At 53.3% G+C, this 121,896-nt stretch overlaps 2 protein-coding genes and 1 non-coding gene across 3 annotated transcripts; 2 read left to right on the top strand and 1 right to left on the bottom strand.

The window, feature by feature from the left end:
* The first annotated feature begins 6,747 nt into the window (after positions 1-6,747).
* On the top strand, positions 6,748-59,800 carry Fam20c (FAM20C golgi associated secretory pathway kinase). The gene is made up of 10 exons (XM_077105984.1): positions 6,748-8,349; positions 10,137-10,315; positions 18,934-19,012; positions 48,447-48,539; positions 50,151-50,266; positions 56,484-56,664; positions 57,314-57,423; positions 57,623-57,704; positions 58,106-58,165; positions 58,854-59,800. The coding sequence occupies exons 1-10, from the start codon at positions 7,757-7,759 to the stop codon at positions 59,101-59,103; spliced, it is 1,743 nt and encodes a 580-aa protein (XP_076962099.1). The 5' UTR covers positions 6,748-7,756; the 3' UTR covers positions 59,104-59,800.
* A 4,287-nt stretch (positions 59,801-64,087) lies between these two features.
* On the bottom strand, positions 64,088-64,163 carry Trnaa-ugc (transfer RNA alanine (anticodon UGC)). The gene has a single exon. It is a non-coding gene; the product is annotated as a tRNA-Ala (tRNA).
* A 9,835-nt stretch (positions 64,164-73,998) lies between these two features.
* On the top strand, positions 73,999-75,290 carry Foxl3 (forkhead box L3). The gene is made up of 3 exons (XM_077106153.1): positions 73,999-74,105; positions 74,500-74,668; positions 74,886-75,290. The coding sequence occupies exons 1-3, from the start codon at positions 73,999-74,001 to the stop codon at positions 75,288-75,290; spliced, it is 681 nt and encodes a 226-aa protein (XP_076962268.1).
* The last annotated feature ends 46,606 nt before the right edge of the window (positions 75,291-121,896 follow it).

Raw genomic sequence — 121,896 nt, 5'->3', positions numbered from 1 at the left:
GTGGAACTGCCCACAGCTTCTGGTCCAGGGATCCAAGTTTAGTCCCTTCCAGTTTCTCCTGAGGGGTGCCCTCGCTCTACTCTCCACTACTTCTTGAACGCATGCTAGTGATCTCAATTTTCTTTCAAAGCATCTCTTTCCTCTACATCATCAAATACAGCAGTCTAGGGTGTCTTTTCTTTTCTTTTTCTTTTTTTTTATTGATTTAAAAAAAATAAATGACAGTGGAATGCATTACAATTCTTATTACACATATATACCACAATTTTTCATATCTCTGTTTGTCTATAAAGGATTTTGACTTTTCTGCCTGTCTGGTGTCTGGTTAAATTCTTTTCTCATTGCTCCAGCACTAATTTTTTTGCCTTCTCTTTTCTTAATCCCACCAAGTGTTTAATCTCACATGGAAATTCACTGGTCATTTCTGAGAAGTATTCACTTTATTAATCAAACCACCACGGCTTGTTTCCCTTGAATTCATTTTTTGCCTGTTTCGTGTAAGTGCTCGCCTTCATCGGGGCTTCTTTTATTGCTCCTTTTCTAATTTCTCAGCCTGAAAGCCGAGTTCACCTATTTTCAATCATTAGCACTTCTAATAAGTGCAGTTGCGCTCGGCTTCCTCTGAGGGCCACTTTGGTGGCATGCTCCAGGTTTTAATAGGTACTGTGCTCATTTGCATCCATTTTTAAATAGTCCATAATTTCCCTTTTGGTTTCCTTAATAACCCCCCAAATTATGTATGAGTGTCTTTATTTGCGATATTAATTTCCAAGTAAAGGTATTTCTTTTTGTTTTTATTTGTTCTAATTACTCATACATGACAGTAGAATGCATTTTGGCACATCATACATAAACGGAGTATAACTTCTCATTCATCCCGTTGCACGATGTAGAGTTACACAGGTCACATAACCATATACGCACATAGGGTAATAATGTCGGATTCATTCTTCCACGCAGAGATATTTCTAAAGCTTAACATTGGGTTTTGTCATCCTGCAGTGTGTTCCTTGAGCACACTAGATTACACGAGTGTGTTCCCGTGTTTATGCGCAGCTTCAGGGGCAGATGTAGATCATCTGCCTTTTAGAATTTCTTGACATTTTCCTTATGGTACAAAGTTGGTCACTTTTTGTGAGTATTCCATGTATCACAGAAATGAAATCACCAAGTTGAAGGATATAAAGTGTACAAAATAAAAACCAGCTTTTTAATTGTTTTATTTGCCTGTTTCTTGATCTGCTGCTTTTACTTAAAGCCAAGTTCTACTTTCCAAGGACTCTTAGGCCGTGGATGGAACACGAACGGCCCAGATAACAAACAAGGAGGCTGGCCAGTGACGTCTGTGAGGGTCCACAGGATGCTCCCCAGCCAGCCCCCAGATTCCTCCCAACTCAGCCCAGAGGGCCCAGCTCCTATCCAGCTCCCTTTCCCTTGATGGCTGTTGTGGTGTGAACTGATAAATACAATCAATAAGAGTATAAGTGATAGGTAATAGGCTAGTAAAAAAAATATAGATTATAGATACAAGATTTTGACATGTGAGATAAGACTATTATAAAGCAAGAACTGTCATAGACAGGCCTTCTATTAAAAAAAATACTGTTATAAGTGCTGTTTCTGATAAACTGAAATGAAAGCTGTTTTCTTATAATATATTGTTTTCTGTACTTTGTACCCCACAAAGTGTACTCAACCCAGGATATGGTGGTCTTGGTGACCCAAGACTTTGAAGTAGATTCTTGCCCCTGCTAACCACCTGCTCGAACTCAGGATATGGCTGTCTAACACCTGCTCAAACCCAAGATGCGATTGTGAGTTGCTGTGTTAATTGCTGTCTTAACTTCTATGATTGGATTGCTTGCATGACACTAAGGAAAGCCCCTGAGTTGTGGTTTTCATCTTTAAGTTCCCAGGACCACAGGCCACGAAATTGCTGTTCTCCCACAGAGCTTCAGTCTCTATGGGTGGGTGACAGTCTCTGGCCAGGTAAATAAAGCTCTCATTGATTTGAATTTGGACTTAACAGTGTTTTCTGAAGTGGTTCCCCATAACAATGGCATCTTCTCCAATACCAGGCCCACTTCCCCACCAGCACCCCGAAGCCAGGTGGGAGGTTGAGATGAGGATATAGTCATGTTTCGGACAAGGATAAAGTCACACACTCTGTAAAGTACCTGGAACAACATCTGGATGCTCAACAGAGGTGACACCACCTGCTGCGTCTCCACCTAGTCCAGCCGCCGCACCACCCCCCAAGTCCCCAAAACAGTCTGAGCAGAGCTGCCTGGGGTGAGCAGCTCCAGAGCCTCAGAGCTCATGGTGAGTATCCTGAGGGGGCCTCAGAGCTCGCATGAGGATGCAGAGGTGCCAGTGTAGCTCTGAGACCAGCAACCTCCCTCTCCGCACCCGACGGCTGGGCCATGCCAGCTTGCCAGTGTGGAAGGCACAGGGGACTGTCCCATCTCTCAGACTGTACCAACCCAAGAAGGAGTCCTGGGCCCTCTGCAATGTTTCCTGGCCAATTAGGTAGAAGCTTGCCATCTTGTAGCTAATCCCTCAGCAAGACCTGAGGATACCCCGGGAACAGGGATAAACAAGAGCTGCACCTGCTTGCGGACTGCATGCCCCTGGCCTCTGATCCAGGAGGGCTTTCTCTTCCAGTTCCTTCTGTGCTTGCCCACCATACACCCCACACTCCATGCCCAATCCCTTCCCACTCTTGTACATCAGTGCCCACTTACTAAACAACGATCACATGGATTCTGCAGTTCTGTTCCGGTGCCCCAACACGCCTGCTCACACATGTGCTTCCTTCTCTCTTCTTGCAGAATACTAATTGCTCTGCACTCCCCGTTGCCATCTGTCTACCTGTGAGCAGCCTTTTTCTTGAGATCAGCGTTGGTCCCTCAGCCAAACCAGTGGGGACTTTGCAAACCAGGGGCTCAAGGATTACCCGCTCCTCCCAGGAGTCCTGCTTCAACCCAGACTCAAAAGAGCAATCAACTAGTGGGGAAAAGATCGTGTAGATGACTTCTCAATGCCACAGTTTCCAGCCGCCCAGGTGACAGGACCTCAAGGCTCTCCTCTGCACCTGAGCCCCTCCCATAACCTGTCTGGAAAGTTCCTCTTCCTTTCCAGTTCTCTGGGAAGTGTGTCTTCTGGCCCTGTCACAGAACTTCCCAATGGGTTCTCAACAGATCTGCACCCACCACTGCAAACCTGGCCCCCCTCCTCCATCTCTGCAGGGCAGCAGCTGAGCATACCCAGCCCAGTTCTCCTAGGGTAGATTCCCTTGGCATGAGCTGGCAGTGAGATGTGTGAAGGAGATGTGTCCTCCCAGACCTTCCTTGGGAGAGCCCTAGAGGTGTCCAGGGCCCCTGACCCTGTGAGTAACTGGAGGGTCATCCTGCCCTTGTCCCCAGCCTCTACTGTTTCTCTGCTCCCTTCCACATTTAGGAGACCAAAATATGTCTTCAAATATGACAGTAGGAGACCAGAATATGTCCCCAAATATGACTGTGGAGACCAGAATATGTGCCACAATTTTTTTTGCCTGCTTAGCATAGGATTATGTTGAACTAATTTGAGAAACAGGAGCCACCAAAAAAGTTCTGAGAATAATAGAAGTTACCCTTTTGTAAGGGAAATTCACATCCTTAAAGGACTCTTCCCCTGAACCCAACATCGGTGGCATCCTTGTGCACCTGGATGGTGGGTCTCCCCCATACCTCCTTCTTTGTTTTCAAGGACAATGATACTTATATCTGAAAGCAAATCATGGTCTTCAGGCCTGCTCACCTGCCCCAGGCCTCCCAGTAACATAGATCAGAGAAAATCACTTTTCCTCCCAACATCACAAGGCTCCTGACCCCTCTCAGGGCCCGTTCCAACTGTACCCCAAGCTGTTCCAGGATCATCTTAGAAAGACCAGGTGACCTCCACATGGCCTCCTCCAGACCACTGGTCTCTCCTTCTTCTGCCCATGGAACCAGCACTGCTTCTGGCCCTTCCAGGAACACCTTTGGGGCTTCTTGGGTTTCCTGAATCCCCACACAGACCCCTGTACCTCCTGGCCTGGGGGGTTAGGGTGTTTTCAGCCTCTAGTCTTCTCCGCTGCATCCTTCCTGGGGATGATTCATCCCCCACCCTCCCCGACTCCAGCATCCAAGTCTGCTCCTCCACGCATCTGCTCTCCCAAGTCCACTGCTTATTCCACCTTCAAGCCACCTCCCACCCAGGTCACCTCCCCAGCACAGTAGACAGGCATCTGCCTCTCCTGAGCCCAGGTGCCCTCTGTCACCACTCTCCAAAGGCCCATCATGCTCCAGACACAACCCACCATCTGGCAGCCACTTGCAGGCCTCACAAGGGTTACCGTCACCCCACAGACTACCCCTGCCCTGTCCTCTCTCCCAGCCCCAGGTCCCTCACTCAGCTCTAGTCACCAGGGCCCCTGCACTTCCCCAAGTGTCAGGTTGACCATGTCCAGGGACCTTGCACTTGGGCCTACCTGGAGCACCACTGACATATTTCCTGGTATGGCATTCTACCCAAATGTGCAAGTTTCTATCCAAATGTCACTCTCAATCTTCCCTGGACAATATAGTGTAGACTCCTCACAGAATGCATCACCCTCTCTGTTGAATCCACAACTCCTGGAACCATCTGGAACTCCTGGAACCATCAGCCGATTATTGGGGATTCAGCCTGAGGACAAAAAAAGCCCAGAACCATCCCTGCTCTCGGATGGAGCAACATGTCATCAAAAGATGCTGCGCCTGGCCTGGTGGAGCCTCTACCCACAGAGGAAAGAGGTGGAGGCCTGATGGCAATTCAGGCCCTTTGAATATGTCTGTATGTGTCTGGGTGCTTCTGAATCTGTGTGTTTACGTGTATTCATGTGTGTGTGTGTGTGTGTGTGCATCTGTGGGTGCATCTGTGTGTTTGTTCTTTGTTCTTTGTTATTTCTATGAATGAACAGATTGAATCAAATCAAATTATTGCTTAAATCAAAATTAAAAAAAAAAATAAAAGCAAGCATGGGCGTTGTGCTCCCCTTTAGGGTGTGTTCTGCCTTCAGGCCTCTTTTGCACATCTCCTGAGCTTGCTAGCTCTGGCCACAAGATGGACCTATTACTGTCCCTTCCTTGGGCACCTGTTCTGCCCTCTGTCCCCAGGTACAATGGTGAGCAAGCAGAGACCCCGAAGTGGAGCATGTGCATTTTGGGGGGAGACAAAGGACAAATAATAAAAAAGAGTCATCAAACAGTGACAGGTGTTGTGAGGAAAGCAGAGCAGGAGTGGGGCTGGGAGGAAGGGTCTCCTTGAATGACCTGACTGCTAGACAATGTTCATGGGGGGGTGGGGGGACCAAGAACTACATAAGGGAGCCATCCAGTGGTTGGATGGGAGTTCATAAAAATCACTGGGAGGCTTGGGAAGCCTCAGGGAGGCCCCCACACTTATGTTCCATATCCTGAGTTGGGCCACCCACAACCCTTCTCCGTGAGGACACTGGTCACAGTTCCACCGTTGGTACCCAGAGGCCATGGGAGGGACGGGGACTGACACTGGAGAAAGCAGGTTCAGACCTCAGCTCCTCCCTGCTGACCCCAGGCCTTGCGGGCTTCCTTCTCACCCTCTGCCTCAGTTCTTATGCCTCCTTGGCCTCTCTGGAACCCTGTCCACACATGAGTTCATAGTCAGTGTGAGCAGAAGGGCCCAGGGAGGAACAGGCTCCCCTTCCAGGGGCCCATTTCTAGGTCCAACCTGTGTTTACTGTCTGGTATTAGCTCCCTACACCACTGTAACCTTCTCCTCATGCTCCAAGGAGCTGAACTTGGCCCTTTCACCCTTTCAAATGGCCAGTTGGGTTGAAATCTCTCCTTCACTCAGATGGCGAGCGGATGCCTACTCAATGCTAGGCACTGGAACAAGCACCAGACTCAACGGCGAATCTTCAGGAATAATGTGCCCAAAGCTCTGGATTCACATGAGAGAAAAGTGAGGCCCAGAGAGGGCACTGAGAAGCCCAGGTAATACAGCAAGGGAGGCCTGACAAAGAAGCGGCTCCCTAGCCTGGACCCCACCCCACAAGCCCCTCTCTCCTCAGTCCTGCTGGAGAGGCTGCTGGGTGGGGACTTTCCTGGACCTGCTCTGGAAATCTACAGAGGCCTTGAGGGCCCAGGGCCTGTCAGCCTGGCCTGGATCTGTTTGTGACCCTCCCCCACTTACCTTCCCCCCGCTTTGATTCCTATTCCTTACTGGGGGCTTGAGGTCCGGAAGGCCTGTGGCCGCAGAAGAGGCGGGCTATGTCAGCAGCACTCCCCTTGGGTGTGCGCGGCTCAAGCGCTGGGGCGTCCGAAGGCAGTGGGGACTTGCCCGCCCCGCCCACCGCAAGGAAAGTGCCGCCTCCTCCACCCGCGTCCCAGTGCCCGACGAGCCTTGCTGGGAGCCGCGCAGCCAGGGTTAAAACGCAGGCGTGGTCCCCCTGGGATGGGGTGGGGTAGGGAGGGCCTCGGCGCCCCGCAGCCTCACAGCTGTTCTGGCTTCCTCTAGGATTTGGGCCCAAAGCGCTGTCCTCCGGTCCTCTCCCGCGGCGGTGGCACCGGCGCCCCCTCTGCCTTCTCGCCGGCTGCGGTACGGCCGTCCGAGACAGGGGTGTGGGGCGCAAGGTCGCCGCCCGGCGGGGAGCTCATCCGGCGGCGCAGACGCCCAGCGGCTCCGGGGAGGGACTTGGCCTGGTTCTGGCCCCCGGCTCTTCGGGGAGGAGCCGCAAGGCTGCAGCTGGCGGCGGCACCGGCCCCGGCGGGCGGGCGGAGGTCCTGGAGAGACAGCCAGGCCGGAGCCCCTCTGGACAGAGTCGGCGGCCGTCGCCCTCGCTACCGCGGTCCTCGCTGGAGCCTCTCGGTCTCTCTGCAAACTGGAGAGGAAGCGCCCTCTCCTCCAAGGCCCGGAGCTGCAGCGGCATCGCGGGGCGCGGCCGAGGGGAGGAGAAAGCAGAGAGCGAGCGAGCGACCGGGCCCAGCAGTGCCTCGCGGGGCTGCGGCTCCGCCAATCTGCGGGCGCTGACGCGGGGGGCGGCTCCGCAGCGGTCGGATATCTGCCGGCCCGGCGCGGGGTGCCGAGAGCTCGGCCGTGCGGGCGCTGCGCTCTGGGACACCCGCTGCACCTGCCCGGCCTCGCCGGCTGCTCCGTGCGCCCCCTCCCGACCCTCACCCCGGCCCAGTCTTCCGGCCACAGCCTGACCAAGCCGAGCCCTGAGGGAAGGAGCCTCGCGCGTTCTCGCCCGCCGGGCACCCAGCGTGGCCCACTGAGCCCGCCGGGAGGAACGCTCTGTGGATCTGATGCGTGGCACCCGGGCGGAGATGGGTAGCTGTGTCCCGGCCCTGCGCGCCTGATGAGAGCGGCCGCGACCCGAGAGACCTGCGCCGGTCGCTACGAGCGAGGTGCCTCACCCGGCTGCGCCCCCTGCCACCCGCGATCCCAGTTCCTCGAACGACAACCGCTGGCCGCTCCCGAAAGGCCGAAAGGGAACGGCCCGGAGATGGCCTGGGGAGCTGGCGCTTTGGTGGCGGATATCTTCCACGTCGTTCACGCCCGGGGACAGCCCCGGAGCTGGTAGCTTCTCGGCACCGAATGGACCTTGACCCGCGAGGCGGCGCCGCGTTCGTGTAGAGCCGCGGTTGAGCAGCGCGAGTGGAGCGCGCTCCCGAAGGGCGCCCGAGTCCCAGACCCGCTCGCTTTCGTGGCCATGAAGATGATCCTGGTGCGCAGGTTCCGCGTGCTCATCCTAATGGTGTTCCTGCTGGCCTGCGCGCTGCACATCGTGCTGGACTTGCTGCCCAAGCTGGAGCGCCGCGCCGAGCGGCCCTCTGGTGAACCCGGTTGCTCTTGCGCTCAGCCCGCGGCCGAGGCGGCTGCGCCCGGTTGGGCCCAGGCACGGGGACGCCCGGGGGAGCCCTCGGCCGCGGGCGACGCGGGCTGGCCCAACAAACACACGCTGCGCATCCTGCAGGACTTCAGCTCAGACCCTGCCTCCAACCTCACGTCCCACTCTCTGGAGAAACTGCCTCCTGCAGCTGAGCCGGCTGAGCGCGCCTCTAAAGGGCAGGAGCCTGGAGACCCGCGGCCGCGCGACCCTGCGCACAAGCCGCTACTGCGAGACCCCGGTCCCTGGCGGTCCGCGCCGCCCCCTGGCCCCAGCAGGGAGGGCTCCCTCTTGGCCAGATTATTCGAGCACCCGCTCTACCGCGGGGCCATTCCGCCTCTGACAGAGGACGACGTCCTGTTTAATGTGAACAGCGATATCAGGTTCAACCCCAAGGCAGCTGAGAACCCGGACTGGTGAGCGGGGACTGAGGGTGACCAGGGTGGGGCTGGCAGGTCCGACCCCTGAGGGAGTCGCTCACCCTTTCAGGATAAAGGTGCACTATGGAAAATACTCTCCACTCCCAGGGGACTATTATTGTGTAGGAAGGCTCAGGGACCCGTGGAAGAGGGATAGGGTGCTTGGTGGGCGGGGCAACCCGGCTCCTGCTCTGGATCTGCCTTTGTCTCTAGGATGACTTCCTCCCTGAAGGAGCAGCAGTTTGGGAGGTTCCCTAGCCCTGGGGTGGAAGTGGCTCTGGACACTAGAGCCAGGGGAGCCCAGTGCTCCACTTACAGGAAAGAGTGCTGGCTAGCCCTAGTTTCTGGCATGGGTGAATGAATGCATTAGAGAACGAGGGAGCTCGTGGGTGAGGCTCCTTTCCCCCCAAGAAGGTGCTGGGCTGCCAGCTTTCAGATGCTTGATGACACTGTTCTGGGTGGACACCTTGAAAAGCCCTGGAGTCTTTTAAAAACAGTTGCTAAGGACAAAAATTAACAGAAGAGTGTGTGCCAGCAGCAGCTAGGTGCAGCACAGAGGCTGTTCCTAGAAGGGTGTGGACAGCGGCTGCCCTGGGCCATCTGCAGAGAAGCCACAGCTTTGCAACAAGAGAGAAGCTGCCCCAGGATGTTTGAATTGTCTTGCTTTGAACCCTTCCCCCAAAGTCTTTCCCTCAGCTCTACAGATCCAAATAAACAGATGCTCTGGCCCAGAGCAGTGAAATATTAACTACCAGCAAGGTCAGAACAAATAGCTACCTGCAAAGGTTACCGGAGCAACAGAGGAAAGACTAGGCTTCCAAACATCTCAGCAAAACCCTTTCTACTTGAAATCTGACCAGGCCCTAACTTGTGCTTTGTGCCTACATATGAGGTTGTTTGGTGGCCCCTGAGCTTTGCTGGCCAGATTCAAGGCAATGCTCAGAAATTCACATCAGACGAATGGTCCCAGCCTGTGGCTGTCCATGGGGAGGGGACAGTACAGAGCAAGTGGGCTAGGAGACATTCCTGGGAGGCCTCTCGCCCACCCTCTGTGTCCACCAAAGGACAGAACTGGGACCCAAAGGGCTTGCCTGTCAGTAAATTAGAGCTAAGAAAGTTCCACTCACCCTGCAGCCCAGCAGGCAGGCAGAGGTCAGTTCTTCCTCCAGACACCCCTATGACCAAAGAAGCAGGACAGGCCTTTTTGGTGGGATCCTCCACTGAGCCTGGACTGGAGTGAGTGCTGGAGGCTTCCTTGCTCCCCGCCTAAAGCTGCTCTCCTCAAAATCAGATTTAGCTCCTATCTCATTCCTCCTCCTAGTTGTTAGGACAAAATCTGAGAGCTAGGGAAGGCGTCTGGCCCATGGGGTGTGCCAGTGGTTTTAGGTCCCAGTCAGAGCTCTTTCTCCTGTGCTCTAGGAAGGGCTGCATCCCCCTGCACCCTGGCTGACCTCATTCCTGCTGGGCAGTGTCAGCGACCCCAGGGTAGACGTGCAGGGATAGCGCCGACGCCCTGGGTTTGGACTTGCTGTAGTTATAGCCGTCTGTGGCGTCTCTCAAGGTAAATAGGAATTACAGGCCTTCCGGTGTGTTATTAGCTGTAGAACCGCAGCCCCGGAGGAAAGTGCAGACACTGCAGGGTCCTCTCGAGGGGGAGGCACCTTCCGATAAACCTGTATTTGGAAACTGAAGTCACAAATCCAGCCTCAGATCCAACTCCCCTGGCTCCTCATGGTCCTGCACACTCCTTTTCTGGCTGACTTGTGACATCTTTGTTTTTGTAGGCCACGTGAAGGTGCTGAAGGTGAAGAATTGCTCCCCACTGGGGAGGTGGCCTTGGACTCCTATCCCAACTGGCTCAAATTCCACATTGGCATCAATCGCTACGAACTGTACTCCAGGCACAACCCAGCCATCGAAGCTCTGCTGCAAGACCTTGGCTCTCAGAAGATCACCAGTGTAGGTAGGTGTCTGGCATCCCACGGGCTTGTGTGCTGGCTGAGGGATGCCAGGCCTGCACTCCTGGATGTCAAGGAAAGCTTGCTCCTTCCTGGAGCCTCACTTCCTGGGATAGATGGGGGCCTGGGATGCACACAGCACTGGAAATACTCCTGTTCCGTGGCATGGTGAGGACAGTAGGAGGGACAGGAGCATCCCTGGTAACTGCAGCTCCTCCAGCCAAGACTCTTTGTGCTTTAATGCATGTGAGCTTCAGCAGACGACTCAGCTGAGACCCAAGGCTGCTGCTGTGGTTCTGGGCCAGCACCCAGAACCTCAGGTTCAGCCAGGGGTTCCTGGGATTCTCCATTGCCAGGCAGTGACCAGGGCCCACTCCCTCCAAACGGAGCCTGAGCATCTAGGGTAGGGCAGTTTGAAGGCAACTTTGATCAAGTGCTTTGATCTGCTGAATCAGACAGAAAAGCTATTGAATGTCTGATTCCCAGAATCATGTGAAGCAGTCCTGAGCATGGAGGTTTGGTGCCATGCTTTTTAGAGGGTTATGTGAAGGTCTCATTAGTCATCTGTGGCTTGGGAGGTAGTGGGGACAGGCTGAGGCCTGGGGCATTGCAGGGATGGTCCTGGTGCACATAGCCAAGGTGGAGGGCAGGCCTCTGCACGTGTTATGGGCTGCAGTTCCAGGCCTTGTCTCCATGTGTCTCAAAAGCAGTTCTGCTGAAAGGGCTCTCTTGGTTTTGGGCTTCTGTCCAGTTGCTGACACAGAGCAATGAGGAGTTACTCACTGGCCTGCAGGTGCCTCTTTAGAGGCTGTCTGTGGCTCTGTGAACTGTTGGCCCTTCTAGGGCTCTCTCCTGGCCCTAGAAGTCGAGCCTCACAATTCCCCAGCACTGGGTCATTCACCAGTGGAGAGCTGAAGTGATCTTTCTTTCTACCCCTGTGCTGTCCAGGAAGACTCTTGAGTACTCCTCACCCCAGGCCATACCTTGCAAAATTGGGGGGCTTCCACTGAGCTGGGAGCTGTTCTTGTGGATGACAGGGACTGTCTTACAGGTAGCCACAGAAGATGTCACCTGCTCCAGAAAATAGATGGGGCTGTTAAAGACATGTCCAATTGGGTCATCCCACTTGGTCCATCCAGCAGATTTCCTGGGAATCTTCTGCCCACTAGGCTACTTCCTTGGGAGTTGGAGTTGGGGTGAGTCTATGAGAAGCTGTCACTATAGACAGATACAGGTTCCTCTGAGAAGTGAATGTGATTGCAGACCCTGCAACCATCAAGAGGGCACATCCACACTCTAGGTGAATAGAAGTGTGCTGCAGAAGGCTGCAAGACAGGGCTGTGTGGAGGGAGGGCTGTGATCCCCATGGCCAGCAGGCCTGGTATCCGCTGCAGCTCATATTCCCTCAAGGACAATCAGCCACATGCTCTCTGGATCCTACCCTGTGCAGAGATGTGGGATCTGAACCCAGAGAGCAGGGAGAGGCTGGGGTCCCCAGGTCACCACCAATTTTGCCCACCTTGGGTATCCTTATCCCTCTCAACAGAATGGCCCAGCTCTCCCAGAAGGCAGTGGCTGAGGTCGCCTGACATCCCAGTGCAGAGGATGGTGCTGATTGCCAGGGGACCCCAGCCCCAGGCTCTAGTTGGACGTTGGTCTGTGCTGAGGGCTGCCTGGAAGGGTTTCATGCCCTTTTTTCCAAGACCACAATGACCAAGCTGATTCTAATTCTGCCTTTTGGGGTAAAAGCCATTGGGAACAGGAGGGAAACATCATTTTGCAGGTGCCAGCAGGTGTTGAGGGGATGGAGTGATGGACAGCCCTGTCACTGAGGCAGGAGGCAGCACTCCGGCCAGAGGGGTGGCTGTGATTAGAATCTGAAGTTGCTAGTCAGGGTGTCATAGCCTAGGTTCCGTGGACCTGCCATCTGAGTCTAAAACAAACCATTTGAGAACAACTTGACTGGACCTGGATGTTCTGGGAGCAGAAGCTGATGGCTGACCTGGTGGCCAGTGCTATTCTCCCAGAATGGAGATGCAGGTTCCTCTGAGGAGTGAATATGTTTGGTCACAGATTCAGCTTCACCCAGCTGGGCGATGTGTCCTGTAGTGCATGCATCCCTTGCACATCCTCATCAAAAGCTCCAAATGCTGTTGTCCAGGGTTGTGAAGAAATGTCCTGTGGTACCTCTCTGGGGTGATTCCTGTCCCACTGCAGAGAGGCTGCAGGCATTAGCACGAGAATCCAGAAGAGCGAGCCAGGCAGGGGTCTCCATATGGCAGCAGGATTTCAGGGTGAGTCAAGTGCCCCACCCAGGAGCTCAGGACTAGGCAAGCACCCACCTTCCCAGGGCCTCACTCAACCTGCAGCCTCAGCTCTGGAGTTCCCACCATGAGTTCATCCTCCTGGAAAGACCCACTCCCTGAGTGAGCAGGAAATCCTGATGCCCAACAGAAAACCCCTGCAGCCCTTCCAGGTGTCCAGGCCCTTCAAGTGTTCTGCTCTGCTGGGGGCCATCAATAGGAGTTGGCCTGACCACCCTGCCATGTCCCTGGAGATCACACTGGCCAACCTGACTCAGCCTTAGCTGCTGGGAGGGTCCTCCTGGGTGAGCCAGAGGTTTTGATGGACACCCAGCTGCTCAAGGCAGCCAGCCCAGCTGGGCCCTCATTGTGGCAGAGCCCTGCGCAGCCTGGCTGCATTGTGACCAAGAGCAGGTGGAACCTTTGAAAGTCAGCCCTGCCTTCCCACCCCCATCCTATAGCCAGGGGACAGCAGCCTTCAGGAGGAGAGGCTTGCCCATGGAAGCACTTACTTCTGGCTTGGGGTTCTGTTCACGGGGGGGCGGTTACTTTAATCTTCAGGTTGTTCCTCTCACTATTGAGTGTGAGCCAGCAATATTGTTTGTAATGGAGATCAGTGTGCAGGAGATCCTGAGCCCTCTCCTCACAGTAGTTCCAGTAAATTTCTTCTTTCAGAATCACTCAATCCGGTTCTGGAGGCTCTGTGTGGCCTAGGACACAGCTGTCTGTGGCCACAGAGGGTCATTTAGAGCAGGCTCCTGGCTGCCTGGTAGCGGCTATTGCTGCCTCTGAAGAGGCTCAGCCTTTATCCACCTCTGTTCAGCTTTAGGTCAGACTTGCTGCGCCTTCTGCTTGGGCCACGATAATTAAATCTCTATCATGCACAATTATGGATGCAAAAAATAAATGACACAATTAACTACTCTGAACTTGGAATTTCTTTTTTTTAAAAAAAAAAAAAAAAAAAAACTGGCATGTGAGGGTTCAGGCAGCCTGGGGCCTAAGATGCAGACTTCACAGTTGCTCCATCCAGGTCAGGACAAAGCCCAGGGTGGGAGAGCATGCTGAACAAAGGAAGCCTGCTTCCCAGGACAGAAGCCCTCCTGCTAATTGATCTGCCAAGGGGAGGGCAAATCCAGCTAGACTCTGCAATAATTGGTCGGCAAGCTTGAGGAACAAAAGGCCTTTGGCTGGGGCAGCCCGGGAAGAGCTGCCTAGGATGGGGGGCTGGGCACAGCTGCCCTGTCTAGTTAGACAGGTGGCACCTGCTGCTGCAAGGCACAGCCTCAGGGTCTGGCTCAGCTTGCAGAGAGACCTGGAGATGCCAGGTAGCCAACACCAACACCCAGTGCTGGAGGCGCCTGAGGTGTCCTAAAAGTACCAAGCCCTGCAAGCATGCTGCAGGGTTCAGGGCGGAGGCAGCTTGGCCCCTGCCCAGCTCCCTCCAGTTATCAGCCTGAAGGCCAGGAGAAAAAGCCCTCGCTGGTGAGGACTTGGGACATCCCTGGCATCCACTTTCTCCGTGCTGATCAGAGGCTGCAGCTGCAGCCTCAGATACCTCCAGAACCTATAGCTGTGTGTTGGTGGCCTCAGGCTGATTCTCTTCCTATTGCATGGAGGGACATGACTTCCACTGAGCATCACTATAGCTTCCTTTTCAAATGACTGTTACTTCCCCCACCCCACCCCAAAAAATAAGTGGCTTGGAGGACAAGTGTGACAGATAACTTCAAGCAGGAGACAGCTGGACAGAAGCAGGCCTGGAGTGTGTGCCCATGGGTCTTGGATTGTGTTGATGGGGCTGTGCCCTCTGGGGTTGAAGCACCCTGGCTTCACAGCAGGATTCAGGGGCACAAAGACCCAGCCGAAAACTGGTGTTGGCTCCTGCTCAGCTTCTTCCTGAAGCTGCTGCTGGCGAGGTGGTGGCGAGGTGGGTATACCCCACACCCTTTTCCATGGGCCCAAGGACAGTGGGGATAAAGGGTTCCGTGAGAATGCCCAGAGTCCGGGTCACATGGCAGACCTCCTCTCTAACCCAGGGACATGTGAGGCTGGACAGGAAGGTCAGGGTGTCACATTCTCCAAACGTGAGCCCACCCTTTCAGAGCAAGTCTTAATTAATCTTTCAGAGAGAGTCTGCACCCTGCCCTTAAAACAAGGCAGTTAGACTGAAAAACAGTTGAACCACCCATCTGACTGTGACCCGAAGGACAGCCATTGTCCCATCTTTCAGAGGACATGGCCAAGGGTGGCCATGTTGGAGGCCCAGCTGGCCACAGGGCAGCCTCTCACACATGGACATGTTTGTGTGATCTAGAGGTCTTTAAAAAATAGAATTCATTTTTATAAAAGTCAGGAGAGGGACCTTTAAAATACTGGTTGGGGTTCCTGTTAGAAACAGGGAGACTATTGGTTTCCCACAGGAAAACAAGTGCTGAGCTGGGCTGCTCTGGCATTGCACTCCATCACTGCCCGTTCTCTGTGGGCACTGAGGAGTGGCCTTGTGTTTGCACACATGGCAGAGCTGGGGGGGCAGCTCCTGCTCCTTGGCCACCTCCCTCCCACTGGGGTGAGTCTCTCCACCCAGGGCTGCCCTTGTCCTTCGTCTGGGGAGTTCCTAGCAGAGTGCTAGAGCCTCTGGAGATTGGCTTGCTGGTCACACAGGCGACTCATGCATTAGTATTCCTGTAGCGACAACTGTGCATTTATAGAATTTACCTTCTTAAGGAATTTCTCAGGGTTCTTCAGGACATGCGAAAATCTCCTTCCTTCTGACATATTCTGAGGAAAGACCATAAGCAAAATGCCCATGCCCATAGGGGTCATGGGATTTATGGTGCCAATGGGCATTGTGAATGAACACATAGTGCGCTCTGTTAGCCTTTGTTAATGTGTGTAGCAAATGATGCACGTCTGGGAACCCTTCTATTCAGGGATGCCAGGGAAGGTGCAGAGCTGTCATCTTGGGTCTGCAGAAGGGGTGGGACTAGACAGGAGTCGGGGGAGGACTGGGAAAATGGCTGGAGCATAGGCATCTACACTGCCTAGAGGCCAGCAGGGCTCTGATGCATGTGCTCATTGGGTGGGGTGTGGCCACAGAAGGAGATGGAGAGAAGGTATCAGGTGGAGATTCAGTGGACTAGTCACCTGGGTCTGGGTCTCATTCTGGGATAAAGAATTTCCAGGGAGGTGCACTGGGTGTGTGCCAGGACAGCCCCATCTCCACCGGGCCTTGGGCCTTTTTGGAATTGCTGCTCAGTTGAGACGCTCCTGAGGCCCAGCCTGGCAGGTTAGGACTGCAAAGCAGGAGGCCTATCAGTGAGGGCATCTCCATCTGCTCTTGAACCTGGGGCCTGCACCTGGGTCCACCGGAGGCTTAATCCCTTTATACTGGTCATCTGTTTGCCCCATGGGGGTTACAGGGAGCTGGTGATATACAGGGCCAGGAATGGCAAGGCAGATGGGCCTCGCTTCCAGACAAGAATGATTAAACTGACCAGATTTGCATAATATTTGGTTATTTTAAAAACCAGGATTACAAGCCCTGGAAAGAGTTGATGTGCTGTCCCGGATTGGCCCAGGCAGGAATAATTAAATCCAGCAACCCTGGTTATTAAATGGAAACGGGAACATCAAATGGGGTTTAATCGGGCCACTAATTTTTTAATCATCACTTCTTTTTCCATCTTATGAAAAATGTAGTAAATGTTCATTGTAGAAATCTAGAAAGCACAGATAAGGAAAAGTAGGAAATTAAAGTCATCTGAATTCTACTCCCCAGAGATAACAAGGGATTTGGGTGCCTGTCTGTGCATTCGAGTTTGAAAACCCATGCTTTGTGTTTGCGAGTTTTTAAAAGAAAATGGTTCCGATTATTAATAGTAAGCACCATGCTGTGCTTACTGAAAGTTCCTTGGTTCTGTTTAGGAGGGTGAGACTGTAGTCCGTCCTGCGGTGTTACAGTGCGCCTGTTCTATGCAGAGTGCTTAGTCCCTTCCTGTGTTTGGGAGGAATGGCCTCACACTACACCATGCACTGGCCTGGCAGAGCCAAGATGTCAGCCCATTTTCTGGATGCAGCACCCAGGCCATCACATACTGTGAGCTGTTGGGCAGTGGCCAGTGCTGCCCAGGAGTATGCCAGGCTGGGCCCAGGTCAGGTCTGGGTCAAGCACCTTGCATGACATCTGCAATGTTAAGTGGCCTCATAAGCAAGCTCCCCCTACTTAACCTAAGAGTAGCACCATGCACATTCCCAGCCTGGGGCCCTTCTTTGTGAAGAGTCTGGGCAGGCCTCCTGAGCCCCCTTTAGCCGAAGAGGAAACTGAGGCTGGAAAGGTGAAGGTCTCTCCCCCTAGGGTGCCCCAGCCTAGGAAAGCTGAGCAAACTCCAACCTCAGGGTCAACAGGGAGCCCCCTGGACTTTTCTCCATCAAACCTACAAACTGACCCATTTGCTGGTATCCTGCCCTATGCCTGTGGCAACCACCAGCAAAACCTGGCCCTACACTGGCCCTGCTCCCTCCAGGCCCTGTCCTCGTAGCACACATACATGCCAATCAGCCACATGAAGGAACAGACAGGGGAAGCACATCTGTCTACTCCCCTCCCTTTGGGGTCCCCAGAGTTCCCAGGCCAGGCTGCCATGATCTCACCTGCACCTCTGAGCAGGTTCCTGCATACAGCATGGCCTGCGCCCTCCATGCCCACCTGCCAACAACTACTTCTCAACCCCTGGCTGGCCTTTTCTCCCCCTAAATAAGCACGGGTGCACACCTTGTTCTCTGCACTCTACCCCCAGGTGACCTTGCAGCCTGAGGCTTTTCTCACTTGTGGGAAGTGCTCAGAACCTCAGGCTAATGGCCCACCTGCATCTCTCCCAGGTTGCTGCCACCCTCTCCACCTAACTGGGCTTTCTCTGTCTCTGCTCTATTCCAGCCAAACAATGGCTCTATCTGAGACCCAAGGGTCATCCTGGTCACATCTCCACACCCCACACCATTCCATCAAAGTGCTCCTCAGAACCCCCTCTTTCCATGCCCACCCTCCTCTGTTGCCATTGCCCCAGCCCAACCTCTCCCGGGCCCTGGCTTCCATCCTTAGCCTGAAGCTGCCAGGTGAGCACCTTGGAACCCCATAGGGCCCTCACCTGCCATGGGCCCCACCGACACTGAAGTGGGTGGCAGCAACAGCTCTTCAGGCCCAAGTGCATCAGCTCTCTTCCTCCAAGGACAATGTGTTTGTTCTGCCTCTGTAGTGCCACTCTGTTCCTTCCTCCAAGAAAGGCCACCCCTCGGGCACCAGCACATGCCCACTTTGCCTCTTGCCTCCAGCAGCCTGAAGTCATCTTGCGATTCGTAATGTGTAGCCTGCACACCTGGTTCTTAGACACACTTGTGACATTATTGTGTGGCCAGGGTGCGGTATGGACACAGGACACACTGGACAAGCCTCTGCACAGGCTAGACAAGCTCCTGTGTGCATCGTCCTGGCCCACTTGTGCTGTAGGGTGACTCCCTTCCCAGCCCTGTATCCTGGTGGCCTGGGGCCTTCACTGTGGCCCCAACCTGGAAAACATCCTTCCTTCTGCTGCTCCATTAGCAGAAAGGAAAATCCAAGGTCAGGAAAGGGGTTCTTTGGGGAATTCTTCATCCTTCTGAGCTGATGAGATGCTGGAAATGAGTGCCCACCATGTCCTGATGACAGAGGGGCCTCCCACCTAAGGGTCTTTATAATCTCCTTCGAGTAACTCTGCTCGGGCTTCCTGCAAATCCCAGGAGCTTTCGCTGGAGAGTCTCCACTCTGTTCCGGGCCACAATGGGGTGTGCACAGGGCAGGTATAGCAGTGCATGCATGTGTGGAATATGTGTAGGGGTGTGTATATATAGGAATGTATAGGTGTTGTGTGTAAGTTTGTGTGTGTATTAGGGTGTGTGAAGGGTATGCGTGTATGTAGGGGTGTGTGTGTATGTGTGTGACTGTGCTAGCAGGTAAGCAACCTAGCCATCCCTGCTGGAAACCAGGCCCTTGGTGCTGTGACACACTTACACACACTCCTGCTGAGACCTCCAGCTGGAATCAGCAGGAGTCCACCCAGCTCCCACAGCTGGACCACGGGGAGCCTGCGCCAGCCAAGGGTACATCATTGCTGAAGCCCCCCACTTCCCAGGCAGAATGGGGAGGGGCCCTCAGCCAGAGGATCCCAGCTGACTGGAGGATAGAGTGTTGGGCTGGCCTGCCCACCTACCCTCAGGCCCTATAAGGGCAAGTAAGGGGCCTGAGGCAGCCAGTGACCCTGTTTCTCTCTCCCTCCTCCCTGCAGCCATGAAGTCGGGGGGCACACAGCTCAAGCTCATCATGACGTTCCAGAACTACGGGCAAGCACTGTTCAAACCCATGAAGTAAGTGCCGCCGCTGGGCGGGTGCAAGGGCGGGTGGAGTGTGCAGTCGGGGAGGCAGTGTTTTCTGAGAGAAGATCTTGGGGTGGACTGTGGTAGAAGCCCAAGAGGCAGCCATAGTGACCTGCACCCTAGCTCTTCCTGTTTGCGTCAGCATTATGTCCCTGAAAACCTGTCGGGGCGTCACCCTCCCCTTGAGGGTGTTTGGATTTTCAATTATAAGAGATGGGGGTGTGGACACCAAAGAAACCTCTGGAAAGGGGACGTGGGCTCTCTGACTCACAAAGGGCTGTTCAGGTGGCTGTTCTGTCTCACACTTGTCCTGTGGTCCTGGTGGCCCATGATACAGGAACGGTGAAAAGCTGAGTGTCAAAAAATAAAAAATAAAAAGGCAGGCTAGAGGTAGCAGCTAGAGTTGACTGTCTGCCTACAATCTGTCCCCTTGTAGATAAAATAGAAACCATGTCACCAAAGTCCCGTGGAACACTAAGCAACACATGACCCCACAGGAAAGTAGATGACTTCGTGGTTTGTGACGTCCACTATGATCATCATGGGGCTTGGATACCCCAAGGGTCCCAGCATGCACCATGTCTTCTGTTAGTTGCACAAGGCATTTCTGCACCGACAGGAGATTCCTTGTTTAAACACAGTTTGCAACCCAAGTGCCCAGGAGCACACACAGGTCTCAGACGTGACTGTGGGGCTAGACAGGGACTGTGGCACATGGGGTGTGGGTCCCCGCAGAAGGGGCCAGCTGTCCATTGACTCATCAGATCTCAGCCATCTGGCCTGATTTCTAATTTTCAAGATAAGCTAGAGATGCAGAGATTTTCCTTTTTAACATTCAAATGTTTAAAAATGGTAACTAATTCAGAAGCATTAAGATATTTTGGAAGACTCAAAGAGGGAAGGTTTCCCAAGGATCCTTTCCACCGGCCTCAGTTGCCAGGAGCCTGGGACTGAGCACCACACATTGCCACAGGCCACGGAAAGGCTATCCCTAGAAATGACAGAGAGACCAGGAAAGCATGCCCTGGGCTGAAATGAAGGCTTTCCACCCTTGTCCCTCTCGCCATGGGGCCAGCCCAGGCTGGCTAGTGTGTGCCAGGGCTGACGAGTCTGTGTTGGCCATGAGACAATGGGGCTTCTTCCCTGATTTCATGCTTGGAAGTAGAGTTCTTGCCTTCCTCTGAATCTGCCCCGTGCAGGGGACTATGAACTGGCCCCGGTGAGGTGCATGGTTAGACACAGCCCCTTTGTCACCAGAAGCAGTATGAACAGCCAGATGGTTTCTGCTGCCCCCACCTGACCTTGTAAGCTGGGCAGGAGACACCTACACAACAGGAGGGGAGTGTGGCTGGGGCCAGTGTGGTCTTCCTGGGACATCCCAGAGGGTGGTGGGGAACAGGCCTCCTGTGGCTTCTTTACATCTCACATCTCTGGCTTAGGAGGGCCAGCTATGAGAGATCTCAGCCTCTCCAGTGAGTTATTTTAAGGCCTCCATTCTCTAATATGAGAGGCACCACTGAGGAGTCAGGCTGAGTCAGGTGAATAAATGAGCCTGGACAGGCAGCTGCTATCCAGAATCCAGGACAACAGCTGTAAGTGATGTCTCCAGGCCCCAAGCTGTGCTGGAGGTGGGCGTGGGAGGTAAGTCTGGGAGACAGATTTCTGCTGGCCTCTGAGGGGTGCTGTTCCAGTCTGCTGATGCTTTCAGTTGTGCTGGGAGGTGTGTGGGAGAGCTCCACAGGGCTGGAACTCTTGGGAGAGCAAGTCCTATGGGCTCAGGTGACCTGGCCAGTGGAGAGTGGAGAGATTCTAGATTCTGGTGCTTCTCCTGCAGAGCTGGGCTGGCCAGCTGTGCGCAGCAGCAGCCATGGTGTCTTATGCTGCAGCTCTGCAGGGCTATTGCTACCCACATCCCATGGGCTCCTGCAGCCTGGAGGCTCTATGCCGAGGTTTCATCCCCACCATATAACTGCAGGACATACTGCCCACTGCCACATGAAGATAAGGGGACAGGAGCTCTGAGAAGCAGGTAGACACAGAGTCCCCTAAGTGTCCACCCGCTACCTGGCGGACATTGTCATATCCCACCTTGGTCACACAAGGAGCTGAGTTCAGAGGCCAAGTAACTTTCCATGGCAGTCCCTGACTCCAGGACCCCATGGAGAAGCTCCTGGGAGGGGTCCAGCAGCTCCAGATATCAAAGGCACAGGCCTCAGAGGATCTAGGCTATGGCAGCAGGCAGTGAGGCTGGTGTGAGACGTGGGCTGATGGGAGGTTGGGGCCTGTTAGAATATGGCTGTGGAAACAAGGTCGAGATCCTGCAGCAGCTGGGGAATGTGTTCAAGGCTGGCCAGAGCAAGGCTTTGCACGCCCTGAAGCCAACCTGGGTTCCTCCTTTGAAGCATTAGGGGTGGGAACAGAGGTGGAGACCCATGCTAGAGGGTATCGCTGTGTTCTGCAAACTGACCTGGTCTTCTTGGTAGGTCTTGTAGGTGTTCCCAGACACCTGGAACCCTCCTCACCCCATGACCTCAGGCTCATGCCTGTAGGGCTCTTATTCCTCAGTGACTGTGATTTGAATACGAAAACAGCTGTGGTTCCTCACCAATGTATTAAGAAATTAAAATCCATGATTAACAGTTCTCCTGGGAAAAAGTCCTGTGCTGCATAAGTTCTCAGGAGAGTATTAGGAATTAATTAGACGGGCAGAGTACTTTGCCTCTGGGATTATAACGGGTATAAGTTGAAAGCATCAAGAGAACAGCACCCAGGGCAGTGCCTGGGGGTCCCTCATCATGATGGGCAGGTGTGAGAGAGACCATGGAAGGGTCAGTGGTCATATATTGGTAGACTTTGAAAACATGTGACAAACAGCTTGTCAGCCCTGAGCTCCTGGAGACTCTTGCTTTTGTGCTAACGTGAGTACTTAAGCTTTTTTCAAAACAGCTTTATTGAGATGTAATCACAGGCCATAAATTCCCCTACTGAGAGTCTGCAGCTCAGTAGCTGTTAGTCTATTGACAGAGTTGTGCCATATCACCACTGTCAATTCGAATCAATTTTTCATTATTCCAAAAAGAAATTCCTTAAAATTTTCATTGCTCACCAGCCCCCTTCGTGCCCCCAGCACATGACAAGCTCTAATCCCCCTTTCCGCCCCTCTGTGAATTTATTTACTCCGAACTTTCACAGACATGGAGTTGTACAGTGTGCCTTATTTGTGACTGGCTTATTTCACATGACAGTGTTTCACGTTCATCTGTGCTGTGGTGTGCGTCAGGCTTCGTTCCTTCTTATTGCTGAGTGATCTTCCATTGTACACACGGGCCACGTCTTGCTTATGGGCTTGGGGTTGGTGATAACAACAACATTGACCACAGTGAGTAACGCTGCTTTGAACATTCACACTCAAGTTTTGCATGGACATTTTCTGTCCTCTTGGACATGCACCTAGGAGCCGATGCCAAGTCAGGTAGCAACTGTGTTCAACCACTTGAGTCTGGTTTGTACTGCAGCTGTGCCATCTTGATCTTAGCCATCCTGGTGTGTGTCGGTTGGAATCTCATGGTGTTTTGACTTCCCTAATGCTAGTGTCATCAAATGCCTTTTCACAAGCTTAACCATTTGTGTATCTTCTTTGGAGACTTCAGTTTCAAGTTTGTGTTATTTCTTTGGTTGGGTTATTTGTCTTTTTGCTCTTAAGTGGTGAGAGTTCTCGATACACTCTGAATGGGTCAGTGGTCATGTATTGGTAGACTTTGAAATCCAAGCATGAGCTTGGATTCCTACGTGTCCATTCTATTTATTTTTGTGGCTGTGTGCACTCTTGGTGCAGTGTTTATGCTAATGGAGCCACAGATGTTGGGGGAACCATGGTGCAGGTACCTCTGGGCAGAGCTGGCAGAGTAGCTGCTTTTGGACTCAGATGAGTCAGTCCATGGTTCAGTGGTCTGAGCCTCCATTCCTGCTTGTGACCTCCAGGAAATGCTTTTCCCACCAGAACTCAGTTTACCCACTTGTCAACAAGGTCTTGTAGAAAAGTCTCAAGGCCTGTGCAGGTGTAAGGCTGTAGGAATGGTTTGGGAACAGACATACTTTATCCTGAAGGCAACGAAGAACTGGGTGACTCATGGGGCATGGAACTAGGACGTCCCACAGCGTCTTTGCACAAACTGCTTCCTGGAAAGAAACCTTTCAGGCATGCCCACAGCTGCCATGACGCAGCCATGACCACCTCCCGACAGAAGTGTTCATCCAGCCAATTCTATAACATTCATCAAGCCCCTGATGGGAACACAGACGTCATTCAGATCCAGGGCTCACGGGGAAGCCTTAAGCCCTGGTCATGGTTCCTCTCCAGTGACTCTCTAAATTTCCTGCTGCTGTTAGGACAGAGCAGTGCATATCCAGCCCTCAAGGCAGCCAGTGTCTGCTCCTCATGGATGTGTGCAGAATGAGTGACAGCCTGGGTAAGCTGGGGTGGTACCCACAAGCTCCACTGCCCGGAAGGGTCCAGCTGAGGGAAGAACAGCCTGAGCAGCAGTGTGCGGTGGAAGCAGCCTCCAGCTGAGCCTCATTGTGAATGTGAAGGTCAAGTGAAGGTCATTCCCTTTAAGCATAGGACCAGCTTGCACAAAAGTCCAGAGGTCAGGTGGACACTATCCAGGACAGAGAGCCTCCACAGGGCTGGGCTGGGCTGTCCAAGGGTCCAATGTGGCAGATGGCAGCCTACAATGAAGTCAGTTATGGGATAAGATTGAACTGTAGCTGCTCCATCTCTAGCTGCACCTCAAGTGCCCGCTGGCTGCATGTGGCTGCAGTACCATTTTGGAGTGCAGTTGCAGAACAACCCATTGCCACTGTGGTGTCCAACAGTCCTGGGTCTGAGCACAGGCTGCAGGGCCAGTTCCTGGAGCATTTGGGGGCTAGCGCCTGGTATTGTCCCCAGGAGCAGCAGTCAGCAGTGCTGGGCCTCTGGCTGCTGTGCAGGGTGGCTGGGGTGGGAAGGCTGGAGGAGACCTTCAAGGTACCACATGATAGGACCTGAGTGCATGAAAGCGGGGAGGCTTCCAGCTTGAGTGGCTGGTGGCCTTCAAGGTCCCTCTCAAGATGTGCAGGCAGAGAGGCATATGGAGTTGGAGCATAAAGGAATGCTGCTGGGTCAAGTCTTGGGTCCACACCCTTTGCTGTGCCACTCTGTCAAACTTATTGCCCACTCTGGGCCTGGTTATATTCATTGTGTGAGACTAGAGTGTAATACTCAGGGCGCCTACCATTGCCCAGACCCCATGTCTCAGGGGGAAATATGGATCTGGGTGGAGCTCTGCAGAGGCGCTGCAAACCTGCTCCACAGCTAGTCTGTCCATTCCACTGGTTCTTGGCCACTGTTAGTGGGAAGAAGAACTTTAGGTGTACTGGTACAGCAGCTCTCAGAAAGCAGCAGCTATGAGCCACCCAGAGAGGAGCTCTGTGAAGCCCATCTGCCTGGGCCACTGCAGCAGAATAAAAGGTTACAGGACATGATGTGTGCCGAAGAGCTCTGCCATTACCCACAGCCACCCAACTACCCATCACTGGCCAGCTGCTCACTGCCACCTAACACCCAGAGCCATGCAACTACCTACACCCTTGACACCCTACAGGCACCCAAATGCCACATCACTAAATTCCCACAAGTCACACAATGGTTCAGTCACTCGAATGCCCACAGTCACCCCACTGCCTACACACACACAATACCCTAGTCCCCCAATACCCAAAACCCATGCAACTACCTATACCCATAACACCCTACAGGCACCCAAATGCCCAGTCACCCCTCTGCCCATAGTCACCAAGCACCCTACAGCCATGCAGTATTTATACTCACAACACCCTAATGCCACCCAACTGTCTATAGCCATCCAATACCATACAACCACCCAACTGTCCATCTATACAACACCCTGAGCCGCTCAGTGCCAATAGCCACACAACACCCCACAGCCACACCACTGCCTTAGGCATAAGCCTCTCAGCAGCGTGGAGCAGAGACTGTAAAGTCCTCATGTTGATGCATGCCTCAGGGAGGATGTAACCACTCAGGGCCTTGCCTTTGACAGCAGAGGCAGAGCTAAAATCACAAACCAGTGATTCAGAGGGACCATCTCTCAGCCAGCCACGTGGAGATGCTGAAGAACACGAGGGACAGAGACAAAGGTGGTAGGAGAAGCTGTGTGCCCCTCTGCAGTGAACCTAGCCCACCAGGCGGGAGCAGGGGCAAGAGCAGGTGAACAGCAGGTGTGCATATGTAGGTGCGTAAAACTGTCACACATGGTGAAATCAAGAGCAGGTCTTCTGGCCCATGCCTGCTCTGGATAGTCCACGAGGGGAAATAGAGGTGAGCACAGGTGCCCCCAACTGTGCTGTGCACTGGTGGTCCACAGGATCTGCGGTGGCAGCCTCTCCTCCCATCCCAGATGCTTTTCCTCACCCACCAGGCTGTGGTGCCAGAGGCCCCCTCCCAGGAGGGGAGGATGAAATTGAAGCTCAACTAAAGGTAAACAGTGAGCAGTACAGGCCAGGGCCTGAGTCCAGGGCCCCTGGCTTTGGTTCCAGGCCCTCTGGGCAACATGCCACTGAGGAAAGGTCAGGCTAGGAGCTTGAATCCTCAGTTCTGTGGCTGGGAGTCTTTTCAGAGAGGCCCTGGAATTTTCTGCTCCTGCCCACCCCACCCCCCCATGGAGCATTTGGAGGCACTGCTTCCTGGTGAAGGGACCTTGAACACTCCAGTTTGTCTTGCATGTGCAGCTGGGCTGAGCTGTGGTCCTCAGGGCAGGGTCCCCGCCCTCTATGTCCACCTCCCTTGATTTCCGTTCCCTGCTGGGTCTTGGCTGAGCCTCTGGGCTCTGACTCAGCCGTGGGGCCCCCTGTGGGCTGCAGGGCCCTCCCTCCCAGGTCGTCTAGTTTTCTCTCCTTTTGCAAAGAATAGAAACATATATGTCTGTTTCTGTGTCTCCAGAGAAGACTCTGTGAACAGCTGTCCCAAGGCCTAGGAATTCCTCGCAGCCAAGATGCATAAACACAGGCAGCTGCTGAGAAACCTGCAGGCCAGGAGGGTATTTCTATTGCAGAAATCTGAGCCCTCCTTCCATACACATCAGGGCCTGTTCTGGAGGCAGCAGAGTGTGTACAGAGCAGAGGCAGGAGAGCAGGGCCCATCGTGAACAGCCCCCTCCTCTACAATATCATGCATTGGCCCAGAATGGTGCTGGGACCATGGCAAGGAATCGCCCCACAGAGCCAAGTGTGGCAGCAAGCCCCCCTCTCTTGGAGGGGGTCAGATGCAGCATGCAGACTCAGGGGCCTGGGTCAGGCTTCCCCTGGAGGTCTTGCACTACGGCCACTGATCTGAACGGGAAGCTAATATAGCCCATGACCACAACCCTGCAGCTGAAGTGACCCCTTCCAAATGCACAACCTATGTCCAGTTGGAGGCATCATTTGCCTCTAGTGGCCATCAACCTTGACTCTCTCATCCACACACTGGCTGTCTGTGACCTTGAGCCCCTCCCTGATGTCCCCTTTCTCAGCAAAAACTCATTGGCTGACATAAGCAGGAGGACACCGTGCACAGGCCTAGGAGAGCACAAAATCACAAAACATGCTGCTCAGGGCCATATAGGCACATCTGAAATGATGGGCTGAAGCTCACCAGGAGGTCACATTTGTCCTTGAAGTGCTTGTGGCAGCTGGTGGCCAGGTGCAGGGAGGCCCTGGGGACATGCAGGCTTCCCCTGACGCCTCCCCTGGTGCTGAGAGGCTGGGTAGGCAAGGCAGGGTGGGGCAGGCCCTCCATGGTAGCCACGTGTTCCTACAGTACTACAGCGTCTGTGGAGGGCAAGGCGTATGGAGTATTAGCAGAATGAGAGTTTAACAGTGAGCCTTCCCCGTGCCTCATCCTGCAGCATGTGCCATTGCAGACTGCAAGCACAGGACATAGAGAGGTCTCCACTGAGGCCTTGTGGTGACTGGCACCAGTTCTTCAGAAGGGCCCAGCTCCCTGCTGCATGTTGGCACTGGGAGACCCGTGACCACGTTCTTTGATTAACATTCTATTGATGGTCCATTAGATATGCACCTCAGGCCCTATATAGTGCACAGGGACCATCATCCCTTTCAGGCACCCACAGGTGCTTTGTGAGGTGTGTGTGACATGGGACATACTGGAGGCCTGGCCCTGCCAGTTTCCCTTGGCTTCAGAGTCCTCATCCTTGAAATGGTGGCACAGTGTGTCACACCGGGACATGTTGACAGGCTGCTCAGTCCACTCACATAGCTGTTACAGACTTTAACCCTAATTGCAGCTGTCTTGATCCTCTGAGCACCTGCACCCCCAAGGCCCCACAAACCCCCACTCTGGCACTTTATCCAGTGCTGTTAGTATCTAACCTCCAGGGGTCCTCACAAGCCCTGGGAAATGGCCCCTTTGACATTCTTAATTGGGACTCTGCGATGTCCCTAGTAAGCTCATAGCTGAGCTGGAGATGAATGCAACTCTAACTCTAGACTCCAAGCCTTTTCCCCAAGGAAGACAGTGGGGCTGAGCATACACGGATGTGGACACCAGGTGGCCTCCCCACTGCTCCAGCCCCTCTGCCCTCTCTGTGCAGGACTCCTGTCCATAGTGTAGCCCAACCCAGGGCCTGTCGGATCATTTCTCTATGCTGGGCTCATGAAGCCAGCACTCATTGATTGATTTGTTGGGAAATGTGGGTGACAGGTGACAGATCAAGAGCCTACAGGCCATTCTGGTCCAGCCTAAGTTCAGTAGCTATGAGGTGTGACTTGAGGTCATTAGTGCTCAGCCAGGACATCAGTGAGGATCCCTGCCACAACCAGGAGGTCAGCAAGGGTCCCCACCCCAGCACTGGGCATGAAGCTGGGCATAGAGCTCTCACTGTATCAGTGAGACTAGATGTGATGCCCCAGTCCCTATTGTCCCTTCTTGGTGCTTCTATTTGATTGGTGACAGGAAACCTGGTCACCATCAGGGGCAGAGAAGGAGCTGGCACGGGTCTGAGGGACAAGGTATGACTCCTCAGAGGATAAAGAAAAAACCGGGGGTTGGGGTACACATTAACTCCATCACAAGTGTGCATGCTGTGTTTGCTGAATGAAGGAGCAAGTGGAGGAGAACAAAGACTGCGCAAGATGTCGGAAGTGGCCAAGAATCCTGGCTGGGCCCCTGTCTGGGTCATGGACAGGCCAAGAGCAGAATGGGAGACCCTTGGCCCTGACAGGGAATTAGGGAGTTGGTTGCAAGATGTCTAGATTTGGGGCACAGCTCCCCACTGGCTGATGCCCCTCAGGAGGACCAAGAATTGATGTAGCATGGATTAAAGGCCAGAGCCCATGCAGAGCCCAGCCTGGTGCAGACAAAATCCCCAAATATAAAACAATTCAGCAGAGATACAGGGCAGCACTTAAGAACAACCAGAGACCACCTGGGAGGCCGCCTAAGCAGAGTGTCTGCTCTCTCTGGTCCTCTGGCAGGGGTCTGAGTGGAATTTCACATGGTCCCTGATCCAAGTGTGTTCTCTCTGGTAGATGCCCTTGCAAAAAAATTTTGTGGTGTTCAGAAGACTAAAGAATAGACCTGCCCAGCAATGGACATGGCTGACTGCACCTAGCATAGGCTTCCTCCACGAACCTTAAAGTTCTGGTGCCCAGATATGAAGGGAGATAGTTTTGGTGGCAGAAACTCAGTACAGCCCAGACCCTGTGGCCTTGCACACAGTTGTAGCACACAAAGGCCCATCAGAGGAAATGGGAGTCCAGAGCCTGAGAGTGGACACTAGACCCATTGATCTGCCACCTGGGAGTAGATGAAGTCCCAGGACAGACCATCCTAGAGGAGGACCAACTACTTGTCATAAGAGCCTGGTTTGCTCTTGTGCTGGACACACAGGATTGGACTGCGGGACAGTCCTTGGAGAGAGCACTTGGGCTGTGGGTCAAACACATTTCTACTCAGAGATCTGCAACCCTTGGGCAAGAGTGTGCGGGCTGGAGGGAAAGAGAAGAGAAAAATCTCAGTTGCCTAGCCACACTGGTGGGAGAGCTTTGAGTGCATTTTGGGGTGAACAGATGACCCTTGAGTAGCTCTTAGGGTGACCAGGTGACTTTGGAGTGGTCTCAGGTGAATGGGAAACCTATGAGGGGTCTTGGGGTGAGCAGGAGACCTTGATGTGTGCATGTTAGCTCTGAGTGGGTCTTAGGGTACACAGGACAACATGAGGGGGCTTCAGGATATGTCTTGGTGGGTCTTGAGATAAGCAGGAGACCTTTGAGTGATCTTAGGGTAAGTGGAGACCTGAAGCAGTCTTGGGGTGAGCAGGAGAACTGTGAAAGGTCTTTGGGCATGGAGGTTATCTTTTGGGGTCATTGGGGTGAGCAAGAGGCCTTTGGTGGATCACGTAGGCTGAGGAGCAATTCTCCTAGGAGTGATCATGGTGGAACCCTTCTAGGCACGTCCCCCTCAGACTAAGGCTTAGGGAAATAAAAGGGTTTTGAGGACCCGAGAGGCAGTGGTGAAGAATTTCCAAGGATTTGCTGTCCTGCTGATAAATAATTCATGTTTTGACTGCACTGTGCCTTCACCAGGCCCCAAAAGCAAACAGATTGCCCAATCGCTAGTTGTGGGTGTGGAGCCAGCAGTGGCCTGAGCCTGACCAGAAGTGGACAAGGACCCTTTTGTGTCTCCATTCAGCTTGGGCCGACCTCCAGGCCTATTCCCCACCCAGGGCCCATGGCAGAGCCTCCCGGCTTTCTGGAGCTTCAGCATCCTCCCTGGCAGGGAAGCCAGGCCAAGACCCATAGTCAGATCCCAACCCAGTCAGTGGGCAGCTGCCTGGGCCCCCTCGTGCCAAATGAGCTGCTTGGGAGCTCTGCACGCCCTGGGCAGTGGGCTCCAGCACCAAGGAGCCTTCTTGCCCTGTCTGAAAGGTGTCCCTAATAAGTCTTATGTGAAAGTTCTTCCATTCTTCCTTACAACCCCAGCCCCACCTGGCAGGTCAGGATTCCACAGTAAGCAGGACACATCGGGTCCCACCTAGAGTGGGAATTAAGTTTCAGTGGGAGACCGATGATAAAGAGTAAACAAGCAGGAAAGGTTCTGAAAGGAGCAAATCCCATGAGGAGGATTCAAGCTGAGGATCATGAAGGAGATGGGCATAAAGACAAGCAGACTCATTCCATGATTCCATGGGTTCCTCCCACAGTTTCTGCAGAGCACCCACTCTGGGCAGGCCACAGGGCACAGAATTGCCTCCTCAGCAGGGCTGAACATGGGCCATTCTTTGGACCTGGGCTTTAATGGATACAGAGGAGATACTGAGGGAGGCGCTGGGGAGGAATGTGTGCAGAACATGGGATCACCACGGCGTCTGCATTAGGGACAGGTGGGTGTCTAGAACCCAAGGTTGGGGCAATACTGGAGGCCATGCAGATCCCTGAGGACCATGCCAGGACTTCAGCTATAGGTCCGGGGTGCTGTGCTGTGATGTGATGTGCTTCTGAGAAAGTTCCCAGGATGCTGGGTCAGTGGGGAATGAGCACAGCCCCTGAAAGGCAGAGCAGGGTGCTGGCTGTGAGGATGAAGGGAATCAGTGTCCAGAGCAGCCCAATGCCACTGAGCTTCTGGATGATGCTTCCAGTCTCAGTTTCCAAAAGCCAACTGAGTGACCTGGTGTGGGGAGCCAGGGCTAGTAGAGAACAGTCCATACCCTCAGGGCCAGTGCCAGATCTGAGCAGGATGCAGCTGGTGTCTGCTGAAGGCTCTGAGACCCTGGACCCAGAGCTGAGCAGAGGCAGAAAGGAGGGGCCCCCAGTGGACCAAGAAAGATACAGGCAGCACCAGTATGAAAGGGTGCATAGTGAGCAGGGTTATATATGGATATTCTTATACATGAGTTTGTGCATGGGCATGCACGGGCATACAGTGGGCACACAAGTGCTTCTATGTGAGCATGTGATTGTGCGTGTGTGTGCTCACGTGTGGACATGTATTGCATACATATGAACTTGTGTGTGTGTGCCTGTGTGGGCCAGGGCAATGACTGCACATGAAGCAGGAGGAGCAGAGGCCCTGTTAGTGCCACCAGGGCTTTCCAGCTACCACACTGGGTCTTGGTACCTCTTCAGAGCACTTGGCTGCATCCCTCCCAAGCATCCCAGAGGTACCATCACGTACTTCCTGGTCAAGTTATGGACACACAGGTCATTTCCAGCTTCCTGGATTATTTTTATAGTCAGAAAAAAATGGATTTTATTAATCTGAAAAACAAATAAGTGACAATTCTGAAAGAGGCTCTGCAGAGCCCAGCTAGACGAGGAGGCCCAAGGAAGCCCATAGGTGCTGCCTCTGCAAAGAATCTGTACCCTTCTGAGACCTCCCAGCCTTGGTTCCCAGTTATACTGTGTCTGCCCTTACCCCTTGACTCGGGATGCCACCTGAGAATGGCTGCCAGCCCCATGAGACATTGTCACCCAGAACAGGTGGATGTTAAAGAGCTCAACCAGATGTGCACATGATCCTGGGGGAGGTGGGGCAGGGGCGCACTGATCAGGAGTACATGGGCCCTTGAAAGGAGGGTCTTCCCTCACCAACCCTGCTTTGCTCAGCTGGGGTCCTGCAGGACTTTCCCCTTGTGTCCAAGTGCCCATGTCAACCTATACAGGATAGACACTTCCTCTCCTCGCCTCTCAACCACTGAGAGTACAGAACATGCTGGCTAGGAGCCACCCAGCTCAGGATGGTGGGCGGGGAGCTTAGGAACAACTACTAGCTTAACAACTAATGTCCTTATGGGGAGACCACTCAGAAAACACACAAAGTCCAAATTTGAAACAAATCAAAGAATTTTGTTTTATCTATTTTTGCCAGTTGCCAATTTTACCTGGCCAGGAACTGCTTTACTCAGAGACTGAGTAGCTCTCTGAAAGAACAGCAGCTCTGAGTTGTTTATAACCAAGGTATTTAAGGGAGAAAAATAGGGAAGAAAATCATCCCCTGGGGTCTTTTCTATCGAATTTTGCAAATTGCAAGCAAGCAGAATACAGGGTTTTGAAGTTAGCAGAGCAAAACCAGAAAACCATATATTCATTTATGGGGGTCTATATCTTCATTTATATAGGTCTATATATATGTAACAAGTTTCTCACAAGAACCAAGAAGATGGAGTCCCTATGGCTACACTGACTTCAGTCTGTCTATAGTTATTTCTTATACTTAACTACTGTTCTAGTAACCTATATCCATCTCTATATTTATCTGTAACTATCTGTAACTATATTAGACCTCTGAGCTTACACTTATCACCTTACATTATCTATATATCTTATTGTTAGCAACTTAAATATTATGTCTTACAGTGATTATATTGTTGTACTGTTACTTTTTCTATCTTACAACTAGGGCAGACTGGAGAAACTTAACATTACTAATTTTATGACACTTATCTTATAATCCTGTTCTGCTTACTAATTAATATTCCATTAACCTATAATTTCTAATCTATAACCTATAACCTGTGTTGATTAAATTCAGACTATAACAATGTTAAGTAACTAGCTTAACAACTAATGCATGGCTCCCAAGCCCAGGGCTGACTGAGCTGGCTGCGAGGGTCTGTTAGCTAATACTCATGTGACCCCATAAAGGAGCATCGTTTTCCATTCACAGATAAGGGTCCGGCATGCTGGGGGACAACCATCCCACAATCATGCTGCTGCAAAGCTGTGTTCGTGACTGTGTGGCCCCAGTGTCGAGGGCCTGACCTGATGAGGTAACTAGGGATTGTTCTTTTCTCCCAGGTCCTATTTGCATAACACAGGTCATCACAGTGTCCCAGCTGCTTATAAGGCCCAAATCTGCTGGCGTGGGTCCTCTGGCAGCCAGGGGTCACTCTATGCCCCTGGCCTTAGTTGTGACCAGAATGTCATTGAGGCTGGCCACAACAGTTAGCCATCTTCCTGCTCTGTCTTGGCATTTAGGGATTTTTTTGCTTAATAAGATAAAGGGTAGCAGCTGTGCAAACCTGACAGCAAGGTGAACGAGTGGTTAAAATGGAGGAAAAACCTCAGAGCACAGTTGTTACCGTGCCCACCGTGCCCAACCTCAAATGGGTAGGCCACAGTGTGTGCCCATGGCCTATGCCCAGAGCTGCCAGGCCAAGCCTGGGCAGCCAGCCCCAGCCTCTCTGGCCACCTTTCTGTCCAGACCTCAACCCAGCTGCCTGACCACATGGGAAGATGTTCCTCTGGGGGCTCCTGGAAATTACAAAAATGCAAGCAAGCAAGTTGTTTTCTCCAGAAACATTCTCCCCACAGCGATATTGAAAGCGTCTGTTTTTCTCTGATCATTACATCTTTGGGTTCATGCTGGTGTGTGGGCCATGGTTCTAGTCATCATGGAAAAGAGGAAAGATGAAAAGAAGGGAGAGAAAATATGCTCTTCATTTTTCCTCATACCAGGGGAGCAAAATGAAAGTCAGGAAATTTTGCTCAAAAGTGGTTTGATCAGATCTGGTGGTTTCTGAAGCCCCAAAAGGAAATTCTGCAGACTTAAGATCTTCCACAAGCCCAGAAAATGGGCTGGAAGGCAAGCTCCTCACTCTGAATGCAGTTTGTTTTCCGTATTGATACTTTGTAAACACCGAGGGCTCTTGGAGGGAAAAACAAGATGATGCAATAACATTCACGCTAAATATTTAATCCTTAGTTTCGTCGTTAGTGTCATCTCGTCGTTTTATTGCCTTTAAATAATAATAAATCATTTTTTATTAAATAAAATAAATCATTTTTTATTAAATAAAATGATGAACCACAGGGGTGAAGCGCAGAACCTGTTTTCAGGCAGGTGGAAGAAGGGCTCAGCCCACTCCATCGGCCTCTCCCACTCTGGCCACGCCCCCTTGACCTTGGTCTTGAATCCTGGATAAGTGACAGGAGGGTTTTTAAAAACACAGTAGAGGATTGGGGTTGTAGCACGGTGGTAGAGCGCTTGCCTAGCATGTGTGACTGGTTTCTATCCTCAGCACCACATAAAAATAAATAAATAAAATAAAGGTCTATCAACAACTAAAAATAAAAAAAATAAAAAACACAGTAGAGGGGCTGGTTGTGTAGCTCAGTGGTAGAGCCCTTGCCTAGCATGGTGAGACCCTGGATTCCATCCCCAGCACCACGAAAACCAACAAACAACAACAACAACAAAAATAACCCACAGTAGAGCTTAGGCTTTCTAGTAAATAAATCCTTCCCCCTTTGCTTTTGAAATCAAGACTACACTGTTACAATTATCTTTTAATGGAATGATTTCAGACTTTCCTTATTGTTACTAGTTTTTGAATCTCTTCCTATTGATTTCATTAAATCGACCATAAAAGGGTGAAGAGTCTCTTCTCAGTTAATTTCCACTCAAAGAAACCAGTCGTTTTTCTGCTCCAGCACCCCACTTTGAAGAGATGTCATCCCCGTTTCTGCAGACATGGTGAAGGGGACCGAGGTAGGGGGGTCAATCTGACCAGTTAATAGGGTTCCTAGTGGTCATCGGAAAGCCTGCATGTTCCTGCTTGGTTCTGAAGCTCTGGCCATGCTCAAGGGTCACTAGAGCCTATGGGAAAGCCCACAAGGTCTGATGCGCAGGTCTCACTGGGTAACACAGCCCAGGAGGAAGACCCTCCAGTCCCCTGTGGTCCTCAAAATCTCCCACTAGTTGAAGACGTTTTGTCAAAACGAAGAGGTCAGTAGGAGATCCTCCCCTGTGCAATCTTGGCGTGGCGCCTCCTGCCCTCCCCCATCCTCAGGCTCCTTGGAAACCTCTGAGTGCTTAGAGGCCTTTGGTAGCCCAGTCTTTCTCTGGTGCTATGTGGGCTCAGGCCCCTCTGCCTAGAAGGGGACACCCAGAGTCCAGGTAGCTGCAGGAGACTAGGCCTAGGGACTGGAGTCATGGCTCAGAGCAGGGCTTACACCCTCACCCCTCCTTTAAGAGATCCCAACGTCTCCACGGAGAATCTGGGAGACTGGGAGCGGCCCTGGGCTCCAGGAGGCTGTAGTCTCCACAACCGAGACCAAATGCATCACAAAGTCAGATATAGACAACCCACTGCTGAAGCCATCTTCTTTGCAGTGTAGCCTCCGCTGCTCTGGACTACGTCCCTCCTGCATCCGCCAGTGTTGGCCCTGCTGACAAGGCCCATTTCTTGTTTCTGTCTTCAGCACATATGCCCCCACCCCTCTCACCGCTGAGGGCCCCAGAGCAGAGACACCTCCTCCCTGAACTTGGCTCTGGAAGCTTTTTGGGATGCCACCTGCCAGCAATCTTAGTTGCAGAAGGGCACCAACTCCAGGACTCCCAGGCAGCTGCCTGACTCCCAGTGCAGCTCCTGCCCCCTCAAGGAGCCTCCAGGGGCAAATCTGCTGGGAGAATCAGTGGACAGCTGTTCCTGCCATAGGGCCCCTTCACCTCGGGATTAGAAAGTCTCAACCATAACCTTGTTTGCCACAAAACACTTGTGAAAGGCACATTTTCCAGGACAGAGGCATTTAGAGAGTGCATTCTGCCTGTATATTAGGCCATCTTCCCTTCACTGTGAGGAATTCCTTTTCTGGGAACTTGACCGTGATCTATTCCAGCCGGTGCATAAATAATTCAGACACATTGCTGCCCTCCCCACCCCTCCTGGGCTCTTTTCATCCTCATTCTCAAGTTCTTTCCAACTTGCCCCCGAAAGGTGGAAAGAAGTTCTGTGAAGAGCAGGTGTGGCCCAACCCAAAGGGGTCTACTCCTGTCCACAGCCACAGTGGCTTGAAAGCCACCCCCAGCTCAGATGGCACTGACCACTGAGGGCTCTGCCCCACCCAAGAGAGACCAGCGGGGTGAACAAGGTGCCCGAGGGGAAAATGAGACAGATGAGCAACACCCCCCACCCCCATGGTCTAGAACAAGCGAAGCCAAATTTAGCGCAAAGTGTCTGGTGCACTTGACTAAACGTCATGCTGAGCTACTGCCAAGGAGAAGCCCCCTCACCTTCCAGAACATTCACCCGTTGAAAACCTGGTATTAAACAGCTTAATATATCCCATTACTGCAAGGAGGCTGTTTTCTGCTGTGAGTGATGAGAAGATTACCCGGGACGGAGAGACTAATTGCTGCCTCCATGCCTTCGTTTGGTGAGTCAGGGATCTGCTGTGTTTACAGGAGAAAGGAAGCATCTGTCTTCTCTGGGCTTTGGCCTCCCTGAGATTGGCCCTAGGGTGGGGCCCCCAAGATGTCCAGCTGTGTCCCAGAACCCTTGTCTGTCACCTTATCTTTGGAGAGGGGCTGAAGTCTAAGGTTTTGCAGTGAGAATTCCTGGATCATGTGGGGACCTAAATGAAACCATGTGTCATTGCATGGAGGGGCCCTGAGCTCCACATGATCCAAAGTGGAGTTGAGTTATTTTGCCCATCTCTTCTGCCATAGTTGCCAAAGAGTCTGTATTAGTTTCCTATTGCTGCTGTAACAAACACTGCAAATCTGGCAACTCAAATAGTACAGATTCCTTCTCATAATGAGGAGTCAGAATCTAACTGAATTAGCAGGCTGTGTCCCCTGGGAGGCTCCAGAGAACCCATCTCCACCACCTTTCCCTGCTGCTAGAGGTACCTGACTGCCATGGCTCATGGCTCCTTCCTCAGTCCCAAAGCTAGCAAGGCAGCATCTTTTGTAATCAAATCTTCCTCAAACCCTCTTGAGAGGAGCCTGGAGCTTTGCAGCAAGCCCTCCTGAATGATCAGAAAATCCCCCCATCTCAGTATCCTTCACAACTTATCAGTAGAGTCCCTTCTGTCACTGTGAGGTACCATGCATATGCTTGGGAATTCAGACCTGGACGTCTTTGGAAGTCATTCTCACTTTAGTATGAATGAGCACAATCAATGCTTACTGTGTTTTTGTCAGAGCTAAGGGAAATTCCTCTAAAGGAAGGTATGTGGGTATTCACCTCTGGGAGAGAAAGGGATGTAGATGGTCCAAGGCTGTGGGAGGCTCCTGAGAAGGCAGAGCTCCTCTATGAAGTGTCAGCTGACATTAATGTCCACAACTTGGCATTCCTCATGATGCCAACCTTTCTAGTAGCCTCTGGGGTCCTGTGTGGCCTCCAAGTAGCAGAGATGCACCAGGCATTCATACGTGTCCAGAGAGAGGTATACTAACATCTTGCTGGGGTCTTGGCCCTTTTGGGTCTCTCCAGGTTCTCCTTTTCCTCCTTCCATGATTCCTGAGCTGTAGAATCCACAGGCCTGTCCTTCACTGTGGCATCCACCTTGGGCCACAGTTGTGCTTCCTCCCTCGGCCCACTGAAGGTATTGACATTAGCCTTGAAACTGGCTCCTTTCCCTGCCTGCTCAGTACTGAAGCCAGGTGCCGCCAGGCATGGTCAGATGTGGCTTGCTCTGACCTCACGGGCAATGCTGAGAGGCCTCAGGGGCTGGCAGCTCCAGAGTGTGGGGGACCCCGGAGGGGGGCACCAGCTCAGAGCAGTCATGGAGGGACCTAGAAACACCCATCCATGAGCCTCTTAGGGTCTTGACCACAGGGTGTGTCTCAAGTCTGCTTTGGGGACTCTGCCCAGAAGACTCAGGGAGGGGCTGTCACAGTGCTCTGCAGCCCCAGGCCCCACCCTAGGACCCCCACCCAGCATCTGCCCAGCACCCAGCTGGTGACTCCTTTGTGCACAGTTGAGTGGCTTATGAAGAACAGATGACAGGTGCTGGGTCTCCTGCCAGCACCTTCCTGCTGTGACTCAGGCAAGGACCTGGATGGACACCCAGCCCCTCCCCACTGCCAGCCGCAGAGCTCTCACCTATACTGTGGGGCTGTGGAGCCCAGACCCCTCCTCTAAGATATGGAAGCCCAACACCCTCTCAGCACAGGCCCAGGGCTCATGGGAACCCCAAGGGCCATTATGGGGGATGAGTCCCATGGGAACAACTATAGGGCACTTGCTTCACCTAGGAGGCCCCATATGTTGGAAACAAGAGGTGTCAAGACAGGCTAGGAGGCACCTGTATGTCACCATATGATGCACCTTTAGTGCATTATATACCCTGACCCAACCTAGAGCAGCTGGCTCCTTCTCAAACCCAGAGTGTTGATCCCTTGGCTGTCACCCACCGTGAACACCTAGGAGATTTATGGGGAAGACATATAGGATCTGCATGTGGGTTTCAGGATGTAAGTCTCTCCCTCAATGGGCCTCAGGGGTCCCCTTATTTCACCCAGTGCAAAGTTGATGGGTCGATTGATTTTCACTAACTCCTTCCTTTGAACTTGTTTTCTTGCCACCCGCCCCACCCCCTGCAGAAAGCACCAGAGCCCTCCCTGATCCAGTGAGGCCATGGGCAAGGCTCTGTCCTGAGTGGTGCCTCCTCTCCACCCTGTGGGTCTGGGGCAGCTGCATTGGAAACATGAGGTTGCACTGCTGCAGCTGGTGGGCAGTGGGCCAGGCTGATGGAGAGGGTCAGTGACCTTGGACCCTGAGCTCCCAGTGCACCCAGACAAGACCCTCCTATTCCAGGAAGTGTTGCCCCCCCCCCACTGCAGTTTTTTGTTCTTGGTGCTCAGCCAGCCAAGTATCAGATAACATCTTGCTTTTACCCTGGAAGAAGAGGCCACGCCCTTCAACTGCCCTCCACACCTGAGCACTCCATCCCTGGACACCAGGCAAGGTGTAGTCTGACTGCCAGGTGACTGGGTTCACCAGTCTGTCTCGACCTGGCACAGCAGGTTCAGTACTTTTCCAATGCCTGCCCTGATGCCGAGCCACTGGTGCCACTTTGGTCCCTGGTTAGGCCAACAATCTCCATGCAAAATGAGAGGGCATCAGGGGCACCAGCTTGCTGGCTCTGCAGGACACCTTGACACCCACTCAGCCTCCTCAGAGCCTCCATAGGACCCTCTTTGCCCGCAGGTGTAAGGGAGTGACCCAATCTTGTCACTGGCAACCCCAGAAATGTCCCAATGCATCCCCTGATCAGCAGCACTCCCCCAGATGCCTCCCATAGCAGCAGAAGTAGCTCTGAGACCAGTATCCTTTTAGCCTTTGCTAGTGGCCAGGACCCTACAGCAGTTAGGCAGTGGCTACCTCAGTAGTGTAGGCCTTGAGGGCAAATGGACCCTGCTGCTCAGTTCTCGTTTCCTCCTCTTCTCTGGTGCTCCCCTACCCCAGTTGGCCTTCTCTCCCCTCCCTTGTTTTGTTGCGGACCTTAAACAGTGAGACCCAGAGGGTCCTCAGCACCCAACAGCTTCCCTTCAAGGCCTCAACACACCTTTCCTGAGCTGTGCCCTACTGGGTAGTACAGTCTTCTCCTTCAGGTGCCACCTTGGCCAGCCTCTGCCTGGAGACCTTATCAGGACCAATTAAATTGGGCACCACCCCGAGGAGCTGACAGCCTGTGAGCAGCATCCGGGGAAGACCCAGAGCCCTGACCCCAGGCACCTGGTGGGTGTGGGATGGCTTCCTGAGGAGCTGTCTGGAGCTGATCTTAAAGCCTGAATGTCATCCACATTGGATCCAGCAACTCTCAGCATGAACAAAAGGAGGGTTTCACCTGGCCTTGGCAGAGGCCTCGTGCCTACCATTCCTCCCCTGTGTGTCCAGGGAGCAGGCTGTGGTGTGTGCAAAGATCAACACATGGGCGATGTTCAAAAATGCCAAGAGAAGGCGGCAGTCCAGGGCACGGCCTCCCTCCATCCACCTGGCAAGTATTGATGTCAGCCTTGAAACTGGCATGGTAGTGAGGACGGGCCTGGCCTTCTGGGAAGTGCATCTCCTTGCCAGTGACCAGCATAGGTTTGAAGGTGTCTGGAGCAGCTGTACCTGGCCTGCCAGGGCAGGACTGGCCACTGTCACTTGAGCTCAGGGAGGGGAGTGGCAGTCCTGCATCTTGACCAGTGTCGATTCCTGGTGGGTACACATGTTGGGCCCATCACAAGACTTGCCTTGAACACAGAAGGCCCCCAGGGTGGCCAAAAAGCACTGCCCCCATGCCAGGCTTGGAGACTGCTAATGTTCAGGCAGGTTGAGTGTGGAAGGGGTGTTCCAGGGTCGGGGTGACAATGTGGGGGATTTTCCTGGCTGTCACCAAACCCAGGGAAGTGCCAAGTTGTCACCCAGTGCCATAAGGCTGAGCTTCGAGGACAGTCAGGAAGGAGTAATGGCTGAGGCTCAGTGGGTGCCAGGCTGCCCTGAAGAGAAGCTGCTTATTACCACCCTCCCTGTCAGTGACTCCTGGAGGTTGGGGGTGGTCACATGGGACCACATATCCAGAGCCAGGTGGTCTAAGGAGCCTGGTGGTCAGAACTGACACCACCTCCAGGATTGCAATCTGAGGGTCATGTGTGGTCAGCTCTGGGAGTTTTCTCATCTCACCAGATGACTCCCAGCTGCACTGGGGCTGAGTGGGTGTCACTAGAGACATGGGTGACCCCCACCCAGCAATGCATCCACCTGGGCCCAGGACAGGAATTTAGTTTCAACAGCTCAATCAATGTGACATTTTCTTCAGGTTGTTCCTAAAGCCCAAAGGACCTTATGTCCGTGAAGGAGGGTCTGAGGAAAGCTGGGTGCAGAGGAGGCTTGGGCTAGGAAGGTTCAGCCATATCCCAGTGGCCCCAGCACCTAGCTGCAGGTAGCCCCAGGGACCAGGCCAAGGTAGATCTGCCAGACATCCTGTGCTGAGGCCCCACTTTGCTGCCCATGGTGTGGGCTCATTGAAAGGACCTGAGGGAGGTCAAGTGGACGGCACCACCCAGAAAGGTCAGCCACCAGGTTTTCCCAGCCAGGCTCTGCTGTAAGCACCAGGTCTCAGTTTAAGAAAATCTTCTGTGGCCCACAGTGGTCCCTGGGGTCACATGGTGGCTGTTCCAAGTTCTTCATATCTTAACAGAGGTACGTGGCTGCACCATGGGCCTATGGGTGCAACAGATCCCACCTCAGGTCAAGATTCACACCTGCAGCTCCTACAGAGCTCTTACAGAGCATGCAGGGTGGGCCTGGGCCAGCATGCATGTGCTGTTTGCTTTCCTGGAGTTTTGTGCATTACCGGTGGAATGCCATGATCAGGGACCAACTCTCCTCTGCAGAGGTGAGATGAAGAGAAAGAAATATGTCTCTCAGATGAGGGACATGGCCATAGCACAGGAGGCAGCTGTGGCCACGCCCTCTCTGAACATCCTGGAGCTGGGATTTCTTGCCACAGGCTAAGATTAGACAGATCTGAGAATGCACAGGTCTGCCTCTAACCTGGGGTGAATGCCAGCCATTGAGGAGTTGTGAGGTTTTGGCTCCCCAGGGGTCTCTGCAGGGGTGGTAGCACCCCCACTTGAGCAAGGGCTTACACCATGAACCCATTCTCTGCCCTGCCCTGTCCGTTGGGATCATGGTGTACATTGGGCTTTTCTTCCTGTCTTGGCTCCTGTGTGGGCTGGAGGCTGTGTCCCTCAGAGGTTGTGAGGGTTCCTGGAGCATCAGGAAATGGGAGTCAGGATTTCTGGAGAGCATCAGGATGCCTTCAGAGATGTCCACAGTGATAGCTTTAGCTTTGGAAGACATGGAATCATGGGAGATCTCTGCAATGAGATTTTTGCAGCCCCTACCCCACCATTCTGACCCAGCTGGTCCGGGGTGGGTCATGTTATAATCACTTATAACACACCTTCCCAGGGCATTTGGGCTCCAGGACCCAGTTTAAGAAATGCTGGTTCACAGGGTATGGCCTCTTCTCCAGAGATGTGGTCAGATTGTCGCGAGTAGTGGGCTGGATCAGCAGGTGGCCAGGTTGTGGGGAGCGGTGCTCAGGATTTCAGCCAAGGAGAAGAGGGCAGCCTGTGCCCTTCCACTGCCCTCTGTGCCATATCGTAGTGGGATCTTGAGAAGTGTCCTGGGATGTCATCCAGTGATTGCCAGGATGAAAGGCAGGCAGCCTGGGGAAAGACCAAGTTGGTGGGGCAGAGGGGGAGCTGCCTGATCACTATGTTAGAAGCAGGCAGTTTCTTTGGGGTATAAACTTGGAATAACCCCTTCTTTCCTTTCTTTTATGGGATACCTAGGACCCCTTAAGGGTCTTACTCTCTGTCATATTATGCACAAAGGGAAACTGAGGACCACAACCATCAGTAAGCGCTCCTCCTGCCCTCTTGACACAGTTCAGGGCACAACAACAAGGCTGAGGAGCTGACAGTGGTCAGAGAGGATTTGGGGTGCACTGAGGAGTTTGCTGGAGCAACCTTGGAGGCTCCTGGGAGAGGAGAGCTTAGTCAGACAGCACCCCTCACCACTTCTCTGAACCTCTGGGCCCTTCAGGAGAAAGGTTCCTGGAAGCCAAAGAGCCTGCAGGTGGCATATGGGGCCACAGTGGGGCTAGGACAGCTGCCTGCTTCTGGGATCATTGAGGAGGTGAGTGATACGGAAACAGGAACTGTTCCAGGACATCAGAAAGACATCAGGGAAGTGCCCAGACCTTTCCTGGAGCTGCAAGGCTGAGAGCCACCTGGACTTCAGGTGTCCATGTGATGTGCTCAAAAGGCCACAGGGGTGAGGGAGGAGAAGGACTGGGGCATTGGCTGAAGGACCCCTCACTGTTGGGCTCTGTCTGTAGTCTGTTCACACATACTATGGAGGTGACATGGAGGTGACAGAGATGGAAGAAATGAGGCCCCAAAGGCTTCAGGGAGACGGAGGCCACCCTGTACCTCTTGTCAGCTCCCTGTTCATCCTCAGCTCGTGAAATGCCCATCCTTGAACAAGTCTCACTGGGCACAGCATCTGCAGGGCAGAACACTTCTGCCCCCAGGCCCTTCCGCTGCATCCACACAATGCTGCCCAGTGTAGCATGTGCCAAATGCTCTTTGGGCCAGGAGCAGTGTTCTGTCCCAGGCTGCCAGAAAAGGTCGTGTAGAAGTGCTGAGGGGGAAGGAGACCAAGGAGGGAAGTCCAACAAGACACACTGTTGTAAAAGCTGGGGGCCTGCTTGGGCCTCAGCTCGTCCTCAATGGAGGGGCAGTAGAAGCAGGTGAAGCAGGAGGAGGGCAGGCCCAAGGGCTGAATTGGCATTTGTACCTGATGCAACAGCGCCAGGCCAGGGTGGGAGAGCTTGGGTGTGAGGTGGCCCTGCATCCTTTGGCTTTCCAAGGTTCATTTGTTGGAAGCCACTTGCTTCCGCTGTCCTCAGGGCTGCTCTGCTGCTTGCATCAGACAGGGCCAAGGTGTCCCCTGCCCAGGGGCCCTGAGCCTTCTCTACTGGCAGGGGACAGGGGCCATGCGCTAGATGCTTCAGGCACCTGGCCCAGAGCAAGGGTGAATTCTCTGCCACTGCCCCATCCTGTGAGTGCCACTAGACAGGAGCTGTTGGGTGGGCTCTACTTTGATGGCCAGATCTGTGCAATTGACTCAGGTAGGCAAGTCACACATCTGCCCAGGAGCTCTGAACCTCTTTTTGCGGTGGGAAATCAAACTATTTTTTCACAGCCATTGACTGCTCTTTTCCAGTCCTTGTGTGCAGATGTGCCCAGAAAAATCAGAGGAACATGTCCTCATCCCTTCTTCCTGAGATCCTTCCGACAGCTCGGTTCTGTAGGGTGTGCGTGTGGGACTGTTAGTGTGCGCCTGTGCCTTCTTGTTATTGTGAGCCTGCCTGTAGTGTGTGGTCAGAACTTTGCCACACAGTGTCCTGGCCTATCCCCCAGGTCCCTCACTTGGTCGGTCCCTCCCTAGACCCCAGTTGCCCATCTCAGCTCCCCCAAGGCCCTGCTGCTCTTTGATCATTAAGGGTTGGCTCCAAGGTGGCAAGCCTGGACAACTCCGAGTGGATGTCCAGCCTGCCCCTGCCAGTGTGGACTACACCTTGGGTACCCATGGGGTTCTGGAGTGTACTGCATCCCAGGCCACCCAGGTGCAGGTCCTATCTTTCTCCCACTAGGGCTTGGACTTGGGGCTGGGGCCACACTGCTGGTCAGTGGCAGAGTGAAGATGTAACTGAGGCACTGTCTGTGCTCCAGCAGAAGTAGACCTGATGCCTCTCTGCAAGCACTGGGCATACAGGGCAGGGAGAAGGGAGGGGCTCCGTGACAGTTCCCTGAAGCTTTGCACCACTGCTGACAGGGTTGTGTTCCTGGGAATGGGTGGGAGACGTCATGCAAAGGACTGAGATTCCAAAGGGTTCCCAGAGGTGGTGGCCACGGGAACAGCCTGAGAGCACAGAGGGAGGAATGTGGGGAGGGAGGGCAGCCAGGGATATCAGAGGTGCCAGGGAGGCCTCAGGCAGGCCACAGAGCTTTGCTGCCCAGCACGCAGCCACTAGACATTTAGATTTGACTTAATTTAAAAAATAGAATTAAAAGCTGCCTCCTCAGTGGCTCTAGACACATTTTGAGCTCTCTATAGCCACGCGTGGCCCATGGCTGCAGTGCTGTATGGTAAAGAATGAATGACACTTGCATCACAGAGGGAAGGTCGACCAGCCCGCTGCTGAGGCCACCACGCGCTGCCTCCATGCCGGGCTGTCCCCAGGGACTGAAGCCAGCTCTGCCCACCTAGCATATGAGTGTGGTCAATGCCAGCATTTGCCACCAAAATAATTCTGCCTTCCACAACAGAGTTAATGCCAGGGCTAGGTTAGGGTTAGGGCTGGCACTGAGCACTGTGTCTGGGCTCAGACACTACACACGTGAAGCTCCAGAAAACTCACAGGGTGAAAACCTCACTTCCGTCCATATCATTTCCAGTTAAAAGTGACGACAATCTAGGAGAACTGTGTTCTGGGAACAGGCTTTCCTGGGAGCCAGGGCATCCGGGTTAAACACAAGGGCTTGGTGTTCAGCCTCAAGGGCTCCCACAGAAGCTGGCACCACAGAGCCAAGGGCTGCAACCAGTGGACTGATGAGCCTGCTGTGACCTGTAGTGCTTTTTTAAAAAAATGAAATTTTAAATTAATTTCAAATCCAGGAGATTCCACAAAGTCTAGACTCATCCTTAGGAGCTTTGCCCAAGAGAAGTCTCATGCTGCTGCCACCAGTGCCCCAGGCCCTATGAGCCATCTCCTCCACTCTCTTGTCTGAGAAAATACACCCTGATGGCCAGGACCCCCAGCCCAGCTGGTTAGAGGAAATGTACTTTGTCCACAGTACACTGTCTGCACTACATTGCACGGAGACCTGGCGCAAGGCCATGGACATTCCCAGCCACAGTCCTCTCCAGCAAGTACCCATAGGTCATGTGGAATGGTTAGTTCCTGGGGTGTCACCTTCTCCACTAGTTCCTAGAAAGGCTGATGAAGAAATCCATTCTTTTGGGGCCAGTGATGTTCAGGGAACCATTAAGAACAGCTGTCATTGCTCCCCAAGAACAGCTGGGGAGGGGCCCAGCTAAAGTATGGCCATCGCCTGCAGCCTGGACTGGATCCTCCCAGACCAGAAGCCACAGCTCACCACAATGGGTCTCCACCGGGCCTAGCTGTGTCGGGCAGCAACCTCAGCCAGCACTGGGTTTGGGAGCCGAGAGAGGCCTGGCTGAGCTCACCTGCACGTCTGGAAGGAAGGACCCAGACCAGGGAAACTGAAGGATGGGCACATGACTGGGGCAGGGTGTGGGTCTCACTGCTGGGAGCATCCAAGCCTACCCAGAATGACAGTGCCAACTTGTGAAGGAAGTGGGACTGGAGCAGGTTGAGACCCAGGCCATGTTTTCCAGCACCCAAGAAGGCGGCCAGCACAGATCCCAAACTGGAGTTCCCCAGCAGGATTGGCCTGAGACATGTTTCCTGGACTGTTGGTACAGGCAGAGGCCCAGTGGACCCAGGTTTCAAGACAACAACGTTGCTGCTCTCCGATGGGATTTTGAGCAACAATAGGTTAACATTTCCAAATTCTTAAAGTCAAACACTTGAAAGAGCCCTATGACTTGTCCCTGTCTCCCCCCCCCCCCCCCGGAGTTTGTTGAACACCCCAGAACCTGAGACACTGGGGATATTCAAAGTCTACAGAGCAATGGTGGCCGTCAAAGCAGGCCTGTGTGTGGTGACTTGAGTAGAGAGAGTTTCAGTGCAGTTTAACAGATGGAAACTTTCAACAGGCAAGAGATCCTGCCCCTGTAGGAAGCACAGACGGCCTCACCTGTAGCAGGCTAAGTGCAGCCTGCACTGTGAGCAGCTCCAGAGAGGCAGCCTGGAGGGTGAGATGACCGGCACCCTGGACAGGGGACACAGACCTGTGTCTGGGCCTGGTTCTCCTGGTTAGAATCTGCTGTCCTCCCTGGATGCCAGCTGGTGGATTCCCTGCTTGTCCTCCCTAAGCAGCCCTGAGAAGCCTGGGTCTCAACCACCCTCACCCTGTTCACTCCAGCCAGGCCCCTGGGCTTCTGAGAGGAAGGGCCCAGGCAGTGCTGGACCAGGAAGCCCAGCGTGCAGCTCCCCAACCCTGAGCTCCTGCCAAGCCCCAAGACTGCTGTGCGTGGGGTGAACAAGAGTGGGAAGTGGAATCCCAGACAGCACTGATGCCTCTAGCTGTGCCCACAAAGGAAGGACCTGCCCCTGTGACTCAGACCAGGGTTATGATTGTGCGCGCGCGCGCGCACACACACACACACACACACACACACACACACACTGAGCAAGCACCAGCCTTACTGAGTGACCATACAGACCAATGGGACCCTCCAGAGGAGCTCTGGGCTGTCTGGGCTCTATCACTATCACTACAGGTCCCTGCCCCTCTATGGCCTCATCATCTCCATCTATAAAGTGGGAGAGTTGTAATCCTGAGTTTCCTCTGTCACAGATATACCCCCCATGAGCAGCAAGGACCCAAGGGGGCCAGGTCTCTCACGATAGCTGCCCTCTAGCTCTTCCCTTGGCAAGGCACCCACCTGCCCGTAACTCTGGGACACTGCACCTGGCTGCCTACTACGGCCAGGCAGGCCTTCAACAGGGCAGTTGGCCACTTGGTACTAAGAAGCCAGGCTCAAAGTCAGAATGGATAGGCACTGGGCATGACATCTCATATCCTATCTGGCGGTTCCCTGAACTTAAGGGGAGAGGCCCAGCACAGTCTGTCCCTTGTCCAAGGCCACCCAAGCAGCAGTAAAGTCCGGAAACCCAACCCCCAGCATGCCAGCAGGGAAGCCAGGGCTCCAGGGAGGAGCTGCTGGCCAGCATCCACTGCAGGTGAGGGGCCAGGACCCTGCCAGAGCAGCTGGTGGCCCAGCTTTGGGATATCACAGGTGGTGCCTTACTGCTCCAGTGTTTCTGTCTGCGTACCAGCCAGGGAGGGCAGCAGGAATGATGTGGCTCCTCTTTGCTGGCACTGGGGAAAGTTTTGTGAAGGATTTTTCTCTGGAACTGAGGCTGGGAAATGGCTGCATTTAAGGCTTTAAACCAAGACTTCTCAGGACTGCAGGTCAGGATGATATGCTGGGCAGAAAGTGGGCTCCACAGTCTGTGTAGGGCTGAGACCATGGGTCAGGCACGCTGGCTACAGGCCTTTACAATGGGAATGCGCAAGGGGACTCCCAGGGGCCCTGTTTCCCAAACTTTAACTTCTCTGATTGAGGACCCCTGAGTGCTGGGACGTCCAGGCTGGACATTCCTTGAGACACACACGTGAACTTTTCCAAGAGAACTGTGAACAAGAATGGAGGGCCCAAAGTCAAGAACAGGAAACAGGAGGGCATTACCCCTGGACGGGGCAGTGGAAAAATTGAAACCCAGGCCCCAGTGCCATATGCCCCTGTTGGACAGAAAGGAGACCTATGAAGGCTGCCCAGCCTCCCTTTTAGAGGTAACAGTGATCCAGGAGGGCATATCTTCAGACAGACTGTCCCCCAACCTCAACCCAAGCCCACACCCTGGAGAGGTGTGTGTCTGGTCCAATTCAAGGCCATCTCTCTGCAGCAGGGCCGCTCAGAGGCATTGCTTAACCAAGAAGCCATTGGCAGGAGGTGGGCTCCCAGGGGAGCTGGTTTGGGGAGTACCAACCTCATGGTGCAATGCTCCTGTCCATCCGGGGGCAAGCGCTCCATCTGTCCACAGCTGCTCCTGAGTTACTAACCAGGGTTGGGAGGAGGTTCCCAGGCTCCCAGGCAGAATTTCCACCTGCAGCCCAGGCTGCAGAGGGTAGTGAAGCAGGTAGCAGCTAGACAACGGTGAGATCTAAGCACTTATTACCCTTAAGTATATGTATTTAATGGTAAGTTTGCATCATTTAATTTTCAACAGTGACTCTGTGACAACGGGTTAGCAAAATCATCAGACGTTTAAATCAGCTCTGGAAAACTGACATAGTGTGTCCAGAATACAGCCAGGGGTTTTATCAGTGACAAACCCTTTCTGTTCTCCCCGTTTTCTGTAGGCAAACCAGGGAGCAGGAGACGCCCCCCGACTTTTTTTATTTCTCTGACTACGAGCGGCACAATGCAGAGATCGCTGCCTTCCACCTGGACAGGTGAGCCCCCTCCTCCACAGAGCAACCACTCCCACCTGCACGAGGGGGCCCCCTCCTCTGAGAGCCAGGCACCCATCAAGCATAATTACACAGGTCTGTTAGTGCCCGAGAAGGCACAGGCCTGGCCTCTGGGGTCCACAGTGTATTGTCACTGTCATTTCCCTGTGGCGGTCTCTGCAGTCTGTGTTCAGAGCACCCTACTAGAATTGTTCTTTTAACTCTCATGATGCCTGGGGGGGCAGGCCTTCACACCCCAATTCCACAGACCCGAAAACTGAAGCCCTGAGAGAAATACATACCCAGAGATGGGCCCTTCCACTGTGGCTCATCACCTAGGCAGGTGCCTCCTGTGTGCCCAGCAAGGAGCATCCAGAGGAATGGTAGATTTGGGGTCTCAGAGAACACAGGAAAAAGAAAAGCAGGCAGGAAGAGAGGAAGAAGTATTAGTGTCGTGAATTTTAATATGGCTAATCACAGGGTGGGACTTCTCTGAGGGACTCAAGAAGACTACTTGAAGGAAGTGGTGCCCACAGCAAAACAAGTTGAGGCCTGGTCCCTGCTTCCTGAGGGACAGCTCTGACCTGCAGGATGCAGCTCATTTTCAGGTTCCACCTGGCTACAGAGAGGTGGGGGCCACGCACGGGAGCCCTGTGGGATGGTCAGTGTCTGCCCTCGAGGGGCAGCCCAGAGTCTGACCCTGGGGTCAGGTTCAAGGGATCTGGAGGTCAGAGAGCACCCATCAGGCAGCAGCAGAAAGGAACTTCTGCCTCTGGAGCCTCCTGGCTGCTCTGCAGGGCCTTAGGTGGACAGTAGTGTCACCCCCAACCCCCCCAGCTGGCTGAATGCAGAGTCTGGGCCCCACCCCACACCCACAGACCAGGATCTGCATTTTAACAGAATCGGGTGATCCATGTATGATCACAAACCTTGTGTGGTGACTGCAGAAATCTCCAGAAGTTAGATTGTCAACCATTGCATTTTCCCAGAACAGCCCAACCTAAGAGAAAGCCTTTCTGTGGAAAGAACCATGGGGGCTCCCAAGCCACGAGGTTGCTCTCTAGAAAACATGGACCCCAGTCGACGTGCTTATAAGACAGGGCAGCAGAGCCCTGGGTATGCTTGCCTGTGGGAGGAGGTGCATGCTGCCACACATAGCCAGCCTGACCCTGGGTCCTGGGTATGCAACCTGTTCCTCCACGCCCGGCCACTTCTGCAGAGGACGCCAATGCAGCTATCACAAGTCCTGTGTCAGCAAGAAACGTTTGCATCCAGCATCTCCATTTAATTAAGCAAGTGGCAGTGCGTGCCGTGGAGCTCAGAAAGAGTTCCATTAAGAGTGGTTCATGTAATTTAATTTAGTTTTAAATTTAGCCCTAGAATGAGGGCATGTTTTAGTTATCCAGGTGCCTGGCAGGGCTGAGGCAAATGCACAAGGACTCGTCCTTCCAGGGTGTGTTCGGCCTGTTGCCGATGGTGCCAGGCAGAGCCATGGCCCGAAGCCGGATTTGAGCGAGGGCCAGGAGAGGCCTGGTTCATCAGCCACTGCCTGGGCTGCCAGGAATCCACCACAGAGAGTGAAGACTTTTTTTTCCCCCATCCTTCTCTCGCCAGGATCCTGGACTTCCGCAGAGTCCCTCCTGTGGCCGGCAGAATGGTCAACATGACCAAAGAAATTCGGGATGTCACTCGAGACAAGAAGCTGTGGAGGACTTTCTTTGTCTCTCCAGGTAGCTATGCAAGGCCCTTCATGGGACTCCCAACAGGTGGCGCCCTTGGTAGCCTCTAGAGAGGGGTCATGCAAAGGCCACTCCTCTAACCAGCTTTTACTTGGAGAGGGCTGGCTGCCCCTAGCCTGTCCATCTATTGATCCATCCACAAGGTTCCAGAAACCAGACTTGGGGGGTCTTCCTCACTCACGTGCCCTGTGCTAGGCAGGAGGGTTATTTTTACCTCTGTTCATGTTGGGTTTCGAAGGCAAAGGCGCTCCCTCTCGGACATGCTTAGTCTCTCCTAGTGGCCTTGTCCTCCCTCCTCCCAGCCACTCTCCAGCAACATCCACACCTGGAGGCAGGCCAGCAGCTTCTTCCCTCGAGGAAGCAACTAGTGAGAGCAGCAGCTCCCCATATCTGTGCCCCTGGAGGTGTCACAGGTGCTGGACTCTTGGGTGCATCACAGAGATCCTCAGCTCATAGAAGCCCTGACACTTTGCTTGTGAACCCCAAGTGTGCACTGATCACACCCACTCACTCCTGGGCCTGTTGCTCTAGACCTGGTGACTGGGGCTCCGCTGACCTCACTGTCTGAGCTCTTCCTTGCACCGGGCCCCTGCTGAGCTGCTTCCTACCAATTCTTCTGTGCCTGCTGAGCCCTGGGGAGCCCTCCCGCTTCCGCTCCATTCTTGAAGGTGCCCAGTGGTTCCAGCGATGCCAGCAAAGAGGAATGAAGTGGTGGGTGTGTGAACTAGGCCGGCTGGAGACGCTCACACCGCAGGAGGGCCCCAGCCACATGCCCAGCTCCGTAATTTCGTGCACATAAATCCAATTAAGGGCCTCGATTAGCTGTGTCCTAAGACTTGCTGGCACATAAAAGCCCGACCCGAAAGCTCGTTTTCTGATCTGTCTCAGATCAACGTGCGTGGCTGGTCCCGTCTCCTAACTGCATTGGTGAGCTTGTCAGAAGCGAGGCCGGGAATCCATATCCATACGTTAGCTGAGCTTGTTCTTGTCCTCCAGCACACATCTGCACGCTCATCTGGTCTCCTCCTCTCAGAGCCTCCTAATGAGAGAAAAATAGGACAGAAATCCCCAAAGGGCAGAGAAGAATGCTCCCCACTCCCCCGGCCCTCTACCAACCCCTCCTGACAGAATCAAAGGACCCAATGAGAGCCTGTGTGTTAGCGGGGTCTTTGGGGTGGGTTGTGCTTAAGCCACCCCGGAGATGGGAGGGTGTCACTCACAGGCAGCTCTCTGTACATGGTGCTGTAAAAAGGGGCCTTCTCTTAGGATTTCCTGCAGGGACCTGAGCTCTGGAGTCCCGGCCCCCCCTCAGCCTCAGAGCTTGGCAGTTGACCCTGAGGTTGGCCATGATGTTACTCCTCCATCAAGACACCAACACCACCACCACTGCCAGCCCCACCTCCTGCCCCCACTGCCCACGGGGACATCACCCTGTGGTCCGGGCATGCACACCCTACAGAGACACCACACAGCCCTCTGGCCATGCACACCTGGGAGCTTTGCTACTGGGCAGAAACCAGCAGCACTCAGACCTGTGAGTCTTCTTCATTGTTTTTTTTTTTTTCTTTATTTTGACTTTTGCAGTGACATTTTTCAAAGGTTCAAAATAGTAAGAGAATAACACCCCCCAGGCTTCGGTGCCCACCACCAGGTGAGCAGTTACCAACATTCTTAGACCCATTGCCCTGCATTTCAGCAAGACCTCCTCCTAGGCTCTCAGTTCAGGACAAAGGATGAGATGACACAGGTCCAGGGGTAGAGAGGGAGGGGTTCCACTCCCCAGCACCTGATAAGCTGAGAATGGGCCTGGACTGAGGACACAGGTAGATAATGTCATGAGTCCCGCTGCCCAGCGGGTACAGGCTCAGCCTCAGGGATGTGGGCAGGGGACAGCCCAGCACCCTACAGCACCGGACCCCAGCTGACAGTGCTAACAGCACTCCCATGGAGGGCTGCTTCTCCTGGTGGCATGGGCAGGTGGGATAAGTCCTTTACATGGGGTAGGACTATGCTTTCTAGCTGTCACCCAGCAATGCTGGGCCATCTCTGGGTGAGCAGGCAGGGAGGGTCTAGGTGACAGGCACAGCAGATAAAGGGCTAAGAGCAGTGCAGCTCCTCCCCAGCTCCAAAGACAGGCCTATGGGGTGGGTTGTCCTTGTCCTGCTTTTAGTTTTATTGAGGTGCGTTGGCCTATGGTGGTAGGTACAGAGCATTTAGCCAGCTAAGCTTGGAGGCACTGAACACCAATGCTGTGGCGCCCTCTACCATCAGCACAGGACCTCACATCCAGACCCCTGAGCTGCCTTGCATGTCCCCCGGGGCAGCCACCACCACCACCCCCCACCCCACCCCCGTGGTGTGAAGCACCTGGAGGCTCAATTCATATCTTTTGCTTCTGTTCCATCACCATTCTGACGCCAAGGTTCAACCACGTTATTTGCATCTCTGGAGATTGTTCCATCTGTGTGGAGGACTGTGCCTTGGGGAGATGTGTACATTCTGCTTGTCCATTCACCTGTCCACAGTCATCAGAAGGACCTGCTTAAGTAACTTGCTCAAGACCAAGCAGAGGAGCTGGGGTTTGAGGATATAGGAAAGGGGAAGCAAGAGGTTTCCATGCTGGGCATGATTTCCCTGCTGATGGGTGGCAGGTGGTATATGGGGTGCAGCAACCCAAATGTCTCCTAAGGACGAAGCCACCGAAGCTGCTGAAGCCACCCACTCCAGAATTTTCAGTACCAATGGATTTAGGTCATTATCTAAGAGAGAAGGACTGTGGGGTTATTTTTTGTTTGTTTTTAAACAAAAGCCTGAGCCACTTCTTAGCCTAAACAGATAAATCAAGATCTTACCACGTCCCTCTTTGGTTAGTGTTTGGTCCCCCTCCTGGCCCTCAGCAGGGAACTATCAGTTCTGAGTCCCAGGAGCTCCCCACAGAGGCTGCTGGTGACACTGCTTAAATCCCGCCTTTAAATGCCTCGCCAGGGCTGCCGGGGACCAGGGACTCCACAACAGACATCTGCCCTGGCTTTCTTTTTGGCTTTCAATGACGTTTTCTGCCAGCTGCAGATTCACCCAGGATACTCCAGAAGCTCCCTGATGGCCCCAGGCCCCAGTGGCTCGTTGCACCTGGGCAATGCGCTCCCGAACTCTGCGCCACTTCAGAGTGCAGCCCCCCCCCCCCAGGATCCCACCCACTCCGGCGCCATGTGCTGCTCTCAGCGTGATTCTTCCCAGAGCCTTTGGGAACGTGTGCTCCTCTGGAGCAGCGGGGTCTGGGAGCCAGCCTTGACCTCATTTTAGAAAACGAAATCTGCTCAGAGTCATCAGTATCACTTCTGCTTTGCTTGCACTTCCCGACCCACCCGATGCCAACATTGTCATCGCTGCTTCACTGGGAGCCAAGTCAATGGGAGACTTCAGCCTCCCGGGGCAGAGGACTGCCTCTGGGTTTGGTCAAGAAAGAGAAGACCCCAGGTGGCCAGGAGGACAGCCAGGACAATAGAGGAACAATAGTGGCCCTCAAGTCCCAGGGTCACTGCAGGAAGGAAGTGGGCTACAGCCCTCAGTGAGCCCAGGCATGGTGGGGTCTGTGGAAGTCGCATTCAGAGAGGGCAGTTAAGTGCCTGATACCACACAGCTGTGGGCAGGGCCAAGTCAGAGCCCAAGACTCTAAAGCTCCATATGCTCAAGGAACATGTTCCCTGGCCTTTTCTGTAAATTTCTGCAAGGTGGATGCTTCTGTGTGGCCTCCCCCATGCAGGATACAGGTCATGGGCAGCTCTCAAAGCCCCCAACTCCTTGGGGCTTCGCAAAGCATAGAGATTTTACCCAGGATTAAATTGGCCCTTTTTCTTCCAGACTGGCCTGAGTTTGCCCAGATGGTCATCAAGACTGTCCACACAGTCCCATTCAAATAAACATTGAGGAAGAATGGGGCTTCCAACATGGGTCTTCTGCCAGCAGCTGGAGGGTCATCCCTGTGATAGGCATGTCCACTGCCCTGTGCAACATTGTGGTCCTCATTCCAGGATGGGTGGTCATGTCACCTCCTGCATGGTGACCCACATCCTCCTGAATCAACCTCTATCCCTAGACAGGCCCATCCTGGACCTTGCACATGCAGGCCAGGACTTTCTGGGTTCATGAGGAGGGCTGTGTGCTCCTGGCCCCAGGTCAAGACCAGGCCCTGGGAGCCCATGGCCACTGCATACTATTGGAGGGGCCCTAGCCTTCCCCTAGCTCTCTGTCTACTAGAGCTGCTAAGTGAAAATTATGCCCACTTACCCCTCAACGTGGGGCAGTCCTCTCTTCTGCATGGTCACCTTCTCTGGACTTCACATAGCTGCCTTATGTGATCCTTCTCCCAGGCTGCGGGCACAGCTCGATCCTCACACACAGGTGAAGAGCTGAGCAGAGATGTGTGCTGCTTCACCCAGGTCATGCAACTGGAAGGAACCCTGACTTTCAGAGCCCCAACCCCACCCTAGATGCCCTTTAGAGCTGGTGAGGAGGGATCCTTGCCCTCTTAAGGTGATACTGTCTAGAACTGGCTTAGGAGGACCTAGCTGTCCGCATGATCAACTTTCATGGCACCCCGAAAATGGATTGACTTGTGTCAGCAGCCAGAGTGGTGCAGCTGATCCCCAAGATGGACCTATAGTAATTATCCAGCTTTGGTGCTGTGGTGGAGGCCAGGAAGGGGAGAGGCAGGGGGCAGCTCATGGGGAGGCCAGCAGATGGGACATCCTGTGTTCCTAGGGCTGCAGCTGTGCCAGCACCCTCCCCTCTCTCCATCCGCCCCCCCCCCCCCCCCCCCCGTTACCCTCACTGGCCACTCTCCTGACCCTGTGAGTGGGAAGGAACAGGGAGCAAGGCAGGGCCCCTCCTGCTCCACCAGAGGCTTCCTCCTTGTCTCCACAACCCGATGCATTTGCAGGTTTCTCCACCAAACAAGTCAGAGCATGAAAACACAGATTCACTCAGTAAACAAATACAAGCATAGAGTAGACCATCCATAGGCTATGATCAGCATGTGGCCATCCCAGAGCTCCCAGTAGGAGTACCGTAAACCACCACAGCAAAGAGCTTAAAGTTTTTAAACTTTTAATTGAGGTATAATTCACATGCCATAAAACTCACCATTTCAAGGTGCATGATTCAGTGGTTTTAGTACATTCACTATATTGCCCAAACCCAGAATTTTTCCCCCACCCCAGAAAGATCCCAGAGCCTGTCCCAGCACTTGAGATGCCCCTGAGCCCATGCGTATGGCTTCCCCTGCCTGGCTTCTCTCACCGGGCAAGATGTTGTCGGGCTCATCTGCAGTGCAGGCTCTCAGCACTCTGTTCCAGCACTCCCTGGAAGGGATGGATGATACTTGGTTGTGTGAAAATCCTATATCTTGTTTAGCTGTTGGTCAGCTGGTGGCTTTGGGACTGGGTTCCTGCTGTGAGCAGCGCTGCTGTGAGCACATTCAAGCAAAGGGCAGGAATATATTTCATCTTTCTTAGGTAGATGCCTGCAGGTGGGGCCGCTGGGTCACATGCTAGCTCCTGTTTAACAAGCACCTGTGCACATCACTGCCCCCAGCAGGGCACCGTGGTTCCAGTGTTCCACAACCTCGTCAACCCTTGCAATGATCAAGACCGTTCTCGTTGGTGTGAGGTGCTTTCTCCTTGTGGATTCGGTTTGCATTTCTCCGATGACCATTGAGGAGCATCTTTTCATGAGCTCATTGGCCACTTGTATATCTTTGGAAAAAGAGCCATTCAAGTTCTTTGCCCATGTATTAATTGTATTTTTTTTTTATTATTGAATCATACAATTCCTTGACATACGCTAAGCACTACATCCCCATCAGCTTTGGGATTTGCAAAGATTCTCCCATTTTTGTGGATTCTCTCTTCCCTCGTGGTACATATCATTCTGGGGACTACTGAACAGAGACTCTGGAGTTTCCATGGACTGCAGCCCCTGGATTCTGGGAGCAAGGACAAGCCAGCCAGCTCCGGCCTCAGACTCCAGGGCTGCGGGGCCTAGGAGCCCACTGCAGGGTTGACTCATGGCCTGGGGCTGGAGGTGATCACTGAGGCCATTTGAGCTTGGGAGTGAGTCCTGCCCTTAAGAAGCTCCAGGCAGAGCCCTGAAAGGCCAGGGGTGGCATGTGGGGACAGCTGTAAGTGATGGGGTCTGTCTCTCCCACCAGCCAACAACATCTGCTTCTATGGGGAGTGCTCCTACTACTGCTCCACAGAGCACGCACTGTGTGGGAGGCCAGACCAGATAGAGGGCTCCCTGGCAGCCTTCCTGCCCGACCTGTCCCTGGCCAAGAGGAAGACCTGGCGCAACCCCTGGCGACGCTCCTACCACAAGCGCAAGAAAGCAGAGTGAGTTCAGGGCTGGGCCCCGGGGACCCGGGATGACTTTGTCCACTCTGTGACTAAGACACCAGGCCTGAGAGGGCTCCGGGTTCTCATGACCATGGGACAGGAGGGATGGCAGGGCCAGCCATGAATCCAACCCTGTGTAGCATGTACGATGCACAGTGGGCTAGGTGATTAGGAAGGGCCCTGACCTGAGATTTAGAAGCCCCCGAGGCACTGGCCTTACCGCTGGGTCCTTCAAAACATGACTTAGTATTTGCGCTTGGCCTTTGCTTCCAATTCCTCTTGTTCCTTGTGCAAAAGAAACACGTCCTACTCTATCAGCCAAGGTATCCTGATAAGTGCAATGTCCAGGCACTGTTTCTGAAGCGGTGAATCTCCAAAACCATGGCACCCAGAGTTTGATAGTAGCTTCAGGCCGGTGGGGGCCTCTACCAGGAGCATGATCACCTCCCAGCCCCATAATCCTATTAATGCAACCTCATAGCCCACAGTTGAGGCACGTCTCTCTGTAGACACTTGGCCCACATCCTAGGCCCTCTTTGTCCAGAGTGGCCCCACTGGCTTGTGCTGTTCTGAGCCCTGAAGCCCCAGAATTTTCCCTCGGCCTCCCTATCCATGAAGGAGTTCCCTCACACTGGCTCTCCTGCAGGTGGGAAGTTGACCCCGACTACTGTGAGGAGGTGAAACAGACTCCGCCCTACGACAGCGGCCACCGCATCCTGGACATCATGGATATGACCATCTTTGATTTCCTCATGGGTATGTCCCATGGGATGTGCTGTCCTCTGGGGATGTGGGGCCCAGGTCCACCTGTGCCAATCCAGAGCTCTCAGTGGACCTGCCTGGCACCAGTTACGGTTCTGTGGGGTTGTGGCCCTGGAGGCCGTACTTGGGGTGGACAGGAGGTGCCTCTCTCAGCAGGCCGGAGGCCTCTGAGCACCTGTGCTTATCCCTGCAGGGAATATGGACCGCCACCACTACGAGACTTTCGAGAAGTTCGGAAACGAGACATTCATCATCCACCTGGACAACGGAAGGGGGTGGGTCCCCTCATGTCTAAGAGCCCAACAGGCTGGCCACCTCTGCCCTGTGTGTGGCCTAGCCCAGAGCAGGAAGAAGCAGGCCTTGGTGAACAGGGACATCCCAAGACCCATCCCTGTGAAATACAGGATGCCAGTCCCCGGCCTCCGTTCAGAGGCAAGAGGGTCCCCGTCACAGGGAGGGATGGCAGTTGGCCTTGACAGGTGCTGGGTTTATGACCGTAACCCTGGGAGGTGTGTCCCATTGTCCCCTTCTGTTGCCCCAGGAATATGGGCCCAGACAGGCTGTATCTGGGAGAGAGTGGCCCCCAGTTAGCAAGGCAGGAGGATATCCATTCCAAAAAGGCTGCCCACCCTGTACAACCCACTAAGGACCCGATGGTTGTGCTTTCTCACGGCAGGTTTGGGAAATACGCGCACGACGAGCTTTCCATCCTGGTACCTCTACAGCAGTGCTGCAGGTAGGACCCAGGCCGCCCCTGGAGGTGCAGGCCCAGATCTCCCCACTTCCCTGCGTGACACAGGAGACAGGCATCCATACCTGGTGGCAGCCCATAGCCATACCATGGCCATCAGCTCTCTGCCTACCCATCCACAACCCTGAGCTCCAGGGACCCCCACAAGGACCTATGCTGGCTCCTGTCACCACAGCCCTGTGAAGCTGCCAAGTCCCAGAGCAGACACTAGCTTAGAACCAAGGACCCTGCACCCCAGCAGCAGCTACCAGACCATGCCCCTGCCCCTCCCACAGTTGGGGACACGGGCTTACGGGACCAAGTGGTTTGTGCTTCTCTCAGAAGACATCTCAGGATCCACCCACCCAGGTCCGGCCAGTTGGGTGAGCTTGCCTGTGTCTGCCCTAGGGCCCAGGGTGCCTGCCCACATCCCTGCAAGGTGGGGCCCCGTCCACATGCAGGGGAGAGGCAGGGCCAGTGAGGTACCGATCTCGGATCGGTCTGTCTCTCCCTCTGCCTCTCTCTGCCTCTCTCCATCTCTCTCTGTCTTTGTCTCTCTCGGTCTCCATCTCTCACACTCTCTCAGCTTTCATCTCTCCCTCCAGGTCTCTTTCAGCCTCTCTTCCCCCCACCCCTCCCCTGGTGGGGCCACCTGCCCCACCCCCAGCCCATGCTCACAGCCCCCTCTCCACAGGGTCAGGAAGTCCACCTACCTGCGCCTGCAGCTGCTGGCTAAGGACGAGTACAAGCTGAGCCTGTTGATGGCTGAGTCTCTGCAGAGGGACAGGGTGGCGCCTGTCCTGTTCCGGCTACACCTGGAGGCCCTGGACCGGCGGCTGCGCATCGTGCTGCAGGCCGTGCGTGATTGTGTGGAGAGAGACGGGCTTCGCGGCGTGGTGGAGGACGACCTGGACCCTGGGCACAGAACCTCCACTGAGAGGTAGTGACCTGCACCACCCGCACTGCCCACCCAGGAGCATGGCTGCACACGCCACATTATGATTCCGTGAAGCCGTGGACAGGACAGGGTTGTCCCTGCAGTGACCTGTCGCCCAGTGGCGCAGCCTCCTGAGGGGCTCCGGCAGGACACTTCCATGCTTCTCCAAGACCCAGGACAGGCAGGATATGCTGCCTGTGGCTGCAGTAGAGGCCTCCGGTCCTTTTTGTGGGAAAGGAAGCCTATTTCACTGTTTTATATTTACATAAGGTGCAATGTACCAAGGAAGGGACGTCCGCACGGGCCATGGTCACCTCCAGCCCCGCCCGAGGGCTCTCTCCTGGTCCTGTGTGGCGCCTGCACTCTGCACCTTCTCTTTCTGCTCTTGCCTCCCACGCCTCCGCATTTAGAGGCTTGAGAGACCCTTTGGGGATGAAGGGGGTTCCCGGTGGATGTCAGGGCCTGCGTGTGGACAGATGGACACCCGAGTGTGAATGACCAGTTATTCCAGTATCCAGCAGTCGCCCTGCCCCTCCCCATTGCAGCAGGCACCACTGACCCACAGCTTTGCTCTGGACAGTTGGTATGAACGTCACACGGGTCCTCAGGGGCCACAGCAGCAGGCCGACCTTCCCGGCATCTTTGTGGAGTAGTTTGCGATGTGGTAAAAGTGCAATAAAGATACGGCAAGCGTGTATTTTCGGCCTCACTAGGGCAAGGCCCTCACACCCTGGTGCTCAGCTGCCCGCCCACCAGTCCTCCCAGAATGTAAGGCCTGGAGCCAGACATGACCAAGGCCCAGCGTACCCGATGCCCATGTGGCTCAAAGCCCACAGCCTGCTGCCGGGGAGCCGCCTGCCAAGCCCTGGGATAAACAGGCCGGGTGAGGCCTGCACTCCGGAAAGCAGGGGTGGGCATGAGGAGAGGGCAGGGCAGCTGCAGAGCCCTCTGAGGACTGGGTGGAGATCACTGAGGCCACAAGAGGCCCAGAGGGCCACACCCTGTCAGGCAGACACACCGTGTCTGAGACCCACCAGGCCAAGCCTGCAGGGAAGGCCTAGCAAGTGGTGCCACCCCAGGGAGCAGGTCCACAAGCAGATGTGACAGAGACTCGTCACAGACCCCCACACTTCCAGGTCACGAGAATCCAGGCACAGAGGTCCCCCTCCTGCCAGGTGCTTCCTTGCCTGTCACCCTGCCGGCTACTCGCCTCCCTGCCCAGGGCACTCTGTGCTGAGGGAGGCTCCCTGGGCCCTGGGCCCCGGGAGGCAGACTACCAGGTTGCTGCTTCTCCAGAGCCACATTGCACTGGTTTGAATCTTCTCATTTCACAGGTGGGGAAGAGGCCCAGAGCGGGGAAGACGAGCAGTAAGGCAGGTTAGACTCCCAACACGGCAGAGCCAGAGCCAGAGCCAGAGCCAGGAATCCCAAAAGCCCAGGAGAGGCACGAGGCCCCTGGACCCTGAGCGAGGCTGGGCTCAGATGTGGGCTTCACACAGCCAACCAGTAAATGGCCTCAGACTGACAGATCTTTAAAGGAAATAGCAGGGTGATAAAGGGGCCACAAAGCCTGCCTCCCATCCTGTCAGCACAAGGTCCAGTGTCCCCACAGCATGGGCAGCTCCATCCCCCTAGCGTCCTCTCGGCCAGCCCACAGTACAGCCAGTACAGCCAAAGATGCAGTCCCCACCTCAGGCTTCTGGGGACTGCGATACAGGCGTCAGCCACGAGCTGGAAGCCAGGCTGTCACCTGTCCTGGGTCACACACCCAGGAGTCACGAAACATCAGATTGAGAGGGGCTGTCACTAGGGCCCCCTCCCAAGTCCTCTACAGGTCCACAGGACAGTTGAGCTGTGATGTGAGAGGTCACAGGACAGCAGAGCAGCCAGAGGCACAGATAAACATGTGCTCAAGACCAAATGAGGCCATTTGGTGGCCGCACCAGGTCAGCCCAGCGCAGAGCCTACAAGGCCTCAGGAAGTTAAGATGCTAGTGTTCTTGAGACAACGATGATATAACTGGATTAGCACTTCAAAAGACCTCAAGGGGCCAGGTGCAGTGGCACATGCCTGTAATCCCAGCAGCAGGAGGATCATGAGTTCAAAGCCAGCCTCAGCAATAGCAAGGGGCCAAGCAACTCAGGGAGACCCTGTCACTAAATAAAATACAAAATACGGCTGGGGATGTGGCCCAGTGGTTGAGTGCCCCTGAGTTCAATCCCCAACATAGAAAAAAAAAAGATCTCAAGGGGTTGAGCTGATGGAGGTTGAGCTCAGGGGCTTGAACCACTGTAGCCTTCTCCATGTTCGGTCTGCCCTGCCCACTGCAGGATGGCTCTGGGATGTCTGGGCTGGCCATTAAAAAAAAAAAAAAATTATCATGAGGCACACCCTGGCCATCCTTGGCTGGGGCAATGGGACAGCCTGAGAGTAGGGGAGAATAACCATGGAGGACAGTGTACAGAAAGAACCCTGCCCAGCAGAACAGGCCAGTGTCCAGCATGCAGGTTCCTTGCTGCTGACTGTGAGCCAACAGCAGGAATCCCCAGCCACCTCAGAGTCGTTCTGGAGAACACAGAACAGAATGGACAGTTGAGAGACACCCAGAGACACGCACAAGACAGGGAAGAGTTTGGGTGCCAGAGAACGGGAAGGGCTCTTGGAGCATTATGATAAGGAGAGACCGAACAGGAAGAAGAAACTGGAAGGAACAGGAGACGAAATCGTGGAAGTCCCCAGACAAAGAAGGGGACCAGAGGTAGAAGCAGAAGGCTGAGCAATGTCACCAGAGGATGCCTAGGAGCTGCCTGCATGTGGCCTTCTCCAGGGCCATTCCAGGTCTGCTGGGTGATGGAATGATTCCTTCCAAGTGCCACCAGACAGCCTCATCCCCAGCACATCAGAGTGGCCATGAGGGTGGACAGACATGCTCAGCGAACATTTTGAGCACAGTGCAAAGCTGGCACCAGAGGACGGGTCCTCCAAAAGCAGGACCTGATTCGGGAATACAAAGAGGCAAAGGGAATACAAAGAGTGAGAATGATGGGGTCCCAGGAGACCCTGCTCAACCCTGGTGCCGTGGAGAGATGGGTCACCAGGGGCATGATGAACAGAAGGAAACACAACTCTGCTGGAGAGACACAGGAGCCCTCGGCAAGGTCAGCCAGGAAAGAGCACCTCCCACGCCCCAGGAAGCAGAGGCCACCCAAGAAAAGACCAGCAAGTCAGGCCACTCGCCACCGCTGGGGGAATCTGCTCAAGAGCTTTCCAGCATGGAAAGTCGACAGATGTGGGGTGAAGCTGAGACAGTGCAGCCGAGGCCTGTCGTTTAGACACAGGAAGGCAAATCCCCAAACAGCAAAACACCCGGGAAACTTGCAAAAATGGACATTCTCCGGGCTTGGCCAGGGGAGGGGACTGTCTTCGTGACTTCATCTAAGGTGTCATTAAAGACGTTGAACGCTATGATCTATTGCTTTGGTACAAATGCAAACGAAACTCTGACTACACTGGGCAGAGGTAGAAAGGGTCAGCCCCGGCCCCGGTGCTGGCTGCCAAGTGTCCCCAGCAGCCCCCATCTCCTGTTCTCTCTGCTCCTCGCTGTTGCTGTCCCGGAAGAATCACTGTCCTGTTGAGCCATTTCACAGTTTTGCAAACTGAGGCACCAGTAGGTAAAGTGGTTCCCTGGGCTCAGCACACAGTGAAAAACCCCACCTGCCCACCACCCAGAACCCTGTGCTCTCTCCAGTCCTCAAAATCAAGCCCTCAGGCCTCCAGGATGGCATGAACCTGCAATGCCAGGCAGCACAGTGAGCGTGGCTGAGGCAGCAAGACCTGACTGGAGCCCAGGCCACGAGAGGAACAGCTTCAACAAAACCCCCCGGGGCAGGCCCGAGGTGCTTCCATAGATGGCCTTCCACCAGAGCAGCCTGAGAACAGAAGGCCGTAGATTTCAAGCAAGACTTTTAGAAAACGGGAGGGGACCTCCTCAGTAGATCCGGGCTTTATTTTGCAGTGTCCGGGAGTGAACAGGGGGAGGCAGTGGCACAGAGGGCTCCTGCCCAGGGCTGGCCTCCCACCTCCTGGCAGAAGTCACGGGGCAGCTAGAGCAGTGGCTCCTTCTCCCCGAATTAAAATAAATAAATGCACAAACAAATGCATACCTGAGGCTCCCTATGACCTCTGCCCTCTGGGCAGAATGGGCCACCAGACTGCTGGTCTACCAGCTCCCACCCCAGAAGTCTGGGGTGGGCACAAAGCAAAGTACCAACTGCCCTTCAGATGAGAGCAGAGGCTTCTGGGCCTCGGGTAGGCAGAAGGGCTGCAGTCCTGGGTCCCTGCACCCATGTGCCTGCACTCCAGTCACCTCGAGGGCTAAAGAGCCCGGATCTCAGCATCCCCTACCCGCCATGCAATCCTTCACTGCTCCTGGGTCCCTCGCCGAGGCTCCTGGGCTCCCCTCAGGCCTCATTTCCCCAGACAGGTGGAGCCTCACTTCCGCCCATCTTGAACAGACGCACCCTCCATACCTTGCCCATGCCCACCCAGTTCCTACGGAACCTCTCCCAAGTGCTGCCTTCAGGAGACTCCCAGGGAGATGAAAAGAGGAGGTAGGGACCCTTTGCTGTCCAGGTGGAGAGAGGGGAAATGGGGAGACTGACCCAGGCTGGACCACAGCAGAGCAGAACTCCAAGGCCTCCATTTCAGAAAAGCCTCATCCTGGTATGTGAGAACCGGCCTCCAAAGAAGGAAGGTGCCTGAGGCCAGAGAGCAGGCAGACAGACCCCAGCTGTACAAAAGACATTTTACTGGGACTTAGGGACAGAGGTATGGCCTGGCTCCCAAGCCAGGAGGACAGGTTTCTATACCCAGCCAGATAAAGCTGGATAAGGCCAACAGGAAGGTGCTGGCTTCCATCTACATCTGTCCACCTGTCCAACCCAGGTGTCAGTGACAGTACACCACCCACCTGACCAGCTGATGGTGGTTTTTGCTGGTGCTGGGGGTTGAACCCAGGGCCCTGTGCATGCAAGGCAAGCACTCTACCAACTGAGCTATATCCCCAGCCCACAGCCGACAGTGTTGAGACAGTACTTGGGGTCTCTGGTGGGCAGAATGTCTCCAGTCCTGGGTCCCTGCACCCATGTGGGGATCCCTGTGGGACAAGAGCCACTTCCTGCAAGGTGCCCCCTCTAAGAGGCAGCTGTTCCTGCCCTGAAGCTAGCTGGGAAATGAGAATGGAGCCCTGGGGAGGCCTGGAAAGGTGTAGGGTAGGTTATATAGGAGAGGGACCAGGCGGGACTGTCCCCAGGCTTGGCCAGGTCAGGGCAACCCCGAGAGGTTATCAAGGGGCTGGGGTCAGCCAGCCTTCTCAAAACACATCCATTACACCCTGCCTGCCCAGGGTCCCAGGACCTTCCTCACATGCCCACAACCACCAGGTGTCTCCCAAGGCCATGGGAGGCCAGGCCTAAGGCACCTTTCCCACCTGTTCCCCAGCACCATCTAGAGGAGGGCTGGAGACCAGGAGAGCTGACCTCAGCAGGCACTGGCTGCTACTCAGCCAGGGCCCTGCAGCTTTGTCTTCCCCTTGTCTGGGTCTTCAGGTATCCACCAGCCTCTCACCACCAGGTCTACAGCCCTGGCCAGACCCTGCATTATCCCACAGGACCTAGAAAGGTCCTGACTCCCTCAATGCCTGTGAATAAATGTGTTCTCAAAGGCACAATGCTTAGTGAGTGCCAAGATGTTCTGAACACAACACATAAATGAAGACTTGCAGACACTCTCCCTCGACACAAACAAGGAGTTGGAATACATCTGGAGGGCAGTGGAAGCTAACCTCTGGAAGCCTCCAAAGCCACCACCTCCCTGGCACCAGAGGGCCTTTGCACGGCTGGGAGCTGTCTACCCTGCACCACCTCTTCACCTTGTTTATTCCCATTCAAAGCGCCCCTCAAACTTCCTAAGCTGGGCCAGTCCCACCACGCCACGCACTCCCTCACACTCAGCTCTCAGCTTCATCTTGAGTGCATCTGTAATTACATGCCTATAATCTTGAGATTTCTCAGATAGCATCCGCTGCCCTAGTGGACTGGAAGTTCCATGACACACGCACCACTCTGCTTTGTGGCATCCCCAGCCTTCAGGCTGTAGCCCATACAGCGTAGGTCCCCTGTGAATATGCTGAAAGGCAACCCTGTGGGCCTGGTGCCTCCTGACCCTCAGGCTCACTTTCTGTCTCTGCACAGATTCCTGGGCCCCAGTGAGGCACAGAGGCACCAGCTTGGCCTGAGCCCTTGCAGCCTGGGGGGCCCACATGTTCTCATCCTGGAACCCTGTCATTGACTGGCTCAGTTCCACACCCCCTGCCACCTCCCTGCTGGTATCGGAGGTGCTTATGTTCCTGGGTGGGTGCCAGTCCCAGGAACACCAGGGGGGAATGCAGGCCATAATTCCAGCCCCGTGCATCCAGCTGACGCTGTCCAAACACGATGGCACTCCGTCTCTTTTCCACGTCACAGTCGGCTTTGCTTCTAAAGCTTTCTGTGAAGTCTTAGGATGGGAAACACCTGTCTCCACCCACAGTGAAGCCTGGTTTCATTCTTAGGAGACGCTGTGCATCAGATAAACAACTCAGGGACATTTGGAAGAGAAAGTGACATAGACAGGAATTTATAGATCGTGGTGGGCCCAGCTGATGCAGAGACACATCCAACCACTGGTGAAATTGAAGCCAGATGTCCAGGAAGTACGAGGTCCCCATGGTCATTCCCAGGTGGGGAGATCCCTATGGGCATCTCCAGGCAGAATTCTGGCTTGAGAGAGTCCTATACCATCCTGGACGACAGCAGCCAGCCCCACCCTGAGCATGGACAGACCCCCAGCCACAGCCATGGGTGTGTGAACGCAAAGGTCCCCAAGGCAGGGCCACTGCACCAAGCCTGCATGCCTCTGGTGTCTGGCTGGGCCTACAGCCATGGTTCTGTTTATCAGCTCCAATCACTGCCAGTCACCTGCCGTGTAGAGCCCTGTCCTTGGTGATAACAACGGGACAGGGACAACGCCGTCTCTGTCTGCAGGGTGCCATCCCAGCAAGAAGCCCAGTGGGGGACAATACACAGCAATCACGGGGCCACCCGTGGAGAGTCAGCCCCAGTGGGTTGGGATGACAGAGCACATGGGGCCACAGCAGGCGGGGACATGGACAGCATGCTCTGAGTGGGGTGGGAAGAGACACGATGTGATGACCACGGACACCTGCAGGAACACGCAGCAGCCCGACTCCTCCACTCCCTGAGCCACTGCCTGTGTCCAAGCCTCAACCAGCCAGACTGTGACATCCAGGATGAAGGCCAAGCTCCACCTGGGCCTAGGAGGACATTCCCTCCAGGGGCGGCCTGCAGGGCTCCCATTCCCGCCGGCCAAGTCCAGCCAGAATGGGGAGGCTGGGCCTGAGCAAGCCTTTGCCAGCCACTGGCACCCTCCCCTCGTGGGCACCTCTCAGGAGACACCCCTGCTCCAGGGTGCAGCCCGCTCCCAAGTCTCTGCCTTCTCACAGCTGGGACCAGCCATCCCTGTGGTGTCCCCCAGGCAACCACAGTCCTGGGTCGCTTCTGTCCTCCCTCCCAAGCATCCATGGGCCTCTCTGCCTGAGAAGCATGGGACACGTGAAATTGAAGCCACCCGCTCCTTGGCCCACTTCTCAGTGAGCTGGGGCCTCAGGCAGCCCCTGGTGGGCAGCAGGAGGACAGCACTGGGGCACCGGGCATGTGGCTGCTCACATCCTCCATGAAGCCCCTCACCCGTCCTCCCTCTCTCTGGCAGAGGGGAGAGACCTTGGGATGCTCCTGACACTCCTGCAAGTTCTGTCAGGAGGGGCCAGGGGTCATCTCCCCTCTTAGGCTTGTGATGCCTCTTCACTGACCCTAGAACAAAAAGCAGAAAGTCCCCTGTTCTCTGACTGACCCCAGGGAGCAGTTTGCCCAATCCGTGGGCTGTCAGGAGTCTCCGCAGGAGCAGAGTTTCCTAACTTCCCAGTTGAAGCCACAGGGGACACAGGATCACTGCCACTCTCTGCCTCCCCAGGCCCCCAAGCTGGTGGTCATGGCCCCACCCACCCCCAACTCCTGCACCATGATTTCCGGTGGCTCTGCTGGGGCAGGTCACCCATTCTTCAATTCCTGAAGTTCCTGACAATCACCTGTGGACACCTGGTGCCGACAGTTAGCTGAGCCATACAGGGTTTGCAATACCTAGGTGAGTGGCCGGCGCCTGCGGAAACCCCAGGATTGACCTCACAGTGCCTGATCATGGACAGTTCCTGTCCCCACGGAGGCAGGTGAGGAATTAGGATGAATGCCTGACACTGAACTCACCAGGAGAGATGTCAGCCATAGACACCACGATCCATGGGATATCCGAACCCACACTCCCAACACCCAAACCAGCGTGCAGAGACACCTGAACCCAATCCTGTAAGATCAGGCAAGGCAGGCAGCGACCAAAGGAGGCAGATTTAAAAAGGCCTCCGAACGAGACTTTATTTGAGACTCACTCCCAAGCGGAACTCAATCAGACCCACAGAGTGGGCAGGAGGAGGGTCTGAGGAGAAACCGCATAGGAGCTCCACCGGACTGGGAGTTTATGGGCTTAGGCAGGAAGGGAAGGGCTTGGGACAGGAAAAGGTGTTTTTAGAGTCCCTGTCCCTCTGGAGTTGGTCAGGGGAGTTGGCTGAACTCCAGGATTGACCAGGGGGTCCTGCTGATTGACAAGCATTAGTCTGGAGATCCCACTGATTGACAGGCGTTTCTGTCAGTGCCTAATTGATGTTTCTTTCCCGCGGGGGCTACTTTGTCCTAAGTCACCACCACCAACCTGACAAGTCCCACCCAGAGCAAAGTCAGGAGCAAGTGTCCACACACACCCGGAGCGTGTTGGCACGTGGGATCATTGTACTCTTCTCCCAGCCTCTGGGCAGATGAGAATTTTCAAAAAGCTTTTGAGCATCATGTAGAGTGAGCTCAGCCAGAACCTTGCTGGGGACACACGTTTGAGGCCTGCCCAGCCATCTCCTCCCCTCCCAGCTTTGCCAAGAGACAGAGGACAGGTGCCAGGAGGTGTGGCCCGCCCATGCCCTCTAGTGGACGCGTGCTCACCTCAGCACCTCAGCCCACCGCTCTTTCCTCGTGGACTGTGGATGTGCACACGTTTGCACCTCCAGGTGTGCACACACTCACTCACATCCCCTTCCAGGTCTTTATTCATGGGTGACCTCTCACAACGAAGCCTCCTGTGACTCACCTACTGAGGTTCTCACACATGTGCACACGCACGTGCACTCACACTCACACATACACGTGCACAGCACCCTGGAGCTCTGACCCTGCTCTGGTTCTTCCCCACAGTCCATTTTTCTTCTGAATCATGTTGATTAATTTTGTCAATAGTCTACCTCCTCCAACACGGGACTCTGGGGACTGGGCAGGTTTAGAGCAGATCGCCCCAAGGTACCTTGCACGTGGTGCTTGAGGAACAATGACCGCGGGGGGCGGGGGGGGGGCTGCAGCCTTGTAGTTGGAAACGCCAGCCTGCGCCTCCCTCCATGTGGTCCCCGTTCTGTCCTGTAGCTGCCCCACCCCCAACCCTTCTGCCCCCACCAGGTATGTGGAGGTGGGTGTGGCTTCATCCTCTCCCGCTCACGCTCACCTGGTGTCTAAGCGTTCCGTTTTGCTGTGGATTTTGGGAGTCCTGGCACTTGGCACCTCGGCCACCTCCCCTGCCACATGCTGAGAGGCACTGAAGCCTCGGCTCCTCCCTGGCCCTCTGTGTGTGTGTGCTGTGCATCCTGAGCCGCTGTGTTCAGCACCTGGTGGACCAGCTTCCTGATTTTGTCTTCAGTGGGGTCTGGCCTAATGGTGTGACACAGCAACTCTTCTCCAAGGTCTCCAGGTTCTCAGATAAGACAACGTGGACGCTGACATCCATGCTGCTCAGGGACAATGAGCTCTGTCTGACCCGTGCTCAGCCATTCAATTTCCAACCCCCCACTCCAGCCCTGCAGCCACAGGAGGTTTGTGTTCTACGGCTTTGCCTCCCACAGCACCACGCGATGGGAATTTTGAGTCCAGCTTCTTTTACTCAACAACATGAGTTTGGGACAATAAGGAGTGGCGGGGTTTCCTATTCACTGATGAGTAGTACTCCACAGGATGGGCCCATGGCAGCTCATCTATTCCCAGAACCTGTGGATTCTTTGTAGGATTTAGTAACAACAAATAAGGTCACCAAAGCACATAAACTCACAGGAAGACTCTCTCGCATAAACACAGGCTTGCGTTTGACACGCAAACACCTAAAAGTGGTGGCTGACCAGGTGCAAATGCCTATGTGACATGAAGAAACTGTACCCTCACCCTAAAGAATGAGAGTCCAGGCTGCTTCCCATCACCCCGGCACATGACAGGTGGTTAAGTTCTCCAGAGAAACAGAATCAAAATGTGTATGTGTGTGTGTGTGTGTGTGTGTGTGTGTGTACACACATGTGTGCAGAAATTGGGGGAGAGAATTTAAGGAACTGATCCACTAAGTGTTGAGACTCAGCAAAACTGATGGGTCTGCCAGTGGGAGGAACTGCAACTGCTCTGCCAGCAGAGTCTCTTTTTTTTCCTTGGGGACCTCACTACCCCCACCCCCACCCACGGGTCTGGCCTTCAACTGCTTGGGTGAGGCCCACCCACTGTATAGCTGTCGGCTTTTCTCAAAGTCCACTCATTCAAATGTTGGTCTTGTCAGAGGACTCTCTCACAGACACACTCAGAATAGTGTTTGATCAGATATCTGGTCCCTGGTCGGCCAGATGGACACATAAAACTGCCTGCTGTGTGTGTGTGTGTGTGTGTGTGTGTGTGTGTGTGTTTAGCCATTCTAATAAACGTGTGCAGTATCTTGTTATTTTAGTTTACGTTTCCCTCCTGCCGAATGGTGCTGGATGTATTTTCCAAGTGCTTATTTGCCATCTGTATTTTTCTTGGGTGAAGAGCCATCTTCAAGTTTGGGTTGTTTGCTTTGCAAATAACCTCCTGGCCTGTGTTCACCTTTTGATTCCTCTTTTTTGAACAGCAGAAGCTCTTAGTTTGACATGCAGTCCAGCCATTTTTTCTTGTATGTATCATATTTTTTGCTGCCAAATCAAAGATACGTTTGCCTAGCCAATGATCATTCTAGCAGCTTCATAGTTTGAAGGTTCACACTCAGGTCTGACTCCTTTTGAGTTTGGTTTTGTCTGGGGGTGGGGTGGATGAAGGGACTCCTTCTCTGAGCTTGCTACCTAGGTGGTGCCTTTCATTGGTTCTAGAAATTTCTAGCCATCAAGTTTTCCTCACCCTGTTCTCTGCTGCTCCCCTCCTGCTAGACCTGTCCCTCTCCCAACCTGTCCCCAGCACACTCCCTGTGCCCCCCGCCTTTCTGTCTTGCCTTTAGGTCTGGGGAGTCCTAGTGACCGACCCTCACATTTATTCACTCAAGGAGCCCGAGGCCATTTCCTCTGTCACAGTTTTACTTGGGGACATTTGTTCTTTTCCTTGGTTTCCACCTCTCTGCCGAGGGTCCTCTCTGCGGGAGCAGGTAGCTTCTCTGCTGTGCACCACTCACGATGACTTTCAGTTACCTGTGGGTGACTCCATGCTTATCTCCTGCATGAGTCCGGCTCTGCTGGAACTCTCTTAACAACGCGTTGGTTTTATTCCCTTAAGTGTCTTGTGAATTTGGGGCTGCAAACGGGCTTTTCGTGAGGGATGGTACCAACATGGAACTGAGGCTCCAGCCAGCCACTAACCGCCCCCACTGCATGGTCCTCACCACCAGGGGGCGTTAGTGTCAGATTCCCACCCTGGGCTGCTCTCTGGGCACTCTGTGCGGAGAGAAGCCACCTTCCCTTCCCGGGTCTTCCCCTGACAGCGCCCCATCACCCACTACTTCCTCCTCTCCATGGCCTTGCAGGTAGCAGAGAGCTGCGACTTTTACTGGACACTTGATGACATCACGAGGCACGGGTGGGGCTGGCTGTTCCCTGCTCCTCCACACTGGTCCGTGGTTTCTTAGGTAGGGTCCTGGGGGGTGAGAGTGAGCCTCTTTCTCCCCCTCCCTCCTGGGCAGCTGCCTCCACTGTTTGGCTCAGCACCAACTCCTCCCTCCAGGCAGGGGCTCTTCCAGCCCCTTCCACAGCTGCTCCATCTTTGCCCCTTTGCCCTTTCCTCTGGATTCAGGGGACAGAGGGGATGGGACAATTCTGTTCCCTCAGCCTGACCAGCCTCCTTCCACCCCCCAAACCCATATCCCTTGAGCATCCCTGGGGTGGGGAGTTGGGGAGGGGGTATTGCTGTGTATGAGCTCCCTGGTGCCCCCCCCCCCACACACACACACACACTGCTGGCCATACTTGACCTTATCCACTCTGAGCAATCCACTGACGGGCTGAGTCCAACTGCTTCTTCCTGCCCTTGGGGTGGCCCACTGCAAGGAAGCAGGTGCTGGGCCTCTCTGAGACATGCCTACCCTCCCCATATATGGCTCCTTGCCCAGCAGCCACTGCCTTGGTGGGCTCAGGAGAACCTGTGCTTCTGCAGCCCACCCTGGGTGTCCCAGCAGTTGAAGGACGGTGACAGCCTTCAGCAGAGATCAGAGGTCCTCGATAGCCTCTGATATTCCACATACAGCTGCACAGCATCACCATCTCTTCAAGGACAGCTGCACAGCACCACCCTGCCACCTGCCCTCCTCACAATATGACCTTACACTCCTCCCTTTGGGTCAGTCTGCATTCTCCCCTTCCCCCTGTGTGAGCTGGTGCTGGAGAGGAGGCACTGTGGGGTGAAGCCAGGTCATGTCAGCTTCTACCTGGGTTCATGCATGTTATACAAGTGGAATTGTAAAGTGTGAAACCCTTTGAGGTTGATCTGTGGAGATCCACCTAGTGTATGAGCAAATGGATATTTCCTTCTTTTTTATTGCTGAGTCTTATCCCATGGTATGGATGTGCCACTGTCCACCTAACCATTCATCTGTTTAAGAACATCTACCTCGGGCTGGGGTTGTGGCTCAGTGGTAGAGTGCTTGCCTACATGTGTGAGGCCCTGGGCTCAGTTCTCAGCACTGCATATAAATAAATAAAGATCCATCAACAGCTAAAAATATATATTTTTTTAAAAAAAGAACATCAAATTGTAATGCATTTCACTGTCATTTATTTTTAAAAAATCAATTTAAAAATTAAAAAAAAGCACATCTGCTTTATTTCTTGTTTGGGGATAATGCAAGTAAAACTTCTCTGAGCATTGGTGTGCAGGTTTCTGTGTGACCTTGACCTGGGAGTCCTCTGGGTTGAGGATCCAGGAGTGCAACCAGCAGGTCCTATAGTTGCATATTTAGGACTTTTTTGGGTAGGGGCTATTGTTTGCTTCCTCACTTTTGCAGTGGTAAGGATTGAATCCAGGGGCTCTTGACCACTGAACTACACCTCTAGCCCTTTTTATTTTTTTATTTTGAGACAGGATCTCGCTAAACTGCATAAGATGGCTTTGAACTTGTGATCCTCCTACTTCAGCATCCCAAGTCCTGGATTACAAGTGTGCATGGGCATGACTGGTTGCATGTTTAGTTTTTAAAGAAACTTACCAAACTGTTTTTGAGCAGGGCTGTGCAAATTTATTTTCCCAAATTCTAACATCTAAGTTTGACATCTAATGGAGAGGACAATACCATTAATTGTTAACTAGGACTTAGGACTGAGCAGAAGCCAGATAGCTGCTTACCCCAGTGACAACTGCATGTCCACCCCAGTGGTTAGGAGCCCTGGTATACCTGGGCTTCTACAAGCAGGACCTCCAGCTGCTGGGAGCCAGGGTGACAGAGGCACTGGTTGCTCCTGAAGTGGTTAGCTGGAAGGGCATGGGTGTTTCAGAGCTCAAGGTGCTGCTCTGAAGGAGGCTCTCAGTCAGACTTCTGCAGATTATTGGGAAGCCTGCCCACTATGAAGACCCCTAATGTCCTACTTCTTTCCTCCCGGGTTTGTATCTTCTGCAATCACCTATGCACTCTGGAACCAGAGCTTTGGAGCTAGAAGAAGCACCAGCTCAAGGGAGGTTCTTCAAATGAAAGGCCCACCTCCCCAGACTGTGGGCTCCAAGTAAGGAGGGCCCCTGGAGAAGGCCACTTCTGGGCAGGGGTGGACAGTGATGCAAGGGCATCCTGCTCTGGAAGAGACACTGGACCCTTTATCTCCACCCATGCTCTCCCTAATGCAGCGCCCAAGCCGGGGATACTAAATGAGCCCCACAGATCAGCCCTGGACCCCACTGTGGGCAGCCAAGGGGGTATCTGCCCAGCTTTCTGTGGTCGTGCCCCTGGCCGTGGGCTCTGCTGACAGTCCATGACCACTGGAACTATCTCCAAGTCTCAGGGAGCACCCACTGCACAAGCAACCCAGCAGCATGGCCCGAGAGTCCCCAACTCCAGCTCCGGGGCACTTTCCCGATTGAGCCTCCAAACCGTGCCGGTTGGGGAGTGAAGACGGGTGGGCGCTCAGTGCATCGGACCACCCAACACGCCCTCTCTCTCCCTCCTCCCTCGGCGGGTCAGAGGGTCGCCTAGACAGCCTGGCTCCGCTTCCCGCTCTGCCGGTGACTGGGGCCTCCCCCGCACCGGGATTGGACGCCAGAGAACCGGGTGGGGGCGTGCGCGGGGGTCCCCAGAAGCCCAAGCTCCCAGTCGCTTCCGTGCAGACGCTGCTGGCCCGTGCCCAGCCCAGGAGGACCCAGTGCAGAACTGGGGGCCGGTGGGCGGCGCGGAGGAGGCGGCAGCAGCAGCGGCGGCGGCGGCGGCCCCGGGCGCGGAGAGCGCCACGATGTTTGACAGCTCGCAGTACCCCTACAATTGCTTCAACTACGACGCCGACGACTACCCCGCCGGCAGCTCAGACGAGGAAAAGCGGCTCACGCGGCCCGCGTACAGGTGCCTGAGGGGGACGGTGGCGAGGCTCTGGGGACAGCCAGGGGCTCCGAAGCCGGAGACTGTCCGGGATAGAGGGAGAGAGGGGCTTTCTTCCCTGGGGCGGGATCTGGGAGAGAACGCACCAGGCGCACTTTGGGGGGGTGGGGGTAGCCGAGAAAGCAGCTTGGATCTCCCACCTGGCGGGACCCTGCGTGCAGGAGAGGTCCCAGGGTCTGGGTGGAGGCCAGAGCTGTGAGCACGGGATCTCCAGCCAGGATAGCGCTTCCCTTTCCCCCTCCAACTCCGCGCTGGCTGCCTGGGGAGGCGGAGCAGTCGGCCTCGCCCACCGGGCGGGAAGGCTGCCTGGCTCCCCGCGCCCTGCCCGGCGCCCTCTTGCCTGACGCCCCGTCCGCAGCTACATCGCGCTGATCGCCATGGCCATCCAGCAGAGCCCCGCGGGCAGGGTGACCCTGTCGGGCATCTATGACTTCATCATGCGCAAGTTCCCTTACTACCGCGCCAACCAGCGTGCCTGGCAGAACTCCATCCGCCACAACCTGTCGCTCAACAGCTGCTTCGTCAAGGTGAGCCCTACCCCATCCCCGTCGCGAACGACCCCCGAGTGACCCCTGTGTGCCCAGCCATGGCGACACTCAGGCCAGTCATCCCTTGGTGACTGGAGCTGTTGGGAAGCTCCTGCTCAGAGGTAGGGGGCCCCAGCCTGCGGGCAAGCAAGGCTACCCCGAAGGGCCAGCGGCGCCTTGCAGGTCCCTCGAGCGCACTGACCCCGGCTCTGCGCAGGTGCCGAGGACAGAGGGCCATGAGAAGGGAAAGGGCAACTACTGGACGTTTGCAGGAGGCTGCGAGTCGCTGCTGGACCTCTTCGAGAACGGCAACTTCCGCCGGCGGCGCCGGCGGCGCGGCCCCAAGCGAGAGGGCCCTAGAGCGCTACGCACTGAGGCCGCTGAGGGGTCCCTGGGTCCGTCTGAACCCGCCGCGCGCGGGTCTCCGGCCCCAGACGGAGCGCCTGCCCTGGGCCGCGAGGCCCTGGCCCCCGCCGGCCCTGCCGCCCTGGGAAAAGAGGGCCACAGAGACATCAAGTTCAGCATCGACTACATCCTGTCCTCTCCAGACCCTTTTCCAGGGCTCAGGGCTCCCTGTCTCGTGCAGGAGGGGAGCTTCCCCCGCTGGAGCCCCAGCAAATGAACCTCCACTTCCGAGGCAGTGAAAGATGAGACTGAGGTTGCTTCCTAGTGGCCACTGCAGAATTAGCCTGGGGTCTTGGGTTAGTTTCTCCCCAGGAAGCAGGTCTCAGCCCCACCTTGAGCCATGAAGCCCCCTGATTGCGTATTGCCACGAACTTTGAACTTTCTCCCCAGTCGGACCCTGAGTTCCTGGGTTGGAGTCAAAGGCGGCATTTGGCCTGAGGAGAGCTGCTTACTGTGAAGTGACTTTATCCATTCCCGAGAAAAGTTCCCCAGCAGGAACAACCCTCTTGGGTCCAGTTTGACTTTGGAGTTTGCTTGTGGATTTTCAGATTTCAGTTCCACGGGAAGAATGCAGGGAACATTCCCTGGAGCCACATAGCAGTTCATTCCTGGTGAGGTGAGAAAGACTCGTGGACAGCCATGTTCCAGAGCTGGTGTGTGCTCAGCAAGCAGTCAGTGAAGTTGGCTAACACCTCCCTGTAGGTTAAAAATAATAAGGTAAAAAAGATGAAGACAGACATTTACTGATCCCCATGAACAATAATGACCCCACATTCCTGATGCCGTGTGTTTGGGCTAATAGGATCAGAAGTAACAGATGTGTCTTGTGTTGTCAGCAATGTTTTGATGATGGTTTTAAAAGCCCCTTGCACAAATACAAATATGGGAAAGAAGAAAGGAAGGGTGGGAGGGGCCCAAATTGGGGAGGGCACTGGGCAAAGCCATCCTTGGTTCTTCTGAGCAGGAATCCACTCCTGCTTTGGCACCAGCTGGCTTCCCAGAAATGCAGGCGTGGACAGCAAACTGTTGGTAGAGCCCCGCACGCTGAGGTGCAGAGCCAAGCATCTGAGCTGGGCACACTCCATTTGAAATGTAAATGATTTAATTACTGTGTAGAGACAGGCAGTTTTAAAAACACAATTATGCACAGTGAAACTATTTGACCAACCTTATCATTTTTCACCAGCCCATTTTCGCAGAGTTAATTGCTTTCTGTGACTTAATTTGAACATTAGTATGGATTACACCTAATCGGATTCGCTAGGTGACAATGATTGGCTAATTTTGTGAACGGCAAAAAACACACCCAAAGAGGCTGGCTGTCTGGATTGGGAATTATAGTCTTGTATATTATCGGACTCTCTTAAAAATGGGCTCTGAGTAATGAAGGCAGGCAGGCTGCTGAGGCAGACCCGAGCCACGTGTGAGGCCCGCCTGGACCTGGCTGCGTTTCTGTTCAGAGGCCTGACATTTTGTTAGTTCCAAGTACTCCTTTGCTCACCTCCCTGTAAATAGAGACTGTGTGAGCCTTTGTTTGGGGAAGAGGGGAAAGTGTTCCTGACAGATGTTGTGAACGGCCTGGGCTCCTACTCTACATTGAAAACTAGTGAGATGCCGGCTCCTTTGGTCACCAGGCCCTGCCAATGGCAGCCTGAGCCCAGGAGCCGCCCTCGGCCCAGCAGGAAGAGAGGGAGCCAGCCTCAAATGCCCTTTCCTGAAAGCAGAAACAAGACCTGAGGATGATGCCTCTCCTCTGCAAATGCTACTGCTATTCCCAGACCTCTGCTGGCTTACACATGAGGCTCCCCAGCCAGCCAGGATGACCTCAGCCAGGACACACCACCTCCCGGCATCCCCCAGGCCCTGGGAGCTGGCTGCTGTCACTCCTATGCCATTTTATGGGTGGGAACTGCAGCACAGGCATGAAGCCCCCTGCTGGCCCCTTCCTCTGCACTGTCTGGTCTGGGTTGTCGGAAGGGCCACGTGCACATGTGTGTTGCTGGTATGTGTCCTGTGTCTGTCTGCATTCCTGTTATTTATATCCCTTTGTCGGATGTGCTAAAAGAATTGATTTAAATTATACTAGATATAATTTAGATGGTGATAAGACACAGATGGTACTATACATAGTGTATGGCATAGAGAGTATCTGAAGATATATTTTTCTGTAACCAACTGAGCAAATAAAATTTGCATTTTATCTTTTGGGATCTTGTATTATTCCTGCATTTCATTCTAGTTAGCAAAGCCTGATTTGAAAAGGCAAAGCCCTTTGCCCTAAGAAGGACAGGTTGTCTTTGGAGGCCTCAGCCTCTGAGTGAGAGTTCTTAGTGGCTCATCTTCTCTGCATACATGGACAAATGCCAACTTGGTAGCCAAATGAGGCAAATGGGCCACACCAGTCAAAATCTGTGTACTCTGAAGTGTAGCATTTGTTTTACAAAGGATATCAATCATGTTTTTAAAAGCGAAGGGACATTTTCAATTTGCCAGTGTGTGATATCCTACGACTTCAGAAGTGTTCCCAGCCTCTAGAGTGAATGGCATTTAATACCGACAACATAACAGGGGTGAGGGCTGGCTGTGACCTATTCAAATGTCGCTGCCACCACGCAGCCTGGCCCAATGCAATTATAATTAAATACTTTATGCCTCTCTTGCAAATCTGCAGATTGATCATCGATATGTACATTACCACCACATTACCCCCGAGCAGATGTCTGCCACACGCATGTTATGGATCACCAGGTTTCCATTAACAAAGTTGGGAGGTGCTGCTGAGCAGGAGCTCAGGAGGAGACATGTGCAAATTACCTAGTCCCGACCAAAGTTCCTGGCTGGGTAGTGCTGGGGCCTTGAGTCCCTCTCCCAAGCCACCAGGAGATTCTAGGTGTCCCTTCTCATAGCTACTGAGATCAAGGGGCTCCACCAAATGCTGCAGGAATGAGAAAAGAGCACCTGATGGCTTTGAGGAAGGTGGAGAATCATAATTGTATGCAGCTTCCCACAGAGGAAAGAGGCAGGTCTAAGGGATCAAACCAACCCCAGGGATGTGCTCTCTCCCCATTTCTGACTGGTGGGGTCCAGCCTGACTGCATCTCTCCAGAGAGGCCTCCTTGGCTGACAGTGTGGTTGGTTGGACACCTCCCTCTATGTCAAACTGAAATGGACTCCTGGTCTCTGTCACTGGCTAGGTCTGGCCTGCCTCCCAGGGACTGTTATTCATTCATTCGGTAAATACTCATGAGCTGTGCCGGGTATAACCAAGAACCACAGGGGTACAGGAAGCCATCCAGCAGCATGGCAGGAGGTAGACAGTCAGTCATCCAGGGCACGTGGAGTTCCCATGCCATGCAACCAGGATAACTGTCCGTCTGCCTCCTGCAGTGCTACTGGATGGCTTCTCTGAGAGGAGGGTGTGTGCAAGGCTAGCTCAGTGGGAGACCAGGCAGAGCTCACCAAAGCTGCTAAAAGTCAAGGCCTTGAAAGAAGCATTTTAGGTCAGCCTAGCCCTGTGTCAGGAAGAATTCAGGACAGGTGAATGCTAATGTGGCTGCAGGCAGGTACAGGAAGGTCATGGTGTGTGTGAAGGCCCTGTCATGCTTACCCCAGCCCTGTTCAGTCTGGATTCACCATCCTTTCGCTTCTCAAATGCAGCTCCCTCATCTGTGCCAGTCTGTGACTCTCTCTCTCTGATATGTTGAACTCCTGCAGAGTCTGGTGGGATGGTCACCCTGATCGGGGGACAGATAGAAGCAAGAGGTGGAAACACAGGGAATAATTCTATAAACTGGGCCCACTGTGCTGACGCTCACGTGCTTTCTTTTCCAAGAAGCAATTTACCTACAACCCTGGCTGGCTTAAGTGGACAGGCTATGTCACATTCCTCAGCAACCTATTAACTGCAGGAGAAATACAGACCTGAAATAAGGTTGATAAGAGGAACCTAAGTTACCCTGAAGGGGGAGGAGGCTTTTGTGACCCTTTTCAAGACCAGATCCAGGAACTCGGGGAGATAAGGATAATTCCTCTTAAACATAAAAATCTGTAAGAATATATGTTTCAGAATCCAACTGGAACAGTCAGTGGCCAGGATATAGCTCAGTTAGTAGAGTGCTTGCCTTGCTTGCACAAGGACCTGGGTTCAATCCCCAGGACCAAAGAAACAGAACCAGTCAGCATGGGCCAAAGTGACCTAGAGTTGTCATGGCAGTGGGGACTTGAAAGTCAGGTGTCATTGTGCTGTCAGTCAAAAGTCAAAAGGTAGACCTAGGCAGGACTCTCTAGAAACTTATCTGGGATCCCCAATAAAACTGGAGGGCAGGAGAGGCCTGCTGTCCCTCTCCTCTCTAAAAGGACCCATTTTTCTCTCTGGAGACCCTCTTTTCCCTTTTCCTATCTCTTCTAATAAACTCATGCCAGCTACTCTGAGTGACATGTCTGAAATCTTTCCGACTTGATCGCAAGAATAAAGGTTTCAAGGGGGCCCTTTGTACTGCCTCAGTTCCCCAGAAGGCCCCAGCCCTGTAACACCCCATTTTTTTCTGACTCTTGGCAATGGTCAATGAACCCCCGTGCCCTGCTGGCCACAGCTGATTCACTGGCAATGTACCCATCATGCTGCTGCTCTTGTCCCCAAGCCTTTCTTCCCAGCCCCTTTGTCCTGTGCTCATGAAATGGTACAGGGCACCCTGATCCAGATGCACCTGCTGACAGGGTGAGGTGCTGGAAAGGATGGTGTGACTGTTGGGGTGTCCTTCAGCACCAACCCACGCCTTACCCACCCAGGGCTGCTGCCCCAGGATGGCCTTGGAGGTATGATGGCCCTGGTCTCCCTAAAGAGGGGGGAATACTGGGCTAGGAGCCCCGCAGCTGTGTTCTCAACAGCCCATCTGTCCTGGAGCTCCTCACCCACAGCATGCACTACCCAGCACTGGGTGAGGGAGGCCAGGGCCCTTCCTCTGAAGCACGTGCTGCCCCAGCACCCTGCAGGGGCTCAGCTGAGGGGCCACCATGTTGAACCAGTGGGCACCGGGCCAGGTCTGGCTCCTGCCTCATGTCCTCCACCCTGGCCCTGGGACCCAGTGAAGGAGGTGGGGACAGGTTGGTTCCCTAGACATCAGGCCTGTGGAAACTGGCTCCCGGCTGCCCTCCTGGCAGAACAATGCCTCTTTCCATGGGACCCTGTGCTCTGTCCTTCCTTGTAGCCACCTCCCACCTGACATGCAGGCCAGGGGCCAGGGGTAACCCTGAGCTAAGATGGAATCGAAACCAGGCAGTCTTCCTCCAGATCTGTGCTTGTTTTCCCTCTTCTAAGCTTCTTCAAAGGATCTGTGCTGGCTTCCTGCTCAGGGTTGGGCAGCCCTGCCCTCTCTGTGGAACGGTCAGTTCCCACCTCCCAGGCTACGAGGTCTGAAAGACACTGGGATCCCTCTGAAACTCTCCATCCAGTGTCCCCAGGCAGGACCCGTGGCTGTGTGAGTCCAAACCAGGGAGAGTTTATCTTGGTGCGGAGTGGAGGGGGGTGCCTCTCCACATAAACATTCTAAATGAGGAATCCAAACAGGCTTCTCACCAAAAGTAAGAAACAGAAAACAAACTTCCCAAGGCTGCGGCTGCTCCTGCCCTCCCACCCACGCTGATCCTTCCTTTCTCTCTGCCTGGCCCCTACCTGGCTCACCAAGGCCTGGGTGGCCTCTCTGCTGCCCTTCTGGGCTCCATTAAAATCCCTTCTCTGCCCCTCAGGCAGATGCAGTGGCCACTGGTCACTCTCAGACCTAAGAAATCCCAGCTGGCTAGATTGGAATTCCTGCCTCAGTCCAGCGGACTCTGGGGTATGTTCCTGGGGAGCTGACCCATGTCTCCTAGTGTGTAGAAGGAAGAGGTGGCTCAGGAGCCTGGGGATCAGAGGGACCAGGAACCTCTGGAACCTCAGGAATAGAGCTGCCCAAGAACCAGGGCCAGGCAGGACCGCACTGAAGAGGAGGCCACCCAACCTGGCCAGCTAGACCAAGTCCTATCAGTGAAGGAGAGGGAGGGAGGGGAGCCTCATCCCACCCCACCAGCCATGAGTCTGGGGGCCGCTGGTGGGAGGGAAACTTCCGCACATGTGCGATTCATGCTTTCATTAAGGTGACAAACCATGAGTGTTACCAGTGACCAAGCACTGCAGGCCACTTGGGGTCCCATTTGACAACCCACTGGAGACAGTGACGGAGCCGGAAGAAGGCTTGTTGGACTCTTTGATCAGGCTCCACAGTGAAGCAGATACAGAGACTGTTCCCAGGGCACACCGTGGAGGGAACACAGTGATGTCCCACAGGCTGCTCCAGTGCGGGTGGTGGGGTGCCAGGAATCCCACTGGGCTGGCTTCTCCTCTGCATGTGCTGAGTGCCCTGCCCTGCTCACCCACACCACGGGTCCATCCAGCTGTCAGAGGAGGAAGTGACCTGGGGACATCACCAGCAAACCCAAGCCAGGTGTAGCCCCAAGGTCACCCCAGCTGCAGCAGCAGCAGCAGCAGCAGGCATTTGCTGAGGCTACAGTGTGCCTGGCCCTGTTCTGAGAATGCTCATCTCCAAGGACACTAGAAAGCTAGGACAGTGACACCCTGAGATTTTCTTGGGGCACTGAGAAGCCACACACCAGGGGATATGCAGCAAGAGGCAAATCTGGGGCACAGCTACCCTGCAGCAAACTGTCACCAGGGGCCACTCGTCACTGGCAGGCTGTGTGACCCAGTGTGTGGGGGGGTGTTTCTGAGAGACTGCATAGGGCTGGTCCAAGAACCCAGGGGGGCTCCATGGGCCTGGCATCTCCTTCCTCCTCGAAGGGTCCCATCTGCATCCTTCACAGAAGAGAAGACACTGGCCCACTGTGAGCAGGAGACCAGAGGGCTTCAGGGGCACTGAGGGAAGGGTCTGCAGGTGGGCTGCTCAGAGCCATCACCCTGCCCAAGGTGTAATTCTCCTCTGAGTCTGTGATGGAGAAGGCTCAGAGGGACCCTTGGCCTGAGCCAGCATGTAAGGACGGGGTCCTTGACCTACTCCTCTCCCCGCTCTCCTCATCACCCCTGCCCAGACCCTAGGCACCCTTCCAGCCCCAGCATCCCCACCTGAGAGCAGAGCCAGGTGGACCTTCATAGTAAAGAAGCGAGGCTCCAAGCTGGTGGGAGCAGAAGGGCTGGTCCTAGCCTGTCTTCTCCACTCCAGATGCTCAGGATGCCAGCACCTCCAACCTGACCCAAAGGTACCATCCACCAGCTGTGACCACTACTTCAGGGACCCAGAATCTGGGGATGGATGTCCACTGCATACCCGGTCACCGTGGGGGCAGCCTTGTAGAGGAGGGAACCCTAGCACCCACCCTCCCTCCTCTGGTACTGGCCCAGTGAGTGGCCCTTGCCACCATTTGTGAAAAACCTGGGAAAGAAACTGCTCACAGCCTTTGGCCTGTGATGCAATTTTCTATTCCGACAAATTAGCAATCCATAAACATTTACAAAATTACATGTTTTCATCCCAAGAAAAACACCAAGTGGGTCTTGTGCTTGATCCTCCCGCTCTGTTGTTCTGGAGAGACGGTTCTCAGAACCAACCGCTATCGTCAGGCCTGGCCGTTTGTCGACACAAATTAACAGGCCTGATACGCGTCTGCACAATTCCATTCCCACCAGCTTTAGGGGACTGCAGACCCAGATTCCAAATAAGATGCGAGTTCACTCAACTGAAACTTGCAGTATTAGATTTATTATAAACAGAGAGAGGTCGCACGGCTATGCCATTTTTGAAAGAAAGGGAAATTGGGAGGGAACCTTAGAACTTCATTCAACTCAGCCCTGTAGTCTGTCAAATCCAGGAGCCAGGGTCAGGAGCCTCCCCTTAGGAGAGGTGGCCATGTCATATCCCAAGCCTCTGGCACCCTGGGGCACCACCACCATCCTGACAGCGGCCACTGTGATGTCAACTCCATCTCACCTTCACACCACTGACCTCCCTCTGACCACCGCTGGCCTCCACCTTCTCCTTCCAACCTGGAGTTCACGGGACTGCCAGGCTCACCCCCAACCCCACTCAGTACAGAGTCTGTAAAGGGAGCTTGCAACACAGGTCAGTGACCGCTGCATTGTTTGTTTCTGCATTGGGGGCAGGAAGAAAGGGACCAGTCAATTCTCTCCTGAAACACGAATGAGGATGGTTGGTTCCAGGTAGTGAGGAACGTCCCACCCATCGAGCAATTCATTAGCCTCCGTCTCTACTGCTTCCTATGTAACCTCATGGTGGCAGGCCACATCTGTGCACACCCCGTGTCCAGGGCTACACATGGCCAGTGAGCTGGTGAGAGAGGCCAGGCCCCAAAGTGGTGACCTCCTACTCTGGGCCCCTGGTGTGCTTCCTCCAACAGACCACAGGAGTTTGAGGTTCAATAGGAACATGAGGGGCCGTGTCCTGAGCAGAAGGGGTCTTCTGTGCTCCCTGGCCAAGAGATAATCAAGACAGTTGATTCCTGTTTAACCCCTGAACCTCAGGGCAGGGAAGCACCAGGGCAGCCACCTGGACTCTGAAGGAGGCAGGATGAGAGGAGTGGCTGGCACAGTGGGGTAGGAGTCAAGCCGAAGCTCCTGCCAAGTGGGAACTTGGAGAAAGTTTCCTTAAACATCCTGCAAAAGGATTCATTTGCCTCTACCTTCCAGGAAGATGCATTAAGACAACAAAAACCAGACAGCCTGGCCCAGGAAGTTCTGTCAATGGAAGATTCTGGTATGGGCATCTACCTGGGAAGCGTCGTAGCTGGGAGCATCGGTAGTACCACCGCTTCTCCTGCGGGATTCTGCAGGATAGACCTTGCACAGCCGTACTTAGCACCAGGGGATCACCCTCCTCTGGCAGTGGGGTAACAGGCTTGACAAAGACCATGGCTTTACTGTGGTCCAACCCAGGTACAGCCAGACTCACCCAGGTCATCTCCAGACAGAGGAGGCAGAAACAGGCTGTTTCCACCTGGTGGTGGCCCTGACCCTGAGCCCCCTCTACACCTAAGTGCCATGGGCCTGGCTGGCTGGGATCTGCATTTACAGCTTGAGACATAAAGGCAGAATGTGCGCACATACATGTTGTCCTATATGCCTAGATCCCACCACCTGCCCCCAGGTACACACATATGCAGAGCACACACATGCAAACACATGAAGAGATGCACACAGTGTACTGGTGCAGAGAGCACCAGTACACACCTGTCTGCAGGCACATGTGCACAGGCTGCTAATGTGGCCTGATCTGTCACACATCATGCCCCTGTCCACGTAGCCCCTCTCTCCACAAAACTTTCACATCTTCTCAGCCTCAGGGTTAAAGCTAGGAATAGGCATCGGGTTAAGGGTTAGGAAAAGAATTAGGGTTAGGGTTGGGGTTAGGGTTAAGGTGAGGGTGGTCAGGGGCACAAACCATCATCAGCCTTACTTGGAGATACCTCATCTCCTAAAGATGCTTACCCAGGGGCAGAAGGACCAAGACCAGCAGGGGCCCTCCCTACACATGCTGCCCCAGACTGTGCCTCCTGTCACCCTCCCAGCCCAACCTGGAGCTCACCCTGCACCTGTTACAGGATTCACTGCTCCCAGAAAGCCGTTGTTCACGTCAAAGATGTGAGCTGTCTTTCCCCCAGACACAGGATAAAGGGAGTGATGTGAGTCTGTAGTTTCTGAAAAGCTGGAACTCATCTGAGTGGATGGTCTTTCAGATAACCTTCTACCACATGTCCTGTATGGACACTCCATATGTCAGTATGGATCAGCTGTAGGAACCACAGGCCTCCCTGTCCACAAAAGGCCCAGGGCCTCCTCTCTACAGGGCTGGTCTTGGCTTTGGGCGGCCAGACCCACGCTGTGCAGGCCCCTGCACCCCAGCTGCACCCGGGGGCATCCTTACTCTGCCTACAGCTCCCATCAGGACCAGTCCAGAACCAGGCGTCCCCTCAGCCCCCTGGAAGCAACAGCTTCCCAGGTCCCATCCTCAACACTTAAAGCACATTGAAAGAATTTCTGACCCTCTTACCAGCAAAAGGTGGTGGTAGATCTGGGTCCCCAGGCTATTCAGGGAAACTGATGCTCTAAGGGGGCAGAACAGCAGCCATCCTCCTGCACCCAGGGGAGGTGTGGGCTCCTCCTTCGGCCTCTGGCCAAACTGTGGGCCTGGAGGTACTTCAGGTCCATTTGCTCAGACTTGTCCCTCTTTTTCCTGGCTCTCCTCTTATATGCTGAGCTGCCTGTCCATACTGGCTGCCTAAGGACCAGGGAAAATTCATCAGGGTTCTCTCCTGCCTGGGTCAGTGGGCTCTTCCTCAGAGCAGAAGACAGAGTTGGGAGGGTGGGTGTGAGCCACACAGGACAGCCTCCTTCTTCCCTCCTGAACTGACCATCTTAAGTTACCCTTTTAGGAGGCTCTATGTATCCAGGAGACCAAAGTTAGATGCCCTCTGAGGTCAGCCCACCTGCTGTGTCCACAGTTGGGCCAATATCTGTTCTTTGTCCTTAAATAGGCACATGATTGCACCCATACAGTACTGATTTCCCTATGCTGCCGAGATTGGCACAGGGCACTCACATGGTACTCACATGGTCTGATGGTGAGGACAAACAAGATCCTTGATGGTGTGAGAAAAGCACCCAGATCCAGCCATGCCTAAAGCTGTCTATTCTCCAGCTACCTGTGCCAACCATACTCTATTGGGCTTATGGCAGTTTGACTTGAGAGTCTGATACTTCCAACTGAAGGAGTCTTGATTTATACCAATGTTTCAACACTTGGCCTGATAATGAGATAAATGCTTTCACCCGAGAAACATATCCATGATAGTATGACCAATGAGACAGTCATATATGTACTCAAAGCACAGCTATCCCCACCAGGGTGGATTGTGGCTCAGAAGCCAAGGGTGAGAATTCCCTGTAAGCTGCCCAAACACAGACCCTCCATGGGTTCTGAAGTAGGCCTGGAGTATGCATCCTCACCAGCCCCTGATACTCAGCAGTGTCTGGAACAAGGGTCTGGCCTTTCTGCTACTGGGGATAGGGTGTAACCTGCAGGCGATCAAAGCCTGGGTGCCACTGCCTGCCTGTGTCAGTGGGGTGATCAAAAGAACCAGCCTCCACCCAGCATGTGTGTGTGCAGGTGTGCCCATGGGATTGTGCATACGCGCTGTGGATGTGCAGGAGTGACCAGCTTTCTATGAGTGTGTTGGTGTGGGGGCTGTGTCAGGGGACAGGCTGCACAAACAGGGGTCTCTGGGAACTGGCCCCCTCCTGTGGCTGCACACAACTGCTCACAGTGCCTTTTCAATCTGATTTGTTTTGAGACATGAGTTTACAAAACAACAGAATCTGGGCTCCCAGAGCTCCCCAGGAGAGTTCCAGCCAGGGGATGTGCAGGGGCTTTGCTCATGGCCTGGAGTCTCCACATGTGAGTTCCTGTCCTCCAGGACCCCACTCAATGTGGATCCGGTAGGAAGAGCTGGGGGAAGGCCCCTGGGAGCTGCCACCACAGCCCTGGAAGCAATCAGTGCGGGCTGTGCTGAATGTAAAGGTTAGTACATAAATCAAAGGGAAATGTCAGATGCCTTTTAACACTGATTGAGATGTAATTTGGGGCAGGGGCTATGGGCAACCACTATGCTCATGCAATGGTGGCAGGCCACAGAAGAAATCATGTCATTTGTTTGTTTATACATCCATAATCACATCAAGATTGATCGTCCCTCCATTCAGGCGGATACAGACACCTCTTCTGCATTCTGAGGAATATTTATGGCTGGGCGCACTGGTCCTGTGTCTGCTGATACTGATACACACTGAGGATGTGCCATACACTTGATCTCTGGGCCTGAGAGAACTTTCCAAATGCACTGGAGAAAATCTCGTACTGAGTCAGCCCTGAGGGCTGAGTCCCTAGACAGAAGGTTCAGGCCCACAGCGCACACCAAGGCCAGACCCAAACCCCATTAGGCCTAAACCTCCCATGGAGCATAAGTGTCCTATGTCCCTGGCCCAGGCCCCCTGCACCTCCCTTGACCATCAGCTCTCCCCTGCAGCTGCTCAGAACAGGCTTTTATCTCCCCAGGGCAGCCCAAGGTGCTTCCTGCTTCAAGAATCCAGCATCTGGACTTGGGTCTCCGGACCTCACCTCTACTACACCGACCCCACTGACAACAGGAGTGCAGCCATGTGTGTGTTCTGCATCTCAGGCTGCCAAGTGGGGATCAGCACAACAGTGGTGATCACTGCATGGTGACCCACATATCAGTCATCACCTGGCACACCTTGAGCCTATTCAACCTTTGGTTGACAATCAAAATGCTTTGAAATAAAATTTTGAAACATTGTAGCCCTCCTTAGCCCATCTTTGAATTTTTGAAACAATTGTTCATTTTTTTAAAAAATTTCTGTGACTTCAATAAATAAAAGTGGCCCAGACCTCTCTCCACCTCACCAGCCCTGAACATGCCTAGAACTGTGCGTTCTCAGGCTGCCCTAGGCCAGCCCGTCCTCCTGGGCCTTTGTCAGCCTCCCACCTTTCTTCTGCCAGAGAAGGCTGTGAGCCCCTCTGCTCCCAGGTGTTTCTCTCCTGGAGCTCAGCCAGCGCCCCCTGTGTTCTGAGGCTCAGCTGGAAGGCCACCTCCTGCAGGAAGCCCTAGCTGGCTGTGCTCCTGTCTAGGCCAGGTTGGAATCTCTGACTTCAAGCACCCACCGGGCCCCTGACACTCACCACAAGGGCTGCCAGCAGCCCCTTCCCTCCCATGGGCCTGGAACCAGCCCTGGGGTACTGGAGTGGCCTGCTCTGTCCCCACCTCACCTCACCTCCCTGTAGGGACACTCATTTGTCACTCATTCAACCTTTAATCTGAGAAAAGCCAAGAAAATTACCATCCAACCTGACTTTAAAAAGAAAAAAAAAAAACTTGCTTATATAAAATACACTTTAATAGGGTGCAGTGGCACACCCCAGTAATCCCAGCAACTCAGGAGTAAAACAGGAGTTCAAATCCAGTCTCAGCAAAGGCAAGGCGCTAAGCAATTCAGTGAGAACCTGTCTCTAAATAAAATACAAAAAAATAGGGCTGGGGATGTGGCTCAGTAGTTAAGTGCCCTTGGGTTTAATCCCAAGTGCCAAAGAAGAAGAAGAAGGAGGAGAAGGAGGAGGAGGAGGAGGAGGAGGAGGAGGAGGAGGAGGAGGAGGAGGAGGAGGAGGAGGAGGAGGAGGAGGAGGAGGAGGAGAAGGAGAAGGAGGAGAAGAAGAAGAAGAAGAAGAAGAAGAAGAAGAAGAAGAAGAAGAAGAAGAAGAAGAAGAAGAAGAAGAAATGTACTTATTAAAACAAAAAGAGGGAATTGGAAAGGGGTATATATCCCCCAAAGATAAACTTAAAATAACCCTTTTTACTCTAAACTTTTTAAATTTGGATTCATCAGGGCTTAGTGCTGCGGAAAGACATTTGTATCCAAAAAATGTACATAAGCCTAAGGTACTTTGGAAGGATATTCTAACAGGACAATGGAAAGGTTCTGACCCAGTGATTGTCTGGAGTCGGGGGTCTGTTTGTGTGTTTCCACAGGGAGAACAGCAGCCGATTTGGATTCCAGAAAGATTAACCAAAACAATTTCTACAGACCAAAAAGAAGATGATTTGACTCAAATCCATAACAGCTGATATCCAGAACTCCAGCTTGGCTATTCTTCCGTCTGCGACAGTGATTAACCAGGATGCTTTTTTCAATATCTATTTTATTATTGCTTTTTCCCACATCATAAAGTTCTATTTTATTTTTGAGCTCATACAGACCTAGGTTAATGTTTTTCTGATCAGTTTTATTTTTTGACTGTGGAGTTTTTAAACATTGCAATGGAGATTTCACCTAGGTAAAGCTACAAGGCCTTTACTATTGTCTTATGTGTTGTATGTTATGTGTGCACACTTCTGTTTTGTGTTATATGTCTGTATGTGTGTATGTCCATATATCATATATGAGGAGCACTCATGAATAAATGGATCCAAATTTTTTTTTATTATTCATGTGATTTTTGTGGTTTAATTTAAATTGGGTAAACAGCTGTTGAAGATTGTTTTAATATGTGTACAAATAAGGAGGTTAACAGATCTGTTTGTTTACTTTCACCTTTCCTTTTCATTATATTTAATACTTCTTTTCAGGATAATGTAAATTGTTCAAAAAATTATTTTCTTAGTACCTGTTGAAATGTTACATAATTTTTTTTAGCATCATTGTCAGAATTCCTGTCTTCATCCCAGTGCCAGTGAAGACAAAGATAAAACCTAACTACAGTTTCTTCGATAGTTATCACAACAAACTGTATAAACTGATGCATCAATGAATAATAACTCAACAAGTAATGCTCAATCAAGGAGTCGATTTATTTTGGGAGGATATGGACATATTGATAGGTTCCTCCGCTTTGAACTGCTTACAGAGCTTTCCTGGACTATGTATCACTTGTATGCACTGTGATCTATCTGTTGATGCAGCGAATTATGGTAATGCTGGCGTATCTTTGCTGATGTGTTACCAGTGTTGCAATTTTTTCCTAAAGAGCACCAATTAACTTGGTGTCGTGGCATTTCTGTATCCTCCTCCCTTCTACTAGTGATGGTCTAATTTTGGGGGCCAACAGAGGTGAGGCAAAGAACCTCACCCCCCCCACACTGGTGCATAGGCCTATCCACAAGTATGACTATATGCTGGACCGATAGTCAGTGACGGGTATGATCCAATTGCAGTGGTATCAACCTAAGACAGGAGGCTGACGCCTAGAGGTCAGTTTTCCGATGACGGGTAAGAACCATATGTTAAATTGGACAAACCTAACAGGCACTGTCCTTAGCCACATTGCTTGTTGCTTAATTAAACAGAAGGGGGGAGATGCTAAGAGCCACAGCCAAGTAACATGATGCATGGCATTTTTGGTTGTAAGGTGAGGCCAGCTAGCCATTGAGATGATATGATTATGTTAAGATTTGCATTCATATGGATATTGGACTCCTGCTGTCCACCTCAGCCTGCTACGGGACTCCTGGAGAGTTCCCATTGGTTGGGGAAGTGTGGTAGGAGGGAATTCCGGAGGAGGAACTTCCTCTTGGGGATCCGAGAAAACGCCGCGTGTGTCGGCAATCTTCCCGGGTGTGTACAGGGCATTGGCGGCAGTTTCAAAAAATAAAGTTTGTTCCTGCTTGAGTGGCTCGTGATTTTGTGCCCAGCAGACTGTGGCAAAGAAGAAGAAGAAGAAATACACTATAACCATAGGAACACAAAAAGTTAAGAGCAAACAATATATATATATCACGAACACTGACATATGAAAAGTTGGTGCAGCTGTTTTGTGTCAACTCAGACATCAAAGCAAATATTCATCTCCTTTCCTGGAGATAGAGAGACACTTCCCCATGATAAAACCCTAACTCTTACAAAGCTTTGAAATAATCCCACAGTGACTGGGGCTGACCAGGGCAGACAGGGGACTGAGGACAGGGGACACCTGATGGGCTGACATTCTAGCCCAGATCCCAGAACACAGAGCAGTTCTCTTGGCGGCCACATGGAGTGGTTCTCCAAGGACCACAGAAAGCTTCCACAGGGCAGCCCAGTAGACCCTACAGGGCGAAGCAAAGCAGAGCTTGGAAGGACACGTATAGCCTTCCCAGGAGAGAGGCTGAAAGGACAACCTCAGTGACCTGTGCAGGCACAATGTGTTTGAAAATCCCCTGGCACTTGCTGGAGCTCCCTGGTTGGGTTTGGACTTGGAAAGAGCAAACCTGAGCAAACCCAAGAAGCATCTCCAGCCACCTGCCAGGCCCAGGCCTGACCCCGGCTCCCCAGAACGGTGCTCCTGTCAGTGACTGTGCAGCGAAGGATGGAGCAGTCACCCATGCAGAGGGACCTGGGTTCCAAGTTAAGGGATCTAGTTCTTCAAGGACAATGTAACAGAATCTGTGGCATGTCACTCCCCGGGAGGCCTTGGGAATGTGTGAGGTTTACGGTTTCAATTGTCGTCACCGGTTCTTGGCAGTGGATTGACCAGTGCCACGTGTGGCCCTGGGATGTCAAACAATCAACAGCAAATGAGATCACAGAAGTACTGTCTCAAAGTGCCAGTGCGCCCTCCTGAGAGACTGCCACATACAGGAGCCAGGCGGGAGCCCCGTGGGATGCCCACATGTGGCCAAGCTTTGCCACTTCTAGATTCTATTTAAACTTAGCCAGAGATGTGCTGTTGGCAACCCAGGGTCATGCCTGATGCAGACTCCAGCTCAGCCTTCCCCCTCCCCACCCCCCCCATTGTTGTTTTTGTTGTTTTATTCGAGAGAACCCAAACAGATGTTCCCAGATGTTGGTCATTCTTCACTCACCACTGGTTCCTGTGTCTCACGTGGTCCTCCTGGAATCCCTTTGCATCTTCCTGCATTTGTTGGAGCCAATTCTTTCTGTCGTGGGTGATCTGCTTGCTCAGCCCTAGCCAAAGGCATATCCTGCTCTCCCTCTCTCTGTTCTGATTCAAAAGCGAGGAGTGGCCATCCTTGAACCTACTGGTCAGTCCTGACCTTTACCACCCCTGGTATTCCCCTCTGATGTTATTTAGAAAACTTCAAGCATGCGGGGAAGTTAGAATTTCGCAGCGCATACCCGCAGACCCACCATTCAGGGCCACTTGCTACATCTTGCCATGTCTGTCCCTCCAGCGACCCAGGAATCCATCTAATTCTTCATGAATTTCCAAGTGTGTTGCATAATCTGTACATTTCACCCTACACAATTCAGCAGGTATGCCATCAGCGGGAGCTTGCTGTTTGCGTACAAGTTTTTGGTTTTTTGTTTTGTTTTGTTTTGTTTTGTTTTGTTTAAGGGGAAATATGCTACAGTGAAATGCACAAACACAATTTTTAAGTATACTATTATGAGTTTGGAAAAATGCATACCCTCCATGACCCAGAACTGAAGAAAGACGTGGAACATTTCCATAACTTAAAAAGCTGCCTGGAGCCCCTCAGGGGGCCTGGCCCCAATGTGGGGGCTGGTCCTGTGGGTCCTAGCTTTCAGTTTTTGCACTCTGGAACTTCATTGCAGATCAGGGCTTCCTGCACCTAACTTGGGACTCTGAGGCTCGTCCACACTCACATATGTCCCTGTCAGTGCGGAGTAGCATTTTGGCCATTTTTACGGGCTTTCAGTTTTCATCTCCATTTTCATTCTGGGGTATCTACTTGTCTCCTGTCTTGTGTCACTAGTGAGGACTCAGTCAGCACTGACCACAAGAGCTGACATCCTGACCACAGGAGGGGAAACATTTGGTGTTTCATTGTGAAGTGTGTTAGTTGTTGCTGAATTTTAAAAGCAGGTGGATACCTTTCCAGGTTTAGGGAGTCCCTTCTGCCCTTTGATGACAAACCTATAGCCATCCTTGTCCTTATTCCCCTTGTATGCGAAGCATCTTCTTCTTGTTCTGGCTAGATATAAGGTCCTCCTTTTATCATTTTTTCTAAATGCTTTGATTATAATGTGCCTTGATGTGTGGCTTTCTGCACATTTCTTGAGCTTGGGGCTTGCTGGGCTTCTTCAGAAGTCAGTAGTCACCGCTATGTCAAATTAAGAATGTTTTTAGCTGTTCTTTCTTCAAAATCTTTCTCTGCCCAATTGGGGTTCTCCGTCGTGTGCACATCAGGTGCCAGAAGTTAACCCTGGTTCGGGGATGCTGCAGCCACTTGCTGATTGCTTGCTCTCTAGCTGCACTTGGTGCAGTTCTTGGAGCTCACGCACCTGTCTACTGCAGAGCCTCATCTGCTGCAAATCCTGTCCTTCTCATCTCAGATCTGATCATTTTCACCTCTAGAAATTTAACTTAGGCCCTTTGTAAACCTTCCCTATGCCTAATTAATTTCTATGAGCACACAAAACAGCTATAGGAAATGTTTCGTGTCTCTGCTAACTTAATGTCCATGCCAATTCTGGGCGGCTTTGATTGACTGATCATTCTCTTCACTCAGGATCATGTTGTCCTGCTTTATATGAGTGCTAACCTTAAACTGGATGCCAGGAATTGTGAATTCTGCTTTGTTAGACTTTGGACAGTGTTGTGTCTCTATAAATATTCTTGGATTTATTCCAGAAAATTCCTCAGCCATTATCTCTTTGAAGTTTCCTTTCTCTAATTTTTCTTGTGGAAACTCCAATCACACGTGTATCACCGCATTTTAGCCTATCTATCATCTATCTATCTACCTACCTATCATTTATCATCTGTCTCTACCTACCTACCATCTGTCTTCATCTACCTATCTATCTCTGTAGCTATCATCGATTTATTTTATTCTTGGCAACTTATTCAAATCAGTCTTCCAGTTATTAATTCTCTCTCTGGTTGTATCTAAATTGTTTTAATTTCAATGACTGTATTCTTCATTTTAGGAAATTTCTTTGGTGGGGATGGGTTTTTCTCATGGTATATCATCCTTTGGTTCTGTTTTAAACTCCCTTTTTCCATATTCTTAATTGTTTCAATTTTTTTTCTTACCATTGGATATTTGACTAGTCTTTTATCTAAATTTCTTGAAGATATAATCATGCCACTGCATTTTCTTGAATATTGTGCTTTTCTTCTGGGGGTGGGTGGGGGTATTGTTGAGAGCTCATGTAGTAGTTTTATCTGGATGCCCTGTCTGGCCCGGGGTTGAGATATGTCCTCACGGAGGTCGCTTCTTCTAGAAACCCCAGGGGGGCTGGTAATGTTCAGTGGTGACCTCACTTTTTCAACTCCTCCCCTGAGTGTTCCTCACCTGGTGGTGTATATTCCTGACCTAAACCCACTGCCACAGTTTCCTCATTGTAATTCTCAGCAGAAACCTTTAACCACCGGAATCCAGGCTCCTGGAGGGTCTGAGAAGGAGGTGGCAGGGGCCACCTCCACCTGCAGGAATCCCTGCCTCTTCTTTCCACAGACCAGGAGAACAGCCAACCATCAGCTCCTACACCTCTGAGAGGGCTTTCATCTCTGTCTTGGATTTTTTTCTAGTTTCTCAAAGCCGAGCTCTGTATTTCAAAGGAATTTGCTAGAGTTTATCAAGACTTCTAAGTCACTTCTGTCAAAAGTGCTTTGGGGATACTTAAGACCACAATATTGCTGAAAGCATGTGTCCCCATTTTACAGGTAAGCATGCTGAGGCCCTGAGTGATGTGAGGTGAGTGAATGCGAAGCCTTTGACCTGACCTTGGATTATGGGTAAATGTTTGCTCCTGGTACAGACAGCAAAGTCTCTCAGCCCACAGTGCACGGGAGGGAAGCCCAGGTCCCAGGGGCCTATCCTTCATCTGTCTGAACCAAGAGGAGCCCAAAGGAACTTCAACAACTCCAACAAATACAACTGATTAAAGACCAAAGATTATTTCCTAAAAACAATACACCCAGCCCAGTGCAGTAGCCCACATCTGTAATCCCAACTCCCAGCAGCTCAAGAGGCTGAGACAGGAGATTAGCAAATTCAAGGCCAGGCTCAGCAATGGTGAAGCACCAAGCAACTCAGTGAGACCCTGTTTCTAAATAAAATACAAAATAGGACTGGGGATGTGGCTCCTCGTGGTTGAGTGCCGCTGAATTCAATCCCTGGTAGCCCCCCCTCCAAAAAAAAAAAAAAAAGCAAAACACCCAAATGACAAAACCCTGGATTCCCCTCTGTACAGATGCTGTGACTCCTAATTTGCATTCTGACATTCATGGATTCCATTGTTCTGTCCCAAATGTTCAATGCATACAAGAAGGCAGGCTGTGAAGAAGATCAAGGTGCGTCGTACCTTTGAAGAACTCAGGTCTAGTCAGGAGAAATGGAGACAGACAGAGCCCAATGCTGGAGGAGATGTCCAAGGATGAACTCCAGCCCCACCCTAAGGTCTGCAGTGACAGTTCTTTATTAGGCTGAATTGTGACACATTTGTTTTAAGCTCTTTAGATAATAGAGTTTAAGGTGCAATTTCCCTATTAGTCCCTTGTTCTTGTCAGCTCTTGTCATGATAATGTCAAGATAATGGCCCTAACCCCACATACTCTGGAGGCTCAGGGACAGCACAGGCCAGTGTTGGAAGTCTAATGGCAGATAACTGCACTCTGACTCCTCATGGTCAAGCCCAGCTATGGGAGGGTTTAGGGGGGTTCCCGCTGCAGGGTGCAGTCCTCAGGAGAGGGTCCATCCACTTCTGTACTAACACCCTCTGTTCAGACAGGCAACATAGCCAGGCCGGAAATCGAGGATCCAAATAGAGGCCCTCCACAAAGGTCAGGGCTAATGTGTTTGAACAATTTAATCTGCCTCACCTCCCACTCACAATCCCAAATCCCGAAGCACTCCGCACAACACTGTTCTCATCGCCCTGCAGACCAAGGCCTGTGATTCCACCCAATTTCTGTTACATAAATTGGATCCCACCCAAGCTCTGCCCTGCCACCACCTCCCCAGCAGCCTATCACATTACCCATGTGAATGTGTGCTAAGCTCTATCCTTGTGCATCATGTAAGGTCAGGCAACGGCGGCAACCAAAAGGAGGCAGATTTTAAAAGGCTGCTGAAGGAGGCTTTATTGAGATTCAACTCCCAGGCGGAACTCTATCAGACTGACAGAGTGGACAGGAAGAGGGTCTGAGGAGAAACAGAGGGCTGGACTGGAATTTTTATGGGCTTAGGACAGGAAAAAGGGTTTTTAGAGTCCCTTGTCCCACTGGAGCTGGTCGGGGGAACTGGCTGAGATCCAGGATTGCCAGGAGACCCTGCTGATTGACAGGTGATTTCGATGGTGCCTGATTGATGTTTCTGTCACGGAGGGCTGCTTGGTGCCTTGTTCCTAAGTCACCTTCGTCAACCTAACACATCATGCCTAGGAGATACCAGAAAGGGTCAGGCGTAGTCTCTGCTCCCCCAAAAGATAGGCCCAGCAGGAGTCTGTCTGTCTGGTCCGGCTTCCCCCAAAGAAAATTTGAAGATAATCTCTCACTTCTCAGGTTGAGAGAACAGGACCCTCTCTGTGTGTTGAGTCTCTCCACATCCTGGGCCTATGACATGCCTGATCTCAGCTGGGCCCCCAAGCAGCCTGGGAAGTCTAACCTGTCACTGGGTTGGGCACAGGTTGGAATTCAGGAGATGCGTACCCAGGTCACAGAGTGGCTGCAAGGGGAGCTGCATCCAACCCCATGCTCTACAGTCACTGCCCTGCTTCTGGTGGCCTTTCTCCCAGGTCAAGAGTTTGGGTGCTGCTGTCAGCTGGGCTCTCCCTGGTGCCAGGTGCAACCTCAAGCTGTGGAGACTCATCTGGGGCTTCAGGGTGCCCTGGTAACATGGCCAAGGGGACTTGGTCAACATGGGGAAGTGCAAGGGTAGGACAGGGCAGGACATGCTGAGTGAGGATTGCAGGATGAAAAAGGGAGGCAGGTGGGAGATGGGAGCCATTGCCTCCCTCCCCATGACTTGTCTGTCCTTAAGTTTTCACACCAAAGCTGTCACACCCAGGTTGTGATGACTCACATGCTGCCCAGAAAACTGCTTTTTACTGGAGTGGGATGTTTGCTGAGCAGACAAAACTTTATGCCCAGGTAGGTTCAGGGAAACAATGAGGTTGAAAGTCTGACTTAGGACTCAACCATCCAAAGACAAATAATTCAATTTTAAAATGAGTAAAAGATTTGCCTGGATATTTGTTCAAAAAAAGATAAAACAAATGGCCAACGACCTCATGAAGCCATATTCCAGGACATGCAAATCAAAACCACAGTGATACACTGGCACACACCCACGAAGCCGCTATAAAAAAATTTTTTTTAAAGGGGGAAATAATAAAGGTTGATGAGGGTGTAGAGAAACTGAGAACATCACGTGTGGCTTGTGGAATGCAAAATGGCACGTCTGCCTTGGAAAACAGTTTGGCATTTTCCAAAAAGATTGAATAAAGACTCATGACCCAGCCATCCCACTCCTAGGTACACAGGAAATTGAAACTAGGGACTTGTCCATATATGTTCACAGTAGTATTACTCATATAGCCAAAAAAAAAAAAAAAAATGCAAACAACCCAACTATCTATCAACAAACCAGTGAAAACGCAAAGTGTGGCATCCACATGAAGAATATCATCAGCCATGAAAAGAGCTAAGCACCCACAGGCTGCAGTGCAGACCTGCCTCAAAGACCATGGGCCTACACAGGGTACAGTCAACTCAACCTGTCACCAATAGTCACCAACCACAGCACTCCCTGGCAGGAAATGGTGCCAGCCATGATAAGGGGTACACGGTATTTTTTTTTTCAGGTGGTGAAAATGTTCTGGATAAAATCCGCTGAGTTTCACTTCAAAATGGTGAATTTTATGTTACGTGAGTTGGACCTTAGTTTTTAAATTGCTCACACACCCACACCCTGACCTAGGATGAAGTCATTGCACAGTCCTCCCCCACCATTGTGGAAACTCTGACCCTATCACCTCTCTGAGCCAGTTCCTTATGCTTTAAATAGGGCAATAATGCCTCACTCACGAGGGTGCTGTGCCCTGAAGTGAGATAAGGAAAGAAACACCCTGGGTTATTGTGCTAAGTAACTGAGATAATGCATGCAATGTAACACCAGGCTCAAAAACAGGGCCATTTAAGAAGTCACCTGGCCCAGTTCCCATCGCACCTGTGGGTGATTCGGTCTGACACCTGGCAGTTGGCTCTTATCCTCCCTGGATCCCACAGTAAATCCCTAGGCCTCACACTGAGGGTGCATGGTCACTTGCACAGCTGCTCTGTGGCCCTGCACCCACACCACTCACCTGGGGCCAGGTACCTGTGCCCCCACCAGCCTTCCTGCAGTCAGAGGGGCCTCCATATCACACCATGCCCCGCCCAGAGCCCGCAGCCCCTGAAGAAACGTGGAGCTAACTGAGAAGCGCCCCTGGCCACCCTGCTGCTAAGCCACTCTCTGCGCCCAAGCCTCCGGGTTAACCTCGCTTGGGCGGCAGGAAGCAGAGTTGCCTGGTGCTGCACGGCATTGCACAGCATTGCACCGCACTGATGAATCGATGTCCCTCGCTCTCACCCCGGCTAAAACGCGCAGCCTGGTACACGGCTGATCCGGGCGCCGACCCTCAAGTCGCGGGTGCGCATGAGGACTGTAGTGGAAGCCTGGTGAATCTGTCCCCAGACTGCGAAACGAGGGGCGGGCTCTCGAGGTGTCACGCGGGGGCCATCCAGGTGGCGATGTGCCTGACGGGAACCCGTTCCCGACTGACCATGGAAGCTGAAGCCCGGCGGGACTCGTAGGGCAGCAGTTTCCTGTTCATCCCACCCTCCCGTTTAAAGCGAGCTAACCGCGTCCGCGATGTCCGCAGCCTCCCTCCAGGAGCATGCGCGCACCTGCCCTCCGCAGGTGAGGCCAAAAGGGTGCGCGGCCGCACCACGCCACTAGGCGGCAACAGAACGCCAGGGATAAGCCGCACCGCGGCACTGTAGAGGGGCTGGGATCGTGCGGTGGGCAATGCGGCCGCCTAGGCCACACCCATGACACATATTCTGGACCCGCCCACCGCTCCGGCCACACCCAGGTCACGCCCCCATTGACCAAGTCCTGGCCTCGACCCCAGGGTCCCAGACCTGCTCGGGACCCGCCCACCTCTCGGGAGGCCACGCCCCTGAAAGGCCACGCCCCTTCGTATGAACTATTGGGGCTGGGGTCAGTGAGTGGCCCGGCTGGAGGAGGGGTTCCCGCTGTTGAGGGCGTGGCCTCCAGGGCTCTTTTCACTGCTCCTGAGTCTTTTGGAGCACTGGACGCTGGTTTTCTCACTGATCCTAAGACCGCCCATTTTGCCAGACCTAGGCTGGAACACAGCGTGAGCAACCCCTCCTGGACACGCAAGACTCTGCCTGTCACTTCCACCCCAGTTCCTGAACTGCGAAAGGATGACCCCTGCCAGGTGGGTGCTGATTCCATGCCAGGTGGGCTCTGACCCTGAGCCCAGGTGGGTGCTGACTCCAGGCCAGAGGGGCACTGACTCCAGACTAGGTAGCCACTAACCCAGCAAAGCTCCTGCCTGACTTCTTCCTACTAAGGTTGCTCTATTATCTGGAAGTGGTGGGCTTGGAAGACAGCTGTTCTGTGGACACAGAAGAGACTGTGACACAGCACTCAGACAGGACGCAGACCCAGGTCAATTCCCATTTGCCCACCTGTCCATCCCCTTTCCCTGAGTCTCTGAGCAGAAATGGAGGCCAAGAGCAGTCTCCACATTTGCTCCCATTCCGGCTGAGTGGGTCCCCAGGTCAGGGCTCTTAGTTGTGGCCTGGCAGGATGGAAGCCAAAGGACCCCAGAGAGAGAGACCCCAAGAAGGCCATGCTCTCCTGCCAAGTCAGGGTTTGGAAATGCACAGACTGATCCTAACAGGTCTCTCCAGGGTGTCCCCTCACCAGGGGAAACCCATTTGCACACGTTTTGTACTAAAACACAGATGTCCTCTGTCATGGAATGCAAAATTTCTATGAAATTCTATTTAAAAAATAGAAATGTTGAAGACATTTTGAACTTAAGATAGGCTATCTGAAGTTGTACCCAGAGATCCTGGTGGGTTCACCCATTTCATGCCCTCTGATTTTAAAACTATGTCCACAGAGATGTCTGAGAAACTTCATAGAAAGTCACCACCAGCCACTAACTCTATAGTAAGAGTGAACTTTACAGGGGCCCATAGAGGGTGGGGTGTGGGGTTGTATCTTGGGGAGGCCACCATGTGGGGCATATCTGAAAGGACAAACAAGCAGGGCAAGGCAGGAGCCCATCCCAGGTGCCCCAGACATGCCATCTCCAGTCCCCTTTCCCTGAAGCCCTCCCAGGCTCTGCGTCCCCACAACTCGTGGCCCCAGACCCACTATGAGAACAGGCTGGACATTCAAGGACCACTTTCCAAGGTAAGACTGTGGCTATGGGCGGGCGGGGGGATCCTGCAAGGATATGTGCATAGCTGTGCACAGCCGAGGACCCCAGACAGAATTAGCCTGCATTTCCAGGGACATGATTCCCTGGCATTAGCTTCAGCTCTGTAAAATAGCCCAAATGAAAGGCAGCAAAAACCCAGAAGGTGGGGAGACAACACAGATATCATTTTTTACCACTTTCAGAAGCCCCCAGGGTGGCTCCGGTCCAGACTGGAGAGCCCAGCCAGTGCTCTGGGGCAGGGCCTTGCGCCCCCTCCCCCTCCTCTCCCCTCTTCTCTCCCCTCTCCTTCCTGGATCTCCCTCTCTCCTCCCCTCTCCACTTCCTCCTTTTCTCTTCCCACCTTTCCCCCCTCCCATCTCCCTACCCATCCCTTTCCTCTCCCCTCCCCCTTGTATTTCCTCCTCCCCTCCCCCTCCTTTACTCACACCCCTTCTCCTCCCCTCCCCCACCAGCCCAAGCCTCCAGGACCATCCCCTTCTGCCAAGAACCTGTCCACCTCTCTGTGCTTTGTGTCCCGTGGAAAAGGTCTGACCTGTGATCAGGCCTTGCTTTGCACTGTTTGTGTGGCTTAGAGGTCCACGGTTCTGTGCCTCAGTCTGCACATAGAAGTTCGGGTGGCACAACAGCACTACCACATAAGTAGCTGTTGTCCTCCCAGCTGCCGCCCCGTCCAACCCCATGGCACTGGCTCCTCCTCCCAGGCCAGCTCAATGACATGGACCTCCCTCCCTCCTGCTCCCAAAGCATTTCTAGCTCTTGATTTTCTGTAAAATCAATCCCAAGTGCCCTCCTGTGGCATCCAGCCTGCAGAGTTCCTGCGCCCTCCCACCATCCACCTCAGCCAGTACCCATAGCTCACGTTCTGGGCCAAGCTGCCCACACATTCTTCCCAAGGGGTCCATGACCCTACATGTCCATTGCTTAATTCTCTCAATGTAACTCAAGTGGACCCATCAGGGCAAATCCCTATGTGGACTTCTGAGACAGACGTTCCTTGGGAAGGGTGGTGTTTGGTGTGAAGCCTGGAATTGCAGCAGCTATTTTGTGTGCATATGGGAAAGCACGCTTTGGAACAAGGCTGACCAGGCACAAGGCAGAGATTGAAGAAATTGGGGCCTTGAAAGCATTACTGAGTCACAGTAGGAAACCAAACCCAAACCCACCCCACCCCACCCTCTCACCCCCTGCCTCAGGACAGTCTCATGCACTAGCCCCGAGCTGGCAGAGACAGCTTGGTTTGGCTTTTCTGGTACTTGCAGCCATTCTGGCAGACGTACTCCCTCCGGTTGGTCTCCATCTTTGCACCTACTTCCTGGACGCCCCAGGCATTGGGAAGCCATCTGTCTGACATGTCTAGTCCATCCACGTTGATGACCACCACTTGGCTGGCACTGATGGTCAAGTCCCCATACACCTGCAGAACTGGCCCTGCCCAGAAGCGAGACCTGCAGCCAGAGTGGGTGAAGCAGAGACCCGCTACGTGCCACAGGAAACTGGAGACTCCAGTCAACAGTTGCCGTGGACCTGGCACCCCATGTGGCTGCCTGGGCTGTGGTCACAGCTCCTTTTGAAAGGACACAGACAGCAGGGACCAGGGTCTCATAGGCTTTGGAGACTTTGTAGTTTTCTCCATATTGATTTTCTTCTCTCCAGCCTTTTCTAAGAGACAGGCTAAAATCCCCACCCCTTGGCAGGAGGTGAGAAAGTCACCAAGCTGGGATTTATGAGCAAACCACAGGCCTGAGGGCTCCTAGCTCGGCATCATTCTCTCACAGGAGCCGCAGGTTTTCCATACACAGCAGCTGGCATCTGATTTCAGAGGCAGCGCTGGGCAGACCAGCCGGTATCCAGTGTTTTTTTTTGTTTTTGTTTTTGTTTTTTTCAATCCCCTGAAATGTGCTTTGTGATTCTGGAAGCTTCAGTTGGTCTGCAATTACAAGTAGCCCTTATTAAAAATTGGTGCGGCCTCCCACATCAAACAAAATTAATCAGTAACAAGCTGTAATGGTATTAGGTCACTTCCCAGCGTGGTAAGTCAGGGCAGCCCTATCTGATTGGCTGATGTGAAGCCTCAGGAATTCTCCTGCATTTATCTGTGTGCCCCGAGCTTTGCACAAGATGTTTGTCTTTGCTTGAATCGCATGTGGGTATTGTCTTACTGAATACATTCCGACTGACCTGGTGGGTGTGTCTTGGCCGTCTGGTTCTGGCCAAGAATGTCAGGAAGGCCCTGGGACCTACAGCGTACCCTCCTCTACTAGCAGTGGTGTGGATGGTCTTCCTGCGCCCAACATCACCTCTAGGCATGTTCCTCAGGTGGCTGCCAGAGGCGACTTCTGTGAGCAGCACAAGAAATTTATCAGGACTGATCCTCACAAGCACTCCTTTGTCTTTAGCATGGCCTGGCCCGCAGGGCCCTGCATCCCCATCCTATTGGCCCCACACCTGCCTCCGCTCTGCCCTCTCGCTGGCCCCCACAGCCGCCCGCACCTGAGCTGCATAGCAGTGCTGCTCGACCTCTTCCTATAGACAGTTTGGGAAAGGTGGGCCCTTGTTCCCTGCCCTGGATTTGTGGGTGGGCTTGTAACAACGGCAGAAGTAATGTACGTAATGTGGAGTTCAGGGCGTTAGTGCTGGCCTTGTCTTACATAGGCACTGGAGGACACAGGTTCCTGGGATGCCATGCTATAAGGAAGCCCAAGCTGGCCCATCAGAGAAGCTTGTGGGGAGAAGCCTGTGAGAACTCTGAGGACGTTAGAGCCAGAAACATCCAAGCCTTGCCTGGTTTGCAGAACTTCATCAATGGCCTTAGATAAAGGGTGCAGCAGCTTTTGGTGGGTCCCCTATGGTGCAGGTTCTTCCTGCTCAGATCCATAGCTCATTCTGTCCCCTTCCTTGTTCTTCATTAAATATCTAGTGCTTAGCGCCATGCTGGGCATGAGGGGCAGGCTCAAGAGTATGCCCATGGGTCAAATACCTGAGTGAGCATGTGATGAATGGCTCCGTTTCCTGTACCCCAGTGGCAAATGGAGGGGGTGTAAGCCCAACAGTGGACATGGACTGTCTGGCCACAGCCCAGAATCCAGAGGACAGAAGCCGATGCTGACTCCAGGGCCCCCATTGACTGGAGAGGCCTCTGCCCCATCTGCACCTGGATATCCATCACAGGAGCAAGAGAGAAGTCAGAATTTCCACCATGACTCAGGATCCTAGGCCTGGACCCTTCCCTGCAAGATAATCTGACCAGGAAGAAAGACGCAGGGGAGCCCCAGGGTCCTGCCTCACCCAGCCTGCCCTAGCAGGTAGAGTGGACTGCTTGTCACCCATGGTCAGTACATGGTGGGCAGCAGCCTCAGCTGCTTCTCATTCACCCTAGGAAAGAAAGGGCTGGGTCACCCTCACCCACACTATTGGCGACGGGCGGGGTGGGCAGGGAGCACATGCTGACTATCTGTGCGGACTGGACCAGGCCAGGCTCTAAACTTGGCCAGGGACAAAGTTATTGTTTGATTGTTGTCTGGATATGTGGACAAGAGTGGCTCTGATATAGATTCTGGGTGTTTTTTTTTTTTTTTTTATGTCTTATGTCACATAAATACCCACACATGCACATGTACAGACATCCATCTACATGACACAGGTATGACACAGGTACATGTCCTTCTTGTGTATGTATACACAAGGAAACAAAACAGTCCCACTAACTTTTCAACACTGGTCTATTTTCCTGGTTTTTTGTGTGTAACAAGAGGTTATCGATGTCATCAAGATTCTGAACAATTTTGCAGAGCCACCTAGAGTTCTGTTGCAGGGATGTGCACACCTTATTCACCCAATCTCCTGTTCCTGTGTTCACTTTTTGCTGTGTTCAATCCTGCGTCCATAAGGGTTCCTTATAGCAGAGTTCACCTGGGACTTCTGGGACAAGTCACCATTCTGCAGCTGTGTTAACTGGCAACTCCAGGAGGTACAGACACATCATCCCCAGAGGCGTGGGATGTGCTTCTTGTCATATCTTCTACACTGCCATGGAAAGAAATCCATTCCACTTTGCTGGACCAAACATTTTTTAAGCAGTAGAAGGACATTTTTTTTTCATATGTTCATTGTAAGTTTTTTTCTCTTGGCACTTGCTTGTTCATGTCTTTTGCCTATGTTTTTGTTGGGCAGAGACCCCCTTCCAAAACCACCTGCTGCTTACCTGAAAGGCCTGGCCCTGAAGGCACCTGACCACAAAGCCCATCCTACCTGTCCATGCTCATAATCCAGTGTGTACCTCTCACCCACAGTCACCCACCAGTCGCCCTCTGATGTACGTTCTTCTATCTCCATCTTTTTTTCAGATATTGAACAACTAGTAGCAAAGATGACTCTTCTATCCACATTCTTGCCACACTCCTAGAGGCACCTCCATTCAAAAACATCCGGAATGTTCTGTAGGTGCTTAGCAAGCATCTGCCATCTGTTCCGTTTACTTAGAATTTCTAGTAGTCCTGGCCTCAGTTACCAGAGTTGGAGAAATTGGATAGCAAATTTCAGCAGCAGTGAAATCAGCAAAAAAAAAAAAAAAAAAATGTAGGAATAAGCAGAGCAAGAAATGTGCAGAATACTTAAACACTTACAAAGAAAACACGGAGACGCTACAAGCCAAAGTTAAAAGTCAACTAAGAAAGGACATTAAAAACTGCAACAGAAAGCTAATTTTCCAACACAGGAAGAGGAAGAGGGCCTCCAGGACGTCAGGAGGATGATCAGGAGCCCCCATGGAAATGCAGGAAGGGATACCAATGCCCAGAGGCTTAAAATCAACAAATTTAAATTTTAACATTCACGAATTAACAGCTGACTAACAGAGGGAGACGGAGAGGGAGCTGTCCAATCACGTGCATAACAAGAGGTACATACTGAAACTAAATGCAGATCGAATTTTATTATCTCAGATTGACAAAGAGCAAAAGGTAGGACAGTGAACAGCACTGCCCACCGCTGACAGGAGTTCATGAGTGCGATTTTTATGATCATCAAATTGGCAATATCACTTAAAAAATGTGAATACATATGCCCTTTGCCCAGCAAGGTCACCCATCCCGTAGGTACCACTGCACATGGGCAAAGTGGTCCACGTACAAGGTCATTCACTGAAGCATTCTTTGTAAGGACCTAGAAATTCATTAATAGGAAATTGCTAAATGACTCATAATAATCATCATAGATCCATAAAATGAAAGGGAACTCTTGAAAAAGAACGGGCCCGGTTTGGGGGCCCTGATCAACTAGGTTTGAGGAAAAGACATCTTTCCGAATGTGTCCGAGAGCTGTCCAGGCCCAGGGTTTGCAGAGCAGGAAACACAGGGGCCGGCCAATCTGCCCATCCTCAGAAGCAACTGCACAGCCATGATTGGCTCGGGCAGAGCTGCTGGAAGCTGCTGGAAGCTGAGCAAAGAGGCCCAGAGAGCTCTTAGCACTACTAAAGAGCAGAAGGCTGAAGATCAGAGCAGAGGGTTACTCCAGTCAGGGTCCAGGGACAGGAAGGACACTCAGTCTCAGCATTGCACAGTGCAGGGGGCACAGGGAGGCTGGGGATAATGCTGAGAAGCAGAAGTCCACAGTGCTGAGAGGGAGATCAGAGCTCAGAGCCTGTTTTCCTTCCAGAAAGTCCAAGGGAAACACCCAAAGCTGTCAAGGAACAATTTTCCACTCCAGACTTGAATCCGAGAGACTGAGGTCTTTGCCTTGAAGTTGCCCTCTCCCTTCACACCTGCCCCTCCTGCTGCCCACTCGGCTTATGCAGCTCCCTCTCTCCAGACCTTTGGGTGAGGACCTGGGTTCAGCCTGGACTCTCCCCCTACATGCAACCTGTCCAAAATACTCTTGACTCCACCTTCAAAACAAGCCAGAACCGGAGCTTTCTTTGCAACCTCGGCACTCACCCTTGGTCTAAGTGCTGCGTCTTCCAAATGTGCCATTACAACAGGTCCAGTTGTGTCTCCATGTCTATCACTTGCTCAAGTCACAGTCACTTTGTGTTGGCATCAAAAGCAAAGCCACCAGCCTCAGACTGGTCCATGGGCCCTCTGTGACCTCCACCCCAACCTTCTAATGAAACTGTGATTTTAGAATACTTTTAGGTTTCAGAACAATTTTGAAGACAGTACCGAGTTCCAGTATCCCCACACCTGTTTCCCATGCATGCAGATTTGCCAAAATTAACGATCTAATATAGGCACACTGGCAACATATATGATCTAGATTTCATTAGTTTATCCACAGGGTGCCTTGCTATTTCCACACCTGCTTTGAATTTTAAACCATGTGATGTGTATTACTTGTTAATTAAGTTATCTAACTTATTTATTTATTTTAAGGATTGAACCAGGGTACTCTATCACTGAGCTATATATCCCCAATCTTTTTTTATTTTGTATTTTGAGATAGGGTCTTGCTAAGTTGCCCAGGCTGGCCTTGAACTTGGGATCATCCTGCCTCAACCTCCCAAGTCGCTGGAATTACTGGTATGGACACCACATTGAACAAAATTATTTAATTTTTAAAAGCATGTTCTAATCCCACCTTGGCCCACGAATGGCCTCAGATGGGTGACCCAGGATCCAGATCCCAGGTCCCACCTGAGACACCTCAAGCAGAAAGTTCAAGGCAGGTCAGGGTGCTTCAGGTGTGCATCTCAGGGGTAGGGCTTTCCCAAGAGCACTACATGGATGGTGGGAAGAGCAGGGGACCAGCAGCAGCACTGTGCCACAGCTAGTTCAAACCTGGCCTGGGCAGAGCCCTTAGTGTCCTGTCCATGATCTGCCAGCAGATTCAGGGAACGAGGTTCAGAGCAGAAGCTCTAAGAAACAGCCGTGTTGGGGGACAACTGATGATGCTGCCTCTCGACCTCTCATGGCCCCTTCCCAGGGGAAATGCTATCCCTAGTATGAAATCAGCCATTCCTGGGGCTTGAAGTCACTGCTGGGGCTGAGGGATGGCTGGGCACCAGGCTCAGCCTGCACCCTGATCTGCTTTGCTAGTTCCCAGGGATAGTGCAGCTCATGGCCCAGGGGCAGAGACATGAACCCAAGTTCTGCAGGAGCATGCTGCTGGACCCACTCAGACAGAGCCATGGGCCCAACGGGAGCAACCAGGGACACTGGATGAGGCCCAGGGACACCTTCTCTCTTCTCCTGGCTGCTGCTATACACCTGCAGCCAGCATCTGCCAGCAGGGGGCGCCTTTCTCTAAGTCTCCCAAAAGTGCCCCAGTGCACCTTTAGGACACGGGAGCAGCCTGTCCCTGTGGTTCTGTTGGCTGAGTGTGCACCGGCTGCATCTACACATTTTCACAGCAGGGGTCCCACCCAGGACAGCAGGAGGCAGCTCTGGAGCCTCAACTCCATGCAGTGGGCCCCAATGTCCATCCTCGCCTTGGGCCTCAGACCCCCAGGGCCTCTGATGAGAAGGCCCCCAGGGACGGTGGGTCATGCTGCAGGTGAAGCTGGACTCAGCCCCCAGTGCCAAGGCCACATGGGTGGGGATGGGCCTGCCCCTCCCAAGGGTGGGGCCAGTGGGTGGGGCCCTGCTGAGGACACTGTCCCAGAGCTACACCACAGGGCCCTGGCCACCCCTCCCGCCACCGCTGCCCTCTGAAAGGCCTTTCATCCCCAAGCCACTGGCCGCATCAAAGAACGTCTATGGAAAGTCTTATTTTTCCCCAACCAGAAAAGTTCAGGCTCAGAGCACAAACATTCAGCTCATTATTTAGAAATAACAAGTCCTCAGGGCCCTGGTATCAGATCAAAGCTCAGAAATTAAACTCTCCAGAAAAGGAGGCGGCCGCCATCAGCAGATTTGTGTTTGCTTATTTTTTTTTTTTTCATTCGGCAGCTAAAAAAAGGGCCTTGAAATCTGCCTAGCGGTTTGGAAGTCTGGCCCGGGGTTTGCGAGCAGGGAGGAGACAGCACGCTCCGGAGGGTTCTGGGCGTGGAAGCTGAAAATATTTGGTTGACATGACAATGGAGACAGTTTGGCAGTTTATCAACACCGGCCTCCGGGAAAATCCTCCCCAACTCCTCGTGCCCTAGCCCCGTCCCCCCCACCCCCTCTCTCTCACACTCACACACGTACACACGTACACACTCGCAAGGGGAGGTACACAGGTGCCCATCCACCCACGGCAGCTCAAGTCCACAAGGGTGTGCACACTGCAGGATCTACACGTGTGCACACAGGACCCCATCATCAGATTGCACGTGCAAGCACACACACACACTTGTGCACACTCGTGTGCACACACAGGTTCACAGCAACCAACAGAGAAGGGATCAGAAGTGTGGCTCTTCACTACACTCAGGGATGGGGAGCTGGGGTGGGGGGCCGGTCTGAAGTGGGTCCCACAAGCAGGAGACAATACAATCGACCTGCCCAACCCCGGACCTAGGCAGGCGCACCCTCCTTGGGAACACCACCCATAGCTGTCCCTCCACTCCAAGGCTCCTGGAACCCCACTGCACCCTACTACCAGCAGTCAAAGAAACAGGCAGCCACAGGTATAGGGCCCAGATTGTCACTGTCCCTGGGTTGTGCCCACTGTGACTGCTACTGTCCTTTCCAGCGAGGCCAGGCTGGGTTTCTGGGTGGTGCTTTCGCAGACAAGAATCTCTATTAAAGAAAGAGAATAAATAGAATGTGTGAGGCATGCAGAGAGGTGGGCCACGCCACCTGTGTCCCTTCATACCCGTCCTGTAACCCCATGCCCCACACCCACTACACAGCCTTCATACCCTGACTGCCACTCTTCAGCAGTGCCTCATATCCCCTAACCTCTCTCCCCCATGCCTCCTGCCACCACCCTTGCCTTGGGCTTCCACACCCCCATCCAGTGTGCCCATGTCCATACCCCTATACCTGCCACCCCTGACCTCTAATTCTCCAAGCTCCCATCCCCCAGCTGTGGCCCCCACCCCAACTCCCTGAGCCCATAGTCCCCTACCCCAAATGCCCATCCCCATCCTGGGCCCCCATGACCCCCAGGTTCCTGGTGGTACCCCACATGCCACCCCCAATCCCCACACCCAGACCCCTACCCATGTCTTCATAGAGCCAACAGCCTAGGGAGACCTGGGAGGCCCGTGAAGCCAAGTTTTGGATGGCATCACACTGGATGGCTGAATCAAACCCACCCTGAAACCTGCTTTGGCTCCCAGTCTTCCCATCTCAGAGCCTGTAAACTCCAATCCTCTTGGGGTAATTTGAATTGGGTTTTCTCTAAAATGCCACCAAAGGAAACAGGAAGGGAAGAGCATGGGCCCATTCATCCTCATCTACCAAGAGGGGCCTCAGCCTTCACAGGCTAACAAAGAGCATAGGTGTTCAAGCACAGCAGCAAGCCACGGGCTCTGAGGGACCTCTCTTCCTGTGTTGCCCTGCCCAGTCTCCCGGGGCCCTGGACACACAGCTCCCGTCTGCAGGCCCTCTTTCCCAGTCTCCCACTTATACACTGGCCTGTGTATGGGGTCTGGCCAGCTTCTCCAGAGCACTCTCCCACCTGAGATCCTTAACCATATCTGCAAGGTCCTTGTTTGCCATAGAAGGTAACATGTCAGGTCCCATTATGGACATCTTTTCCTCTAGGGCACACTTTGTGTATCACCTGAGCAGGTTCCCATAAACATGATGTGTGTGCAGGTTCCTATAAACATGATGTGTGTGCAGGCACACAGGTACCTGGTCCATACCTGTCCTGCATTCACCTGTATGTGCATGCAAACAGATAAGCTAATGTAGTCGGGTTCCCCAAAAAGCAGAGCCTGGGACCAGAATTGGGGCTCAAGTAATTTAGTTTAGAGGAGACCTCAGGAAGTAGAAGGAGGGAGCAGTGAGCCCGGCATAGATAAGCCAAGAGAGGGAGTGATCAGGGTTGGCTGCCCTGGTTCCAACAGGGACCCCAAAAGGCCACAGAGAGGCCAAGGAAGCCAAGTGTTCATGGTGTTGCAGGTTGAGGTTGGCCCCTGATGTGTTTGTGCCCCTGCACTTCTGGGGCCCAGCCCCTCAGGCCCAGCAGCTCCTGCCACCAGTGCAGCTTATTAGACAAGTCTTAGATGCAACCGGACCTGGGGCCCCCTGGGCCAGACACGCCACAACATGCCATGAGGATGCACATGCACTGCCAGGCACACTTGAGCTCTGCATCCAGGACAGCTCTGCAGCTGTGTGCCATAGAGCAGGACCAGGGTGCTAGAAATACACTACCACCTCTTCACCTTGCCTCTCTTGGGGACAGCTGCTGTTAACCCCAGAAACCCTTGCTGAAGAAAGGATTTTGGAGAGGCCAATGTCCCTTTAAAGTTCCCCCAGGACTCCTGTCTCTAAGTTTGGCACCAGAGCAAGTAAGAGGGAAGAAATGGAAACAGCTGGAAATGCAGACAACGTGACTCTTTTCTTTCTTTTTTTTTTTTCTTTTTCTCAAAAAGTGATGAAAATAGTGTCCCAGACAAGTCTGTTTTCTAGGCAATGTTATTTTAGGTATCGTGTATTAATGGCATGAGAATTAGTGCAAATTAAGTAATTAGGCACAGGCTGGCAGCTAGAGCCAGCAGGTGCTAATGGACACCTGATTCAGGGTCCCTGAGCTTCACAACTGCAAGTGGGGGGGCTTGCTACTCAGAAGGGGGTGCAAGGGGCCTGGGCCAGTCTAGTTAGGGATTCCTGGGACACCTGTGTCCTCTGGTACAGGTCACAAGGACAGGCCAGCCCAATTTGGACATCACCACAATCAGGCTCCAGGGTGATCTGCAGGGCTCCTCAGATGCTGAGCCTGGCCAAGCCTTCCTCTCTGGGCTCTCTGGCAGCAACCTGGATCTGGGCAGGTCTGTGGGGCCTGGGTACCCAGGAGGCTCACAGCCCCACCCAGCAGCCATCTCCTGCAGTGCATCCTGAGTGCTGATGTGCACAGCAGATCACGTGCTCCATGGTCCTCCCTCCACAGGTACCTGATGGGTAGAGTCATAGGTGATGTCACCCTCAGAGAACTCAGCTGCTGAGAGAGTCGCTAGCCCCCTTCACAAATGAGGACAGTGAAGCTCATACAGTTAACTGTTTTTCCAGGAACAAAGAACTGGGGTGGGAGAACTGGGTCTTCCTTGTCTCTACGCTTTCCCAGGTCTAGGGAGGACAAGGCTCACACAGGTCAACCAGGGACCCCTCCACCCGCAGAGGTGGCAGAGCGGGGCACACAGAGGGCTCAGGGAACTGCCTGAGGATGAAGGTAGGGGCAGCCCACACCTGCCAACCACACACCTGGGCCCTAATGCCCATGTCACCTCAGTGTGGCCCCGGCAAGCCCCTCCCTCTGACTAGGACTCCGTTTCCTGCAGGTTTTGAAGAGACCTAAAACTCAGATATCCTCCTCACCAGGCCCTGACCCTCCTGATCTCCACCCCTCAAGCCTGGGGTCACTCAGCATGTTTTTCAGGAATATAGCTTTCATCAGGGACTTCTCTCTGCAGAATGCCCTCATGTGATCCCCAGGAGCATTAGCCCTTATACCCTGTCCCTGAGGTCAGAGGTTGGCTCCCTCATGAGTGCTGGCCCGTCCCTGCAGCATGGCCCAGGCATAGTGGGTGCTCCAGGGTCTTCCAGGTGCTGCCCAATCCCATGCCTCCTTCCCACTGCAGCCCCGGCCCCAAGCCCCTGCAGCTACATGAGAGGAACCATCTTCTCTTTCCCAATCCTGGGAAATTTCCCGTCTGTGGTTACCTGTCAATGTCCTCTTCAGGCCTGAGCAGGGGATTACTTGTCCAAAATCGAGCCTAAGTAGTGCCGGTGTAGGCAGTGCTGCTCTGGGAGGGGCTTCAGCGAAAGTGACAAGGCAGAGATGAGCAGATTCTCCTGCAGGCAGTGGGGCCCCACCTTGCCACTGACCCAAGGATCTGCATACAACATACCTCACATGTCCCATGGAGAATGGAACTCAGTGTCATCTGTCCTTGGTCAGGGTGGCATCAATGGCCTGGCACTTGGAGCTGCACAGAGGGAGGCTGAGCAAGGGTAAGTGGCACCAGAGAAACTCATTATGCTGAGCAGCAGTGAGAGGCATGCAGACACTGGGGGATGCATGGGCAGCTGCAGGTGAGCTCAGAGGTAGGCCAGGACACCTGCAGCTTCAGGCAAGTGACAAGTCTCATGGGAGAGAAGAGGGGAGAAGACGTCGTCAGCCTTGCTCCCAGTCCCTGACACGGACGCAGGGCCCAGTGTCGGGGGGGGGGGGTACAGAAAGGTGGCAGCAACATCTCCAGGACTATCTAAGGAGCAGGAGCTTCATGACACGCTCAGAGAAAGGGGTCATGTGAAATTCCGAGAGCCACAGTCATAAATGACCACAAACCCGAGCCTTAAAGAAATACATTCTCATGGTCCTGGAGGGTGACAGTGAGGTTCTGGAAGCTGGCACCTCCCAGGCTATGAGAGGATCTGCCTCAGTCACTCTCCAGCATCTGCTGTGGTCAGCAGTCCTGATGTCCCTGGGCTTGTAGGCATACCCCCATCTCTGCATGTTTATGTGGCCATCTCTCTGTGTCTGCTTCTGACACCTGTCGTTTGATTTAGGGCTGACTTCTAAATCCAGGATGATCTCATCTCCAGGCTCTTAACTAATTACATCTGCAAAGACCCTATTTCCAAATAAGGTCACATTCTGAGCCTCAGGGTGGACGTGAATGGGGGATTCTCGTCTCAACCCAGCATAGGGGCTTTACAGGAAGGAAAAGCTCAGGAAGCAGGGTGGGGTGCTGCCAGCCCTGGGGAGTCCTGCCATAAAGAGACCTCTTGACATGTGACCCCAGGGCTGGCTTGCAGGAAGGCACCCCTGTCCTTGCGCGTCCCTCCCTCCTGGTCATCCCTCCCATTTCCATCTTCAGCCCTGACACTCTTCAGAACAAACTGTACATCCCTGAATGCATACATCCCTGTTTCTGCCAGGGGCCTCCCACCCTCACTTTCTCATGCCAGCTGCTTGAAGTGGGCCAGGGCTCAGCAGCACCAGCAGCCTGGGGGCTGTGAGAATGCAGAAGCCCAGGCTCTTCCCCAGACTCCTGTCAGAGCTGAGCTTCCGTAAGACCCTCATGCAATTCCTGCATGTGCCCATGCTTGGCCAGGTAGTGGGCAACTGGTCCTCCAGTCCTTGATGTCTGCCTGTCCTCAGCTTCTTCATCCAGTCCAGGGCTGCCCAAGAACTCAGGACTCAGCAGTGCCAGAGGAAAGGCTGACATCCACTAACTATGGCACAGGGTCCCCCGGTAACCCCTGGAAGCCCCAGAAATATCGGGGCCCAGTCTCTGGGTTCCCCTCTATTCTTCTTCATCCAAAGACTTCCAAGTTTTTTGACCATCTAATGTAATTTTCAGAAACCCTATGTCCCAGGGTAGAGGTCAGTAACTGTGTCCTGGGCAGTGCAGAAGAGCAGGGGATGGCCAGGGTCCACCCTGAGCCCTGACAGCTTCCTCTATCCTGTACCTGGGCTCCTGGCCTTCTCAGGCAGCTTGGCATGACTTCAGGTTCTGCTCCCCTGGCACCCAGAGCCTGCCCCCCTGGCCCCTGCCCCCTTGTTTACCAGTGGGGAGAACAGGCCTGGCGGGTGGGGTGCGAGTCTGTCCCTGGCCCCAGCTGTGGAGCAGCTGAGCTCATTGGAAACCAGGCGGTGGGCCTGAATGCGGCCCTTGTCTGTGCGCCCCGGTCAATAGCCTCCATGGCTGCCCAGCGTTTCTATTGACTCAAGATAAGTTCCGGGAGGCCGGAGAACAGTCACTGACCCGGTGTCTGCCGGCCAGGCCAGTCGGGCCGGGACAGCTGAGCCTGGTGAGTTCCCAGGCCAGGACCCAGAGGCCGGTGCTGCCAGCTCAGCAAACACCCTGCCCGGCATGCTTTGCTCTTATCCCTGGGCCCTGCGATTGTACCTATCAGTCTCATGCATGGGTGCCAGTGTGTAGGACATACCCCCGGCTCTGTGCAGAACAGGTGTTGAAGTGATGTCATATCTTACCAGAGATCACTCAGTCCTCCGACTTCCACCAATATTTACGTTCCCAGCTGCAGGGAGAGTCTAATCAGACTTCCGGTGGCTCCTGCCCTGTTTCTGGCACTATTGCTCCTGGCCGTGGCTTTGAGCACCAGACCCTGCTGGATTGGCATTTACCTTCCTGACAGGTTGGGGCCTTGGGACAGCCGGACAGAGAACAGAGCCAGGGGTTTAGGGAGGAAGCATCAGAGAGGGTCCAGCCTGCTGCCCTTGGGGGCCTGGGATATCAGCCAATCTGTCCAGAACACCACTGCAGCCAAGGCTCTGGGCAGAGACTGCCAGAGAAGAAAGGGGTAAGGAAGCTCTTTCCAGAAACTTCTTTTGGGGGGTGGGGAAAAAAAAGTATCTCTGTAGTCAAAAGCCCCAGTAATAAGTGTAGCTGTTAAGTGCCCTCAGTGAATGGGCAGCATGACTACTGCCCAGCCTGATATGTCCTTCCCAGGATGTGATGGGGTTGACCTCCACCTGCCCATGTCACTTCCTGAACGACCATGGATGGAGGCTTACCTGCTGTGCTCTAGGCAACTGCACCCTTACAGATAAGCAAAACGAGGAGACAGAGCCACGCAGCTGGGACAGTAGCTGCCATAGCAGCACCTTCTGGTCATGTCATCCCTAGGGCTCTGGAATGTGGGTTCTAGGGAGGTGTGAACCCCCTCGTGGGCTACATCCCTCTTAGCCCATCCCAGGAGGCATATTGACCCACCAGGGGCCAGAGATAAACCCACCTAATGTCAGGATAAATAAGAGACTGAAACCAGAGAGGCCTGGGAGAGATAAGACAGGCAATGGAAAAGGAGTGGGGGCTGTGGCCCCAGCCACCTGTACCCCCAGCCCCGGCCCCAGCCTGGAGAAACAAAGGGATCAGAGCCAGCCCATGTTAATCATTACTTGTTGGCCCAGGGCGGGGAGGCTGAGACCCTGTTTTTAGGAGGACGGGGGCCCAGCTGTCCTGTGTGGTTCCTAAACTCAGCACCCCTGGGGCCAGGGACCCAGCCGTGAACCAGACAGGTCTGTGCCTGCCCAGACTCAAGGTCTGGCTTACTCAGGCAGCCGCACTCATTAAGCAGACAAAGAACACTGCCTGAACCCCGTGGCGTCCTCATGGCAGGGACAGAGCATGGTGCCAACCAGGCATGGAGGACAGAGAGTTTGCCTGACTGCATTCAGGGGCTGCCGTCAGGTTGGAGGAGGGCTGCCTCCGCCCCACCCAGCCTGAGCACGCCGAGAGGAAGAGGAAGTGACCAGAGCCCTCCTGTGCTACAGGAGCCCCAATTCCGCTGGGAGAGCTACCAGCAGATGGGCAGGTGAGGGGGTTTTAGAATTCTAGGAGACCTATTCTCAGAGGGGCCCCCAAGTTTCCCACCAGGCACCTCCAACACCTCCCAGCAGCTAGCAGAGGAGCAGGCCAAAGGCCTGGGGAAGGGATGTGTCACCCCTGTCCTGGCAGTCAAGTCTGCAGGAACCTCTTAGAGACCTCAAGGAAGGGTGGTCCCTGGAAATACTGACTGGGCAATGAGCAAGGCCTGCGAGGAGGGACTGAGGGCCTGGCAGCTGGCAGGGGACACCGAGACCAGGTCTGCATCTTGGGTTCTACATCTCTGCCTGGTAAGGGGCAGCAGAGGGACAACATTGGCAGGTGCCTTATTGAGCAGTCACTGGGCCCAGTGCTGGGCACTTGCGTGCTTTGCGGATGACCTCACACCAACGCAGTTGTAATTCTTACAGGAAAATGGCTTCCAGAGGAAACTAGAGAATATTGGCAAGAATGTGGAAATCTTATCCAGCCCCAAATGAGGACTTAGGTCACAGAGCAGACCTGGACGCTCCAGGAAAAGAGACGTGGTCCAGTGAGAGCCAGAGGTTAGCTAGAGCAAGCTGGAGAGAACAGAAGTTGTGCATACATGTGTCCATCCCTGTTCATGTACACGTCTGGGCACATGCATGTGCATGTACATATGTGTGTGCACGTGCAGAGTGAGGATGTGCAGACCCCGTGACTCTCTTTTTTGTTTGGTACCAGGGATTGAATTCAGGGGCACTCGATCCCTGAGCCACATCCCCAGCCCTATTTTGTATTTTATTTAGAGACAGGGTCTCCCTGAGTTGCTCAGCCCAGTGGCATTTTTGAATGCAGATGATTTATTATGATCTCATCTTTGTTGATTAATGTTCAACAAGAAAGTATTTTCCAAAGCCAACTATCAATCCAACAATTCATCCTGGGTCAATTGTCTAACTCTGAAATTAAGTAGTTTTTAATTAAATTTGTTTTTCACTTGACAGAAATTAAGTTCATGGGATAATTTCTATTTTAGTTTTACAACAAAATTATGATTTATTCATTGTTGTTGGTTTGTTTCAGTTTTCATAATACTTGCTTCTCAGTTTTTTGGGGGGACTGACAAGCCACTGGGACACTAATACTCCATTACTCCATCTCCCCTAGTCGCCTACATCTTATTTTTTTGGTTTTTTTGATACCAATATACTCTTTTTCTGAACCATATTTTACAAAATTCTCTCTCGGGGCTGGGGATGTGGCTCAAGTGGTAGCACGCTCGCCTGGCATGCGTGCGGCCCGGGTTCGATCCTCAGCACCACATACAAAGATGTTGTGTCCGCCAAAAACTAAAAATAAATAAATAAATAAATATTTTTTTAAAAAAATTCTCTCTCAACTTATAGTCTAAGGAAAGATTGACACGAACAGTGGTTAACAATTTTATTTTATTCGCGTGGTTGATTTCAACCGTTTTTGCTTCTTACCGAACTGTTGAGAAGAGAAATATTTTCTGTTTTCTCTCTTTCCTCTCTTCTTTTCAGTAAATCCTGGAAAGAATCATGAGATGTTTTATAAAATGAGCAAAGAGAGACAGAGGGGAGCCCAGGGGGACAGATGGGGAGGCCAGGGGGCCAGGAGGGGAGGAAGGAGGTCCGCATCCAGGACTCCAAGGTAATTTTCTCTGTCAACTTGACTGAATCACAGGCTGCCTGAATGTCTGCTGTATCGGTGAGGATGTTTCCAGAAGAGATGAACACAGCACTGGTGGGCTCTATAAAGCAGAGGGTACCAACTTCTGGAAGCCCTAAAGAACAAGACTGAGCTCAACATCTTAGCTCAATTCCTCAGCTCCAGGGCTGGGACTCTCCACAGGGCCCCCTGAGTCTTAGAGCTTGGTGCTCAGACTGGAATTTACACCACAGGCTTCCCTGGGTCTCAGCTTGTAGAGGGCAGATGGCGGGACTTCCTGACCTCGGTAATTGCATATAATTCCTCATAATAAATCTGTCTCACCTACTGGTTCTGTCTCTCTGGAGGACCCTGACGGGCATGCTCCATGACATCCAGAAGTTCCCAGTCGCTAAGTGATGAGGCCAGTGAGCTTCCATGTCAAGTGCTAAGATGAACGTCCGCTGTGGTTTCCTGGAGAGGATTCTGGGACCCTGTGTGCAGGGCTGGGATGTGTGAGGGTTCAATCCCTTGCACCCAGTGCTTTGCCAGCCCTGAAATGTAGGCAGGAACTCTCAAAGGGGCTGGGGAGAGATGATGCTGAGCAGAGAGGATGTGAGAGTTCCCGGCCCACATTGGGGATTCTTTCTCTCTCCCCCACTCTGAGCCCAGGCTCCTCATCTACACCCTGGGGCTGTCACAGCTTCTGGAAAAAAGAACAGGGTGCAGCAGTATTTGAAAACTCAGTCCTAAGGAAGCCTGGAGGCTGGGTGGGTTTTTCCCCTCGTCTTAGCACACACAGCCGCAGCCTCTGCACACCTCCAGAGCCAGTGCTGAGTCAAAGTTTTGACCCAAGATCTCAAACTGGATCCTCTATGGCTTCTCCTAAAATTCGTGAGGCAAAGGCCGGTTGGAACACCCCCAGAGACCAGCGGCGTGGGGAGAAGGGGGAGCAGCCACATAGGGACACTATCCAGGAGACTAGGAGGTGCCATGGCGAGCTGCACCCCACCAGAAGCACAGCTGCCCACCTACTGTGTGACCAAGACCACCTCTTCCTAGAAATCAAGTGGGCTGAGTACTACATGTTGGGTGCTGCTGATCCTAGTCAGCAGTTTCCATATTGCCTTAGTCCTCAGGGGAGACAGGGGTTTGGCCAGAGATAACCATCTTCAACTAACCTGGATTAATGACAAGAGCCAGGCAGGTGTCCCTCTCACCTCCTCTCCAGCTCTCTTGTCTGCTTGGAAGTGGCCGAGCAGTCCCCGGGTGAGATCGGCAGCAGGATCCAGAGACTGAGGAGCAGGTTCAGGCCCAGCAGCCCTGGAATATGGGTTCTGGGGCCTCCTCCCACTTGTTCCCGACTTCCAATCCCTTTCCAGGTGCAGAGGTTCAGATTCTGAGCCAACTGGCAAGGGGCCAAGAGCCAGGGTCTCACACCAGCCCAGAAAACTCTGGAATCAAACCAGATCCATCTTCAGGATCTACCCTTCCTGGTTGGCAATAAGTCCAGGTCAGACACTTTCTGGCTTCCGCTGTCCCCCTGGGTGGGCCCTGGAGCTCAGCATGAGTCAGGCCCCACTTGCCCAGACCCCAGGACTTCTGGGCGCAGGGGGAGGTCACTCAGGCAGTCCTGTCATTGTGCCACACTGAGTGGTATGCTTGCAGCCAGGGCTGGCTGTCCACATGGGGATCCTGCCAGCAGGGAGCCCTCCTGTCTCTCCCACAGAGAAAGGGCCTCAGTCCCCGTCCATCGAGACCCCACAACCTCCATTCCTCCTTCCCAAGTCAAGAACAATGCTTGGTCCCCTCAGGGCTGCCCACGGCTTCAGTCTTAGAATAGGATGCCCTAAGAATAGAGGGCTCCCCATCAGAGTCCGATCAGGGACTAAAACGAATGGTGGACCTCACAGACCGTTGGGACATGACACACCTTGTCACTCTGCTCTCCCCCTCCGTAAGAGTCTGTCGATTTTTATGATACCAGACCCTGCAGGGGCCTCAGGAGCCCTGGCCTCCTATGCCCACATCCTAAGACAGTCCCCTCCCATGACCATGCCAGGAAGTCATGGTGCAACACCAAGGCCACACAGATGGGAGGTCACGGGTCCCACTCCTTCTGCCAGAGCTGATCTCAGCTCTGAGGCTTTTGACCCAGAAAGTGCTTAGGGAGGCAGTTAGACCCTCTCCCTGTACAGACAGGATACTGAGGTCCAGAGAGGTGTGGATCCAGCCTGAGGTCACCTAGCAGGAACCAGCAAGGTTGGAATTAAGCTCGTTCCTCCTGCCATGCCCAGCATTCACCCTGCATGAGTTCCTCCCAAAGGGTGTTGCTAGAAGACATCCCGGAACTGTTTGAACTGTTTTTCGTTTTTTTTTTTTTTTTTTTTTCTGCTAGAATTTAAGCAAACACTTCGCTTCTGGGATGAAACACCAAGAAGTATCCATACAGAGGGCCCAGGCCACTCTGCCCACTGTCAGCCTTCAGGGTACAGGGGCGGGTGAGCCGGGAACCAGGTTAGCAATACATACTGAAGCTGGGCCCAAAGCCCAGGCTGGGTCAGCATATTTTCCTGGCAACTCTCATGTTGGGCAGTGGCTCCCTGTACGTGGAGACTGTCCTCCCAGGAGGTCTCAGGAAGGCTCCCAGGTGGGTGAGGTCACCCACTTCCTGGGAAGATCTGCCTGCTCTGCAGGCCCCACTGGGCACCCACCAGCTACTCGGGGCTGCCTGTTTACTCAGACCCTTGCTCTTGCAAAGGGATTCAAGGAGCCTGGCTTTGTCTGTGTGCAGCAGCCAAAGTCAATGGAAAACCGCAAAGGGAGGAAGGGAGGGATGCAAAACACTTGACCCTAGGAGAGAGGGCTCCTGGGGTGGGACACTGGCTGGTCAACAGTGGGGCGGAAACAGGTGTGCGTCTGGGGCGAGCCAGAGTGGGCAGGGGATGAGAAGGAGGGGCGGGTGTTCCAGGCGGCCCAAGCCCAGCACGAAGCAAAACCAGCTCCTTTTGGGTTTTGAAGTTGTGTCCTAAAGCTGTGAACCATCAGCCCACAGCAGAGAGCGGGGGGCCACGTGCAGAGAGGGAGCGAAGAGGGTGCGTCAGGCTCTCCTTCGGCAGCACCCTCTCCTCCCAGGGAATCGGTGCCCTGCTCTGTGCTGTGGCTGACAGTCCTTTGTGGCTCCAGCGTGCACATTTGATTTGCTGCTTCTTTTAACTTCTAATAAATGAACTGTCCCCTCCCAGCTCTCTTTGAGGCTCTGTGTGGTGCGTTTCGTGGTGTGGATACGCCAGGTACCCCTTTGGCTGTGAATGCACTTTGAGGCTATTTATGGTCCTCAATTTTATGGACTGTTTAAGAAATCTACCTCCAACTCAAAGTCAGTCTAAATTCTCTTCTGTGACTATAGTTTTGCTTGACGTTTAGGAATTTACAAGGTGAGGGTAGGAGGTGAAAGAGAGCCATGCTATTCTCTCTTTGGGTGTGGATAGCGGGAGTCCGAGGACGGTTCTCTGGAAATCTCCCTGTCTGCCCTACAGTCCTGAACCCATGACTTCAGGGGGACCCCTGTCTCTGAGCTGCACACTGTCTGTCCCACCTGTGTCCCTCCGCAACATCGGGGTCACGCAGCAGAGATCATCATGGTGTTGTAAGGACCCCCCCACCTCTGCAGCAGCTGCTTGATCTCGTCTTCGTGTTCAGAGGCAGCGTGGTTCTGCTCAGCCCTCTGCATCTCAACACAAATTTTAGAATCAGTTTGCCCTGATCCACAAAATTGAATTAATTAATTAAATAAAACCCGGACATTTAGATGGGCTGTATGAAATCTACGACCACTTTTGTACAGAGCCGACATCCCGACCACACAGGGCCTCCAGCCGGGTAAAACGCAGTTACTTATTTACCTGGGTCCTGCTGAGTCTCAATACTTGCAGATCAGCTTGCTTTATAAAAATCTTTCACCTGCTGTTTTTCCTATGCAGTTCATATTTTCATTGCTTATGAATGACATCTCTTCTAAATTTCAGTTTGTCATTGATGTTAGAAAGAGTTAGCTGATTTTATGGATGGTTTTGTATCCAGAGATGTTCCTGGCTCATAGGAATTTTAGCAATTCATCCTGATGCTCCTGAGTTTTTCCATTAACAACGTGTTTCTTCCCTTCCGTCCTTACACTCTTGCTTCCATTGCTTAACTCTGATTTGGCTGGGACCCTGAATGATGAGGAGTGAAGACAGGACGGAGACCTGAGCAGAAGCTTTCCAGGGGGTTGCTGTAGGTTTCGTGCCATTTATCAGGTTAGGGAGGTTTCCTTGTGTTCCTAGTTGATGGACATTGAATTTTACCACTTTTTCTCATCTAGTGTCCTGACCACAAGATATTCCCCTATTGAGACTGAGGATTATTCAGTGTTGTGGTTTGGAACCGGAAGGTCCCTGGAAAGCTCATGTGCTGAGGGCTTGGTCCCCAAGGCTGCGTTGTTCAGAGGTGGGGCCTGTGGGAGCCTACTGGACTGTGAGAGCTCTGATCTCATCAGTGGATTAGTCCATGGATAGATTCATAAATGACCAGACGAGGGGAAGGGGTGGAAACTGCAAGAGGTAGGGCCTAGCTTGAGGAAGTGGGTCACTGGGGGCATGCCCTTGAAGGGAACACCTTATCCCTAGCTCCCTTCCCTCTCTCTCTGCTTCCTGGCCACCTTGACCTGACCAGCTCAGCTCCACCATAGGCCCCTGCCATGATGTGCTGCCTCACTACAGGCCCAGAGATAACAGCATCATGTGGCCATGGACTGAAACCTCC

This window comes from Callospermophilus lateralis, chromosome 19 (genome assembly GCF_048772815.1).
Source record: "Callospermophilus lateralis isolate mCalLat2 chromosome 19, mCalLat2.hap1, whole genome shotgun sequence".
Classification (NCBI taxonomy): Eukaryota; Metazoa; Chordata; class Mammalia; order Rodentia; family Sciuridae; genus Callospermophilus; species Callospermophilus lateralis.
This window is presented reverse-complemented; position numbering and strand designations above follow the sequence as displayed.

Coding starts and splice junctions, on each gene's coding strand:
- Foxl3 (XM_077106153.1), top strand. CDS start 73,999: ATGTTTGACAGCTCGCAGTACCCCTACAATTGCTTCAACTACGACGCC. Junction 74,106..74,499: donor CTCACGCGGCCCGCGTACAG/GTGCCTGAGGGG, acceptor CCCCGTCCGCAG/CTACATCGCGCTGATCGCCA. Junction 74,669..74,885: donor TCAACAGCTGCTTCGTCAAG/GTGAGCCCTACC, acceptor GGCTCTGCGCAG/GTGCCGAGGACAGAGGGCCA.
- Fam20c (XM_077105984.1), top strand. CDS start 7,757: ATGAAGATGATCCTGGTGCGCAGGTTCCGCGTGCTCATCCTAATGGTG. Junction 57,424..57,622: donor CATCTTTGATTTCCTCATGG/GTATGTCCCATG, acceptor TTATCCCTGCAG/GGAATATGGACCGCCACCAC. Junction 58,166..58,853: donor CCTCTACAGCAGTGCTGCAG/GTAGGACCCAGG, acceptor CCCTCTCCACAG/GGTCAGGAAGTCCACCTACC.